Source organism: Corvus cornix, chromosome 6 (genome assembly GCF_000738735.6).
Source record: "Corvus cornix cornix isolate S_Up_H32 chromosome 6, ASM73873v5, whole genome shotgun sequence".
Taxonomy (NCBI): Eukaryota; Metazoa; Chordata; class Aves; order Passeriformes; family Corvidae; genus Corvus; species Corvus cornix.
The window spans coordinates 31,816,120-31,928,668 of NC_046336.1; the positions used below are offsets into that span (position 1 = coordinate 31,816,120).

A 112,549-nucleotide genomic window follows, 5' to 3' on the forward strand; every position below is an offset into this window, starting at 1 on the left:
TTTTTCCTCTTGAACAGAACGGCTGCACCTTTTTCTGCACCTAGATGAACAAGTTCTGCATTTTGTTCTTTCTCGTGTCTTTGATAATATTATTTGAACAGAAGATGAACCCCAAACCATGATATGTTCTCTTACTCCTCCATTTTGCACACTGCCCTTTACCCATAGTGAGGATGTCTTTCAAGAGTATTTAAAACAATGATGAGGCAAATGGTGGGCATGAGGAAACATTTGCTATCACAGCCTTTTGTTATTCCTAAATACTCAGCAACTTGCATGAAATTTGTCTGGAAGCAGGGCAGAGCATGTCCAGGTCCAGCTGTAATTTGTACAATCTCAAAAAACGAGATCATTTAGTGTTCTCATAATTTGGATAACTACCCTATGAAAGCATCTTAGCCCTTAGTATTTATATTAAAATAGCTGCACTGAAAAAAAAGCAAAGTAAAACCATTTGTCTGCCATTCCCTAGCTACCTTCTGGCCTATTTTGCTACATTAGACACAATAATGACCTTGCAAAAGTATTTGAAGTGATGGAAAAGAAGCACATGTTTAAACATCTTGTCATAATTTCTTCTAAATGGCCATGTATTTTCTACAGATCTGGCTTGATCCAGTACATTTTTAATTAGTGATTTGATTATGGAAAATCTATTTTAAATGCATGACAACAAAGGGACAGACAACATCCTATTAGGAGGGGCTGTAAGAGCACAAAATTCTAATGAAACCAGCGTTCAGAAGCAAACTGAAAAAAGTGAGAAAAGGAAGACCCAGTGAGTACCTCACGCTCAGTTAAGATATGCTTAAATACTGAACCAGAACAGTCAAACTGAAAAGCAGATGCATTTATTTGCATGATACACTTACCTACAAAGTGACTGGAGAATAAAACCCAGTGCAAAATGCTGGATTTCAGGCTAAACAACTGGTCATGTCTAGGTAACAGTGGGTTCTAAGCTAACTGTAAATCCTCAAGAAGTCATGGAGTTGTACCATGAGTTACTCTTGGCTAGGCAGTTTCAAGAAGATGCTCAGACTGTTAGGACTCAGTAGGAAAACAGTAGTAATAATAATCCTAATAGCAGAGCACCAAGGGAAAAGAGTTGCTAGTTACTCCTCCAGCATGAGGCCCAAGGCTCAGAAAAGCAGAGGCACTGAAATAAAGCACCACCCACCAACAGTGCAGATCCCTGCTGGGGGACCTTGGAAAGGAGCTGGGCAAATTCAGGTGGAACAGGACTCCCAGAGCTCCTGGAGGCCTACTTCCCTCTCCTTATACCCTCCTGGAAGCACCTGGGCTAGCTACAGGTGGAGAGGGTTGGTTGGTGCCTCAGATGAACCCAGCACAGCAGTTCTCAGGCTCAGCACAGTCAGAGCAGTTCCAAGAGCTGAGCTGTAACTGTTCCTAGCAACCCTGGAAACAACAGCCCAAGCAAACCCCAGCAAGGCACACCCAAAGCCTCCATCTGTCCTGCCTTGGGGATGGTGGAAGCAGGTACACGACCACAGGTCTTTAAAGGACTAAATTTCTTAAGGGACACAATCCCAGTGCTGTCTGACCACTGGACTATTACTTTTACTCTCACAGAGCAAGAGAAACTGTTTCCCTGCAAACCCCACGCCCATGTGCCCTGGAGTGACAGCCCAGGCTCCCTCTGAGCAGCTCCGGCACCAGTATCACCTGTGACAGAGCCCCCGACAAAGCAAACACTTGCAAACTACCAATTAAGTTAATTTGAAAGCCACAAAGAAACGCAATTCAAGAGTCCTTAGAAACAAAACACAAACACATTTCAGTGGGATTTAGCTGTTTGGCTATGGGGTTTTTAACTCTGTACAATTATTACTCACTATCCCTTTCAATGGCAGAGCCCTGTTCAGAAGAAGAACCCTCAGCTGAGGGGGACCCTGCTTCCCACTGCAGGTGGGTACCTTACAGGGAGCCCTGGATCCTACAGAAGCTCCCCACACTGGGCTCCACAGCGGCCACCCCAGTAACGCTGAATGCTATGGAGAATTGGCCTTAGACCCCATGGAGCGTCACTACCCTCCTGCTCCAGACTTTAAAACTCTGAGCATTCCCTACTGGGCACTGACAGAAATCCCCAATTCCCTGCAGGGCCTGACCAGGGCAATAACACATCAGCCCATGAGCCAGAGAACTCCTCCCTGCTGTTGTAGGGCCACTCCCTCACCTAAAGATACCGCAGATCTTCCTTATCTCAATTACCCTCCCCCTTTGCTTATTCCTAATGTAATCTTTGCATCTCATTAGGATACCTTGCCAGTGGACAGCCTCAGACTGCTTGAGATGCTGCACCCCAGAGTACTCAAGCACTGCTGCTGCAAGGTGCACCCACAGAACCTCTGTGCAGGATTAGGTCACAAATAATTAAACTGGTTTTACCTTTGAAAATTTTCAAAGACAGCAGATACAATTTTCAGTGGAAGCTGGTTTTTAGCTACAGTCTGCCAGCTCTGTTCTTTATCCCAGACAAGCTGCTCTATTTGCTTGAAAAAGGGAAGGAAACTTGACTTTTGCCCTCTACTCAAACTTAAGTCTTCGTGTAACATTAATCTTTTGTTTCCTCACGTAATCAGGCACATGGAGGAAAGCAGTGAACACCTACAGACATTCACTGCACAGTGTAGGATTCATGACCTGCTGGGAAGACCAGCCTGGAGCATTGGCGAGATAGAGATCCCTACCAGCACTGTACACACCAACTACACTGAAATTACTAACTTGGTAGCTCCTATGTGGAACAAGATTCCCAAACCTCATTTTCCTGATCTGAAACTGATGTGCCTTTGGTTGGAGAAAAATAATAATGCTGAGTACTGTCCTAGCTAATGTAAGGGGGCTCTGAGGACACTCACGGCACCTGCAACACCTTATTTTGTTGTTTTGTAAAGTCAGTAGCTGTGTTCAAACCCAGGGAATATGCAGGAACTCAGACTGTTTAGTCCAGCAGGGCTGCTGATACGGTACTTTAGCACAGTTCTAGTGTGCCCATGTTATTGTCAGTTTGGTTTAGGTGCCTTCCCCACCCCCAGCTGTCTTGTGGTTAGAAGATAACACATCTTTCTCCTTCACCGACAGAAATGGGCAGGCAAAGGTAGGATGTTACAAAGTTTTAGCATACTCACAGAAAGCAAGTCAGTGTAAGAGGTAGTAGCACAGAGAAAAATTATGTGTATAGGCAGGAACAGGCTCCTTTCCCCAAGAAAATAAAAACACTGAGTCACACGGTCAGGGAACTCAAGTGTACAGAAATGATAGCTGTTGGAGTTATTTTGTTGATTAATTCTGCACACAGAGCAGGTAAACAGTCAAGGGGATTTCCTGGAGCTGTATTAATCTGGTGATGGCAGGTGACAGAAGATGCTCTACACCTTTCAAGGTCTAGGTAAGGTTTTTGAAGTCATTGTTCCAGACTTGACCAACACAAAAACGAACAGCAGATTGAAGGACCAAAACAGTAAGTTAATGATTAGTGCGCCCAAACCCCACTCTGACCTGGCAATTTAGAAATACCCACTTGGTAAGCAAGAGGACCTTGTTACTTGTCAGGAGAAACAAACATTTTGTTTTTCCTATTCTTTTTTCTCCTCTTCGAAAACTGAGTAAGGCCACTTCCCACAGTATATACAAGTACATAGTTCTGGTTGCACACAGAAGGTCAACACAGCCAGTCTTAAGGTGCTCAACTCCATACCTGTGCTGAAAACTTTATTATTAAATGAAAGCTTATATCTGCATTTATCTTAACTGCAGAACCTCATGTGCCTTTAAGGAGCTCTCTTTGATAGTGATTTACATTTGATTACATTAAGCTTCATTTATTACTGATAAATCAAGTTTATTGCAGCAGAGAGCAGGGCAATGAATTAAAATCCTCTTCAGAGTAGTTTATAAACATTCTTAAAGGGAATACCATGGCTTGGAGATCTAAGTATGATTAGTAACAACCTCAATAATAGTAACTCCCATAAAGTGCCAAAGGAGACAAATCTATGCTTAAGCAGGGCTCACTGCTTTACCAGTTCTACACTGTGCTCTTACTTTTGCCGTGGAAAACAAGGGACAAACATCTGCTGTACCTGTAGTTCAAGTAGCCGGGGTAGCTCTGCCATGCAAATTCAATCTTCATCCCCGTACTAAAGTGGCAGGTGCAATAAATCCATGACTGCACTGCTCTGACAATAGCAAGTCTCCTTCAGTAGTCTTGATGGAGATGGATACAAGTCTGACATGCAACTGGTCTCCTCCGGTGATAATTTTGAATCTTTATCAAATGCTAATCTAATTATCAAATAAAAATACTGTAAAAAAAATTAATTATTGTAAAATGCTCCCACTGAAGCCCAAACTACTGTCATTTCCCAGTTGTTTGCATTACCCTTTTAAACACTGGTACCCAAGTTTTCCTGAATAACTGAAGGTTTGAGGAAAAGGAAGGCTCTAGGCTTTCTTCATTAACATCATGGCTATTTCAGCTACACATAAAATGGTTTTTCCCCCCGCTTTCTTACATGCTGCACAGTAGCAAATATTGTATGCAAAATTATACTTGATCCAAAGCAAGAGAAAGCAGTTCCTGCTGCCCACCTTTTTCCAGGCTGAGGCAACTTAAGGGCACAACTTCAGTAGAGCTGTTTCCCATAGCTGTTGTGACTGTCAAAGGAATTAAGGGCAACACAAGCATTGCAGAAAGCACTGAACTGCTTGCCACAAGTAATGCCATGACTATTAATTGTTCTAATACTACATAAAAGTCCTTTACCTTGTTATGCACACAATCGTTACGACTGGGCACTGCCTCCCCGCACAGAATGAACTGACATCGGTAAGATAATCAGGAGCACTTAGTATTGTAGGACCCAACTCCATTTCTTGCAGAAGTGTGTAAAACCGAGCCCAGAACTGCAGAGAGAATTCTCAGGTGAACACTGTCCAGAGGAAAGTGACTTTAGCCCTGCTCTGCCAGTGGGCTCTTAAGGTGATGTTAAACCAACCATTCCAGACTCCCCACCCTCTTCCCAACACTTACTCATGTCCACTTGTGTTTCAAGAGAGTAAGAAATGTGTCTGGCTCATGCTGGAGAAACTTTGCAGCAACACGAAGCACTTGCCACAGCAGTTTAGTCAGCAAGAACTGCACTTCAAAAATGAAGGACATCTATGATGTCTAGTGCATCCTAAATTGGACACCAAAAACAGGCAAGTGAATTACAGCTTGGATTCTGCCTCTGAGCCCTCACCTACAGAATAAGGCTCTTCAGGTTAATACTGACATTGACTAAACATCTGAGACACCAAAACCCAGAGAATGTCTCACAGGGAAATGAAGTACATACATGTACCACTAGATTTGGATGATATGCACTAAATTAAATTGGACCTGCATAACTGCAGATAAACCTCCTCTTATTCAGTGAACACCAACTGTGTGCATCAAAAGAAACAAGACTCCCATAAGAAAAAGCCCAGCACTTGGACATGCAATAATACACAAGGGAGAAAGAGTTTTACATTAGCCACTTCCTAATTTTTTAATATCTACCTTTGCAATCTTGGTGTTTCACAATTAAAAATGGTGTTTTACTATTACCTGGTAAAATGACTGCATAATACCTTTTTTTCCCCTTCTTTTTTTTCTCCTTTTCCTTCTTCCATGTATAATAAAATTAAGCTGCTTTAGTATTTGTTGGTTTCTTGTTTTTCACAAGTGGGAGAATTTCCCAGCCAAGTAACAAATGTTGGAAAACATGGAATATGGGCTGCATACAAAGAAATTACTAAGAGGTTACACTGCGTCAGAAAGGTGTAAAAACAGTGTTAAGGGAAAAGACTAATTTTAACTGTACTGACCTTTTTTTGTATTTTAACAATATGTACTGCCAGCACAGAAATTGGATGTTATATAATTTATTACAATGACTGCATTTCCCTGCTTTTTCTAGCTGTACTCTCCAATTGAATGCACTGGAAGTTGCTCTCCATTTGAAGAACTCTGCATGCTGCAAGCATCCGTACACATCAACCAACAAAGGTTTTCATTCAAGTCTTTTATTATAGCTTGAATTTTTTCACTGCATTTAAAAATCTAAAAAAAATAAATATTTGTTTCACAGCTGCAAGTCACATATGCATTAACACCACAAAATCTGGAATTTAACCAGAGAAGGAAAAGTCAAATCCAAAAGTGTCCAGCTAAGCACAATCGTCTCAGGGCAATTATACTAAAAATAAAATCTTAAGAAAAGGGGAGAGGGGTGTTAAAGGTTATTTCAAATGCATTTATCTGGAAAAAAGTGAAAATTCTATTAGAAACCATAAACTACGCTTTCAGCATTTAAAAATAAACGTTTAACCTCTTGACAGCAACAATTGGCTGGTGCATCTTTTTCTTTTAAGCTGTATTCTTGACACATGACTGCAGAGGTTTCAAATGATAAGTTAACCTCTTTTATAATTGTGTCCACTTACTTACAGAATCGGTTCTTAAAAATAAAACAGTGTCTAAAGTCAGCTTGTCCATCCACATATTAAAAATGCCATTGGATGCGGTTTTGTATCGGCACTAAGTGACTGCTTCATGGATTGTACATTGTGAAGATGAATGTCTCTTAAACAATCACCTTCATTATTAAGGTTCTTAAAACAAACCAGAAAAATAGATATCTTCAGAAATCAGAGTAGTCACTTTTTTTGTTAAAAGCCATAAAATAAGCTCATATTCAATTACAAGCAATAGAAACCATACTGCTATTGGAACAGAATTATTTTATCACAAAAAATTTATTATTTACAAAATGAAAAGTTACCAAGTGAATTTATCAGGGAAAAAGTTAAATGTTCTTACTAAGTGATTTGAAAAACTGAAGCAAGTCTCTCATGCACTCACACGCCAAATTGTTTGCATAAGGTGAATGTTAATTCTTGTTAGTGAAACTTGACTCCCATTCACAATACTCTCGTTTTTATTGTAAGATGGCAAAATCCACATGGCTCTGTACAAGAAGGTACTTATTAAGACAGTTCCTCAGTTTTGGAAATGTTTTTTTGGCTCCCATGAATATCCAGACTACTGAACATTTTTTGCAAATAATCAGTTATATTATCAACTGCATCACTTAATCCACTGAAGTTACCACCACAAAAAAGACACAAAAACTTAATGATCCCACGTTACACAGAACTTTCATTTCTCAAGTTATACTAAACTGAAACCTTCATAGTGGTCTATAGCCTGGATCAACTTAGATTTTAGGGTTTCTTTATCTGTGTATTTTGGAAGATCAAGAAGATTAAAGCAAGTGTGAGCTACCGGCAGATAATCTTCTCCTCCTCCTGTTGGCTGGATGACCAGTTTGAGACACTTCATTCCAAGAATTGGAATCCGATCACTGCCTGTCAGAAACACTGTCGAGAAAAAACCAAAAGCTTGTAACTAGTTGAAGACTAACACTGTCTATGTCACATATGCAGTTCTGATCACTGCTGGCATTTTTTAGTCATTCCAGCAATGGTCAGCTTTTCACACTGAAGTTCTCTGGAGTTTGGAAAACAGGAAATAATGACTTATTACAAGTGATACGTAAAGTATTCCATTTTTGCATATGAAACCAAACTGTCCTTAAAAATACTATAAAGCTTTTCATGCAACAGAACTTCTAATTTAAAATCCATTGGCAGTATCTTGTCAAGATTTCCAAGTATCTTGTAAACAAAGAATTGGTTTCTTCAAAAACTAATTTATCTGAATTGGAAACTAATCTGTGATCTGTTCTAAGAAAAACCTCACTCACAGCCAGCTTTGATCACTTTGTTATCTGTACATTTCCACTTATCAGTACCTTGACATATTTACAATCAGTTACAACTCCGAATTTCCATCTCTGTGCAGTGAAAAAACCTGGAAGATGTGAATTCTATGTCAAAGCACAGGAAAAAATATCCTAGTTACCAGATAAATGACACCAGCAGTTTAGGTTGTTGGTGTTTTGGGGGTTTGGGTTTTCTTTTTTTTTAATACTGCTCTGAGCTACAGTTATCTGTAACTAGCCATCACCCACAATGACTCAAAACAACCCCCAAAAAAATCAGAGACAAGTTCATAATCAATTTCTTCTACTATGATTTTTTTTCCAAGTAGTTAATCACATCATTACAAACACTTACATCTGCCCTCTTATACCAAGAGCCTGGAATCCCAGTGATCCTGTTCAGTTAGTGACTTCTGTGAAATAATTTCAAATACTTACACAAAAACTGTTTTTTCTTCTCCAAAGACAACTCATGAAAAACCTCCCAGAATATTTTAATTGTAGGATGGTCTGCCCAGTATTCTCCTTTGTATTCTGTATTCTAAAATGAGCAGGAAATGAGGTTATTGCTCGCTCACAGAACAGTAGGATAAGCTGACACTGAGGCAGAATGAATGCAGTCTCTGTAAAGAGACACAGCAAGTGACATACTACTACTACTACTACTTTCCTCACTCTCTTTTCTTCAGCTGTTCAGTCTGAATTCAATACAGGGACAGATGCCTGTACTGCAAAGCATTTTCAATCCCAACACAGGCCAAGACTCACTGAGCTCTGGCAATCAAGAATATTTACTTTTAATAACTGTGTGCAATGACTTCACTTTCCCATGTCTAGTATGAGAGATTGTATACAGCTGCCTCTGGGTTCTGTGAATTTTTCTGCTTCTCTCTTCTAAGTCTGATTTCCTTCAGAAATAGATGGAAAAAGTTAAAGCAGGAAGGTAAATAATATTTTAGGATCTTCGTTCACTGATGTTTTAAGACATCAATAAATAACAGGAATCATGTTAAATAAAACAGAACTCAAGAGGACACCTAGCTGCTTTGGCACCCTGAAATGAAAACTATATGAAAGCAATAGCTAACTATGTTTCTTACCTTCTCCAGCTCTTTCCAGTCATAATTTGTGTTCCCAATCACCATTGCCTGCAACTCACTGGGCTGGAAGAGCTGAAGAACTTTACCTCCACACACTTTGTGGAAGCCTTCATGGAATGCACTGTATAAGGAAGCCACAGATCTATTGAAGATGTAATCCACATATGCATCTACAAAATCTTGCCTGTACAAAGAGAAAGAAACAATCGTGTTGAAGAAATAAAGAGGAAACAGCACATGTCATCCTTCTACCAATAAACCAGTGGCCATTTCTGTATAGAACAGCATAGAAAATGAAGCAAAGAGGAGGCCAATATATTGTATTCTCTGCTTTATGTTACAACCACAGTGAAGATAAAATGGCACATGAATCTATTTCCCCACCACACCCCTGAAGGCAAAGTCTCCAGTGTGCAACAGAAAAGCAGGATCGTTTAATCTTATTTATTTCAGGCACTACAAACATCTCCCTTATTTGTGTGCATTGCAGTGGACTGGACTGAACGGCAACAAGCTGAAAGGCCTGGATTCCAGGGAGTGTCCTGAAAACCACTAATCAAACTCACTGTTCTATTTTTTTAAATTAAAAAGATTACCATATTTGCACTAAAAATGCAAATCAACTTCAAATGGACATCTGAGTCTTACACAGTAAAAAGACCAGTGCCAAGGAGCTGGGATTCACAGAAACAGATGGCCTGCTATCTGTGTGCTTTGGTACAAGGAGTTCTTGGATCTTGCTGGAAACATCTTTGGCAGCATTTAGGGGAGATCTAAAACTTCTTGATGTGATACAACATTTATGGTAATTTTTTTGAAATCCATCCCAGTGAAAACTGTTTAGTTTCTGCACTGGCAGTGACTTCAGTTCCACATTACAGCTATCCTACCAACACACATTCTCTGTGGAAAGAGAGAATGAATTTCAACACCACCCCCAGTCTTTGAGTAACATCACCAGTAATTTAAAGAATCATATAAACACATTTGGATGATACGTTTATTAAAGCTGTTGCATTGAAAATGCTGGAGATGACCAAAGTGGTGAACCACACTCCTCCCCTTCAGCACTCAATGAGATCTCCATCTTATCCATGCTGTGTAATTATAGAGGGGAAAGTAACACTAACAGTGCAAGGCTGCTCCAGAGAGAAGTCATAGCTGTAACTAAGTTATATTACACTCTATGTTAATAATTATTAAAATTAATTGAAGCATCATGGCATATTTAGATCTTGAGAAAGAGGAATTCTTCATTGCTGCAAGACAATTGTGGTAACAATGCAGCAGGCACTCCACAGGCACCTTGAAACTTTTCCCATAATTCAACTCCAATTTTACAGTCACTTAGTGACAGAACATCAAACCTATACCAGAAAACTGCAAAGCTATGGTGTTTTACATGTGCATTCAGCTCTCTTTCCATTCAATTCTCCCTTTACCCTGGGAGAAGTAGAAGCACAGAGAATTCATAAAGATTAAAGAATAGACTAGAAAATGGTAGTACTCTGCAAAAAGGGGACAAAAGCACCACCAGGTATATTCTGCCTATCCTCCAGGAGCAGAAAGGGAACAAAGGGTGGGAAAAGCTGCTTTTCTAAGTGCAAGTTACAGAATCCTTGACCAAGGAAAAAACCCCACCCATCACCCACTCTTCTGACAATAACACTGGATTAACCCATCTAACATTATCTGCCCTACAAAGGGAAGACTTCACTGAAATAATATTCATGTATGAATGAATAGTTGTAATAATGGCGCTTAGGTCATCAAAGTTCTCAACATTACTCACTGAATTTCAATGGTATGTAGCTTCCTGCAGAGCCACCAATCATTTTTAATCTTATAAAATGCTCTCAATTGGGGTTGGAGGGGACCTCTGAAGATCTAGTCCAACTGCCCTGCCATGGGCAGAGACATCTTCAACCAGACCAGGTTGCCCCAAGCCCTGTCCAACCTGGCCTTGAGCACTCCCAGGGATGGGGCAGCCACAGCTTGTCTGTGTCAATACAAGACAACAGCTATTTTAACAATACACATGAGAAGAGCTTGGGAAAAGAGCCCAAGTAGTTTTGCCTCCAACAGCAGTGTCAGAACTTGGCAAAGGGTATTTCCAACAGCCCAGTAACACTCCCAAGGCAGACAGCAACGCTGAACTACCCTGTAATCCACAGAACTCACCTATTCTGTTTGACTACAGGAATGTCAGCACCTTTAGGAACAAGCTCCTTAATTTCTGTTGTACCAAAATTTTCCACAGTGATCTATTTGAAACAAACAAAAATAGTACAAATCTTATTTACTGCATAAAGTACTTCTTCCCACTTAGTTAACAGCACCATGAAAGGCAGACACAGGAGCTAAAACTCATGGGAATCAGCTGCTGATGCTTTCTTTCAAACACTCCATCAGAGACAATTAAAATAGATGGCGTGAGCTTGGCAAGACATACTTCAAACACTATATACAACTTACAGTAAAATTAAGACAAAATGCTTCTTCTATGTCATCCTCTGGATAGTCCAGTAGCTGTTGCATTCCCCTGCAAAATAAGTTACAAAATACTTGCACCAGGGGAAAGAAAGATGAATTTATTTTCCTGAAGTGCTCTTTAGGCTTTGATAATTCAAGTTTTAGAAGCATCTTTCTACTGGTATTTCATTTATTATCTTATCCGACTTGCACCTTGTGTAGTGCTGGGAAACCCCAAGCAATCACTTCCTTTTGATTACCCCATGTGGTGAAGAGAGAACATTCCTATCTTAAGACTTCAGGTAAGGGATTCCCAAAGCAGAGGCAGTTAGTACTTAAAAACCATTGACTGGCTCTTCCATTAACATCTTTGATTTCTCCTTAAATCTATGAGAACTTTGGCATCTACATCATTGAGGCAGTCAAGCATCCTTTTCTGCTCATTTGAACCTCCTACCTGTTAGTCCTATTCAAATCCCTAGTCAAAAGTAAATACTTAGCATGTATTTGTTCCTGAAATAAGCAAAAATATTTTCTTGATGGACTTAAATAACTCAGAACTGAAACTATGCTTGTACTTAGGCTTATAAAATTAATGGCTAAAACTCAAGGGGTTTGAATTCCAAATACTTTTTCCCCCTAAAATGTTTGTAGGATCATAAAACATTAACACCAAGCAGTGAGAAGCAGGTGTTTAACAACAATGTCAAATGTGTCAGATGACATAATGACTGCAATTTACTTATCCAGTTAGTGTGGAAAAGAAACGTTATGTTCTTAGAGGAAAATGCTGACCTCAAAATTAATTTCTAACAACACACGTTTTTCCTTCTTGCTTACCTGCCAACATCTGGCATCAATTCTTTTAAGTCATCCAGGGATGGTTTCTTATTCAATAGCTTTTTGTACAAAGCCAGAGGAAAATGAAGGTCTACAATAGTAAAATTATATATTGCTAGCCCACAGACAACACCAATCAAATGAAACAAGTCACTGTCTTCAAAGGTCTAAGAACAGAAAACAGACAAGATGGTTTAAAATAAAGAAGTTATTTTAATCTTGCAGAGTCCAGGAAGAAGTGTACAGTGCAGTATAATCTGAGTGGATTTAATTTACATTTTCTTTAAATATGTATGTATCTGTAAGTACCAAGAAAAACAGGATAAAGTCTAACCAGCTGAGACCGAAATCCAAGAGAATAGAATCCTTTCCACTTAAAAAGGCTGAGCTGCAACGTACTCTGTTACAGGGGACACATACTGCATTAAGATTCTGGTTTTGTCAGTGATTTCCTATTGCACTATTCAGTGATTAAATATGTCAATTTTTTAAAAAATTACTTCGGGGAGAAGAGGGAAGAGCTCACTATTGACCCCCTCAGAATTAATTACCAAGGCTTAAAATACACCTGTGGAAATGTAAATATTCAGGTGTTTGGAATCCAGCCTCCCCAGTCAGTGTTCTCTGAAGGAGGACTGAAAGATCAGGGATCAAACCTTCCAAGAAAGTACAACTCCATGACCACCCATCACCCACAAATGCAACTGAACACAGGAAGACCTGCCTAACAGGCCAGTCAAGAATTTGCCTCTGGCACCTTGATTTACTGATTCTACCCTTGGAATCAATTTGTTCTGGCTAGTACTTGTTCCTAAAAAACCTGGCTGGGCTGGGGACAACCAGTAAGGAGTAAACAAGGAATGGGGAAAGCAAAAGGGAAACAGCAAGGAATGAGGAAAGTTTTGCTCTAATAATGACAAAAATAAACTTTTTTGAGAATACTTGCTTCAGCTTCTACTCTTGAAATAAAACGACCACAAACTACTGTGTTCATATATTATTAATACAAATACTGTAAGTTAAAATGAAATGACTGAATATAGATCACACCCTACCTTATCAGAGAACCAGATCAGCCTGGACTCCTCATAATACCTGAACATTCCATACTTGGGATCTAGCAACTCCCTCATGATGAGCAAAAAAAATTCTTTGCGAACACCACCAGCATCAACAGCTTCCTCCCCTACAAATATAACCTGAAACACACAACTCAGTGAGCACTGAACTGCAAACAGGTTGTAAAGCAAGGTTTGTCCAGAAACATTCTCAATTACTGTGGCACTTGTAGGCACTTGTAATACCTTGAGTGGCTTCTTGTAGTCTACATTCTTTGTTTTCCTTAGGACCTCCACAGCGTCCCCTACAATGTTGTCCCTCCGGACCATTAGTATCAGGCATGGATTGACAGATTCAAATACTGGCAGGAAAAGAGAAGACAAGTTCTGCCTGTGGGCCTGATCGACAGCCATCTGGAGAAAAACGAAGTGAGAGTGTCAGTAGGTAGGAAAAATTCCTGTCAATATTAATTGTCCATCAGTCTTGTCTGCAAAAGTGCAGATGGGAATAGCTACTACAAGAACTACTGAATTTGCCCAAGTTTCCTTTGTATTCCTTTTATCTAAGGAATTATTTGATTTCAGAAATATTTTTCCTTTACCCATTGCTCTCACCAATGCTAATGTTTGGAAAGAATTAGAACCCAGGTTTTGATATTCCAGTCAAAATACCTTGGATAACAAAAGGAAGCAAAAAAATCCTGCATTTCATCTAATGAAGAGTAGGGTGTTTAATATAAATCTGGCATGAAAACAAACATACATTAAAAACTAATTCACAGCGGGTAAAGCAATTTATTTAACTTGTATGATAATTTCTGTATTAAAATTGTTTGTAAAACAAAATGCTTTTGCAAATGTTCTGAGTATGGCAGAGAACTCTTGAGAGTTTGTGTGTTTTAGTACTATTTAATATTGTTAATAGAAACATTTAATGTGAACATTTCTCTGAATCCATCAAATGTTGGTATTGACTGTACATATACATTTTTAAAGGCATATGAAACTACATTTATTATTAATTAGAAGAGCAAGGTTGTATTTTCCTACAGAAGCCCATTACTTGAGTATGACTTACATCATCTGTTTCTTTTCAGACTCAGATCAATGAGCCAGGTAATATTCTAAGTCTGCTCATATGGGAGGTGGGGTTGTGTTTTTTGGGTTTTTTGTCTGTTTGTTTGTTGGGGTTTGGGGTTTTTCTACCAGTACTATGGGCTGTGAACACATAAAAAAGCCATCTCACTACTGAAATGAAAAGAAGTTCATTGGAAATGTATGCAACTACAAAACAGTCGAATTTCAGTGTGGTCCCAAACCCACTACCCTCTATCATGTACATACCCCGAGATTAAAACTAGAGCCTCCATTTTTATGGGGGAGAGATTAAACAGAATTTGAAGAAAAAGAAAAAGCAAAATAACCAACCAGCCAAACCAAAAAACCAACAGGAACTCCCAAGATCCCCAGATCAGGGAAAAACCAATAAATTCCTAACATTAAAAACTGAGACTCCTACCTGCATCTGTATGATTGCATCTGTTTGCAAGAGAGTTGTCTTTGCCTGGGCATCAAATACAAATGGGTATGTGCAAATTATAACAGGAATATCTGTTAACTGGAATGAAAAGAACCATGTCACAGCTCAGCTTATTCAAAAGTCACAATTATGGTTAAAAGAACCTTTGCAATAGCACTCATTTAATACATCTATTTTAATGGAAAGAGACCTCAGTCTTGACTTATTATCAATGCAGAACCCAAAGCATCTTAGGAACATTAAGTAGATTTTTAATTGTTTAGTACTTCAGCCAAAAACAAACAAAAAAAATCTAACAGAACTCAATCAAGCCAAACCAAACCAAGCCAAGCCAGACACAAACGACACTCTCACTTAACACATTTTAATTTCTGAACTGTTATTGCAGCTAATGGGTATAAAAGTAGCCCTTTTTTTCCAACTGCTGCTCCAAATTTGCAATATAGACAATTACATATTTTTGCATCACAAAGATTTTTTTCAGATTACAGCCATGGCTAATTTAAAGCTTTACACCCAATAGAACACAGCAAACAGTCCTTGACATTCACATTTCTGATTTCCTTACATTCTTCAAAAGAAATCAGACTGCAACCAATCTTACCTCAGTTAATCCATGGTTGACATCCTATGACAGCATTTGCACAAAGGTAGCAACAATTAAGATGAAAAAGCAGCATTAGTGTCTGCATTAATTACTCATCTCTGATGAAGAATTTAAAAAATATTTATTTACTGCTTCCCCCCAGAGAAGGTTTACTGAGAAATAACCATAAACATTCTAATTCATCTCTTAACTACAAGCTTGCCTTTCAACACCCTGTTTATCAGTCTTTAAAAACGGGGCTGTTAAAGTATCATGTTTGCTTGGATGCAAAAAAACTACACACTTTAAATGTTTACTTCCACAAATTCATTAATGACATCTGCTGGTACTGTTGCAAAAAAAAAAAAAAAAAAAAAAAAAAAAAAAAGGGTGGCTAGAGAGCTAGAGAAAACTTACTAACTTGCTCAATATTCTTTCAAAGCTCAAGTCAAGGAACTGTGGCAAAAACCTATCCAACTCACTAATTCTCTGCACAGTCATTAATTTACTCCCACTTATCACTCTTCTGTTTACAGATCAGGAATTAATTATCTCAGCTGTGGTTGCTAAACTCAAAGTAGAAAATTCCATCAGTTATCTGCCCCTGTAACTCCCTACTACGCTTCCTGACTCATTAGTCAAGACAGCTGCAGCTTTTGCATTCCCTGGACCTGTCTTATACTGCAATTCAGATTACTCTGGATGTTTTCCTTTTGTGGATTATTACATTCCTAACTTTTTTGACACGGCAAGTCTCCAGTGACAGCATTCTAAACCACTTTTCAACTGACAGGTTCAAATATTGAGCAATGTCAGTCCTAAGAATGACACCCTAGAAGAAACACACCTTCTTAACAATTCTTCCTTAGCCACAGTACCTGACATGAGTCTGTTCAGCATTGGTCATCTGTGAAAGGTATTTTTATGAAAAAAAGTGCCCATATTTAGAGAATCTATGGATTTCTTCAAAGGGCTAAAACAAACACAAAACATGGGAGGAAAACACCCACAAAAACCCAAATAAAATCAACACAACTTACCATTCCCAGTACCTGCTGCTGGAACCAGTTGGCATAGTCATTTCTGATATCTATCAAATCTTGTATCTCATGAATGTAAAATCTGTCATACTGTATAACTTGTCCTCTTTCATTTACCTAAGGAAATGCAATTTATTTTTTTATTAGCTTTCAAAGGGATATTTTCCATGTTTTTCAAGCATTTGATACATCAGCCACAGATACCCGCTACTAAAAAAATTCTAGAAAAACAACAGTGCCTACAAGAAAGCAAAAAACAATGTTAAAGACATGGATACATGGATTATTCAAAATCCCATCAAAGATTCAAGGAAAATACAATTAACTGCACACACAGTATCACATAACAGGGCTGCCACTTTGGAACAGCATATGATCTCACAGGAACAGTGATGATACACATGTTCATGTATACAATGGAATAAATACTTGTTCCTGTATTTGCACAGGTTTAAGAGCTATGATTCAATAACTCTAGTCTTAACTATAGTATGAAAACTATTACACATGTGAGCAGAGGAACAGTTTCCATTTAAAAACACTAAGCTTAAAAAAAGAGAGACATGGAAAAATAACTTTATACACACGCTTGTCTCTACAGTATCACTTTAATCCAGAAGCATCCACATTTTCCTAATACACACTTCTTTTCCCAAGGGCTGCTAAGCACTGCTGGCTGTCAAAGCAGCAAGATAGTTACAGAGATCCTGCCTTTATAACCTTTATAATCCAAGCCTACTTTTCACAAATATCTCTCACATCCCCCTCCAAACCACCAGATATTCAATCTCCAAAATATCCCAGATCTGTCACTCTGCTTTTCCCTGTCACCTTAATCCATACCCTCACAGATGCAAATGACAGGTCACTCTGTGTTCCCAAAAAATAGTTAATTCCATCACCATGTCAGATTGGAATCCAGAATCCCGATGATTCATAGGTCCAGATGGAACAACTACAAATATTTCTGTAGATGCAATTCTGATCTTTAAAACCCATCAGTAACTTAGCTTCTACCAAGTACCCAGCACAGAGATGCTGACAAAGCCAAGCAGCCAAGGAACTTTAGAAAAGACACAAACGTACTCTGTGCAGTATTTCCAGAACTCTGAAGGCTGTGTGTAGGAAATTGGTAAGTATTCTTCTGTCAGCAGGTGGAAGGCCCATCTTGCACAACTTCAAAAGGTGCACTACGACATCCTTGTAGAGTTCCACTATCTTGAGGAACAAGGGAGGTTCAAGTAGAGACCACCAATTTTCTGTCAACACATGGTGAACACAAATTTAGTACTTGCCACTGCAGCACTACGTTATGTTATCCTCTTAACTAAGAAACATGTTTGGCTAGAAAGCACAATCACCAGTTACTAAAGACTCTGAAAAAAAAGTTGTAACACAACAAATGCTCTATTATTACACATCAAATCTTTAAGTCTCTTGAAGTCTGTTCATCCGGACTAAATGACAGTACCACAAAATAACATTTGACAAAAATACATGTCTCAAAACCTGAAATCTTAAGCAAACAGTCGTGAGAGCAATAGAAAACAATGGAAAAAGATCTGGAGTTCAAAAAACTATCAGTGTGCTTTTCTTTATAGCAGACAAGCTCTTTACTCTCACCAAAACTACTGAAAAAACACAAGAGACAGGTTACAAGGCAAAACATAACTCAGGAAGATGCAAGTACCTTCTCAAAAAGAATCCAATTAAAGGTGAAATATTCTGAAAACAATTCTTTAAGCGGAATTTCAGGTGACAGGAATCACAATAAGAAGATGTAAGGAAGTAGAGTTAAAAAACCAGAGCTATTCTCAGCCACATTTTTGAAGACCACATCTTGGCACCAGTGAGAAAAGATCAACTGCCTCAGAAGCTTAGAACAGGTGCTGTAGTCACAACCAAGACAATTTAACATCTGCTTTGCAACACTTCTGTAAATTGCTTAGAGCTTGTTAGCTGTCTGACCACATAATTTTCACTTTAAAGCGCAAAGACACATATCAATTACACTGAACTACACAGTTTAATTCCTCCCAAATGGAATCAGTCCAAAAACTACAATACCAGATGAATTCACAGGGATGGCCTGTTAACTCACCCTGAAGCAACACAGTAAGTGTTTTCTTACACCAAGCAATGTTAAGCCTTAACTTTCTCACTGGGGAATTGTACAAAACTGTAAACACACAGCAGGTGCTGCCGAGACCAAGTCTTCACTGATGGAATTTCTCTACGTTTTCATCTGGAGATCCTTAGTTTTAACAGTAAATATTCAGTTTCTTACCAAGAACTTTCAGAGGAGCTTTTTCTAGGTTCAGAATAGCTGCTCCAAAAGGAATAGCTAACGTTGTGAAATTGTTTTCATCACTCATCAGTGGGCACTCTGGTAGAGTGAGATACAGCCTCAAAGCTTCGACATCTGGTAAGGAGCTGGTCAATTTGGGAATAAGGTTCTTTTCCAAACTAGCTGCCACCTACAGCACATCAGAAAATTCTGTTTATTTTAATGCAATTGAGATTTTAAATAAATGCCTATGTACATGAAAACTAATCTAGAAAACAATAATTAAGAGCTTCAGTGAAGACTACTATACATTTAAAAAATTACAGTAAATATTAAAATAGAATATACTGATGTGTTACCTAATTGTCACAACAAAATACAGTTTCACACATTTGCAGTCCATATATTACTGAGTAAAGAAATCTATTTATAGGGTTGGACCAAGCATAACAGTAGTAGTATTTCTGCAGAGCTGTAACACAAAGATAATCCCAAACTTAAGGAAAATACGCAGCACAAACCTGTTGTGATATGTGAGTATGCTCAGGTTGTATGAGTTTGTGAAAGAGTAGTCTAGCAGCATTCATATCAACCCCTGAGAATCTAGTGCTGGTTTTGTAATGATCATCATTGCTGCAGGAAAAAAAAAAACAAACAGAAAGACTGAATCCTGTATTCTCAGCAACTCAAGATTTCCCCTCGCCCCATGAATTTTAGACCTACTGACCAAGGACTTAAAATACATCAGACTTCTGTGTTTTATATGGCCTTAGAAACAACTGGAAAAAATCTTCTCTAACTGCAAGAAAATAATGCAAAAAGACTAGGATGTAAAACAGCCCATGCAATGAATTCCCCTTGAATTATAAACAACCTGTGGCTGACAAATGTAATGAGCTTTGCTGGCTGACGTGGCAGCAGCAAAGACAGGCAGGAGCCATTCTGCACTGGGGCAGCTGACAAAACACAGGGCAGGAAAGGAGCAGGAGTTTAAACTGTGGGCAGTAGAGCACCAGTGAGACAAGAAAACCCTGGGAAGGTGTCCCAGCTGACACAAGGGACACCAGGAAGGCGGCTACCATTAATGCTGTCCACAGGAACACTTGTTAAAAACCTGCCCACTTACCTCAATGCCAAAAAGCTCCCATTCAGGCACCCAGCTGAGGAGAACGTTCCATCAATTTCACTGAAATTGTTCACATTAAATGTTATATTTGGTTTTCCTTTTACAAATTAGCATTTGTGATAAAAAAGCCTGTATTTAATCCGTAACAAATTACATTGTACAAAGGAAGGGACTCTGACTCAAATGTGACTAAACAATACTAGATAAAACCTTCATTCAAAACTCAATGCTGAAGACAGCTCGAATCACAGCCAGTCTTGCAACTTAATTGCTTTGCATCCTCTTTTATTAAAATAGAAGCAATAATCTTTGAGTTGTTCTCATATTCCTTTACATGTATTGCTAATTTTCAATGCGCAATTAGATACTTAATTTAATCTTGTATAGTCATCTCAACTGAAGCAGAGATGACACAGTCTCAAGGATCTAAACTACTCAACAAGGGCAACAATGAAAGCACAGCAAGAGCTCTGCACGTCACAAAATCAGTAATTAAAAATAGCTCTGCTACGTATGCCCAAAGCCCCATTAACACTCAATTCAGAAGCAGAATTACCAGAGACAACTTCTTTCCCTTACATCACTTACTTAGCTATCTCTACAGGAAGTCTTCCAGATGGGAAACTCAGCAATCTTTGAATAAACATTTCATTCACAGTCCAGATCTGCTTCAAAAGGTCAGGATACCTAAAATCATCTGGTGGCACCATGTTCTAAAAAATTTTAAAGAAAGCGTAAAGAATCAGGCACACAAAATTGATTTCCAGAACAATCAGCCCTCTAGTTGAGCTGTCTTAGCTGACAATTTGCCTACCCCGACTACTGCTGTGAAATACTCTGTGTTCTAACAGTTCTGCATTCACCATGAAAGCAGAGCATACACTAAAACCATCTCCATTAAGTGTTAATTCACACACCTCGCCTATGGCCAACACCTTAAACATTACTTGTCTCTATGATGAACACTAACCAAGCTTTAGATGTGAGCAGCAAGCACCTCCTCTCCAGCCACTAGGAGCCACTTAGCTCACTGCCAAGCTCTGAGCACACAGAAAAGGAGCCATTCAATTTTTTAGACAGATGTTCTTCCACCCCACTTCCATCAAGCTCCTCTGAGAATGAATTATGCTTCTGTGAACATGCCCTGCATCATCAGAGGAGCTGCATTTGGAAGTGCTGCTCATATAAAATGAATTCCACTAAGAGCTGTAATAGTAAAGAAGAGGAGAACCAAGATCATTGTTTTGAGTAGGAGCATTGGTTCAAAAAGAGATGGCAAATAGCACCAAAAATAAGATTAAATCGGTGAAAGAAAACATTCCTCCTGAGGGTGCCATCTGACAACACTGAGCTGACTCAGTATGACAGTGACTGTCTGCTGCCAAAAATCAGCACTTCTGATCCCATCCTACAGCATCAGGACAAGGAACACTTTTGCCATTTCTCTTGTGTCCAGCCAAAGAAAACAACTCAGGGAACTGAGCTGCCCAAAAACTGATTTGAGAAAACAGATTTTGGCCGGGCCCCCTTAACTGGCAGGGACACACAACCCCCAGGGGTACAGTACACACAGAACTTTGGAATAATTCAATACAAATTACCAAACTAAAGAGTACTAAAAGGGATATTTTTGCAGCATCAATGTTCATCTATTGCTAGTACTTTTTGTACAGAACAAGCCACAGTAACTGCATTCAGTCTCCAGTTCACCTCAATTAGTAAGTCAGAAACTACTCCGGTAATTAGGAAAATTGCACATAAGAAAGTTCTTAAGGATGTTTTAATAGACAAGTTTTGAGCCTATATTATAAGCCATTTTCCAGTTTACATCTGCTAAGCAAGTTTCTCTCAAATACAGCAATGGTTAAAACTCTGTCAGAATTTAGAAAAAAGAACCCAACAAAACAATCGTAGAAAAACTGCTGAGTCTGTACCACCAGAACAGGCTCTGAGCACAGAGCACTGCTGCAAGTGTGACCTGTACTCACTTTTTCCTGACAAACGTGTCCCCACTAAAATCCATTTTCCCTTGTGTCCAAATTAGTTTTCACCCTATACACTCAACTCTTGATGCTTCATTAATCCCCATGGTTTAATATCTGCTGAGCTGTACTGGAAACAGTCCCATGAATCTTCATCTTGTTTTTATCTCCCAACTCACCCTTCAATAGCATTTTCTTTCCATCACACTTCCACACTGCCATTTTTACTGTAAAGTCCTTCTAGACTTCTTTACGTAGCATTTAAACAGATGAATTCTTGTTATTCTAACACTTAAGCTTTAAGACTAGTATAAAACTGTGACATAACAAACTACGTAATTTTTAGCAAAAAGCTCCATTTGTTTCCTTACCACTGTGGCATGTTAAAATGACTACAGAGCAGAAGACATCAAGGCTGCTGCTGTCATGAGCTATGAGGAGGACTGGGCAAGGAGTGAAGTTCTCAAATATTCAATCAATTCTTCCCTTATGACATGAAAAGAAGTGCATTCATCCATCAAGAAAAAAGCTGATGCCAAAAAGTCTCAAGAGCTTCCTGACAGCTAACACTCACCAACTGGATCCAAGTCCTCCAACTGCTACCATGACTTAGTGCCTTTTGCTTCCACACTGCACCAACAAACTTTACAATACAGTCACATGCACCTTCAACATCAAAATCCTTTAAAATGCACCAAAACCCCTAAAATCTAACTTTGACAAGCTTTGGAACCAAATTATACTTAATTTGTTACCTGTGGATAAAAGTAGTGTGCAAAACTTTGGTCCCCACCAGAGAAAATTCTCTTTACACAGTAGCACTCCTCATTGTCTGCAACAGGAATAAAAAACAGGCCACCATGAAAATGTGAAATTGAAAAATTATTAAGATGCTGCGATCAACACTCAGTTACAAAAAGGTTCCCTTGTTGCAGAATCTCGATACAATAGTTAAGACCATCTTTCCCTGAGGTAAGTTCTAGGTCTAGTGCTACCAGAGGCCCTAACCCAGCAGCACAGGCATGTAACTCCTACACCACGAAAACAGAGCACAGTGGAATTAAAGTGTTTGGAAAAAGTGATTTTGGCCCATATTTAGTTTAAATCTCAAGAATTCTAAGCTACTATAAAGGAACAGGTAACCACAAAGTAAATACACCAGATGCTGCTTACCTGTGCTCATTGGGCATTGAGTACTATAGGGAATCCAGTTTCCTTTCACTGTGAAGGGACTTTTCCTGTTACTGGTGGTCCCAGTACCTAATTGCCCATTACCTCCGAGTCCAAAAGAATAAATTCTTCCAGAAGAAGGGACGAATGCAGTGGTGTGCTGCCTAGGGCAAACAGAATTCAGTAACGCAAACCTAATCACTGGAACATGCTTTGTGCAGGCCTGTCCAGGAATTGTGCCAAACAATGCATTAAAGGTCCTGTCGGACCCAACGCTCCACTGCTCTACTGGCAATGCACTGCCACTGGCAATATTCCACTTATACTCCAGTAGGCAATCCTCCATTTTTATGGAAAAATTCCCAGAATGGAGCTGCCAGTGCTTAGCCCCTGTCTGACCTTCAGAGCATATCAGAAATGAATGTCTAGAGACTGCCTGCATCTCCTTTCCCTTATCCCGCTCAACTCTGGATGTCCCCTCTCCTTTTGCAGGCCTGTGAAGAACCAGTTGGGAATTTGTGTAAACTATTTTGTACCTTCCCAAACACACTTGTTCTTCAATATGAAATGAAATGACAGCAACAAACACTTTCACACTTCATACTATTGCTCACACTGCCAGTTTAGAAAATCAGAACCTCTCAAATATATAACTTCCTTTGGTTCTTCTATGAATGCTTTTGAAATCCCAAAAATATCTCTAGCTATCTTTTGTTAGGGGTCATCTTGTCTTCCCTGACCACAAAGGGTAAGAAACCCCCTGCTTCATACTGCAATAGATATGAAGTTTTATACAAAACAAATTATCTGTAAGATTCACAGTGTTAGCACAGAATAGACCTTACCTGCCACAGGTGATTTGCGTGACAACACTTCCCATAAGCTCAAAAACTTTCCTTGGATTTATCTCATGGCTGGTAGAGTTATGACCCAACTGACCATAGCCTCCAGCTCCAAATGTAAAAACCCCACCTTCCTAAACAAATAAATTTTTTAAATTAAGATGACTGTATACCTCAGAACAAGAAACTTCACAGAAATAAGGTTTTAATAAATCTTTTTCTGATGATCTTGGCATTGCAGGGAAAGGACAGAAAATATACATGGCACAACAGGGTCCTGAGACACAGAAGAGTGACAAGTTAATTGGAGTTATGAAAATGTGGCACAGCTATGAAGTATTACCTTACCTGTGTTAAATCACACTCATCTAATTTCCTTATTATCATTCAACAGTCCTGCCATTAACTTGTGTCATTTATAGATACTAATCCTCACTTTTCCTCTTTTCCAGTTTTCTTGATGAACTTCACCAGTATACATACTCACACTACTAAAAAGTATACTTTGGCTTTGAAACTCTGAATACAAATTATAAAGTGATTAGCAAACAAGAAGCTGCCCTGCTCAGCAGATGATACACAGTATGACTGAAACAGCCTTTGAAAGCATAAGAAACCAGAAAATTTCAACATTGTTGTAAGGCAAGTAATTTTTTTAAGTGTTCTTGATTAATCAAGAAATTAACCAAAACCTTCAATGTTTAAATCAGAAACATTTGCAGAAGTTATACACCTTACCTTACAACAACTCCGAAACTTGCCATTTTCAGATGCTTTGAAAATGTAAATCTGTTTCTTTCAACTCTGCTCTGCATCAGCTTGGTCCTCAGCTGGAAATTCATCACTAAAATTGCAGCATCCGCTGAGAAAACCCAACAGCCTCAGTCACTGAGTCAGGATAGCAAACAGTGCCAGGTTTTCCTGAACTTCAGAAGGACTTGGGGAATGCTCACACATAAACAAAGTACTGCCTACAAAAGGTGTACCAGCCCCTGGCTCTGCAAGGGACAATGCAGCCATACATATGGGTGACAATCTGTACAAACACTCACAGTACATTCAGCATCTCAACCGAGCCCATCAGCTTTAAAGCAAGTTTGAAGTTAACTTCTATGCATGAAAAAGGAAAATAAGCATTTAGAATGCAAGATTCTTGTATTTGGTAATTTTTTTCAAATATTTAACCACTCTTCCAATCTTTCCTCAACTTAATCCCATAAATTTAGAAGAAATTTTATTTAGAATTCAGTTTATTATTTTCTGTTCAGGTAGCATCATCTCCTGAAAACATAAAAAAAATTGGAGCATAAACATATGCATATCTAAACATAAACATATCTTTTAAGTCCTGTACCTTCGTAAGGGCAGCAGTATGATCTTCTCCACAACATATATGAACAACCTTCTGACTTCTCAGGGACTTCAGCAGCGTAGGAACATACCTGTCTGAAAGGTTTAATAAAGAATAAAAAAAGGTCACTTATTTTGACAATAAAAATCAAAACCCAAATAGTTTTGCTCATTTATTCTAATTTGGTTCTAATCAAGCAAGCACTTTAAATTTCTTACCATAACGCAATCCCTTTGACTGAGTTTATGGATCTTGGAGATGGAAGTGTTACTACAGGAAAAACAGGGACTACTACCCTGAAAAAACTTTGTAGTCCATGGTCTCACTTTCACTAGCACAGGATCATATGTCAATACAGAGATCACTAAATACGAACAGTACATTAGACCTGGCACTGGCCATGAGAAAAGAAAAAAAAAAACCAAAACAAAACATTGTTTTTGTTTATGTGCTTCAGGTTTTTGTGTCAGTTGGTCTTCTTTGGAAAGTCTATTGATGCACAGAGTAATTTATATATTACTAACTGCATAACAGAATGGAGCACTGAACAAACAGGAAGCAAAACTAACTTCCCTCCATCGCTACAACGCGTCAACTTTGAACAAAGGCAATTTTTTTAAATGTTAGTGCTAATGTCTTAAAACCCGTCAGGCATGCTAACATGTCTGCAAGAAACCCTATGAAGACATTAAAAAGGGATTTTACTGAGAAGTGATGCTACATAAAAGCCTGGGGTTACACACATTCCAAAGAATATGCAGAAGCAACTGAAGTCTCCTGTGATTTCTGAAGAATACTTGTAATTTTCTTATTACATGAATGCGACAATTTTTAAGGCATTCGGATGTGCATTTTATTTACAACACATTTTTCCTATTTTAAATGGTTGACAACAATGAATCAGTAAGAAAATCTGAACTCATGAAACCATCTACAAATTATCCATTACTAAACTGTGTATTACAGGAGCCTGACAGCAAAAACTGCCATCTTGGAGCCCTGTGAGCAGATACTATGCATGTAACACAATACAAACAACAAAGAAACAACTTTCTGTCTAACCTAACCACGTGCTAAAAATCATTGAGGGCCATCCCCCTAGCAGAGGAAGTTTCGGAAATGTTAGCCAAAAATTTTGAATGATTATCAAAAGTGGCCTGAGAAAGAAATGTAAAAGTAATTGGCAGTAAAAAATGAAGATGGCTTAAATGTGACTACTACGGACAACCAATTAGTTTTGATAAATTACTGCTTTTGCCAAGCAATTTCATCCACACAAAATTCAGTTCAATCCGTAACTACTGCACAGTATTTTAATTCAATCCCATTAAGTCACAGGAAGATGTAGAACAGGGAAAGAAAACAAGTCAAGCAGACAAGGATCTCAACATAACACTGTCAGAATTCTCACTACAAAACAGCTGAGGAAAACACCTCTGTGTCTTCTTCATGCAATCTCACGTGGCACTGGCACACTCCAACAGTACCAAACAAGGTTTGTTCTGTCTGCTCCTTTCCTAGGAATACTGCTCTCTTTGGATTCACAACCCAATGCCTTCAGCATGAAACTGTCCTGAAGCAATGCTTACTTACCATTATCATCATTAAGACCCAGCTGCCCAAATTTGTTGCGTCCCCATCCAAAGATGGCTCCAGAAAGAGTTAGTACAAAACTATGAGCTCCTCCTGCAGCAATCTGTGCAAAAGGGATTCCCAGCAGAGATTTAATCATTTGTGGTGAGGTTTGTTTCTTATACTCATAACCTAAGCCCAGCTGGCCATATTTGTTTTGTCCCCAGGAAAACACTTCACTTCCTGTTTGAAGGAAAAAATACACAACCAAGAAATAAAATTAATATAGTTTAATAAAACAATGTTTATCCACTGTAAGAAAAACTTAAGGTTAGACCACTACTCTTCATATATTTTTGAGTTTGAAAATGCATACAAATTGCTGACTTCTCAAGCTAAGCATTCTTCTGTAATTTGCAGGCATTCAACTCAAACATTTAATCAGACTGGAAGTATTTAAATTGCATTCACCATCCCCCCCCCCCACCCTCCCAAAACTGCTCTTAACATTCCTGTCAACTGCGTTTGCTTATTACAAAACAAGACACTGCTCCATGGGAAGTTCCACTACTGCACAGATGTTTATGCAGGGCTCTGCCAAAGTTGCACCCTGAACATGCAAAATTTTCCGATTACCAATCAAAAGCCTCATCTAAGATTTTCTAAGGTAAGATACTTAATTTTTACACACAGTTTAAGAGACATATTTTAAAATACTGTCTTCATTATACGATAATGAAGCACAAGGTTTATAATGTCTTTCAACGCCTTATAAAGAAAAAAACAAAAAAAGAATGACAATCAAAGACCTATTTATGTTAAGACTGCTTCCAAAATAAAATACTCTCTTGAACAACCAGTGTTTTGCCAAGGTATTTACTATCCTAAAGATTAACACCCAAACACAAAATAATTTACTTTTGCTGACATGGTATGTTTTCAAGAGCTATGTTACCTTCAAAATGCTTCCTATGTCTCTCCCATCTCCACCTTACCAATGACAGTTTTATCAAGATGGGAAAACAATGAAACCCATCCTCTGGAGTACTGGTATCTCAGATTTTATTTATTTATATGAACAACTAAACCCAGAAAACCCGACAGTGCATGTCAAGAACAGAAACTGAGCTGCAAATCCATGAACTGGCAAGAAAATAGTGATGCTGTACTTGAAGCCTGTAACTATTTAAAAGACTGAGTGAATTTTAAATCACAAATTTCTATGACATTCTTGCACCTTTGACCAACAGAACACTTAACAACACAACTCTGCTACTCCCCACATTCTACTGCTGATTTTAACTCAGGCAAAGGGTTACTTGTGAAGCTCTGCCTGCCTGCCCTGAAAACAAAGGCATTTCTTTGGGTTTGGTAATTACACCTGGGCATGGCAATTACATAATGGCATGGAAAACACCCAATATGAGGCCATTAAGAGTCACATACACAATCCACGCACACATAATCAGCATAAACTACTGTATTTAAAGAAAAAAAAAAAATCAATCTGCATACAATGAACACCTACCTCCCCACAGTTACTTGCTTCATATTTTAATCATACATTATTAAGAAACACTGACAAACTACAATCTTTCTGGAATTTTTGTTTAGAGTAAGTTTCCATTAACCCTTTTCAGCAGCCACTTTGTCCAAGTGGAAGTTTTGGCCACAACTCTCCTATATCATGATAAGACAAGCAAACAGCAAATTTAAACTCATGTTCATTTCCGGAGAGCTGCACTAACCAGACATGCAGCACAAGTGAGGCCAACTAAGTGTGGGGTCACAGCCCCAGCAGAAATTTGAAGAGATATTTAAACTTCCAAAAGGTGGCTAATACGTGACACGGCATTTTAACTATGGAAGCACCAAAGAACAGAGGCTTTGCCATAGTAAAGCAGACAAGGAAGTCATTCCTGCAAGCCTCAGTAACTTGAGGTCACAGGTTAAAACAGACAAGGGACAGAGCAGCGTGCCAGCAGGATGAGAAAGATACAGGACCAAGAAAAAGAAACAAAATAAAAAGGAAGTTACATGAAAGCCAGATGATAGAATTTGAAAAAAACCCCACACATCCCTCCTCAAAGAAATAAAAGCACAACTCAACATCCATTTGTACGTTTGTTTTTCAAACTCAAGCTTCCATCATTAAGTTACAGTGCTCCTACCAACCTGAAATCCCACCTGTGTTAAGTGGCAGCATGTTTTATAAACACATTGCTTTTTAAAAAAAGATAAAAAAAATGTCAAAAACTTTTTAATTCCCTGGTAAGAAATTACACAAAACTTAAGAAGAATTTGGCTTACCTTTTGATAGTGCTAGCGAGTGATAATAACCACAAGCAACTTGAACAATTTGGATCTCTGATAAGCTTTTAATATTTCTATTGGGGTAAGAAAACAGAGAAAGAATTAAGCTATCAGATCATGGTATGAAATAAAGGGTAATATACAAAATGTGAATCCTTTTCATTGAAGTATATTAAACATCCTAACTTTAATTAGCCACTATTTAATAAAACCTGAAGTCAAAACTGCTTCTTTTCCATAACTTTTAAGGTCAGGTTCTGCCTTATTTTCAAATAGATAAAGTCTGTAAAAGACCATAATGAAGAATTAGGGAGGTTCATGTGCTGGGAAGGCGATCTCACACAGCTGAATGGAGGAACGAACACAGAATGCAAGAATAAACTGATTCTTTCTAGTTTCCAAAATTTCAGTTTACAGAGCTAATACACAGTGCACAATACTATAAAGAAGTTGCAAATACACCCACATGTACATTAAAACTAATAACGCTTTAAACTTTGGATGAGGAAAAAAGTTTCTAAAGGACCTGTGGGCTTTTAGATTTGATGCAGAAATAACATCTTGAATATTGTAGCCATGAATTACTAAGGTTCCAAAGAATTGTTACGTTTGTGTGTGGACTTCAGGTAGCTGGAATGCTTAAGGCATTCTGAAAACAAGCACGTGACCCTGCCCAACATTAATTTTTTTAACTAGAAGGTGTATTATTTGATGACAGTTGAAAAGCTTTAGGGTAAAAACTGAAGTACAAAGATCAGACAGCAAATGTACCTTCTTCAAACTGAAAGTTTAACACTACTTCTCCTTAACTTCTCTTAAATGGCATTCATACTCTTAAAATACCGATCCTACTTTTCCAAAGTAAGTCTCATTCTTAGTGGAAGACTATTAAAAAAAACCAAACAAAAACACCCCAAAAAGCAACAAATCAAACCAAACACACCTGTAACACATTTCTCACATAAGATGACTTTTTGAGAAACTGTCTACACACAGCATTCAAGTGTCATAGCTAATATACATTTTCTATATTTATATGGTTTTACCTATAACAGTAGAATAGCTTAACCAATGTGATTTAAGCACATTATTAAACAAAAAGGCAACTTATTATGTACTATTTTTAACCTGGGCACTCTGATGCATTCCTCTGTTCCAGGCAAGCCAAGCTGTCCATCAGTAGCCAGACCCCAAGCATATACCTGACCTTTGTCATTTAATGCAAGAGTGTGGGCTTCTCCACATGATACAGCTACAATATTTTGGGCATCCAGTGCACCAACGTGCTCTAAAAAAATAAATAGATAAAATAAGTTGTTAAAAAAAAAAAAAAGCTACTAACAAGCTAGGGTTGTTCCAAACAGTTTTACACAGTACTAAGACATCAACTGAAGTGATGTTCAACTGAGCCCATTAAGTTCTGCTGAAACACATTTTATTTAAAATTATGAACATTCAATTTTAGGAGAAATATGTTAAATTTGACACCCCAAAGTAACCAAATAATGACTGTGTCTGGAGCAATATACAGAAGTGCACAAAACCTGCAGCTTGATCATAATGGATCCTTCTAATCTTGCTATCTGAAAATGTGCAGGAACTCAATTAACAGTAAGGTCAAATAGATTACTGTCAAATGACTACACGTGTAGACATTATGTAAGAGGAAAACATTCCACCACAGCAAATTAAATTCACCTATTCATTATTAAGAAAAAGCCTGCAAAACAAGGCAGGGCAAATTACAGACTGAAACTACTGATTTTGCAATCAGCTACACAACATCTTCTTTATAATGTAAAATACTGTAGAAACAGATCCTAAAGAGTAACTTTTCTAGACATACAGTGCATGCCTCTGAAAAGCACACACTAACATATCTGTGATTTTTTTTTTTCCAGTAGCCTGCACCAATACCTTTGGAAACACTCAAACTCTGGTTCTGGGCTTATGATTTGTGATCAGAAGTGTAACGTTTCCATTTCAGCAATAAGTAAAGCTGAGAAATACCATCAGCACCTGTCATTAAGGTTCGAATTTTTAGTAGTTCCCTTAAATAAGGGACTGCTTGAACATTTTACTCCCAGTTTTTAAACACAAATTCTATTCCAGCCTAAGAATGGCACAGTACTGAAAAAGCCTGTGTATCGTCAATGTTACGGGCTCTCTAAACACAGCCTAGCACAGCCCAAGTCAACTTCAAAACAGTAGCTAACATTATCTGCAGCATGACAGGCACTCAGCTTCCAAAATAAACCAACACAGGCAGCAGATATAAGTTCTTTTTATTACATACAGCTGGTCTGACTAAAGAGGTTACCACCCCAATTCACTCATCAGAGCCTCCCACAGCTCTGCCAGTAAGAGAGGTCATGGAAGCACTCTCCAGCTGGGGCACCAGCACACAGATTAGCTCAGGCAATCTTCCCCAGCTGCTGAACCAGCCAGTCTGACTCTGCCTAATATGGATTAAGGAACATTCATGTAGTCCCTATGGCAAGCAGAGCTCTAGGAGGCAGAAAGAGGAAAGGCAGTGGGGACACAGAGGTAGAAAAGACACACAGTCAGCAACAAAATTATCTTCAGTAAACAGAAATACATTCAAAAGAGAGCATCCACCCATCTGTAAAGATACCAAGCCTCTTTAGACTGTGCAAGTGAGTTATCCCAATGCTCTGACTTCATATGACAACACTCAGCAGTATTATCAGTAACCTCTAGGTGAAATGGAAATTACAGAGGAAATTACAATGCTCGTGTGTCTGAGCATGTTAAAGAAAAAATTATAGCAGGTCGACTATATATGAAAGGTCATACAAATTAAAAGTCAGATATTTTCATTGTAACCTTTAGATTTAAAAGACAATTCAGCATAATTTTCAAAGTCAGCAACAAGTAGTCAGAGTAAGTTTAACATGCCGAATTTCTCTTCACATTCAGGAAGCAGATGTTTGCACAGGATTAAAGTTTCAGTTTATCAGTTTAATATCCACATACTGATTTCCAATAGAAGTCTAAATTAGTTTTAAAAAGCTACATCTCAAAAAAAAAAAAAAAAAAATAATCTTTAACTGGCACCAAAACCAAAACTGAGTAAAGGAGAACTACTAAAATACCAAATGACACCTCATTTCCATTTGAAAAATTTGTGGCAAATATTGAGCCAAGCAAGTTGTAAAACTGCTCTAGGAGTGATTAGAATGAAGTCTTAGTAAGCCTTTCCAGTTTGTTACATTCTGCTGTAAGCAGTGTGAGCAGCACTCTTCCCTGGCTCTCAGCAGCACCAGCTATGACTCACATGCAAGCTCTGAAGGGAGCCCATGTGCACACTCCTCTGCAGTCCCTGCAAGATGTTTACCCACTTCTGCTCCAGAACCGCACTAGGAAGGAGCAGAAACACACACAGAACATAGGTGGGAAGAAGAAAAAGCCCAGAGAAGCGTTACACAGCGTCCCTTAGGCTTCTCCAAATCCTCTCCCCGTAGCACTGCATATGCTCATAAGTCTTTTATCAAAAGTTTTATTTTTAGCTCTTACAAAAAGAGAACATTGCTTTAATCAGACCTGCTGTACATCACATATTAGACAACTAAAAACACACTGCATGTTTCTCAACTGTGATATGCCAAATACTCATTTCCACCATTTTCCAACAGCCAAACCCATACATAAAAGGACAGTGCTAATCCATGCATTGCAGCAGGTCAACTCCCCTTGAGATTAAAAGCAGGCACCGAGTCTCCCACGGCCTTAGGCAAAGTGATTCCATGCTTGAAATAAAAAATAGTGGCACTGTCCAGCTGCACAGCAGGCAAAAATATGGAGGGACTGCCATGTTTCACAGCTGGTTGCTTCCAACTGTCACAAGAACCCATCCAAGCAAAGCAATGCTTTTCCAGTCAAAAATATGTCCATTCTTGGAAGAGCTACTGTGCATGAATTTGGCACATGCACGGACACTGGCAATCTTGACTTTGATGAAGCACAATAAAACGAAAGCCACACACACCACCGCACAGAATCTCCACAATTCACCACTTCTAAACTTACCAGGTCTTTTCCTGGCTTTTTCGTGCCCTAGTTGTCCTAGATCGTTGCATCCACACGTATAAACAGTCCCATCATCCAGGACAAAAACAGTATGTCTCAGTCCACATCCTACATCTCTGACCCTTTTATTTAGGAAAAAGTCACTTTTTCTGGGTTCTAAAACAATCTCTTCATCAATTCCACCCAATCCAAGCTGTCCAAAAGATGCATTGCCCCAGCACAACATGTTTACACTTCTTTTTATCAGAGATCTTCCAACTTCACTTTCTAGAATATTCCTTCTGCGTAGCTGTTAAGAAAAAAGGAAAATGCACATCTTTAGTATTGTCCTCAACATTTACATTATTTTCTATACAGCATGTAATCCATGAGCTCACTTTCTCTATACCAATGTATTAAAACCCTGAACAATTTTTTAAGAGCATGATTTGCTTTCTTGGACACGATTTGCGTTAACACTGCAGGAAAATGCGTTCTTTCCCATTTCATATACAACTTTTAAGATGTGCAGCTCCCTGGTTTGATAAAACTTTGTTTCAAAAACTTAAAATATCATTCTTTGTACAACTTCTTTAATCGCTAATCCAAATTTATACAAACTTGCAGTTGCAACCAATTCCAGCCAGTGGAAATGACCTCAACTATCTTCCAAGGAAATAGCACAGGCTACTTTCTTTATTTGAGGAGCTGCATGACTCCAGCAAGCACTGTGTAGTGCCTCAAGATCATCAAGAAAAACACTTGACTCATAGCTTGGAAAAAATTGGTCAGCTCTGATCAATCCAGTTATGCAATAGCAAGTACAATATGCTGTGTCAGTCCTTACATTTAGACAACTATGAGCCAACTGAACTTACAATTTAAAAGAAAATAAATAGCTGAAACTCAAGTCCACAATCTTGCACTGCATTCAACACCAGCTACAGCTTCAGTTACTCTGCAGTAACAGGAGGACACACACACCAACTCCCCCAGCAAGCCCACACCCCTAATCCCTAAATTACAATTACCGGTATATGTGCTGACAGACTCTGTACCTTTTTGGAAAGGATTCAAAGCTAAAGCTACCATTCTCTTTCATTTGCAGTAGTGCATACAACTAAGAATTCTCGACAATGTTTTCACTACTACTTATACTACATTTCCATGATAGTAAGTTTCCCTGTATTTTCACAGCAGTTTAAAAGTCAGTGTAAACCAAAGTGAAATTACTATAAATTTTCATCTGTGACCATTATTTAGAAGACATTCTGCAGGGTCATAACATGTATAAACTACCTAAATCCCAAACTGCTCAAAGAAGCAAGCCAACACTTAACATCTAAGTGTTACATACATCAAAGGGCAGAATTCTTGCCAGCACAACGGGATAAGCTACTTTCTCTGCATAAGTCAAAACGCAGTAAACAAGACACTTATTTTTGTGACTGCATAAAAAACCCCAAACGCAACACCAAACCAAAACAGCCAAAAAACTTAAAATACATTGCATTCTGTTTACCTATCTCAGGAGGTGAGGCATGATCAAATATTTCCCTAGCTATATCCTACCACATTCAGAAGGGGACATCAAAACAAAGACGTCTTCAGTTAAGACATAGCTATGCAACAGCACATGTCACACATCTGTAGCAGTGACTTGCTTCAACCTGCAACACAAGAAGTTAGAAAAGATGTATGATTATAGTTCTTTGCGATTTCTGTAGTCAAGATTTATCTCCATCTCCAGCAGGAAAAAAAAAAAAGAAAAGTTCTCCTTTCTATTGAACTGTATAAGTGTTTCCACGGAAGGCGGGGTTGTTTTGTTCTGTATCATTTAAGAGTCAGTAGCCAAAGTGCTGAACTTTGATCTCAAATCACGGCACTCTTTCAGCCCTGTGTGTGGGTGGTCATGAGAGCCAACTCGCGCCGTCAGCGGCTGGATACTCCCGCGCGTGACGTCGGGAGCGGCCCGGTGCCGACAGCCACCACGGACGGGGGGAAAGCACCGCACTCGCCCTGTGCCGCCGGGGAGCGCGGGGCGGCGGTAGGGAAGCGCCTGGACACTTCGCGCAGGCTGTGGCCGCCGTCGGAGCGCTGACGCGCGCTCAGGCCGTGCCCCGTGAAGGGACTCCGCCCGCCCCAGCGCTCGCCGCGGCTCGGCTCCCCGGGCCCGCCGCGCTGAGATGCGGAGGGAGCGGCGGGCGCGGCCCGGCGGCGGAGACGGGCGGCGGCCGGACCCCTCCGTGCCCCGCAGCTGCTCAGCGGCGCCGCCCAGCCCAGTCCCAACTGCCCCGGCCCGCCCGCACCTGCCCCACGGCACCGCCGCCCGGCCCGCCCCGCTCCTCCGGCCGAGTCCTGCCGCGGGGCGCCACAACCCGAGTGCGGCCCCGGCCGCTTTTTCGTCCGCCCCGCGGGGCCCGAGGGCGGCACCGTCCGGCTCCGCTAAGGCCCGCGGGACTCACCGGTGGTAGCGAAGCGCTCCGCTCCGCTCCCCTCCGCAGCCTGCCCACCGCAGGCGCTCGCCGGCCACCGCCGGGGCGTGAGGAGCGTGAGCAGCCCCGGGCGCGGTGACAGGGCCCGGCCGCCGCTGCCGCGCAGGCGCCGGCTCGGCGGGCGGGACCGCAGCGCCCGCTCCACCGCCCGCCTCCCGCCGGCCCGGTCTCGTGGTCAGGGGCGGGGATGCGGTGCGGTGCCGTCACCCGGGCTCGGCGGAGCTCCGAAAGGGACGTCGGTATGGGAGTCACCGCGTGGTTCGGTTCCCGCCGTTGGGAGGAGCGAGGAGTTGATAGCAAAAATGAGTCGTAGGACAGGCCCAAGAAGTGAGGAGCGCCGGAGTGATGTTTTCGTACTCGTGGTGTGCTCGGGGAAGCGGCAGGGTTGGGCACGGAGCTCGGGTGTTCCCTCCGGTGGTGACTGCAGCTGTACGCGTTCTTGGCATGGGAACACATGTGAGCGCAAAATACAGAGCCGTCGTTGTGTTACGTCACGGTTTTTAAACTGAGAATAAAAAAACGTGTGTCCTGGGGCAAATAGCTCCCTGAGAAGAGGTCTTCTTATGGCGTGTTTCGCCTGCCTTGCAGAGTTCTTCAGACACTTGGGCGCGTGTTGCTGTTCCTTACCCAGATCTACGGAGATCTGCAGAAGCCTCTGCTTGATCTCTGAGGGCACGAAAAGAATGAGATCAGTGAGTGGGAAGGAACTGGATCCGCCAGGGAGAAGCAGGAACAAACTGTTCTTCATACTCCAATTACGCGTCATTAACTTGTGAGAGCACGGAGTCGTTCCCCGCGGGTGATCGCTGGTGCTGCTGCAGCGGGAGGCAGCAGTGTGAACTCCAGCCCTCCATGGCCTTCCTGCTCCAGGGAACGGCGTGGCTCTGGGGCTTTGCTCTGTCCCTCCCGCACAAAGGAATGCAGTTTTCTGAATCCTCTAGTCTGGCTACAAGCTTTTCTCCGTGTCAGAGCATACCCAAGGTGGGCACGGCAAAACGCTTTTTTTTCACTGAACACGTGTCTCTAGTGGAACCACTAAAAGAAAAGTTTACATGCCAGACGCATTTTTTAACTTTTTTTTTTTTTCCCCTGGTATTTCGCTTGGTACTGGGAGGAAAATCCACTGGAATTTATGTAATTGGACCCGGTTGGGAATCCAAATGAGATTTCCTTATTTAGCAGGCTCTTTATAGTAGGATCCACCTTTATGTAGGTCAGGAAGTGAAAAAAGGCCAGGACCAGGCATACTTCACAGCAAGTGATTTTGCAAACTGTGGGTAAGGAAAGTTCTGTGTTTGGTGTCCTTTTGCCCTTTGTTAAATGGAAATCATTTAACAACATCCCAACGGATGGGATGTCTTGGTCCAGCCATTAAACACTCCTTTGTATATGTAAATAGGTACAATTCTACAGGGCTTCTCAGGATTTGTGGTTGTAGATTTATCAGTAAAGATTCAAACCAGAAATACTAAATTCATACCTAGAGAAAATGAGATTGCTGCGTAGCTGACACAAGCTAAATGATGCAGCACTTTTCAGGGTAGCAAATACCCAGTTTTGCTATTTAAAGGAGAAATGTGAGTGATTTGCCTTTTGCCATTCTGCATCTAAGACTGGAAGGTTAGCAGGAGCTGTGGCACAGAGCAAATGGAGGAAAACATTTCAGTTATCTTCTTAACTTTCTTTTCCTTTTATTTGTGAGCTCAAAGGAGTAGTAACTGAATAACTACACTGTGAAGTGGATTTTAAATATTGGCATTCATTGTGCAATGTGTCCTCTGACCAGCATGTGGGGATATGCCCATGTACTTGAAGAGAATATTATATGCCCACTGCAATTTTATACAAGGAAAAGTCACTTGGTATAACTGCCTTAACACATGAAATAAAAAATATATAAAGATGAAACAACATCCAGTGCTGCCCAAATCTCAACTTCCCTCCGTAACAGACGCAGCTATTTTATTTAAAAGAATTATTCTAATCCTAAATTGTAATACTGTAAAATGAATAATTCAAATGTGTCTTCAAAGAAAGTGTAAGCCGTATTTTTATTCTACTTATCACCTATCTTAGCAAATTTTCTTTTCTCTGCCAGAGAAACCATATTGTACCTGTCTTAGTACCTAAGGGGATCCCCCCTTCCTGGGGCTAAAGACCCACAGGCAGTGGGGGAAAGGGAGTACATGCTCTGGTGCCACAGCACTGCTTGGGCTCCGTGCCACTCAGCACAACCCATGCTGCACCCACTGCCACTAAACCTGCCACAATGGGGTTCTGGAGCTGCAGTGCTCAAGAGAACTGGGGGTTGCTTGCGCCCCAAAGTTCCCAATGTCCATTCTAGCACTTGCAAAAAACCCTCAGAGATACAAAATCCAGTGAAAACAAGAAATGTAAATCTGCTTAACTTCGGGGGTGGAATTTATTTCCTTGTAAGTGCCTTAGCACTGAGGGTTTCCTATTACCATTGCACAGTCTTCTTACTGATGGTCACAACAAGAAGGAAACTATTTTCAGTTCCCCTGCCATTATTAAAATAGCAATGCTTGGCTACTGCCTGGTGATAGCTGTCAGCATAATTGTGGTTTTTAAATTGTACCCCAGTTAATCCCCCACTGAGATAATACAAAAATGGGGAAATAATCATATATAGGGTTAACTAATATGTACTTTATGCTTAATTACTAGAAAACATCTTTCAGTTAATATACATGTTTTTGAAGGCTACAGTGTTATGGCACAAAACTTTCTCTATAGTTAATAACAGAGATGGACTCTGCTCTCTGCCTCCATTTTCTTCTGGCAACAGCCAGGACATACTTTATAAACTTTAATTCTACATTTCAAACCCCTTTGCTTTATACTTTGATGTGTCACAGACTATAGAAAATAGAAATGGGTGTCCAGAACAGCTGATAACATGAAATTAGAGATGTCAGCATTTTGCTGTGAGAAATTGCCAACCTTTGTGTGAAGCCTTTGTGTAGAATATTCTTGATTAAGACAAAGAAAAGGCTTTAGAATGCAAATAGCCTTACAAACAAGGGATGGTCAGACCCTTTTATGCCGTTTCTGTTTTACAATTCATCTTTAGATTCTTCACAGTATCCATGTAGACAACTCACACATACACAGAGTATGTGTTTTATATGCTCTGCCACTTTATAGCTGAGCATGTTGTAGTTCTCTGCCTGCCCACCCTGCTCACAAACAATTCTGGTTAGCTCAAATGCAAGTGTGCTTACCAATTATTACAACCAATTATTTATTAACTGATGGCAACATGCTGAAACAACTTGAACAGTTTTTGACCTGATTGTGAACATAAATCACTATAGAAATACTAAACTGATAACATTGCAAGTTCTGTGGTTAACTCGAGGCATCTGATAAAGGGGGCTGGGTAAGGGAAAACTGGGGAGACATACCTTCAAATTAAGATAAGCAAAACCAAAAACCTGCAACCTCCCACTCCCCTCATCCTCTCAGGCAACAAACTATAGCTGAAATAGCCAAAGGAATGCTATTCATAGGATGATGAATGCAAAAAAAATGAAAAAGCAGTGAAGGACAAGGATGAACCCTGGACACGGAGTCTATAATGAAGCAAACAAGCTGACCTTTGTGTTAGGGATGAAGCTCTTGCACTCACAAACCCTTGCGTGGATCCAGTGTCCCCAAGCCCACACAAGCTGGCACTGAGTGACTCCCCTGTGCCCTGGCATTATGGCAGAAGCCACACAAGTGCCCAAGCAACTTGCAGGTTGGGGCTGAAGATGCTGAACATTTTTGAGCATCCTACACAGAGGGTTGGGAGTGCAGCCGCTTCCCACATGTGGCACATTTTCTTCCTATTGAAGGGATGTTTCACACTATTACATGAATTTTTCTGTTATAAATAGATCAGCAGGCCAGGTGCTAACTGAGCACCAGGAAATTCCCATGTAATCTTTTGGGTTTTTTGGTTTAAGAGCTGGATGCTGAGACACCAGTTCTCATGTCATTAAACTGGGCTTTTGGTCAGGCCAAAACTGACCTTTGATTTTTAAGATGTGATCCTACAGGAATACAATATCAATAATTGAGCAGGTTGTGCCCTGCAGAGACCAATTTGGTAACACACTGAACCTCAGCTTATAAAATAGCTCCAAGGGGTGCCACATGCTGCTGATTCTGACATGACACTGTGTCTTTGCATGGCAGCATGATGAAGCACCCTAAAATTAGCCTTCTTACTATTTCGTAAAGAGCAGGCAGAAAGGTAGCAGCCTGCACTCAGGAGAACAAAGAGGCACAGGAGAGGACCAGAACTGAGGCTCACACACAGCCTGGTCACAACACTTCATGGTGAGCACTCTTGGCTTCTTTGCAAATTTCCATGTTGGATTGTTTAGTGTAATTTCTTATCCCAAGCACAGGGTGACCTGATTGTGAAGAAAGAAAGGTGCTCGTGTAAACAGAGGTGGACAGGAGGGACCTGTTCTCTCAGGGGGCTTGGGATTCAGCAGAAGGGAAAACTAACTGTGAAAATTACATGGATGGTCTCTTTTCTTAGGGGTGTGGTGGGAGCTGGCATTTAATTCACAGAACTAGGTTTGTTGTTACTGGAATAGAACTGGGAATGGAAGAAAAAAATGGGCTGATATGAAAATCAGAAACAACATGATAAAGTCCCTTTCTATTAAGCCAGACTGATTTTTTCCTGATACTCAGTTCTATCTCTACCCCACTTATTGGGTGATAAAGTCCTTGGCTTTACAAGGAGTAAGATTTGAGAGCAAAAAACCAAATCCAACTTCCAGGCAGTAGGAAGACAGGCATGGATGTGTTTACGTATCAGAACAGAAATAGTGAAGGAAAAGATCCTAGACCAGAGTAACGCTTGCAGATGAGGAGAAAAGAGAAACTGTGAGGAAACATTTGAATATCAGAGGGCACAAGAGGCATGCCATGAAAGGGATGTGAGCACTCATTGCTAGGAGGGAAGGAGGCACAGCACACCTCTCTAGGAAGCAGAGGACCCCGCCATCAGCTGGGTGTGACAGCCTGTGGCCCTGTGCCTAAACAATTGTCAGTACATGCTGTTTTCTCTGTTCCTGGGGTAGCACTCTGAGAAGAATAGCTGGGAAGAAAGTAACACTGAGGCATAAACCGTGACTGGTACATTCAAACTACATAGAGCTGTTTCTGCTATTAGTTATCACTCAGAAATATGGGACTATTTTGCAACACAGATATTTTTGTTCAGTAAAGATGATTGGACAGTATTCTGCAGCTCTTCTGATTTAATTTGGGACAACATTCATGATTTCACATGTATTACTGAAGCCCAGAGAGGCATGATTCTATAAGATCTCTTCTGTGCTGTTAGCAACCAACAGATATTTGGTAGAGCATGGACTGAAGTGTGGTGTGAAAGTGGCAGTGAATCTATGACATTTGTATCAACTACAGTACAGGACATCTGTGTTCATAAAGGGGATTAAATATTTACAGTGGTCAAAGAGTCTTGGACAGATGGAAAATTAAATTTCTCTTGCACAGAATTTGTATGTGAGCAGTCAGAGCTTGGAGTCCTTAAAGGGCTGTAACTCTTAATTTCCTGTAAGTCTCAACCTTGGCACTAGAAAAATTAAAAAAAAATAAATTTGGAGACAGAAGGTAAGTGACCTGTATGAGCTGAGCAATCAAATCTTCATAACTGTATGAAAAATAGAATCACTGCTGCTATCAACACAATTCCTATATAGAGAAACCCAGTGACTCCTTATGTTCCCAGAGGTCTCCTAAGTCAGTATTTATTTAGGAAAGAAAAATTGCCACAGATTTGTAATGTTTTGTTTCTGTTTACTGACACTGGAGTGGTGCAAAGTGCTGCCAATTTTGTTGTTGACTTTTTAGTATGAGTGATTTGGACGCTCCTATTTCACTGCAGAAGACTTTGGGTCAGTGTTTTTGGGATAATGTTTCTTTGTTTATTTGGTCTACCAGTGTAGAACAAACTGCTTCCATTTAAAAGTTCAAGCTTGAAAGGGGAAGCCAAAGCAACTGTATATCTTTTGGAAGCAGAAACAGTAGAGCAGCCACTTGTGCCAAACCTCCATTGCATTTAGCTGTGTTTTTTTCTTGGATAGGAAGGAGGTAGCAGTGATTCATCACCTATGTCTGCCTGATGAAGGCTTTCTTGTCGTTAATGTCAGCAAGTCACTAGGACACCACTAAATACGATCACTGGTCCCAGTTAGAAATGATAATTTCAGGAGTACTGGATACTCCCCACTTTACACATACATATTTGCTTTCCTAGAAGAATAATACAGAGTTATTTTCAGCTTCTGGGCAAGGTTCTAGAGTAGCAAAATTATTCCTAAACATACACAGACCTTCAGAGAATTTCACATAGAATTTCAGAGTAGTCCTAGAGCTTGGGACCCCGAAGATTTAAGTGAGATTGTTCCTGAGACTGTCTCAGGAAAAGACATTTCAAGAGTATCCAACTGACACAGCAGCTTCTGTTCACTGCATGACCCAGTGGAGACATCCAAAGCCAGACAGATTACAGGAGAGTCAGCTTGGAACACCAATTTCAGCAGAAAACAGTTACACACAATATTTTAGCCAGTAGACTTGTCAAAAAATATTGTGCCCAAATGTGATATAACTTCTGCAAATACAAACAATTCAATACAAACACTATTAGGTGCTTATAGCTTGTAGCAAACTCAGCCAGGCAAACTGGCTCTTTAATGGACGGTACCAATATTACCAATTAAATTCCTTTGAGTATAATTTTTTTTTTTTAATGAAGGAAAGGAATGCTTATTTGTCTCATGAACAAGTTGCTTTGTAGTAAGCAGCATTAGGATTAAAAATCACTTTTCTGAGAGGCAAATTATGTGATCTTTATAATTTTCCCTGACCTCTTCTTCAAGTTTGAGCCTCTAAATAGCTCATCACCATAATAAACCTGTTTGTGTTGTCTTCTGTGTTTATAATAACCATAAGTATCAAAATAGTCTGTTCATAACTATAATAATCCCTACTCACTTTCCTGCAGAATTCTAATAGGCAAGAACTCAGAAATGTTCCATTTATAGCCATTACAAACAGTTGTAATTTCCAGTGCATTGTATCAGCAATGACCCCTTAAGAATTCAGTATTTGGGATTAAAGTGTCTGCACATTTTCAAGTCAAATTTAGGAACAATGTTATCTTTTGGCAAAGTTTTAGTTTAGGATAGTTAATAGCAACACATACAGTTTTAAAATCTTCATTTTGAAACTTCCCACACCATTAGTTTTACAGCTAATTTTGACTGGATATAGAACTATTTGCCCAAGTAACAACAAAACAGATACTGTTATTATAATGATTTTCTGATGTTTTCTAAAAAGCCCACAGCAAGTTAAAAGAAATACCATTTGATAAGTAGAATTAAATGGATTTAAAAATATAATTTAAGTATATATATTTTGAAGTGAAATTTAAAAGCTCAAGAATTATCAAATAAATTTATGTTTATAGCCATATTTCAAGAAACTTATAATTTTTGTACATTAATTTTTGAGACATTAAAAATTCAAATAGCATGCTTGACTCCACCATACTTCCTTTGGACATATACTGATCAACATAAAGAGAATAAAACTACAAGCTAGTAATATATTCCTCATCAACTATTTTCTGATGTAAAACTGTGGCTCCATCAAATCCTGCATCTCGGGATCTAGGCCAGAGAGATCTTCACATCTCTGCAAAAGATCCAAAGGTTTTCTCTTGTGCCACAGAAATAGACACTAAGTATTTCAGGATTAGGAAGCATGCAGTATATAAAGAGTTTCTTTCCTGAGTCTTCCAAACCCAGGAAACAATCCTGTTATTCCTCCTTAATACTTCCAGTAGCACAATTGAAAGGAGCCTGTGGGAGCACACAGAAAGTCATTGTATCTGCAAGAGACTGTTCTTAGAGTGCTCATTCTTGGGAGTCAAATTATCCATTGGTTCTTGGATTTTCAACTTTATTATTATATTGACTACAGCTGGGAAAACTCGGGAAGTTCTTCCCACTGAGTTCTTCCTCTTCATGCTCCCCAGCCACTCAAAGCCATCATTTTCCCTGCTTCCCTTTCCTCTGAGTCAAACCCTGAGATAGGTCAATTATTGCTCAGTGGAAGCCAATGGCCAATTTAAACTAGCTGAGTCTTGATGGGTTTATATCACAGCTCAAAACCCCACAACTGAGTATGTCAAGTATGAAACCCCACGTTTCTATTCCTTGCATTTCACGTGAACTCTATCCAGCACTGCACGAGAGCAGCACTTCTGGCTCCCCTTCCAGCTCCAGCCCCCACTTACACTTCTCTGTAACACCTTTCAATCCTGTTCAGCAGCAAAATGCACGATAAATCCACTCCACACAGCAGGAATAGTTTTCATACCCACAGGTTATAAACATTGAGGTTGAGACTTTCTGAACTATGTGCTTTCAAAATGTGTATTGTCATTTTCAAAAAATGGTGAGTTAAGATTTAGGTGACTGCCTCTAGCCATTCTAACATCAAACTCTTGGCCAATGTGAAGGTATGTAAACACCTCAAATGGGAATACACAAGTGGATCTCCACAGGCAAGTCCTTAATTTTTCAACAAAAAATTAATAAAATTTAAACCATATATTTTTAACTATTTAATGAAAACATAGTCTTGTTCTTCATATCCTGTCTTTGACTTTCCAAACTAGTAAATATTTCTTCACAAAATAGATGTTTTGATTTACCATGTTGTCCTCACTTAACATTAAGAGCATTACATCTAAAATTTAGTTCAAATGTTGAATTTCCACAGCCCCACATCAACAATAAAGCGTGCCAAAAAGGTTTTGTTGTGCTTTAAAAGGCCTCTGCTAATCAGATTACATGAAAAACACTTACCATATTTGCATTTTCTTTCTAAGTATCACAGTTTGAAGTCTTCCAATATTCTTCCTTTTCTAAAGCAAAAAAAAGTGAGACATTTAAAAAAGGATTTTCAAAGGCACCCTAGCCAGAAAGAGAATTCCTTTTTATAACTGGTGGCATAGCACAAGGCATTAATATATGTCACTGATGTACCAGTTGATCTAAACTTGGCATGTAATATGCATGGTTTATCAGATCACAATGTATTTTAAATTCTGTGAGAGATCTTTTGACTCCTTCCACTGAGTAAATAATGTTTTGACTGGTACAAAATTAGATAGTTCTGGAGACTAACAACTGAAAAAGCAGAACCGCTGGCCCGGGAAAGTATTCATTGATATTTCTGATTACAAGGTGATTTATTTGAAATAAATTAGAGGTCCTATTTAAGTTCCTAAAAGAAAAGTCATATCCTCCTTTCTCTGTTTTACCCTCACTCTTTGTCTGTCTTACATACGTGTGAAAAAGTCACCTTTGGCATAGCTAACCATCTGCTTGTCTAGTCAGAATGGCCAGTGCTTCCCACTGTTGTTGCTCTGAGGGAATTTTCTGGGTCATGATCATGTAAGTGAGCTTACATTACCTGAATGCTATTTGTTCTTCAGCTAAACAGAATGGTTCTGGTACTGATGGTGTTTCATAAGCTGGTACTAACAATTTCCTTTAATTCTCATCTCTGTTGCTTCTGAAAGTTTGCTTGTGTTTTGACATGAAAGACCTTTTTTAAAGATTAAATCTATTAAATCTGTCAGTAGTGCTGTATCCTTAAAACCCCCTAGTGTTCTGAAGCTTCATCAGTACCTATAGATAAAATTTCGCAGTGCATCGTGTCATATACCTTTTTACAATTTATGTTATAATGCAAGTCAGTTTAGTGTTACAATGCAACATTTAAAGTGGAAAGGTGACTCAGTGGCCTGAGGGAAGGCGTTCCAGAGAGATGAGGCAGCGTAAGGGAAAGAGTACCAGAATCACCGGGAGGGGCCGGTAAACCGATCTCAAGTGTGCCCAGTGAGGTGACACACTAAAGTGCTGGGAAAACAGGAACTCCAGCCACCTAATGGGAGTCAGAGTTTGGGGATGATATCCTAGCTATGTTTTCATATCAAAATGACCCTATTTTAATTCAAAGGAGGAAAATTTTCAAAGCCCTAGGACTCCTGCCAAGGGCTTTTCCCCTTGTCAGTGCAGTCAGAGCCAGGCAGGCCGCTGTGCACAGAGCACTCAGCGGCACTCTTCTGGGTACAACCTGGCAACGCCATTCCCGCACACGAGGAGCCATTCCTGCCTTTTATTTGTTGGCACAAAGACTGGCACGCTTTTCTGCTGCCCCCATGTGTCGAGATGAGAGGTTCCCTGGAGGTGTGGATATAACCTGTCTTGCCCAGCTCTGTCCCCTTCCGTCAGCTCATACTGTTGCACCACTGCAATCCACTATACACAGGCTCTCCATTCCATGGAGTTTGTTTGCTTTTGTCATATTTTAGCAAACTGTTCTCAGACCATGCTCTCCTGCTACCTAAGCCATGCATTTCTATGGAATCTACCTAACCAAGCTCTTACCTCTAGCCAGTTCTTCTAGTCACCTCTCTGAACAATCATGTTGCTGTTCTCCAGACTATTTATCTGAGGTCTACCTAGCTGAGGTGATCCCATGACCGCCAGGTTCAGAGATGGGCTGACTGTCATGCCACTACTGATAAACACTAACACTCTTATCTGAATGTGCCTGGAAAGCAAGAGGTCTCAAGAAATTATTTTTTAAATGCAGACTATAAATGAATGCCCTCTCCTTATTTTCATCTACCAACAATTTAAGACATTCTAATTAGGGGTGTATCTTGTGAAGTACAATTTTGGCAACTGCATTATTGAATGTTTTATCCTATTAAACATCTGACTCGAGCAGGTATTTTGTACAGTTTTGGTTGTCTAGAACAGGTTCAAAAGCCTCTGATGCTCAAAACACCAGTCATTCATTCTGGGTTTGGGTTCTCTAAAATCTGAAGGGTCCTGATCTACACTGCCACCACCCTGAGCTGCCTCAGCCTCCTGCCACCTGCCCAGCCCTTTAGGGTTAATTTGCTGTAGGCCTCAGGGCCTCTAATACAGACCAAACAACACTGGAAAGATACTACCCCTAAGCAGAAAAAAGATACTGAAGAGACCTATATTTTATATATAGGGTACATATGTTTTTAGCTCCCAAAGAAGTCAGGAATCTTTGAGTTTATTTTCCTCATTACCATGCAACTCACATTAATCAGGTTTCCACAAATAATAGCCTCACTTTGTTTTGTTCTTTTATGTTAAAACCACTTGCAAATAGATTCTCAGTGAAATCTCCCTGATTTTTCAGGGTTTGGGAATTTCTTTGCAAGTAGCCTGGGTTAAATTCTGCTCTCTGTTCTAGATGTATGAAGCCATTTAAGTGATAAGAATAAGGAGTGAACTGTAAATCTCTGTTTGACGAATGTGTAATTGGAAATAGAGACTGTGGTTACAAAATACGCCTCCCTGGACTGACTCTTAATCCACTTTTAAAAATACAATTCACAACATGTTGTTGTGTTAATCTCAACCCCAAGTCAAAAGCATTCATGTTCCTGTCTCTGGACAACAGCAAGCCGTTAACAAAGGCAGGCACTGTAGATGTCAGATCTACTTAATATCAACTTAATATCAACCATAGAAATAGCTACCAGGAGAAAAAAATTAAACTTTTCTACAAGTAACACAAGAAGTTCAAATAATCAAAGTATAAAGTACATAATATGGCTTTCACTGTAGCAATATTCCTGTATTTCTTTTTCCTTTAGTTTTAGGTAGGCAGATTCCTCCACTCTTTGTACCAGCCACTCTGACAACATGTTCAGTTGGTATTAATTATGGCTATGAATATCCTTTATTATACGTTTTGAAGATGAATGTTCTGAAGAAAGGGAAAACAAATTGAAAGTGATGGTTCTGTAGCTTCTAGGATCTAATCCTGCTTTATCTGAAGAACAATTTAGATAAGCCATGAGAGAGAGGAGAGCAAAACCCATAAAGGAAAAGCAAAAGTACAAACAGTGTTTGGCTTAGTGCCCTCTCTTACATGAAATCCCAGGAAAACAAGTTCATTGGTGTGTCAGCTCCAGCGAGATGTTGCACACCTGTACCAGCATCAGGCTGAGGCAGCGGGCCCCAGGCTGGGGCTGTCTCAGTTGGAGACCTGAAACAACACAGCAAAATTAGCCTTGTCTGCTATGCCAGGTTCTTATCAAAAACGAGAGAAGGAAAGACATGAAAGAAAGAAAGAAAGTGAGGAAGTAAAAGCAGACAGGGAAGGAGAGGGGTCATAGTAGAAGGCAAACCTCACATATCACAAAGTGTCCCAAATTAGGTGAAGACACTAGAACTGGCATTATCAGATCCCCTTTTATGGTCTGTTTTGGTCTGATCATGCTTTGCAATTGGGACAGTGAAATCCTGTAGTGTAAAAATGGATCCCATAGTCCCTGGTGATGCTGGGAGCAATAGCCCTGACTGTAGATCTCACACTTTTCAATCAATCTGCTTCTTTGGCATCAGTGTCAAATCAAGCTTCCTCCTGCTTCACTTGCCCAAAGAAAGTCATGAATGGAAGAGCACATACCCAGCAATCAAACCCAGCTTCTGGGTTATTAATTTTCATTCATTGATTTCTGATCCTATGTTTCTGTCAATTACCAGACATAGTCTCCAAGACACTGGGTAGTATAGATAGGAGTCCCCATTAGTTTTATCACAATTTCTAACTGATTTTTAAAGCCGATCTGATATAAGAGGTTGCATCAGCTTTTGCTTCTTTGGGCAACTGCCAGTCTCTGTGTGTTGGTATTTGCCGTGTGCTCTACAAATCATTGAGGTCTGAGGGTGCTGACCACAGGAGGAAGACTGGTGTGAGCCAAACTCTGCATGGTAACTTCCAGGAGATCCTACTCAGCCACACGAGCCTTTCCAGGGAGAGCTCATGCATGTTCTATTTGAACCATAAGGGGAAACTATCCACTTTAAAATCTCAATGCTAGCAGCTTGTAAAATGTTGGTTAGATATCCCAACATTAAAAAAAAAAAGTAATTTCCCTTAGAAAAGGAAGAATGTAGGAGGAAGCTAATGAAATATTAACTGTACAGGGAACAGTGAAATGCCTGTGAACACTTCTTGCTAACTCTTTAGTCACTTAGGCATTTTTGAAAGGCTGATATTATATAAGATAATATTGTACAATGGCTAATAATGGACAAAAAAATGTTGTAATTTAAAATAAAGACACAGTGTCCTCCATGTTTTTTAGACAGGGAACCTGCCTTAAAGAATGTGATGCTTTTATAACTGAGTAAAAGTTTTTTACAAAAAAGGGATTTTACAAATCCACTTTTACAATTGCCACCCATAACATCAATTACTTCATGTTCTGGGGATTATCTATAACATTTTTCAGCAGTACCTTGTCTACTGCAACAAAGCAAACTACTGGTACATTTTAACGTATTGAATAATTTTGAAAAGCAAAAAGATGGAACATTGGGGTACAAGAGATTGTGGCTCGTGTGGATGACTGGAAGACTGTTTTCATTACTGTGGTTATAACTTTCTGGAAAAGTCTGACTCCTCTCCTATTGATGATAGTGACAGAACAAACTCTGATTTCATTGGAAACAGCATCAGGCCCCCTAAATCACAGGTACATTTCATCTAAATAATGCATGAGACTGAAAAATTCTCTAGTAACACTTGGGCAATCCTCAGATGAGTTGAGGATTGAAGCTACCCTGTGCAATGATAAAGCCTGTTTTGGGCTGGGTGCAAAAGAAATAGGCACTCAAGGAATGTTTTAACATTATTATTTGTACTTTTTATAGAAAAGAGGTACAATTTCTATCATCCTTCTAATATGTCTCCACTTCTAAAATTAGAATCCAAATTAGAATTACACAATACCTGGCAGACTCATGATAAGAGATGTGCTGCATAGTGATATGAATAGAAAATACCCAACTCATCTTACACAAGGTTTGTAAATCATTATTGAAATAGCTTTTCCAGGAACATCCAGAAATTTGCCGTTAACACTTTTCTTACCAAAGGAATAATGGCCTTAAGATATTATTATCATTCATTAAAGTCTATAAAAGAGAAAGAGTGCTTGCCACTGCTGTTCAAATTACCAGGCCTTTAATTGTAGTTATTAAAGCAGCAACAGTCACTGATGCTTCAAAAAAAGACATCACTGATCTTGCCCAAAGCTGCACAGGTACGGAGCAATCCACTGCCCTTTGAACAACCTAGTCTAACAAAAGGCAAAGTGGGTACTTTATGAGTCAGCATTCATATTTTACCAGCAGAATGGTCACAGTCTAAGCCTCTCTTCTGCTGGTACTCCTTCAGCCCATTAGAACAAACTTGGCTAATGCACTATTACATACTACCCATTAAAAAGAAATCAGATCAGCCTTGGGAAGAGCAAGATCAGTGGTTGGTAGGATGCAAACCAAGAGTGGGTAGTAAACATTTGCTCCACAGGGCTCCGGAGAGACCTGCAAAATCACTGCAACTTGACTGCAAAGAGCCTTAAGGAAGCTTTCAAAGAAATGGCATGTCTCATTTCTCATTTAATGGTTCAGCACATGCCATTAATAAAATAGTATTAATTTCATCCTAGTATCTAGAAAATCAAGAATTTTCCATTAATGATAAATCTGTAGGTTTACAAATACAACCGGATAATCCTACTGAGGAATAACAGCCAACCAGCCATGTACAAAGTTCCATTTTAAACTCCCTTCTTGTGAGCCTTGTTTGAGCTTGTGAAGGTAGTTTGGGCTTTGACAGCCAAGCTCGGGAGAGAAATAGTGCTTATGTAATTTATTCCAGGACACTATGCCTCATTCTTCTGCCAACCAGCAAAGACAAAAGGACATAAAGCTGGAGGTCATGATACTTTGAAGTGCTTTTTTTAGTGCTCAGCAGGCAAAAGCCTGATTTCAATGTTTTCTGTAACTAGACAGAAGAACCAGTATTTTTATGGGCTTTATACTGTTACTTACAAACTAGTGAATATGAAATTTTCTGGTGTTGCTCTATCAAAATGCCAGCTCTGCAAGACCTGGCACATTCATTGTGTATGCTCCAACTTTTTGTGGTTCCTGGAAGTTTTGGCCTTGTATCATCTGCTATTACAATGGTCACTCTGTCTGCCACAATAAAGGTTCATAACTGTTTGTGGTTTCTCAATGCTGTCCTTTCTACATAACCCTTAGCTTATTTGTCACTCAGATTATTCAATGATTTTGCAATTCCAACATCCTAAACTCTGTCTTAAAGTGGAAATTATTTGAATTTTTTTTATCAGCTTGAATAATTTTGCATATCATGCACAAACAGCACACAAACAGCAAACTCCATGGTAATAATTGCATCTCAGCAGAACTCCCTATAGATTTACAATTATTACCAGACAGATCAGACTTTATTTTCAGGCTACAGATTTTGTAGCCTACACATCTACAGACACTGTCCCAACCACAGCAGCACCGCGTACAGTATCAACAGGCAGTTCCTGCCAGCACTCTATGGCTCACATCTACTGTTACAGATACTATAAAGAATATCTTAGATCTCTAGTCCAGGTATAAAGTTACATTAGACATCAGCCATAAAATGCCTCACCTGTGCCCAAAAGAAGGGCTGACTTCACTACACAACCTTTCAATATCATCACCACAAACTCATGCTCACAAGCTGTTCTGACAATGGTATTTGTGCTGGTTTTTGCTGGGGTAGAGTTAAGTTTTTTTCCACAGTAGCTGGTATGGGGCTGTGTTTTGGATTTGTGCTGGAAGCAGTGTTGGTAACACAGAGATGTTTTCATTACTGCTGAGCAGAGCTTACACAGAGCCAAGGCTTACACAAGCCATTTTCTATCTTTCAGCCCACCCCACCAGCAAGGGGCTGGGGGCAGGGGGGCATAAGGATTTGGGAGGGGACACAGCCAGGACAGCTGACCCCAAGTGACCCAAGGGATATCCCAGACATGTGAGGCCATGCTCAGCACACAGAGCTGGGAGAAGAAGAAGGACATTCCAGGGAAATTCAGAGTAATGGAGTTTTGTCTTCCCGTGTCACCATTACATGTGATGGGCCCTGCTCTCCTAGGGATGGCACCTGCCTGCCCAGGGGAAGTGGGGAATGAAATAGGAATAGGCAGATCCATCAGGCCAATGCATGGCTCCAAGGTTGGTGTCAGTGGAAAATTTTGGGGGTTGTTGACCATGGGAAGATCTACTCAACAGCTGGTCTACTCTGACACCTGACTGGATGCACCAGTCTCAGAGTGGAAAAGGAGCCCTTGCACAGGAGCTACTGGGCTCATTGGCAGAGCTTTAAACCAGCTTGGAAGAGGGAAAGGGACATAACCAGGCTCGTCAGTGCTGAGGGATGGGATGCTGTGCCGAAACTTGAGGAAATGAGCAATAATGGATCCCTCAATCTGCTTCACAAGGTGTTGGCTACAAAGTACCACACCTGAAATGTTTCTACACTAATGCACACAGTACCAGGAACAAACAAGAGGAGTTCCAGGCTTTGGCCCAGTCCCAGAGTTTGACATCATTGTATGAGTGAAACCTGGTGGGATGAGTCTTGCGCCTGGAATGCCCTGTTGGATGGTTACAGGCTCTTCAGGAGGGAGAAACAGGTCAGAAGAGGCAGAGGGGTGGCACTGTATGGAATAGAAGGGTTAGAATGTATGAAGCTCACAGCTGGCAATGGCACAGTTGAGAGCCTCTGCATAAAATCAAGGGGCAAACAAGTAACATGGATGTCATCCTGGGAATCTCCTATAGACCTCCTATGCAGGACAATGACACTGACAAATTTTTCTTTGAGCATCTAAGGGACACTTCCAAGTCAACTGCCTGTGTCCTTATGTGGGACTTCTACTTGCCAGAAATTAACTGGAACAACCCAGGCCAGAAAATTCCTAAAAATCCTGAATGACAACTTTATGGAACAGGTCCTAAGGGAGCCGACTCAGAAAGATGCCCTTATTGATGTGCTGCTTGTCAACAAAGTGGATCTTGTCAGCAAAGCGGGGATTGGGGCTGTCTTGGCCACAGCAACCATGAAGTGATTGAGTTTAAAATCTCTGTTGACAGGAGGAAAAGTGCCAGCAGAACTTCAACCCTGGGCATGAGGAGAGCAGACTTCAGGCTGTTCAGGGAATTAGTAAGCAAGGTTCCCTGGGAATATATTTTTGCAGGTGCTGGGGTCCATCAGTGCTGGTCACTGTTTAAACATTCCCTCCTAAGCGCACAGGAGCAGCAATTCCCAAATGTTGGAAGTCAAGTGAGGCAGAAGGCCAGCTTTGCCGAACAGGAATCTTCTCTTGGAAATAAGGCAAAAAAGGAAGATGTGTGCCCAGTGGAAGCAAGGTCAGGAGACACAGGAAAAATACAGATATGTTGCTTTCATCCCACTGTAGGGATAAAATTTGTGTGGCCAAAACTCAACTAGAGTTGAAGCTGACAGAACTGCAGGGGACAGTAAAAAAGAGTTTTTTTAATATAATAATGGCAAGAGGCGGTGTAGAAATAACATCAGCCCGTTCCAGGATGAGGATGGTCACCTCACAAACAGAGACATGGACAAGGCAGAGCTGTTTAATGCATTCTTTGCCTCTGTCTTCAACATGGATGATGGACCAAAGGAGTCTCAAGTGCCCTGACATGGAGGACCATGACTGAGAGAACGATCAATTCCCAGCTGACACTGAAATTCTGCAGGATCTGCTGCTCCAGCTGGATTCCTACAAATCCATGGGCCTGATGGGATTCATCCAAGAATCCACAAAGAGCTGCTGACGTCATCGTAAAGCCTCTCTCCCTGATTTTTGAGCTGTCTTGGGAATCCAGAGAGGTCCCAGCCAACTGGAAGCTGGCAAATGTTGTCCCAGTTTTCAAGAAGGGCAAGAAGGAGGACCCTGGAAACTAAATCTGTCAGTGTCACTTCAGTGCCTGGCAAAGTTACGGAGATTATTCTGGGAGATATTGAAAAGCACCTGAGAGAATGCAGTCATTGGTCACAGCCAGCATGGCTTCATGAGAGAGAAGTCCTGCTTATCAAACCTGATTTCCTTTTATGACAAGGTAACCCACCAGGTTGATCAAGAGAAGCCCTTTGATGTAATCTTTCTGGATTTCAGTAAATCTGAATCTGAAATTTTGATAGTCTCTCCCAAGTTCCTTCTGGACAAAATGTCTGTCCCACAAACACATTATGGGATGGGTGAACAACCGGCTCATGGGTCAGGTGCAAAGGGTGACAGTGCACAGGGGGATATCAGACCGGTGGGGTTCCACAGGGCTCCATCCTCGGCCCTATGCTCTTCAACATCTTCATAAATGACATAGATGTAGGACTGGGAGGGATACTAAGCAAGTTTGCAGATGATATAAAGCTGGGAGGAGCTGCTGAAGGCAGGAAGGCCCTGCAGAGAGACCTTGACAGATTAGAGGACTGTGCAATCATCAACCATATGAAGTTCAACAAGGGAAAGTGCTGGGTTCTGAACCTGGGATGGGGCAACTATCTCTTCTCTGTGGTGACCAGTGAGAGGACCTGGGCAAATGGCCTGCAGTTGTGTCAGGGGAGGTTTAGGTTGGATTTTAGAAAAAGGTTCTTGACCCAGAGGGTGGCTGGGCACTGGAACAGACTCCCCAGGAAAGTGGTCAGAGCCCCAGGCCTGACAGAGCCCAAGAAGTGTTTGGACAACGCTCTCAGGCACATGACTCTTAGGAATGGTCCTGTGCAGGAGTTGGACTTGATGATCTTTATGGGTCCCTTCCAACTCAGCTTACTCTGTGATTCTGTGTGAAATGGTTGCTTTTGTTTGCTTGTGTGCATGGCTCTTGTTTCATTTATTAAACTACCTTTATCTGAATCCATAAGTTTCCTCACTTTACTCTTCCGATTCTCTCCCCCATCCCACCAGTGGCTGGGAGTGAGCAGCTGTGTGGGGTTTTGTTACCAGCTGGGGTTAAACCACAACAATATTTTACAAAAAGAGAGGGAAATAATAGAAAAGTATCTCCAATGCATCAGGAAATTTTACATAAAAGAATTGCCTTTCCCTCTGACTTTTCATACTGTTACAACTCATAAAATAACTTTCTGAAGAACTACAGATGAATCTCTTTTCTAGCACAGGTGCTCACTTGATAATGTTTTGAGAGATCTGGGAGAAGGTCAAGAAGCCAGCTATTACATCATTAGCTATGAAAAGGCTTATAATATCAATTCCCCATCATAAATGCATAACATTTTAGTAATCTTTTAAAATCAGAATCGTGACAAGCATTTTTAATAAAATAATATATCAACAATCGAGAAGCATTTTTTGTAAGATGAACTGTTTAAAATTGCAGGCAACTTTTTGTTGCTGGTGTGTAGGAAGAGTAGAAATGAAAATCTCATCTCTGTGTTTACCAAGTGATGTGGTAGGTTTCAGCCAGTCAAGGTTTTAGGCAATGAAATTCTAGATAATAACAGTGTTTCTCTGTGTATTGATTCAAGTGTGATTTCAACGTGTTGAAATTATTCCACCTTTGTTTATTTCTAGTTTTATTTACAGCTTAATTTCAATTGCCTCTTTTAATTACTTTTCCTCCAACAGTTCATTTCTGTGCATTCAATAACAAATTTAGAAGTTCTAGTTTTTTGAGGATCTGTAGTTGCAGGTCATCCTGAAGGATTTTCTGCACTGTTTGACTTTTCAATGTTTCACTGAACACTCCAAAGAAGTCAGGAATATTTTAGTATTTAAATCACACATGTTTGCTGAGTTTGCCTTTGGAGCTGCAAAACTTTTATGTTGTTACCAGCTGATGGGTTTCCCTGTGACTGTAATCTTCAAGTTCTGATTGAAACTTAACGAAAGAGCGATAACTAGTAATTTGAAAAGGCTGAAGTGTAAAGCAGCTGACAAGAGTGATACAATGCCACTACAGAGCCTCTTGGATGAATCAGCAAAACCCACATATGCATCTATAGGGGCCGTTCCATGAGCGAGGAGAAGGCATTCGGTGCCCATAGGTGCTGTGGGAGCAGTGGATTCCCTGTCCAATGAGGTGGAATGCTCCGCGGGCACATGGTTTACGCTGCTCAAAATAACTTGGGACCTGCAAACTGACAAATGCTATTGCTCCGGTGGTGACAGGTTGTCCAGCTCCTTACAGCCATCCTCATAATAGCGAAGGTTAACTTCCTTCACTCTATGGACTCCTAGCTGTTTCTGCTCCTGAGGACTCGAAGAATACCCTCGCTTCCTTAACTTTAATCTCGCACTTCTGGATAACTGTCATTGCTACTAACTGCCAGGGCTGGGCAGCAACATCTGGAGGAATTAAAAAAGGTAATCCCTCGATTTTAGATTCGTCTACATTTTGATTTTGCGGAGTGTAGCAGAAGGGTTTGATAAGCATGTATATCTGAATGCTAATTATAGTTGGTAAGGCATATACAGGGAACAAATAATTTTTAAACTGACTTAGATTATGCTGAGGTACGTGCATTGCAGTGAAAGAGAAACAGGGTTCTGCGGCATTATAAAGGACCTGAATAGCATTGGTGGGGTTCTCAAAATCCCTTGGAGCCCGTCTGACTCCACTAAAGAGTCAACAAGATTCTAATGACCTGAAAAGTTCCTTGCTGGGACTCTTTCCTCTTCCTGCTCATCTTCCCTTCATGAAATAATGGAGGAGTGAAATATTCACATTCTGGTATTCAGCCTTAAACCAAGATTCCACAATTTGGAATTCCTTCTTAAGCAAAATCAAACCTAATTTAATGCGACCCCCATAGTTAAATGCTTTCTATTTATTTAATTATTTATTCCGTCATGTAAAATGACCCCCATGGCTATATTTAGTGCAGGGAGATCTGCTCTCTGGATTAATGTACACAACAGCTGCAGAAACAGTCCTGCTAGAAGGGCATAGCTCTCACCCTTGAGCTCTCACTATCTCCTTTGCTCTCTTTCTCTCTCTCAGAAAAGTATTTGACTGTCAGTAGCAAATGTTTGGCCCAATATATTGCAACATTAAGCAGTAATCAGAAGCCCATCTTAAGTTTTACCAAATAATACATCAACAGTTGACGAGAGAACAGAGTAGCTCCTGACTATATGTTAATAGAACATTATACAAGCCATGCTAAAGACACTGATTACTTTATCAGCAGTTTTGTTTCAACCATGAGGTTTACATTTGTGAAGATGCTCTAGAGTTTCAGAGTGAAAACAAAATCGGCAAGTGTTCATGGAACAATTTCATAAATTTCAACTCTGCTCTTCTCCTCTCCTACATCTCCTGAAGGTTCCTAAGGTCAGGATATTTCTTTGGTTTTGTCTGTCTTTTAATTTTTTTTTTACTTTCAGAAGCAACTAACAAAATTAAACAGCAAGTGTGGTAGTTCTTGTAGCTAAGCAGAATGGTATTTACATATCAAAAATATTTATAGTCAATTCAGGAGTTAGTTAGGTCTTGTACATGACAGAGTACCAAGCACAAAGGGGAACTGTGTGCTCTGTGCTGGTTTTTATTCCTGTGCATTCTTTAGAGATTTTACAGCAGGTCTTGCTATGGTACTGAAGGAATCTTTTTTTATCAACAGCTGATAAAAATTAGTAGTCTAGGAATATTTGCACATAAATACGACATTAAGATAGTTTGTTTAAAATGTACACAATACCATAATGGCAATTGGGCAATGCAACCTCAATTGTAAACTAAACCATGGGGTGTGGGGGAAAAGGAAAAAAAAATCAGTTTCATCCTCTGTTTAACTGGTTTAGTGCTTGCTTTCATAAAAAGGAATATTGTACAGGAATGGGCAAATTATTCCTCTAGAATATAAATCTCATGTAAACATTGCAGTTTGAAATTATGACTAAAAATATGAAGACTTTTTATGAAAAAACATAAAAAACACAGAACAGTGGACAAGAGGTGGCAAATGCAATCCAGATTTCTTTTGTGTCTAATTTAAGTTCCCTTTTCCATTGGGAACCTGTATTTGTAGGAAAACTGAATCTCATTTTAAAACAAAACAGCCCATAGATTTGAAATTTCCAGACAAAGAGATGTGCAAATGCACGGCCCCACTTTTCAGGCAGTTTGCACTTGTTCAGTCTGGCTACACAAGCTGTCAGTTGTGCAGTCATTGATACTCGTGTGTGAGTCCCTCACACTGGTGCCACTTATACACACAGGGGTAGAATAGAGACTTTTGCTCAGCATTTTAAGTTGTGCAAATTCTCATTACAGTTCCAGTGCAGTGCTGTAATTTGTCAGTCTAGACTGAGCCCGTCCAATCCCTTTGAACACTGAGAGCTAAGCTGTAGGTTCAGTCCCAAGCTAAAACACCACAGTAGTCCTCAAGCACACGCATTTGTGGATTTCTGCACTGCTCACACGTACTGCCAGCAGGACTCACAGAAATGACTGAGTTTAAATCATTTGGTCCACAATCCATGAAAACATATTTGCAGTTTTAGCCATGAAAAAAGGTATGCAGACTGGTGTGTCTGTGTTTGCACCAGGACAAATGAATATTATTGCCTGTTAGTTATATTTTCATTGAGGACTTCCATATGTGCAATTCAGCATCAGATTGTGGATCTCTGCTGCATCTTTTTTTGGCCTTCATATAAACTTCTTCTCATATGGGCAATCCTTGAAGGAAAGAGGACCATATACATTACTTGAATCAATAAAAACTTGTTCTACATTGTGAGTGCTTGAAGTACACTCGGAACTTGTCCTGATATCTGGCTGCAGAGATCATTGGGAGAGGAGGATGGAGAAGCACCCCAGGCAGGCCTCAAAGACAGCCATCACCTGTCTTCCTTTCTGACCGCCTAATTTAAAAATCAGCTGAAATTTATTTGTTTCCAATTGATGTTGTTTCTTCAAGATATTGTTGGCTTGCAGTTCAAGGAGATGCACTGAGGAGGAAAAGAGAACTTGAGACATGGGATAAAGGGTCTTGGTTCTCATTTTGAGAACTACTAAGGGACAATATTAATTATGAAAAAATGAAGACTTTTTGTGATCAGAGTGAAGAATAAAAGGTCTTTTCATTATATGAGAGTATGAAGGAAATGTTGAAAAAGTTGGAGAGCTCTTAATGTGCTTTTCCCTTGAAGCAGAGTATTTCCTCCTGCTTAGGGTGTCTAATACTGTAACAGTGAGGTCATGGGCCAGGGCATGACTCCAAGTACACACAGGGCTCTTGCAGTGTCTGCTGCAGAATAACTTGGAGAGAGGATTTATCCCATCCCATTTCTGAGGGATTTTGTTTCCATGAGAATTTGTTATACCCCTGAGCCTCTATTTTCTATATTTAATTACATTACTTGGAAATGGGAGTTTAGTTATCTGACTCGTTACAAGGAATGGAATTCAAAGTCACTAATGTGTCTAAAACAGGAAAGTAAACCACCTTCTTGTACACAGTTTTCTAAACACTATTTTAAAAATATTGCATACACACACCCCCAAACACACAGAACTGCTAACCTCAGTCCTCTACTCCAGCCTAACCTTTCCTGTATCTGGAGTCTCAACGTCTGTCTTGCAGCAGCCACAGCTTGTCAACAGGCAGTACCAGAAACGGTGACAATGGCAACTGCTAAGTGAGAATTCCTGCAAGCACACGAGAATGTGACTGTGATCCTCCAACGTCTGCAAGACAGATCGCTTGTGTCAACTCTTACCTTGTTTTTCATAGCTGCAATCATACAGTTGGAACACCCCCATAAATGTTAGTGTTCAACAGTCCATGGGTAAATGCCATTTATGTGCAATTAAATTCATCATGAAGTGGATATAGCCTCTAACAATGTCTAAATTTTCCAGTTTCCACACTGAGGTGCTGGGTATGCAGAGTCTTGCTGTGTAAAGGCCACAAAGGTGCCTCTCTGCAGAGCAGAAGCAGCAGTTTACTTGCTGCTCTGATGCTGGGGTTTCACGAAAAAGCACTCGCAACAGAAGTAATAGGAGCTTGAAAAGCTAAGACAGAAATAACATTTACTGACTAAAATTTCTCTTTTTAAGTTTTGAAAGCCAAAGAATATGTTCAAATGCTTTTTGCATTGAATCTGCTAATTGTTTATTCTGACAGAGAAGGAGAGTTTGAAAAATTATCTCTAGGGCATCAAGTATTAGAAGCTGTTCTCAACAAATAAAACAGAGCTATATCAGATATATCTGGGATTCCCTTCAACTTTGCTGAGATTTCACTACTGCTGTTTCTGTAGGAAAAGATCAGATTCTTTCAGTGGTGACTCAGGAATGAATCTAACAAACCTTCAACAAGAGGAAATGAAAGTGTTTGCTGTCACACTATGCAAGACCTCTGTGGTGCAATCTTCCTCCCTTCCATGTAAAGATTTTCAAGCCACTGCCAAAACTGTGGAAACTAATTCTACCTTTGTGAATATTTAATCCTAAAGATCACTTGGCTAATAAGAGAACATTGCCATAGCCATAGGCTCTTGGAAACTCAAAGCTTGTTCAATTAGTTGGTTAATGGAAACTGAATTAGCAGAGTGAAGGAATTAATGGAGTCAGTTTTGTTCATGGCATCCTCTGGTGCCTTTCAAGCTAGCAGGTGCCCAAGGTCACTGCTGTTGGTGTCCCAGGAAAGCCAAAGATGTTGCCCTTGGCACTCTGGTTTGGTGCTGTAGGTAATGAACCAGTCAAGAGTAGAGAACTGCAGGCTGCTGGCATCAGTCACCCCATTTCCCCCCTAAATAACACCAGTTTAGAGACATTATTTGTAACCAGCAATGCAATTCCTGCCCTTGATACAGGTTCATTACAACACTTTTTCAGTCAGCAAAATTATTGGTGCCTTCATTGCCACCACAGATTGCTGCCTACTGTGCTTTCAGTTTGTCCTTCTTACTGCCGGCTCAACAGAGTTATCTGCAGAGTTATCTGCACTTATCTGCTCAACAGAGACATCTGCAACTACAATACAATTAGCACAGTTCTTCACAGAAAAAAAAAAACCAAAAAACCAAACACAACAAACTGGACATCTCTCAAAGCATAAGCAAGGCAAAATTAATAACTGTAATGGGATTGCCCAGGAGCCTCACAGCAACATTTGCTGAAACTTAACATTTTCTGTTAAATTAAAAATATCACATAATTCAAAATACTTTAAAACTTCAGTAGACAAGCACTGCCTCAAAGTGCTACATTTGACTAGAACCCAACTACTGCATTACTAAAAATAGATTAAAAAGTCATCTTCTACACAAGCTGAAAATAGAGAATAGTTAGATAAAATTAGATAAAGTTAGGTAAAATTCTGACCCTGGATGAGCTCTAAAGAAAGGTGATGGCTCTCTAAGTATTAAGAATTTGGCATCAGATTCGTTCTCATTAATATCTTGCTTCCCAACTCCAGAAAGAGAACTCTGCTCCCTTCTACCTCTTCTGCTCCAATAGGCAGAAGGAAGGAAGTTGTTCCAGGTCCTTTGCTGGGGAACTGTTTGTTTTCCTCCTTTCACTATCAGACAGTGCCTTCCTCACTAGGGTTTTTCAAGCTAGAATTATAAAACTATGTGCCAATCTAAACACATCTTTGAGAGTAGCTCCTTATATTGCAGTAATACTCCTTAAGCAAATCAGCAGAAATTATTTCTTTCATGTTTCAATGCTTTCAATTCATCAAAAGATGAATAGAAGACATGCAAGAACAAAGTCTCAAATATACCCAGAACAGTCTCAAATAACCATACTGAACACACAGTTGCTTTACTATGGTTTCCTGCAGAAAAGCTGCACTGTGATTAACAACTTCTGTTGAAACAAACAGCACTTACATGAGAAAATCAAGCAATGTCTGTGCAACAGAGGAAAATGAAACCCTGAATAGTCTCAGTCAGATAATTTCATATACTCTTTAGACAAAATCATTACAGGAGTTCTTCAAGTTCATTTGACTCCGGCAGGTTTTGATTACACTATATTCCTTCTCTACTTGCCTTTCTTCCTTAGAGTGTCCAGTGCTCTCTAAAGAGCTGCATCATCTTTTTTCAGCTCTGATGACCTTTAGAGTCACTGAGATGAAGATGTGCCATTCTGAAATGCTGCAGAAAGAGTGGCCAAGAAATGCAGCAAGCTAAATTTTGCCACCTTGTAAAATACACACTTCTCCAGCCTTCCACTGTGTCCTGTAAAGCTACAAAGAGCTGGATGTTCTAATTCAGCCAGAGCCACCCGTGGAGAGGTCAGTGTGGAGCTGCATCCCTCCAGAGCTGTGACATCCTGCTGAGGCACATACGGCTCTGGTTTTGCAGACTCAGTCACCCTCCCGAGGCAGAGGAAGGAGCTGGTGATGGCGCTGCCTCACCCCTTCAGCTTTTAAGCAGATAGAAAGTGGCCCGTGGGGAGCAGGCCCAAGGGCTGCAGTTCATTCACGGGACAGCTCTGTCTGTCAGTCTGTAAAGTCCTTATGTTAGAATGTATTTAAACTCTTGGAAGTTGAAACTGTAGCTTTAGCTGTGACCTTTACTGCACATAGTATGCGATCAGCACATAAACAAGCGGAGAGAGCCCCTTAAACACGTTCAGCTTCACAAAGGTGGCACAGCTGCCCAAGACGTGAAAGCTGAGCAAGCAAAAGCAGTTTCCACTGAGCAGGAACTTAAAGCCTCATGGAGATCTCTTTGTACTCTTAAGAGGTTAAATTACAAACTCTGCCCAGTCATGAAACAGCTCACAATATTATCTCACATGGGCTTCCCAAATCAGCGTTCTCTATGTGCCACAGCTTCACTGAAACACTGCGCCAGATAATTTAATGCCAGATGTTCAATTAGTATTACAGACCCTGGCTCAGCTGCAGGGACTTGACTGGGTGCTTAGAAGCCTACAATTTATATGGCATTTTATTTCTCATTCTTTGTACAGGCACAAACTTAGCAATATTTTGATTGGGTGCCTCTGTAGCGTTAAGTGATTTTCTTTGTTTCAAATTATGAAAATAAAGCAAAATCAATAAACCTAAAATTACAAATATTTATGTAAGAAAAAGGATTTCAGTATAACAAATTTTGCCTCAAGCAGAGGGATCTCAAAATGCACATCAGATTATGACAGCTGTATGTTCATTCATTGAAGAAGAATATAAACAGTTTAAATAGAAACCTTCCTTTTTGTAAATAAGGAATAAGGGCTGCCACTCACATTCCAGGAGGAAATACTTCAGTAGTACAAGACATTACCACTTCATTTGTTCTTCACAAGCCCTTTTCCAGGAACAATTGAACTAGAAAAGCCCAAAGTCTTTCACAGCAGAGATGCCTTTCTAACTTTTCTTTCCCTGGCAGCTTCAGCTGTTACACAAGGCTGTGAATGGAGATGGCCAACTCTAGGGCATGGATGTTCTCTTCTCTTGATGCCATGACAGGAACCGAACTTTCTGCAGTGTGACAAACCAGACACCTTGGGGTAGGAATACCTGAAACCACTGCAGCAAGATTTGCCACACCATAAATGAAGTAGGAGGGAGACAGTGAGCACTGCATAGTCTGAGAGACAGATCCAGTAAACAGTCACGCACTTGTCTCAGTATCTGTGAGGATCAGCTCTCTGAATGGGGTAAAGACCAGTTATTTGTCTTCATATTTAGGCCACCAGAAGATGAGTGTGTTAACAGGATGTCTGAATCCCTCTGCACTCATCATGGCTCTTGTGTAAATAAAAGGGAGAACGTCACACAGTTATACTTGCTTAAGGATCTAAAGGGATGCTTTAGCTTTGCTTTTCAGGCATGCAGGTTAAGTATGGGCTTTCTGATAACTCTCATCTCATATGGTACATTTTTTCAGAATCAGGATGACCTAAGATCATGATTCTGAAAGCCCTGTAGTACCAATTATGTTTGCATCAAATAATGACATAGTTCTCTACTTACTTTAAATAGCTTATTAGAAATAATGCTGAATTTATGAAGCTATGGAACATTTAGCACCATTATAACTTCCTATAATGCATGAAACATTGTCATTATAGAATATTTTTGTTCTTTCTCCTTCCTCCTCACATCCCTCATATGATTTTGAGGGTTCATTTACTTACTACTTCAGTGCTTTTCAAGCTAAATTTACTTCATTTAAAAGTAGTTATTCCAAACAACTTTCAGTCCCTGTAATATCCAACACTTAATCCATCTGATGAGATTGTTTCTTAGCTAAGAAACGCACATCAACAATGATGAAGATTTGACATTGAAACTCAATTGATAGCTCTGTAGTTGAAGTTTTGCCTAGAACAGAGTAGAAAATACCACACTTGCAGTTACTTTATGTGAGGCTATCGACAGTAGAAGGTGATAAAAGATGAACTTTACTGGGTAAAGACAACAGTATCTGGTAGGATGTGCAGAAGCAGGCCTTTAACACTAGGCCATCCTTATGCTTCAAGTATCACAAGTACTTACAAGTATTCAGCACACAGATGCAGTTTGAGAATGTTCAGAAGCCTGTTTACTGTGTTCAGTCAAAAAAATTGCTGTTGATAAGGCGTGGTCCTATTTGTCCTTTTTGTTGGCAGCATGCAAGACGACAGTTTAGAAACCTCAACTTCAATATCTCAGCTTCTGAGGGAGAGTTATTTAGCAGAAACTAAGCATCAAGGGAAGAGTGAAAGAAGCATATCAGAGCCAGTTTCTCATAATTTCCACTATGGCAATGCTTCTGGTGATTCAGATGAGGTAGCTGCCCAAGATGACCTTCCAGATCTCTCTGCCTTTTTGAGCCAAGAAGAGCTTGATGAAAGTGTAAACCTGGCAAGACAAGCTATTGGTCAGAATCCGCTGGAAACTAAACAGGATGAGCTTCAGGCACATTCACAGCACCCCCCAGATCAGCTGAACAACACAGGAAAACACAAACAAATGGCCCAGTCTACAGCTTTGAAAACATCAGACAATGGCCTGCACTCCAACTTTTGCCAGGAACATGTCAGAAACACAAAGGGGTCCAAAGGGAGCTCTCAAGATCTAAAGAAACACCACCTGCCTTCTGAATCAGAATCCAAAAAGGAATTCCTAAACAAGGCGGCAGATTTCATTGAGGAGCTCTCCTCACTTTTCAAAGCTCACAACTCTGAAAGAATAAGACCCCGAACATGCAAAAACTACAAGAGCAAAATTGATTCTAAGAATAAGTCTGCTCAAAAAGGTAGCTCTGGCCTGTCTCTCACATCAGAAAACAGAGAAAGGCTTTCCATTCCAACATGTCAAGACTTGGAAAACAAAGCAGAGAAAACATTTGAACAAACAGATGATCAACAGGCTGCAAACCTGGAATCTATCAGTCAATTAACAAGTGCAGAGCTGAAAACAGAGTCAGAATCTGCATCTGTATATTCTGATGAGCCCATTGGACAACCACCGCGCTTTACTCAAAAATTGAAGAGCAGGGAAGTTCCTGAAGGATCCAAAGTGCAATTGGACTGCATTGTGGTAGGAATCCCAGCACCTGAAGTCAGGTAAACATATTCTGCACTTGTCATTTTGTATTTCTGTCATGGTAGGTGTGTGCAGGCAGGAAATACGTTGTTTGGGAAGAATATTATTTCTACTATGCTTCATGTCTAAACCCACTGCTTTAATTAACAGTTTTGAGGCATTCCCTTGGTGAAGCTTATGCCATTACAAATGTTGTATTGTGTTCAGCCCTTAAACTTGTAGAGGAGTCTGAGTAAAATAGAAAACAGTGCCAGAAATTCAGGGGTTTTTTTACAGAAAACAAACAGGAAATATCATCATCCCCTAGATATTTGCAACACTCTCTGAACACTTCTCTTGCTTATAAAGGCTTTGAGACTTATTTCTCCAGGCATTTGCCTTGATAAATCCTTTGGATAATAAAAATGTCAGTAGGATCCCTGGACACGAGAAATATTTTTTCCCCTTTCATCATTCATAGCTTATAATGCAAAGACAACAAGTGAAATCATCTTCTCTTATGTATCTGGACCTGTACACAAACTCAATCTGGTTTTCTTCGTATTCAGAACAGGTGAACACTGAAATGATTGTTTATAGACCGTACTCCAACACACAATGTTCAGTTTAGGTATTTCTCCAGAAGGCCACAGCACTGTCCTTATACCAGCAGTCATGTTCGTGCTGTTGACATGCTTAAAAGTGACAAGGTGTTCATGCCATCCAAGTTTAGGTGTTTAACAATCATCTAAAGTTCTAAGTCAGAATTAGAAGCTGATACTATAAAGTCACAGAACCCTCGCAAGGGCAGATTGGAGAACCCAGGAATGATGGCTCATCCTACAGAGTATCCAGGGATGAGCAGAATGCCTGTACACCCAATTCAGGAATCACTTGATTCCACAGAAATGGATGACAGATATCTTTATAACTTGGGTTAATTTTTGTCCCAACAAAACTGAAGCTTTTTAACTGACATTTCTATTGCAACATTTGATTTAGTTCATTTTGATTAATTAAATAAGCTACTTATGTGAATGCCATTCAATACAGGAGCTGCTACACTTCTATAGAATAAGCATCCATCAGATATAGGGAATTAGGGATAGGGAGAAAGAAGTCCCCTAGGGAAAATTAGTCCCAAGCTCAAGAAAAAGATCAGGCTCAGCTTCCAGTTTCCCATTTAAACTAAAAAATAGAAGGTAAGTCACAAGGGAGGAACTCTGAACTCTCTCTCCCTTGTGTTTGTGTGTGTATGTACGTGCTATATTAAGGAGAAAGCTGGGAATGTTAGCTCCTTGAACAGTTTTCTGATCATAATTATTTATTAACAAAGCTTTGTCATGTTCATCCAAGATTCTTTCAACTCCACCAATGTGTAGAAGTAACACTAAGAGGGTGTAAAAATTATCACTTAACTGAGTGATAAATATTCACATGCTTCCAGTGATCATGGCCTTGTTAGTCACTGCTACAGCACAAGGAAACCAGAAAACAGAATGTACTTTGGGGTTTGTGTTCCATTAATCATGAGGACCAGAAGAACACAGCATTTTTTCCCTAAAAATAATCCCTACCTTTGATCTGCTGTGCAAAGCTTCCAAAAGAGTGAAGGAGGCATCCTGTTGACCATAGTTGTGGAACTGTGAGCAGAACTGTACTCAGAACTGGCAAACATCTTGCTTGGAGGGTACGAGTTTTCCAAAGTTTATGGTGAGTTAGTTCAATGTCTGTGGAGCTGGGCAAGGAGAGAAGGATTCTAATAGATAGGTTAGAGAAATAAAAAAATCAGCACTCCCAGGAAAGGACTGACTGGCAAGGTAGCAACTGATGAATGAAAGCTTAATGACCTTTGACTTAAAATGGACTTCCTAACCACAGAAAGGGATCCCAAGTGACTTATAAATGCATATATTAAATAAAATTACGAAGTGGAAGTTGTACTGTGGGAACCAAGAGCATTGTGAAACAAGAACAAGATTCAGCAAGCTCTGTAGCGTAGTTAATCAGTCAACACTAGGAGCAATCCGATGGTTAAACTGATGTAATGGGGATTATAAGAGAGAAATTAGAGACAGGATATTTAGAAAGAAGCTGATCACAGGGATAGAAAGGACTGGAAAATATGAAGGGCAGATACCACGTTTGAAAGCAAGATAGTACTAAACCAAATTGATGTTAAAGGTGGTGTAAATGACATTCATGATGGATCAGGGTCAAAATACCATTTTGATAACTTATCAAATTACCAAATCATGGCAGTGATAAAGCATTACAGGTGTGGTAGGTAACTGTCAAGCATGAGGGCTCACTGAGGGACAGAAAACTGGATGGTGGAGCCAGAGAAGAATGAGGAACAGATTTGAAATACCAGTATATGGAAAGCTAAGTCCTCTTGGCTGAATACAGAAAGACCTGTCCAATTGCTTTGTAAGGTAACTTAAGCCTTAACGTAAGAAGCCCACAACTCAGAGGAAGCTCGTGAAGCCAACCTATCTAGAATTTTGGGTGAAAAGTTACCCATTTTTCAGTATCATCAGCTGAATGCAGTGTCACAGAAGAGACAAGGACTGAAACCACAGGATGTGTGCTTCCAGTTAGCTCAAACCTTAGCTCGCTATTAAAGAGCACTAGTACAGTTACTGCTGATTGCTTTACTCTGTACTGCGGGTTAGAAATAAGCCTTTGAGAGAAATGTGTAGCTTATTTCCAAAGTGTTTGATGACCTCCTTCTCAAGCTCCCTTCTACAGCTCCGTTTCTGTATGAGTAATGGTAGGTGTGACATTCACTCCTCTCTGTGAGGAGAGCACTCCTTTTTCCCTCAAGTTCAGAGGTGCCTACATTTTTCCAAACTGCTTGGCACATCACTCCTAGGTTAATTTTACTGATGAATCACATTGCATGGTTTGGCATACACAGCTATCCTGGAAGTGTCATGAGGATTTAATGTTCTAAAAACAGGCTGTATGTCATAAGGTTTCCATGAAAACATTCTTTAACATAGGCATACAAAGCTCAAAAGGTGCATTTTATGCTGCTTTACTTGAGGAGACCAGACCTGCGACTAATCACAGATTTTTAGAAACTCCGAAGCCAGGTTATTCAGGATTTTTCTTCCTGGCTGCCAATGAAAGCACTTCTCTGTTTTAGTGCTCAAAGTCTAGAGCCAAACTTCTCTTACATGCAACTCCAGTCAAGTCAATGGATTAAGATCTAGGATGAATTTGGCACAGGGGATGACACTGCCTTAATGTGAACCTCTCTTGCATGAGGAAGCTATCGTTGCAATCCATGGCAGGAATGAAATGTCAGTGACAGAGAGTATTGCTACTTCAGTCATTCCACATATCTCAATGTCAGAACTCCCCCTGGAACTGACATTTCATTGCTACCATGTACAACGTTTTCACAGTAAGTATAAAATCAAATGTTAATAAGCAAGGAGTAGATATGGCCATACCAAAGTTTTCCATGAAGCTTAACTTCACAGGAGACAACTGGTTTTGATTTATAAGCATTGCAGAGAGACAACATTCACACAACATGCTCCTTTTTTCAACTTAATCTCAAAATACTTGAACATTATGCTGAAAATACTGACTACAGAACACACTGCATAGAGAACTAAACACAGGTTTGAAACAGGAGTTTATTCCTGAAGTTTTAAATCTGCAAATTTGCTGCAAATCTGCTGCAAATTTGGGACTAACCAAAGAAAAAAATAACTGCAAAGAAAACAATTAACTCAATCCTGCTTCACTCTTTGAGTCTACTAAAGGAATAAATTGCTTATATACTAATAAAAGAAACATAAAAATTAGCTTACATGGTGTTTTTAAATTTGCTTGTAGGAAAATTAAACTGTGCCTCACAAAAGCATGTGATACAGACGTATCTCTGCACAAACAAAACAGGTTAATTCAAAAAGCTGATCAGTAACACAATGAGTTCTACCTTAATGGCAGTTGTATCAGAGCATTTTGTGTAATGTGTTTTGCTCGATGTGCCACTTCAGTAAGGAAACACATATAAGTGGACACGAAAATATAATATCACTGTACTATGCAAGTTATTTTAATGTTCTGAAAAGATGCTGCTGAAAATGAGATCAAATTCTAGAACATGGGTATTCTCTTTAATCCTTATTCATATCTGCTAAGGCTAACATGCTAAAACAAGGCTACAATATAAGGAAGAGGCATGGGGTAGGTATATAAAAAGACATGAGTAAGTGCCATGACTCATGTCCTAAAGTACACAGTTGTCTACATGAATTACACACCTAAAAGGCAACTTGTACATTCATATACCAAATTTGTGCCTGTACTCACACAACTGCATGAACTGTCTCTCCTGATAATGTGACCATTTTCAGTTATCACCAACTGCAGATCTTGAGAACAACAGTAGAATAAACCATATTGTAGATAGAATTTTTTATATGTCTCCTTTCAGTCTTGCAGGAATCCTATATAATTCCCTTGTCTAGAATTTGAAAAGGCACTAATAATTGTCAAAGGACATTTTCAATCAACCCGGTAATGCACATTACCATACCTCTCCCTTGGGACTGCTAAGCATTTCCTCTACTTGCTCCTGGTAGAGTTGTTATCTATCCCAGACATTGGATGTTTGTGTTCCGGATGCCAGCTACGAGCTATGGTGTCTGTCCCTACATGTGTGCAAGGACAGCACTGAACAGAAAAGAGAATGTGATACTTCCGGGAAACCAGTCAAAAAAACCCCCTTTGTATCCAAGTATTAGTGGGGAAAACTCCAGATTTGGGCAAGCCATTATGGGCAAAGTTTAAAATAGATGTAGCTGTTCATTCTGTTTGAAGAGGTTTTGTTTTAGAGGTTCTGACAGGACTATGACAGAATATGAAAACTAAAAGTCAATCAGAAGAAGTTAGAAAGATAATTATTTTTAAAGGAAATGTATTTTGAATGGAAGCACAAACCAACAGTTTAAAAATAAAGATAACATAAATAAAAAGTAATATTTTCAAAATAAATGTTAGCAAGGAACCATACATTCTAATCTATGGAAAACAATGGTAATGGTACTGTGATCATGAAATCCTTTAAGAGAAAAGTAGTTTATAAGTAATGATTTAAGACCAGTGATTTCACATTTTTAAAACTATTTTTAAGTGCTGCTTCATGCCTTGGGAGAGAAGTTAAAGAGGAGGGTTACACACTCCAGAGCAATAAGTAAATATACACACATGCATACATTCACTCTGTTCTTACACCCTCCCCTCAGTGTCTGCTTTTGGCCACTGTCAGAAGAGCACGCTGGGTTAGGCAGATCTGTAATCTGAGCCAGAACACCCAGGGAGTTCTTCCTTATCCTTCCACATGTGCCAGCTCACCTGGCATCCTTGGATATGTGCTGCTGTTACTGCTCCCTTTTGTATGAGCACAGCTGGCTCTCCAATTTCTAAAGGTGCTGCATGCTCTATGGGCTTGGTTAGTGGCCAGAATGCTGTTTGCATCTTAAACAAGTTCCACTGAGCTTTGAGAAGGAGCATGAATGGCTGCTGAAAGCTAGCTGGAGTAAAGTGTAGTCCTAGGCAGAGTGTCTACTGACAGAACATAGCTCAGGGCATCTCTGGTGTGAATGAAACACAGGGAATACCCTGTTGGTTTTGAGAAAGCCACGTTGGATGGCTTGGACTGAGGGGCACAAACAGGGCCTGGTCTTCTGCTTAGCTACAGAATCAGCATTTAAGTGCTAGATCTGTACTCCTTCATACCTCAGAGACCTCTTGAGGCTCCTTTCTCAATTCTGTATTATACTTCTGTTATATTCTGGGTTTCTGTTGGTATGGACTGTTTAGAGAGTTTTTCTTTTTCAATATATTTGGGGTTTTCTTCATGCTTAATTTGTAGCACAAACTGTTGTTACAAAGTTGTGCAATTGAGCGGTCAAACAAATTTATTTATTCATGTTTTTCCAAAATATCTGAGATGGAAATGTATTGAAGTAAGACAGGAAATACTAATTATTACAATTTATTACTTAAAAACATATCCTTATACTTTCCATAACAATCATATTTTCTGCAGTACCACTCAAATGTTGGCAGGTTCTTTTACCAAGTTACCATATAAGATGGATGAAACAATTAATAATTTTTTTTTAAATCAATTGAATAAAAAATAAGTATGACAGCGACCACCCTCACATGCAGAAGATGCATTAGCTAATCACATGTAATTAAGAAAGTCACAGTAAGAAAATACAAATATTTTTGTGACATTTTATATCTATCTATCCATCTATCTATCTTTATGAGAAAAGTTACAGTGAAAATGAATGCGCTTAAGTTTGGCTTTTCAAATTTCGCTAGTTATCTATAATTACAGGTATTTCTGAGTATTATCTCAAACATTTAACTCTGGATCTTGATACATAGTGCTGCTTCTTCTTCATAAAGCCTAGATTTAATTTGACTCTGTTTCTGCAGACCCACCTGCTTTTTATGCTTCTGTTCTGCCTTGTAACAAGCAAGAGCCATGGGCCTGCTCTCCCCTCCTACCAGCTCTGAGTGAGCCGGTGGTTACTGCCAGTAACACATCCTATAGAGCTGTCTGTGAAGGTGCTGCTTTTCCTTTTGTGTGCATTCCTGCATTTTCCACTGAAACAACCCTTCTGAATACTGAGGGACTTAGGAATGCCTGAGATAGGAGTGTGAAAGCTCTCAAGAGCCTAGTAGATTCTTGGCTATGCAACAGTGTTTAAAGAGGAACACAGCAATATCGTGCAGAAAAGAATTGCTGGTGCAGCTGTCTCACTGGCTGTTTCTGTATGGAAATACCTCTGTATTGTAATAGATCAACTTTCTTACCTCAGGATAGACTTATGCCATTTTCTATAAAAAACAGATTTTGTTAAGTATATGACAAAATAAGGACAAATTTCAGTCACATTTTGAATTAACATGAACTTAGGAAACACAAGTTTGGGGGAAATTTGTTAACTTAGGGCTGGGTTTTTTTGCTGCACTTTAAGCCACTACACAGATCTGATTGTACCTAAAGAGAAAATCAGAGCTGGATTGACAGTGTTCCAAATTTAGAGCTCTTTTACTCTTTATTGAATATTATGAAAATCATCAATATTTTATTCCTATGACTGTTGATTCAATACTTGCCTGCAGTACTCTGTCAGAATCTTCAGGCTAAACATACCAATTTTATCATCAGAAAGACTTCAAACATTATCATCCTAGTTATCAAGTAGTTTGCATTGAAAAACAATTTCTTTTTGCCTTGTAGGTGGTACTGTGAAGGGAAGGAGCTTGAAAACTCACCAGACATTCAAATTATCCAGACAGGTGATCGACACTCTTTGATTATTGTTGAAGCTTTTGAGGAGGACACAGGGCGCTACTCGTGCTTTGCTTCCAACATCTATGGAACAGACTCCACTTCTGCAGAGATTTACATAGAAGGTACTCTTAGAAGTGCTGCAGAAACTGATTGTTGAAATTGGTCATATGGGATTAAGATACAATTATGTATCTTGCTTGCTAACTGTCATCGTTTTGTCACAAAAAATATATAGCAGGAGTCAAATCTCTTCATCATTACTAATACCTTTATTATTTTCCTGTAAAACACTCTTCAGACAAGGGACCAGCACTTACATGTAATTTTATTGTGTTACTTCCCAGAGATTTTATATATCTCACTGCAAGATCCAAGTCTAAAAATATTCCAATTCTGAAGCCACCTTGTATTTTTTGTATGTGGAACTCTACAGAAGTATAAGAAACTAAAATTTATGTCTAATTCTTATTCTTCCTTTTCCCTACAGTCCCTACAAATTGAATGTAGGACAGCTTCATCTTAACCCTTTATTGGGACCTTGTAACCAAAATAAATATGCCATCAATTTGACGTTCTACTTGCCCAGTAGATGCTGTAAATCAAACAGAAGATACACCTGCAGATTTAGGTGTCTTTTCTTTCTCCTTATGCCTTTTACTATATCTAAGAGTGATCTATTTATTATATTTGTCTTTAACACTTTCTTGGAGAAGATTTTAGATTGAATCCATTATTGTGCTAGCAGGACTGTAAACTTAAAATAAACACATAGGATTTTTTTTCTATTTCTCTCAGAGAAATATGCTATGAGCACCGTCACTGACCACAGTGGGACCATTCATAAATTAAAGCACTGCCCTAAAGGTGAATTTCGTTCTGCTGTTATTCTTCTTTCCTGTCTCTAATCTGACAGTGAAAGGACGAATCCTTTTTTAGTATCTGCACTGCCCCTGACATTAATGGGAGATGTCTGTGCTTGGCAGGGATTTACAAGTTCTTGAAACAGGGGCCAAGGTCTGCTTTTACCCAACTCAGTGGATGCTGGATGGGAGCCATGGCTGATGGAGATGCTCACTGGCAGGAACTGCAGAGAAAATGCAAATTCCAAGCACAGTGAAGGCTGAGTCAGAAGTGTAAAATGTCTCAGTGACTGACAGCTGTTAGTAAACCGAGCTAGTATCTTCTCCATACTGTGCTACAAGGCACTAGCTGGAGAATAATAGCTGTCATTCCAGGTCTCTATCTTTTTTCTTTTAATCTGATAGTATCAGGCATCTGAGAGAAGAAAACTCTCACTTGATTCACAACACCAAATATGGATTAAATCATAGAGGCATTTTAAAGAGAACCAAGGAACACCCAGATGTTCATTCACTCTTGGATGTTGTTTTCCTTACTTCAGTTGCACCTCCTCCCAAATCTGCCTTATCTCAACAGCAGTTCTGTATCTTGCACAGTATGGAATGCTGGTTCATTTCCCCTGCAATGTGATCTTTTGTCTTGGCATAGCTTTATAATACATATCCATAGAGTGGTCTAGAAGAAATCCGAATAAAGGTTTGTATCATTCATAGAGAAACTCCAAAAACCCCTCTGCTAAATTATTTTTTTTTCATAGGCATCTCTTCTTCTGACTCTGAAGGTGAAATCATCAAAGACGAAATGGATCAGTAAGTTTAAAATCAATTACATCATCTGTATTTCTTACAGTCAAAAAACCCACAAGTGCAGACATTTCAGTTTGCAGCTTCCAACACTTTATTATTCTGTTTAGGATTTGTTGGGATTGGTTGGGTTGAATTTTGTGTGCTCATTTGTTTGCTTTACAGATGGAACAAACACACATTTGTTTGCTTGTGAGTCCTCAACTTTTGATTAAGAATTGAAATTTTAGTATTAAATATTAATATAAGAAGATGTTACCATAAAGACTGAAATTCTAAAATGAATTTACTAAAACAAAAACCATTTGCCTAGATCCAACTTAAATGCTGATTTAAGTGTCTGACTTGGACAAAAAATATAGTACAATTTCTCACATGAAAATACATAAGGTTTTTGGCAGAATATAGGTAGAGACTGATTATTTAGATTTAAGATAAAGAAATTAATAGACATGTACTAGAGTGAACTGAAATGATGGTATAAAAGACTACTTAATTATAAAAAGAAAAAATGTCAGATGTGATCTGGTATCTGGGAAATATTTATTTATTTTTCCCCGATAATTTAGACCCTGATCCAATGCTGTTAAAATTCTTTCAGAATTAAAGTCCTTCTATTAATTAGAAAGGAAGTCAGAATGGTTAAAAGCTAAAATACTCAGTCTTTTATTTTGAAATCCTTTGTATGTACAGATTCAACATCAAAAGCAACCAGTGCTTCATAGAAGAGGCCTTAATTAGACAGACTTATGCACCGTGTTGGCTTTTTCCCATCACTAAGGAGAATTATACTCATTACAAATGTCAGTTTTTAAAATGCAAAGAGAAGATATTTGCAGTGTATTTGACTGAAGACCTCAGGCTGACAGCAAAACCTGTTGTATGTAATTTAAACTTCAAAGTCATAAAGTACTCCAGATTGAATTGGTTTATGGACTTTGATAAATGTTAGGATTTTTATAAAACTGAAGATCAAGAAGGTCTCAAACTGGGGATGTACTGCTAATTGTTTTAGGATGAATTGTGAAGTTTTCCATTCTAGCTCAGACTTGTCCAAGTGTCACAAGCATTTTTTTTTCACATTCATGTCATTAGGTGTCAATGTAGGGTTGACCAGGATCCTGATCACATGATGGCATCTTTAAATCACTTACCTCATTAAGCTGTGAGGTAATTTTTTTCTCAGAATGCTGCTTTGACATCACAGTAGGATGTCTTCAAATAATCACATTACGAAAGACCAGGTTTGGGTATGATAAGCGTGTCTTCATTTTTGCTTGGCTTCCAGTTGTCATCACATGAATCTGAACACTGGTAACTGAAGGGAGTTAATACGAGAACAGCTGCTAAAAGAAGTTCGAAAGAGAAATCAGTGATCACAATAGTTGTATCTTCACTCTGAGTAATGCTTCTTCTGTTTTGAAGGCTAGCTTTCCTGGGGGGACCTCAAACTGAATAAAAAGACCAGCTCTTCACTGTCTGCATTATTCCACCTAGCAATAAAATTTAAAAGGGTCAACTCTTACATTTCCATATATAAACAACCACAAAGTGAAGAGGTGTCAATCTCTAGCAAAGTTGATGATAGCAACTTTGATGATATGTTGGTCAGAAAGCATGTCTCTTTTATTTTTCAGCAATTAATTTTTGAATCTGTATCCAAGCAAACCATAGTATTTTCATTACCTTATAGGCCCACTCTTCACAGAATAGAAACTAGCAGTGTCCTCTGTGAAACTAGCACTGCTTTCTCATGCTACTCTCAGCTGGTAACAGCCACAATTGCATTGATCCAGGCCATTTATTGCATTTGGTGTGGCTGAACTAAGTATGAGATATTAGAGTGGCCAGATAGCTGGGTGACTTACAAAGTGCAGTTTTACCTAGGAGGAGTACATATCAGCTTAGGTCAAGAGGAATTCAATCCCAGAAGTGAGGCTGGGGTTGACATGTAACTGAGACAGACATAACTTAGGGGCACACACAGAGCTCTAGCTTCAAGTTAGAGAATTTGTTCTCGGTTAATATTTCACAGCAAACCAAAGCCAGCCAACACCTCCGTGAATGCAGCATCTCCTGCTGTCAGAACTGCAACCAAGCATCAAGAAACTTCCAAGACACCATCAGCTGTGGTTCAGTCTGTGTCTGTACCTGTCCAGGCTGTGTCAACACCAGTTAGCCAGGTAGGTGGGACAATGTGGTGAATTTCAAGGAGTAAAAGCAAGCTCTTAAAAAAAGTATTTCTTCTACAGTTTGTGACTGAGAACCCCAAATTTTCTGGCGTTTGCTTTGCTGTTGAACTTCAGCTTTGAGCCTCACAGCCATACAGTCCACAGGGGAATGGCCCTGCCTCCAAGGCAACCTGGAGCACCTGCCCAAGGGCAGGGTGCCTTCCTTCCCCGGCTGCACGAGGAGCAGGAGGAGCAGGTGGCTCAGCCAGCACTGGGAATTCATGTGCCTTCCAGCAGCTCAGAGACGGAAAGGGCACCTGGATGTGTGAGTCACCTTCCCGGCCTCTCCTCATCGAAGACTGGCTCATCCACTTTCCAGCCCAGCACATTTTCCTCTCCCTCACTACAGAACTCACTTGAAATCTTTTCCTTTCAATGAAACTCATTTTAAGCTGAATCGTTTCACTACTATGTTTACTTTATATGTAGATAAGTTGTTTGCCACATACCATTTTACTATCAACATCAAAGAGTTTCTAATTAACATTACCATGCATTTGGAATCGTTTTTGTTGCAAACTGTCAGCATGTTCACAGCTGTGAATTCTTTCCTGATAGGAAAGAGGAGCCATACTTAGTTAAAACGGAAAAGTTCACGAGTTTCTGAATTTCTCGCTTTACAGTGCCTTTTCAAAGTTTACAGCCCAGAATTAGGTGGTAACCAATAAACAGATACTGAACAGGTGAAGTAATGCACGTTTACTTTTGACTACAATGAGAATAGAACTAAGCCCCTGCAACACTTTGCCATTTTGAGAGAAGATGCTTAAGGGTAATAGTTACCTCAAAAATCACTACTTTAAAATTTTGTTGGCTTATAAGGCACCATCTATGTAATTTGAATGTTTCCTGAGATACTGAATCATTAATTCTGCTGTTCTGGGGCAACTCCTATTACACTAAAATAAAAAACTATATTAAATACTCAAGCTATATAACAAAGTTTTCCAGAAGGAGAACAATTCCATTCTGTTTTCACTGAGTAGGATCAATAGGTTGATATCCCACCTCTCTATATGGTCTGGTTTTGGCAAAGGAGAAGAATTATAGTAGCAGTCACAGATGTGACTTGACTTAACATTTCCTTTTTAACATCAATAACCATTTTCTAAGTAAGAATTTTTAAAAGAGGACTATGACCAAGCAGACAACATATATTTGCCTTACTGAAGTATTAAGAAAAGATGTTCCAATACACTTCAGTAAAGCTTTTCTTGCCATGATTAACTGAGTAAGGCAATAAAGTACTAACAGCATTTTTGTTGTTATCCCATCCAGGAAGATCACCAGCAGTTGTCCACAATAGAATTTCTGTTCATTGCCTTAAGTATTTTGCTTTGGACTTCATCCTCCAAAATCTCTTTTATGTCATTCCAAAAGCACATTTCTCCTGTATATGAAAAAATAATGTCTGTACACCTAAACATCATCTTGTGATGTTTTGCAATCTACAGGCTCAAAGCCCCACTAATTATTTGCAAGGACTGGATGGAAGACCTATAATTGCTGCTCCTGTATTTACAAAGGTAATCTGTTCTATGACATATTTGAAAAGTAGAGGTCAGATAACTAAAGAGAGATAATTAAAAATTAGCTCTCAAAAAAAAGGCAAAAAAATCCTTTTCCTAAGCCATTCATAGGTTTAAGTGGCTTTATTAATAAATCTTATTGAAATCAGTATTATTTCCAGACCATTAAGACATTTACTGACTGTCTATTCATTTTCTCTATTAGATGTTACAGGATATTTCAGCTTCTGAGGGGCAGCTTGTTGTTTTTGAATGTCGGGTGAAAGGAGCTCCTTCCCCAAAGGTTGAATGGTATAGAGAAGGAACACTGATAGAAGACTCTCCAGATTTTAGGATATTACAGAAAAGTATGTTTCTTGTGTTAAAACATTGTGTCTAATAAAATATAGGCAAGCAACAAAATTGCTAACATAGCAACAGTGTGAATTTCTTATTACAACTGTAATTTTAATTTTCAAACAGTCAGAACATCTGCAACTTTCTCAAAGTCACTGAAATGCTAAAATTGTGGAAATTCAACAGAAATTCCTTAAATACCACACTAAACTAAACCTAAATGAAACAATAGTTCATCATAACTTGATTTCATGTGGGTCAGAGTTTCATAAATTGTCTTCAAGACACAATAAAGTTGTGCCAATACTGAAAAAAAACCCCAGCTACTTGGAGAATTTATTTCCTATTTCTAAGTTCCCAACAGTGTTCATAAGTGTTCATATTGTTCAGTGGCTTTGACATACCATTGAGTATAAGGCCTGGCTGTCTTCACCACCCCTTAAACAGAAAATTGGATCAAAAAGAGTACTCCATCACATTAAGAAGGTCAATTTTTTTATTTTGTGCTTAAGAAAAAAGAAATCTTGGTAAAAGTAACTATATTCAATCTAATAATTCTGCTCTTCTTCCCTGTAGAACCACGATCTATGGCTGAACCAGGTGGGGATCATCAAAAGGCTCATAATTTTTTCATTGCATAAATGTGGTGATTTAACCTCACAAAATATTAATTATTAAAACTTCATTATTTAATTAACATAATTTCTTCTTTTCCCCATGTTCCATAGCTACTAATGACATACATTTCACTGTAGACTGTTCCACAAACATGTAATTTGATTTAATTCAGTCTCTTTTGAAGAAGATGTTTCCATTCTGCTTTGCCCCAGTTTTAACTCAGGATCTAAATGAGCTAAAGATTAATGAAATCAATGTATGAGGGTCCCCTGTACATCTGAGGTCCTGAAGTATACGAGATGAGGTAGATCTGAGCTATTTTTATCTAGTTTACCAGTTAGGGAACATTGCATCAGATGTTTAGCCATGTCAGCCATTCCCTGTGCTCCCTACCAATGTAATGTGAGAGTACCACATCAGGTGTTCACCCCTGATATCAGCAAATCCTATAAATGTGGCTGGATCTGCTGATTTCAAGGATCAGGGCAGAATGTAGGCTATGTCACATGGTTGAAGCAGAGGAGTCTTATAGCTTTCATTATTTCTCCATGAGAGATTCACTCTCCTCATTATGCTTTTTGCTATTAAAAATAGGAAGCTTCCCCTCTTAGGATGGAAAATTACCAAAGGAGTATTAATTCTTATGGAACATAAACTTCTGTAACTATTCTCCTTGCCCTATTCAAAACCTTTTTACCCCAAAAAGTGTCTTGAAAGAAACTGCCACTGTCTGAGATTTAGGAATGAAAAAATGGAGCTTCAACCAGAAGCCACTGACACGGTTCTGTTACTGTCCAGTGGCATCACTGCTGAGTAATGTGAAGCAGTTTTTAGGGGATAATCAGTTGGGTGCAGTTGTCGCAGCCTCATCACCTGCTGCTCATTCAGAAGGAATCTGGACTTCCATGCATGCAGTGGTTGGCAGATCCCAGCATGATAAACTAGATGCTATAATGCCTTAAACTAGTTCTGTTATCATACTGCTATAATAAACTATTATTCTCCTATAGTTGATAGCAAACAATCTCTTTGTTGCCATTAGATTGTCCTTGGTGATGACATGAAACAATCAAATTTAAGTGTGTTATGGCCTTTGACAAAAGTACTCATAAAATATTTATCCTGTAGGGTTTTAGGAAAGTTTATCGAAAAATGGTAGAAAAATAGTCACTGAGTAGGTGAAGAAATTTTATCAGCCCACATTTCAATCCACTTTAGATGTTACTGTTCCTCCCCCTCCCAGCTGCACAGCCAAAACAAAAGATTTAAAATTCCATCACAATAGGTATTTATTAGGTGGTACTGCTGCCAGACGTGTCAGATACTGGTCAGACAGGAATATCATAAACCCAGATTGACTTTTCTAGATGGAACATAATTTTTGCTAGTACAATTTTGCTAGCATATTTTGGGTGCCCATTAGTCATCTTCACAAGGAAGTGAAAAGGCAACTTTCCGTAAGCACAGTTAGCACAATGCCCTCTATCTGCAAATCTGCACTGATATTTTTGAAAACAACAGCCTATATGTATGTGTTTTATATTTCTCCCCCTTACAGAGTGACTCCACTTGAAATGTTCCCAGTCAATTATAATTAATCTTTCAATCTGCAGAGATAAAAATACCTATGTTTTAGTGAGCTGAGAGTGTGGAGTAAACTGTATTTTTCCAAATTAAATTTTAAGTTCTTTTAAGTCTGTACTTCATGTGTTAGGAAAACATTTTCTAATGTTTTCCACACACTGCTGACACCTGTTCTTTGCTTTCATTGGGCATGCTGGAACACAGAGGGTACCAGTTGCTGCAGACAATGCTGATAACAGCTGCTGCACACAAAGGCTGCTAAAACTGATAATACTGATGGAACTAGAAACAAACTGAGCAAGGTGGAAGACCTTAAGGAAATCTCCCCAAAGGTAGTCAGGGTTCTGTGTGTTTTTTCATTGCATGTTCACTTCAAGTACTAATCCTGCTCTCATGCTTTGCAGAGGAGATTTGTACTCTCGTTATTGCTGAAGTATTTTCAGAAGATTCCGGCAGTTTCACCTGTACTGCAAGCAATAAATATGGCACAGTATCCAGTATAGCTCGTCTGACTGTCAAAGGTAAGAGTTTGAGTCCTTTGCTCCCTAGTAAATCCGAGCAGAGCAGGCTGTGATTTATGCTATGTACTGTTGACTCCAATGCAGCTCCAAGTTCTGGCAATGTTCTTCATAACTAAAAAGTGTGAGAACTCTCAGAGGAAAAAAAAAATAAAAATGTTTGCATTTCAAAGATGTAGTGGAAATCACTGGGGACGTGGCTGAAGACCACTGACTGATTTTCCAAACTGCAACAGTGCCTCTTTACCCTCTACCTTTACAATATTCCTTTTTTAAGGGAATTTGTTCTTAAACAAACGAGGTCAAACAACTCAGTCCAACAGCTGGAAGGACAGAGTGAGTTTTTTGAACTATAACTTTTGGGATTTCTTTTCACGATGATTTATGGCATTTACATATCCCAAGGTTTGACTTCTCCTCTTTCAGCACCTGAAGACAGCAGTAATGCTGCTGCCCTTCACACGACGGGCTCCATTGACTTTGTCGCTACTGAACACCAACCTCCCCCACAAACTCCTTCCAGCCGTGCAGCAATTCAAACACCCAAACCTAAACTCGAAGGTGTTCTTGTGAACCACAATGAACCCAGGTCGAGTTCCAAGGTAGGGCTCCGTGTACACTTCAAGCTGCCTGAAGATGAAAAAGGAAGTGAACCATCCTCAGAGGATGGACCTGGTGCTGCAAACCAAACCAGACCCAACCATTTCCCAGAGAAGATAAATGGACAGCCAGTGAAAATACCAGAGCCAACATCACCATCCAAGGAACCTCCCCCAGTACTGGCTAAACCAAAGCTGTAAGTAAACAGAAGTCTAATTCTCAGGAGCATCACTGATATTATTTAGTATATATTGACAACACTATTGCACTAGAGCAAAAACTCAAATGCACAATAAAAAGATTGTAGGTATCACATGGCATTGGCCTAATGAACCATACATAATCTTAGAAATCATATTCTACAGAGCTAGATTATTTTTTCTGTATATCTCTCTCAGGAAAAGTCATCTCCAGTTTTAAAAGGAAAATGTTTTCACTTTGAAATGTTATTAATTCCACAATGTTTCCTGCTGCAATCAAAAGGTGAAGAAAATTGACCTTATACAGGCAAAATAAAAGCAGGTTCTTCAAACATATCTCACTCAATTCTGGGTATGCAGTGTTGCTCAAGTCAGGCATATTCAGTCTTACACATAGTACAGACTGGCAACCAGCAAGTAACTGTCATCCCAAACGCCATACCTCATGACTTTTATGTCCCACAAACATCATCTCCTCCTAAAACAGATAAAATACTTGGAAATGCTTGATAATGTGAAGGCACTTGAACTAAAAAGCACCTTCATGATTGGTGCACTGGGAGCTCAGGAGAAATTTGAAAAAGTGGTGTCGTTTTCCTAGAGGATAATTTATGGAATTCACACTGCAGTTTATTAAGAAAGGTATTTTCAGCATTTTTTAAACCTCCCACATATAGTTTTAACAAAAAGCACACAGACACCTTCATTTCATTTCTTAAATAGGCAGAAGCTTTACCTAAGGGCTCAGGAAGGACTTTATAAAGTAATTCACTGGTACTCTTCAGCAGGGATGTAATTTCATAGCATAAACATTACAAGGAGAAGACAGAACTCACGTATCTTGTAGCAGAGGAAGAACTTGGAGCACAGGATTTTTTAATTTGTGAAGCCCACATTCACAGCCCTACATACTTTCTGAGCTGTATGAGTTTCAGGGGGGAGCAGAAGCAGTATTTAAGTGCCCAATGCTTGCATAAAGCAGAATTTCTGTCAACTCCCCCCTCCAAAAAAAGTCCTGTTACAAAGGATTGCTTTATTATTATGCAGATGTGTATATGAAGGGCACAAAATCAGGCCCACACAACTACTAACTCTCTAACATCCTACTTTATGAAAGCTTGAAATTGCTATCTTTATCTGCCTTTAATGTGATTTTTGTTTAGTACATTACAGAAACTAATTCTTTTAACTGAAAACAAATTATTTTGAGTACGTATTTGGTTGTGGTTGCAGGAGCAGTTGTGGTTGGTCTTTACATCTTCATTTTCCACTTTTTATCAGTAGTTATTTAATGCTCCATAGTTTATTACACAATCATTTTCCATATCCTCTACGTCTTTTCTGGTTTTGGAAGGGAAAAAGCTCTCCTGTTTTTCATGTGCTGTATTTCCATATACACAATAACTAAATAAACCACTTGACAAGGCAAAATAATTTTCCTTAATTGCAAAGTAAAAAAGCCCTGGAGAACTATGTGGTAGACAGCATCTAGAAAAAGAACAACTGCATGGAATGCAAGTTCTATCTGAATTATCCACGCCTGCCTGTCACTGAATGTCAGCACCAGCTAAACTACGTTGGTAATATCTCCTATCGTGGATTATTACAAAGCTTTATCAGTTAAAGTGCTGGTTTCAGAACCCACTTCAGCAGCAGGTAAATAATGCAATCTGGCTTACAAACACTCATTTAAGTTATGGTACACCAAATCTTACTCTTAGTTACACAAGCAGAGTGGTACTAAGGTGATTTTGAAGGACAGTGCTGTCCCTTAAATATCTTCAAGTAAGAGTTATATTTATATTTCACATGCTAAAATGTAAGAATTATCTTCAGTCAAATAATTTGCAGACAAAAAGCTCTTGTGCCTCTGGCAAAGAAGGGGAGATGAAGGAAAAAAATATTTTAGTAGCAAACTAATATTATGCTCTTCTCATAATGTTAGAGAATGTGTCACATAGCAGTTTCCCGTCTCTTACTGTATCACAGAACACAGAATTTTTCTGTCTGAATTCATACATGGAAATGCAGCCAGCTGGCTCATTCGGGGCTCATAACCAATTTTGTTCATCTTTATTTTCTGTGCAGTGATCAGAGCCAGTTAAAACAGCTCCATAACCAGGTCCTGCTTGAACAACAGCAGGTGCATCAGGCATCTCAAAGAGAGCTGTCATTCAACACCACTTTAGTGAATTCTGCTACTTCACTCTACCAACAGTCCACCTCAACCCTGTACAAGCAAAGCTCAGCCTCTGCTTCGCAAGCCTTTGGCTACACCCGCCCCAAGCAGTTCCTGCCACCACAAACTCCCCCACCAGCCAGCTCCTCTGCCAGCTCCTCAGTTACATTCAGCAGCATCCCTCAGGCAACTCAGAAAACAAATAACATGGAAAATTTCATGGGAAATCCTCCACCTGCCCAATCAAGGTCTTCAGGAGGGTTTACAAGCAAAAGTGAACAGTCTCTACCAAGCCCTAAAGAATCCGTGGTGCCTCCACTAACACTTTCTACATGCAGCGTAAAACAGTTTCAGCCACAGACTGTGACTCCTGCTCCCATCTCCCCAACCGGACGGATTCAGAATCCAGTAGCTTTCCTTAGTGCTGTTCTTCCTTCACTTCCTACCGTGCCATCAACCAATGCCATGGGACTGCCCAGAAGTACACCAGCCACGTAAGTAGCATAAACCACATGCACAGACACAGGGACAAGAAATACTCAAAGGAAACTAGGATGTATTTCGGTTCAAGGGTTCAGTGGGGGATTCACTGAAATGCATGTCTTTCATAAAATAGAAGAGTGAGTTACTCATATATTCTGGTCATTTAATCTAACCTTTACATCCAGAGAGAAAAGAAAGGATAATAACTTCTGTAATTAGATAGAATTCAAGAGAGAGAAATGTGAGCATATAAACAGATATATAAGAATGTGGGGGCTCAGAGTTTCATAAGACTGTACTAGAGTGAAGAAAGAGATTTCATGAGCTTGTAGGATAAGTCACTCCGAGACTCTTTGCTTACATGAGGTATAAAAACATTCATACCTATTGTAAGCAACAAGTAAAGTTTTAAAGGTACCTTATAGTGCAAGCTATTTTTTTAGTCTAGGTCAATCCAAGAAATAACTTACGTAAAGGTATTTTTCTGGTTGCAGTACTTTCTATATTTGAAGTCCCCCAGAAAATCTCAGGAGAGTTAATGGTTTGCACATAAATAATTAACAGCCAGCATGATTTCTATGGCAAAATAGCTACCATGATACAAGCAAATAAGGATGATGATGTACTGGCAAGGTGGTGGCCTTAACAGTCTCTTCTTTACTGGTAGAGTTGAAGTGAATTTCCCTTTTGTGGACTATGTCAACTCTGTGTTAGCCTGGCTAGCACCTGTAGATTGGTACAACTATTTACTCATATAGCTTCAAATCCTGCAGGAATAGTTTCCTCTTTTCTCAACAGTTCAAGGTAGCGACAGCTATCAGCAAGTCACAATCTCCTGACTACCCTGCTGATACTACGTCAACCAATGTTATTACAACAGAAAAATGTGTCCCTGTGTCTATAGCAGTCACCACGCTGTGTGCCAAGAAATCCTACCTTCAAACCAGTACTGCACTGCTACTCACAGACCTCTCAGTTGCCCAGCACAGCCACATAATTGCCATCACCCCGTAGCATGTGCCTGGAGGCCTTCCCAGCCCTGGCACCCTAATCAGGCACGCAGCATGAAGCTATAAGGGCCACAGTGAAGGTTTTCACTTTAGCCAGCTCAAGCCTTTGGTCTGCTTCCACAATGCTGCAAGAGCAAGCAAAAATCAACTGCAGCTGTCACCAGTCCCCTTCCACCCCTTCAGATCTGGGGCACAAGTGCTCAAGTGCTGTTCTCTTTGCATTAATGACACTTAACCCCCGCAAAGTGCTTTCCTGTTTCTCCCTGCTGCACAGGCATGGCCACAGAAGTCATCACAATATGCCTACCAGGCAGACTAGTTAAATATGTTTTCTTCATTTCAGCTTTCCTGGGTCCCAGCCCAGAGCTGAATTCTCACACAACTAGTGCTCCTTTTGCTGACATTCAAATCTTGACCTCTGCAAGGGAGAGAGTCTTAGCAGGGCACAAAAGGTCAGGAAGGAATCTGAACAGTATCTGTGATAATCTGTAAATACCTGTTGAAGCTTCAGCTTCCCTTTTTGGCATTATCAATTACAGTAATTCTGGTTACAAAAGGAGTGAGAGCTCACTGTGTCTGCAGGACAACAGAAGGAAGACACCTTGCAAAGCAATCACCAGTTCTGCCTTTACCTAGAGCCCCTGTTATCAAGATCCCAACATCTGTTCTGGTAAACTACCAGACTATTGCACACTCCCTCGTAGTGTCCTGCTGCTGTGCTCCAGCAGTGCCCTTTCACAGTCTCCCGACAATCTGCGCTAAGAATTTAACTATTTTCAAACCTTACTAAAATTAAACAGACCACATCTATAAAATAAAAATAAAAAATAACTGTTGATGTTAGGTATCATAAAAGGGTGAGAGAAATGAAAGAAGTAAAAGCTCATAGAAAGAGTAAATGCTCAATGAAGATGTGAGATAATGATCAATGAGAAATTGTATTAACTTTTAAATTATTGCCTGATAACAGTCAAATGCACACCTTGTACACCTAAGGTAACATCTACACTCATTTCTTTAGCATTCACTGTGACATCATTATTGCAGGATAAATATAAATAGAACTTAGATGCCTATTGTAGCATTATAACCCTTACTCTGTTTAAGATGTGTGTTTTTAATTTCTACAGCATGGGAATGGGATGTCCCATTAAGATTGTACCAAAAAAAATCAAATCCTGTATTGCGCTTTGGCTTCTATGTAAATAAATAATAGGTTCCACCATAATATATCATATCATACTGGTGACAAAATATGTATATACTGGTTGCTGTATGTTAGTATCAGAATTTTCTTTTACTAGCCCAACCCAGGGATTAACAAAGAAAAATCTGAAGCCTCTGCCATTAGCAACAGAAGATTCTATTCGGGAAAACAAAGCTGCACTTGTAAAGGACCTGGAAAGAAAACTGCATTTCAGAGAGGATGCTAATCAACAAAGTGGTCAACAGGTAAGAAAATCGAGTATTATTAAAATAAATTTCACTCATGAACAAGACATATATTATGACGTTGGAGAAAAGGTGTTTTTGTGGATGAGCTGCTACACTACTTTGCAGGGGGAGCCTTCATGTGAGTACTGGTTTGGAATAGCAAACTGGAGCTTTGAACAGAAAGCATGAGGGATGCAGCTGTAAAATATTTATTTTGTGACTGAGCAGCATTTTTCATTTCTGATCATCTCAGAGGCTGGTAGGAATGTAAAATTTCTTTATTGTCATGGAAGCTTCTGGACATTGTCTTTTATTTTTTTGCTTTACATGTGCTCGATTCATTGCACACATACACACACTATATTTTAAAACAAAGAGTAAAGTAATTAAACAGTTTAGGATAAGGTTTTTGGTTTTGTTTTGGTTGAACTAAAATGAGCTTTCAAGTTTTTAGCATGAAACCTATTTTTTCTAATTTCCAAACTTACATGAATGGACAGGGACTTCTTGGGAACTTTATTATTAGAATTTAGCAAAATAACAAACCTTTTACGAAGTTCAAGGAACTAAATATTAGTTCACTCCTAACTGGAATCAATAAATTCACTGAATCTGGGCACTGTCTATGAAACTAAAGAAGAAATTAAAAAATGAAGTAGTATAGAAGTTGAAATGACTGTAAATCAGGTTCAAGCACCCTTGAATAACAGACACACTAAGGACTGCTAGACAGCTGCTCTGCCTGCAGGTGATTATTCTTCTCTCACCTTGGCCATGGAGGCCTCCATACCTGTCCCACCAGCTCAGGCTTAACGCGGGTTAAATAAGGGTTTACCCCCATCTGTCGCCAACCAAAGAGCTTTTCACAACATCCATTACCCTTCTGACAGAAAACATGTAGAGAGAAGCAAAACACCACCAACTCTCTGGAGCAAAGTCCCCTCTGTGGACAACTGCAGTGTAATCCCGAGGGTTTTTTAATTTTGTTGTTGACCTTTCTTTCTGGCACATCACACTGCCAAAGCACTTAGAGTAAAACAACTGGCAAGCAGTACGTTTTGCAGATGAATCACAAGTGTTACAATCTGTAATTGCTATGGTAGTAAGAGAAATTATTTGGAGAGCTACTGTGAAATACCAGTCAGTCTTTGGAGTTAACTGCATGATAACCCCTTTAGAAACAATGATCACTACTAGTGTCAGAGTTATCTGCTGACAGCAGAAGTTATTTATACACTTATTTGCTATTCTGTATGAGACCAAACCTATATCGTGACTCTCAAATTCCTCAAAAGTTCAAAGCTGGCACTTCTCTAATTGTTACAGTAATTAGAATGCCAATGGCTATGAACTAAAATCAATAAAAGTTCCCTCATTTTCCTCTCAATTCCCAACTTTAATCCCTTCTGATTTTCCTTTTCTCATGTGAGAAAAGCTTACTCCAGCAAATTCAAGTCTGAGTTTTCTCCTCCATGAAGGCAGTGATTATTTAAACAGATGACAGGATGAACAGTATTTTCCAGAATTCCTATTGCTATATAGAACAATCAACATAATGAGAATAATATGCTGGAGTGCTGGATTCACACCCATATATTTTGTTCCATTTTTTCCTCTTGTAGTTAACGCAGAATTAGAAAGGAGACATTTTCATTCCACACATAGCAAATCTGTATTAAATCAATTAAAGTAATGGTAGGGAAGGGCTTACTCCCTTTCTCATAAATACAAATGCAATCCTCCTCTGTGTGAGAGATCACTGCATAATGGAGTACAGCATCCAGTAAGAATCTCAAATGTTGGTTTCCTTGCATTGTCTACATGCTACTTTAAAAATTCCTTCTCATAAAATGTGTCCTCTGGTGTATTTTTAGTTAGAGCATTGTACTGAGACCCCCATTTCTCTCATTTACAATACCTGCAGAGCATGCGGGGATCATCCAGAATGAATGCTGCAGATGAAAAGCCTGTGCCTTAAAGTCCTGGTATTGTCTTGTATTACTACAAAAAGGGCAGCAATGAACAGGAGGGATTTGCATTCTGGTTCTCTGCTTATTATCTAAAATTGACTTCCATATGAAAAATGTTTAGCTCACAAGATGAGATTTTCCTAAGTGTCAGCATTATGCACTCAGCATGATATCTGATAATCCAGATGTCCTCCTTCTGTTTCATCCAGTACATCATTCATCACCAACAATAAAGAAATCCAGGATCAGAACATAGTTGGTAATTTTGCTGATGCTGCATGAGACAGAACAGATTAGTCTCTGGGCGTCTACAGCTATGATGACCATGAGGTGCTGACAGAAATACAAATATGACTTTGCTAAGATTCTAGCTGCAACTTTAATCAAGTACATGCAATAACAAGCTGTCATTTTTACCAAAAAAAACCTACCATACCCATCATTTCTGCAGATGGTGGCATGCTCTAGTGCCAGGTGAAATTTCATCACAATTAGGAGTGCTGAAAAAAAATGTGATTCTGTTACACCCAAACATCTTCAGTCAGATTTTCTCAGTTCTTTCAAACAAAAGGGGCAGTGAACGAGGATTGGCTTTATGCAATCACAGGAAGACAATAGGACAAATCCCAGGATAGAGGAGACTTGACTCAGTGTCTTCCTTGGCTCGAAGACAATCAAATTCAAAACTCTGAACTCCCACAAGGACAAGCTTCACTCCTTGCCAGTGGGTAAGTGTCATGTTGGTGCTGTCCCAGGTTGCTCAAATAATTAAGCATTCTTTATCACCAGGAGAAAAATCTGGAAATTCCGCCTTTCAGAACAGCTTCTGTAACAGGCGACCTGAGTTTTTCTACCACCTTCTCCAGCTCAAGGAATAAAATTTAAGACTTTCAGGCACCAAGAACAGGCCCTCAATTAGCAGGACATTTCAAAGAGCATTTCAATTTAATGATTAGGGTCCTCTGAGGAAGCTGTTAGAATTCTTTCTTCCAGTAGTGATGGAGAAAATGAACAGACTGAGACAGAGAAACAAAAAGAGAATCACTCTCCTGCCCAGAAACAAGGACAAGCAACACCTGGATTCTTGTCCTTACTGTAGTGGATGTTTCAGTATTTCTGCAAAGTGAAAGAGGACAAGAAGGACAAAAAACCCTCATCTCCACCCTCAGAATGTTTTATTGGCATAAAGCTTGGAGTTTCCTCTTGGAGGCTGAGATTGAAATGCTGTGAGACCAAGCATCCAAGTCTCATAACCTCAGTGCGTGTCCAGGTAACTGCACCACTTGATGAAAGGAGAGCACAGTCAGCGTTACCTGCAGTTCCCAAAATCTGTCCATCTAGTCCACTGGGCCTTTTATCTTCCCTACAAATAAAATATCTCAGTAATGTTCAGTTAGAATATGTCACGTAGAAACAAAAAGACGTGGGGAGAAAAGGAAAGAAGGAGACTTTGGGAAGGCTTGGGCAAATGGAAAAATATGATTGGGTAATGGAAACTAATTCTTTTACCCTGGTATTTGAAAGCATTCATAGGCTTCACCAATACAAATAAATCGATACATATTTCCTCTGTAAATAGAGGAAATTCAGCTTTACAGGCAAAACTTAGAAATTAATGATATTATTTCCTCAACATTTTGTTATACTAATAATATAAAATAGAAAAATGAGGTAATTAAACTTCAAAATCCTGTACAGTAATAAAACTAAATTATTTACCTGTGCAATAATAAAGGAAAGCAGAGTTAAATACCAGGGCCTGGTTTATACATTTTGGTTGTAAGAACTCCAAACTGTGCTCACATATCTGTGTCATTTACTATGAAGAATATCATGTGGCAATGCTGATTGGTTGTGTCTTATGTAAGACTCAGATAGCAGCCTTAATTTTAGGACAAAAAAACCCCTACAGCTGTTTAGAAAATTATGCACAGCCCTCACATGAATATTCTTTACTTTTGCTAGAAAATGCTTGGTAAGAAACTTCAGAGCAGAAGAGATGCAGGGTTTGTCCAAAAGCTTTCAGATCACTAAAAACCAGAGCCTGTAAAGCCATACGCAGATCCCAGTTCATCACACAGGCCCCGACACCGGTGACACCTCAACACTGACCACACAGAACCATCTCCTTGCAGTTCCCATACTGAGCATTCAGTCTCAGAAAGGCCGAGGAATCACCCAGAACTCTGTTCCCAGGGCACAAAAATTATACTTAATTCAATCACTCCAAAAATCTGGCTCAAAATCAAGCTTCACATCATCTCTCAAAGGTCAGCAAATGTCAGCAATTTTAGGCTAAGGATGGGAATTAAACCACAGTCTCCCCATGGAAGCTTGTCTGCTCTGCACTAGGAATGAGAAGAGATTTAAGAATCTGACCAGGACAAATTGATATTAATATGTATAAACTCCCTGTAATTGTGGGAATGAACAGTTGAACAACCGCTGGTGGCTGTCTTCTCAAGACCTAGATCTTATCAATAGGAAAGTATAGACAGGTTTTCATGGTAGGGATCCTGGCTTGCAGAGCTCATCACATCAGAGAGGCAAGCTGAACCCTTCATGCTTGCACATACACTCCCTCCAGCTGCTAAGTCTGTGGGAATTGGAGATGGCAACTCCATTTGCTTTCTCTCCTCTTTCGTTCTTGCTTAATCACTCTGAACTGTATTTTGAATATTGTCTAGCTAGACAATAACTTGCTAGGCTCTTCATGGGTTTGTGTTTGGATAAGCATGAGATTCATGCCTAGTGGTGTGTAAGATGTCCCATACAATTCATCTGCAAGAAAAAAATCGCCCCAGCGGTACCTCTTCATAGGACATGACAAGTGGAGAAAAGCTTATACATTGGATCTGATGCTTTTTGATTCCCACTGCTGAGAGGGGAACAGGGGGAAGAGAGAGAATCCAAACTATTCAGGAGATTTCAGTCAGAGTAGCCTAGATTAGACTGGGAAGTTAAGGAGTGTTACAGCTTGGAAACAGATGCTGAGATGCAATATATGCCACTTTCTTAGATAAACTGTTAAATGGATTTAGAATAACTCTGTCAAAAAGCCAATCTAGTAAAAGTTACAAAACTGGGATTAAATTGGGAAATTTGTCTAGAGTTGGCATTAAGTTGGCAACAGAATTGTTTTTATATAGTATATGAGAATCAACATTCGAGTAGAATTCCCTTAGCCTTTCTGTTTGTGGTAATTTCCATGAGTTACTATGCTAACATCAGATTATTTTGATTCTACAAGCTTCTACTAACTGTTAGTATGTATATTCACTAAGATCTGAATCCTGCTAAAGATAAATTTTGACTTCAACAGATGCAGGATTTTAGAACTTGTGTTCATACACAAAGGTGCTTAGAATCTTACAGGAATTACTACATTCTATGCAATTCCCTTTTTGCCAAAAATGTTTACAGGCAGCAGAAAGGCCCAGGAGTTAAATTACTTGGCAAGATCTAGGAGATCATGATGCAGCTCTCTGCTCAGTCACAGATTTTTTGTGTTACCTTAACAGGTCCCTCAGCTTCTTTAGGCCTCAATTTCCCATAGGTAAAATGCAGGTAATAGTCCTGCCCTGAAGGATGCCGTGCTCTTTGGTGGTCAAAAATTATGGTGATGGGGCCAAATAGATCCATCACAGAGACAAAGTTATGTGAACCTGTACCTTCAGCAAGACTGAAGATTTCAGAGAAGATTTTGTTTGTTGTGCAGGACAAAGCCACCCACCAGCAGCCTATGACAATATTGCCAAGGCAGAGCAAAGGCAAGCAGAAGGAAAGCTGCATTTCACTTCTCTATCTGCCACTGAGTTCCACTAGAATGGTAAAAAACCCCTCCAGATACATATTCAGCACATTTACTGGCTTTGCTTTGGCCACTTGTAAGTCTTTTACCCTTCAAACTATACTGGGACAATATTAATACAACCATCACTGCCTACTCCCTTTTGCACACTAAACAATGCGCATTCGGTGTAGGAGAAATAGCCAGGTTTCCAAAGTTGCAGTCTACTCAGCATATATAGATAAATATATACAATTATAAATGCATTATATACATTGCACAGAGCATTACACCACTGAACAGGAGCTTGAATTTTTAGCTGGTAGATATAATAATTTTAAGTATCTTGCTACTTTATATTGAACAATTGTGTGAATTACTGCCTGTGAAAGTTTCATGTTCTAGGAAAGCCGCCAAAAAAGCAGCTGCAGTGCTATATTTTTGACTCCAAACCAGGGCTTGAACCTTTGTACTCTTTCCCTCAGTCTTCTCACTATGCTGAACTGCAGCCTAGTTTTAACATTGTACCCCATGCCCACATGGGCTTGTTCGTGTGACACTTTACGAAATACTTGTCTGAACCACAACAACACTTTGCCCTACACCACTTTTGTAATCACATTCAGAAATAGGCTTATGGTTTCTATGATAAAAACAGTTCTTCAGAAAGCCATATTAACAACTAACTTCTGTTCTTGCTAATCCTAAAAGAAAACCTACCAAACAAGCAAAAACCTACAAGATTATTCTGTACTCTGCGTACAGAAGTGTATTTTCACTTATTCAGAGATTTCTGTTCTTTATAAGAAGTTTGGTGTAACATCTTCAGCCTCTGAATGTTGGTGTTCAAATTTTCACAGCAAAGTTAACTTGGTCTTGTTGGTTTGTTTGTAAATTTATACAAGCACATACATGCACACTGAACACATTTAGAAAAGCAAAGACTGATGTATGAGGACGACACACAGGAAACAGGGGCTGTGGGAACCCTAATTTCAATGTTTTCTAATTTAAAATGTATTTTTGAACATAACTCCTTTAAATGAGCAGCCAAACTCCTGCAGTCAGCCTGCACAGTTCCCAGCCAGAGACTTGCATTTGTACAAGGACACTTAGGGCTTCCATGAGCAGGGAAGCAGCTGCCAGCAATGACAACCCCGTGCTGATAGTGCAGCCATATGCTTTCATTTTCACAAAGTGCTACTTTTACACCTCTTTTTGTGTATGCACATACATCCAGAGCCACACGCAAAGAAACGTGGGAGAAAACCTGTCCACTATTAACTTGAAAGGGTCCCATGAAACGTGTTCCTTCTTCCATTGTATTTTCTTCTGCAAGCAGACATTTGAAAAGGAAGAAGTGCCTATATTTCTTAATGAAGTAGTTTGTAGGAAGTTAACATCCTCAGCACATCAGCCAGAAAAAAAAATTACACACTGCGTTCACAGAAAACTTTTTAGGATCTAAAGCAGATGGCAAAGTTAATTTGGTTAAGTACAACTTGAAAATGATTGCTCTAAGTTTTATTTATGTTAGTTGGTTAGATCACTTAAGACAGATCTGTACTTTCAGACTAGAGGAAAAAAATATGTTAATTGTCTCTATCAGCATTATGTGGTTTCATCTGTAGGCCATCATGGCTACAGCAACCATACCCTATTAATTTCTTACAACATACAGTGACTTGTTTTAGACAGCAATGATTCTAGAAAAAAAATCCATACAAAAAACTGCTGACTTAACTCAGCTGTCTATAAACAATACTGGACTGTGCCATCAGCTTGCAATATTTCAAAATTTAACTCTGTTCTGCAGCATTTTGTCCTTCCACATTAACGTGATACCTTGACAGTGTAATGGTAATGCCTTTCTAGCCCCATTACTTCCCTCTGCTACAGCAGCCACTCCCTGATTTTTACATTATCCTGCCTTCCTAAAAAGACACAGGCCTTTTCTCAGTATCAAGGGTAAAACACTGATTGCTTAACTTTCCCTTGGAACACTATAACCAGTTCTTGCCACCTATGTGAGAAAATGATCAGTTTGGTTAGTGCGAAATCAGAGAAACTCCAGTTTTACACTGGCTTTAATGAGATGGGAATTTGATCTATAAAGCAATTTGCTGAGATCTGCTGCATGAGAGAAGAAAAGCTCAAGGAGATGAAACTTTATCAGGCTGTTTAGTGCTCCCCACCTGCCGGCCAGTCCCCTGAGGAGGTGGCTGGTACCACGCAGGGCCTGACACCCAGCCTTTGGCACGTCTCACACTGGGACAGAGCGGCCAGCTGAAAGGACAGTGTGGCCTGGACTTGCAGGACAGTGTCAGAGAGCAGAGCAGCCCTGTCAGAGTGGGGGAAGGTGTTAAAGGTAAGGAAGGGATCTCGGAGGGGGGACTCAGCCACCTAAGCTGCCTGCAAACGCTGCCTGCACCTTGTAGCTCTCTGCACTGCTCCGAAGCTGTGTGGAACAAACAGCCCTGCAGCATCGGGAACGAGGGTTGAGTGCAAGGAGGAGCAACTTCACTCATCAAATTCCTTTCCTACCTATTCCAAGCTGGCTGCCTTTTCCTACCATAGCTAACTTTTTCTAGAGCTGACCTTAAAGCAACCTCCCCAAAACAGACATTTTAGACAAAAACACACAATGCCTACCACTACAGTTCCAAAATCAGCTATTACCAGACTGTTTACTCCACCATAGCAATTTCCAACTTTTTTTACTTTGTGGCTGCCACCTTTTCCTCCACTCACCCCCAAGTCTTAAAAACCCCTGTCTCCTCAAAACTCTACTGTAATGTCTAAACCTTTGGCTTCACTTCTGTCTCCTTGATCTCCTAAAGAAAGTAGAAGAGTTTGTCAGCTAAAATTTTTTGCTGCTTCTCAATCTTTTCTCCCTACTATCTGGAATTTATTGGTCAAGAGCATAATCAGCAGTAAGATGGAATGGCTAAATGATCAGGGATGTAATTGCCAGTGATTTGGGATAGATGGTGGTTCTTTAATTAACATTCTGTAAGATTTCAGACAAGATGCATTTCTGAACCTTGTTTTTCAGCAAATTGAATATATCTAAGGATTGGTTACACCCTTATTTATTATTCATTGGTTTCTAAAATTCTGTTTTCAATAGAAGCAGGAATGCAAGCTCTAGGCTTAAAACCTGCACAGATCCAGGTCTGAGCAAACTGATTTGTCTTCTACATGTAATACAAGATTGCCCCCAAAAAAGGTAGTTTGTAATGGCTTAAACAAGGAGCTCTTGCAGCTGTGTGTGTCAGGGCAGCGGGAAACGTGTGCTACCTGAGAACTCCATCCAGATGTAGCTGTAGTGCTCCACCATGCCCAGGACAAACACGGGTTTGGAGGCACAAACTGAAGCTGGCTCTTGGTCTGAGGCTTCACAAGTCACAGCAAGAGACAGTTGGTCAAATGCCTCCTGGTCTAGACAAGAGATTTCCTCATGCGAAACAGCTAAGTGATGAGACATTTCTAATTGGCTTCAGGGGATCAGGAGAAAGTTCACAATCACATCAAACTATCTGGAAATGTTCATTTATGTAGGAATATGCTGGGTTTATTGCATGATCTGTTTAATCTTCTAAGAATTTCCATGTAATATATTCTGCTTTCTCAGTCACACCAGCTAGAAATCTGTCCAAGTTTAACCTGAAGTTAATTACTCTGAAAATACTTCACTTTCTTCCTAATTTTCTCTTTTAGTAGGTATAGTTTTCTATAATTTCTATAATTAGCAGGTGACTAATATTTGAACACAAAATCCTCATAAATTTGGTATGTTTTAATGATCTCTTTTGATCAACAGTGTGCAAGAGTACAATTTTTCTTGACAGGGACTTAGAGGAATTACATATTTGATTCTTTTACTTTGACAAAACTCAGTCTCATGAATTATCTTGTACAGACTCACAATGCAGTATCTGTGCCTGCAAACCAAATTCACACTGTTTCAGGATGTCCCTAGGTTTACTTAGGCTTTTGTATTTTCACTTGTTGTAGAATTAGTCTACAAGTGCCAATGGCTGCAAATACCCCAGAACATGGCTGGTTTTGTTCAGATCTGTGCCTCTCTCACCCTGCAGGAATACAGGATTTCAAGCTTTGAGCAGAGGCTGATGAACGAAATAGAATTTCGCCTTGAACGGACACCAGTGGATGAATCAGACGATGAAGTCCAACACGAGGAAATCCCTACAGGCAAATACATAGCTCCCATCTTTGATAAGAGACTCAAGCATTTTCGGGTAATGGAAGGATCCCCTATTACATTCACCTGCAAAATAGTTGGAATACCTGTTCCCAAGGTATGTCATTCTCACTGTAACTGGTAAAGGAACAAAACCCAACTACTCACTATTTTCTGTACATCTCTCCTAAACACATGGCTCTGTGGAGAGAGCTCCCAAACTAATAATTTCCCCCACCTTTCTAAAATAACAGTATCTGCCCCTGAGCATGCATCAGGCCTTGAGGTACACCCACCTGACTCCAGGAGACACAGAAATGCACAACCCCAGAACTTCTCAGAAATACGAGAACTGATCTAACCAGTAGCGTGCCTAGAGCCAAGAAAAGAGAACCTGACAGGCCCAGCTATGATATGCAGCTTCTTGAGTGCAACCTGCAATCATTCTGTTTCACATTATAACTGACCTGCAAAGTTTATAATTTTCTAAAATTTTATTAGCTATCACTCAACTTACATTATTTTTCTAGTCACTGTTAAGTCATGGGGGCGTGTCTGATCACTACAGGTCTACTGGTTCAAGGATGGCAAGCAGATTTCAAAGAAAAACACACATTTCAAAATGAACAGAGAAGGAGATGGAACATGTTCTTTACATATTGAAACTGCTACTAACGATGATGATGGCAACTATACGATTATGGCTGCAAACCCACAAGTAAGCTGTTGTTTTTTCTTTTACAAAAATGCTTGTTTCATCTTTTTCTAATTTACGTTAACAGGAACACAAATTAGGCCACATACTTTGACATCAAGTGGTGACTATATCACAAATCAGATTCTTCAGAGCATAGGAGAGGAGACTCACTATGTAAACACAACTGATGAAACTACTCCCCTATTAGGCATACAGTTGAAATCATTACGGACATTTTTTCACATTAATAACTTCTGCCCTATCTCCTTCCCACTCTCAGATGCTGACAGGTACGAGATGATGTGGTGACAAGACAGACATGATGTTTCAGGCAGAAAGAATAGAGCAGGGAGAAACAAATAGCTACATCAAATTTGGAACTGTTAGCAAACACAATTTGTGTGTGGATCTGAAAATAGTCTCACTCCCTTACACCGTTCTCCTTGACCTCGTGTGCTAGCTTAGCTGTTTATTTAGAAGTACGTCCATCAGGCAACTTCTTCCAGTTTAAATGTTTCTCTTTTTTTAAATTATATTTCTTTTCAGTTTCTTTATGACTGCATTTTAAAGTATGCCAGTACAAAGGTACTAGCAGACAGTACCTGTGGCAGGAATAAACAAGCAGGGACAGGCAGCACTGCTAAATGCATTGCCACAGCTGCAGGCTAACAGCATTTGCTTTAGGAAAATAGTATTTTCACTATAGTTCAGCTACTTTATAAAAATAAATCCTAATGCTTGAACACTTACAAATGCATTGTAAGTGTTCAATATTTATACTTTGAAATGAGCTATTAACCAACTATTAATTCTGTTTCCACTGTGATTTGCAGGGCAGGATCAGTTGTTCAGGACACCTGATGGTTCAGAGTGTCCCTTTTCGAGGACGAATATCAACAACTCAGCCTCACAGGTGAAAGAAAAAAGTCCTGCAGACCTGCTTTATGCTTTTTACTGAAGGCAACCAAAATAACCACTGCACTCACTGAACTTCAGTTCTCAATCATGAAATGGAAATAACAGCAGCAGTTCCCTCCCAACAGGTCGCTTCTATGTTTTTGAAGGTCATCCTCAAATACAGGGAAGTTTTAACTATGATTTCATGTACTTGTTGTAGAGGAGCTAAAGGCAAGGGATGGAGTAGCAAAATGAAAAAGAAAGCAAAGGCCAGCTTGGGAATCTAAGGATATTACATGATATAGTTAACTCAATAATCTTTCTAAATGGAAAATATGCAATAATTAAATTACAATCAGTCCATTTCTTTCTTCCCTTTTACATAACTCAAGCTATCTCTCCATCCTTTTCCCCAATTTCTTCCCCTTTTTTAAGCATTAGGAAAAAAAAATTTGACTTCCAAACACCCACAGGTGATTTTTGTGTTGCAGAACACGGCCGCGGGTGCCAGAAGGAGACAAAGAGGCAGTTCAAGAACGCTTTTTCAGGCCATACTTTCTACAGGCTCCGGGTGACATGGTGGCGCATGAAGGGCGACTTTGTAGGTTGGATTGTAAGGTATTCACTGGTTCCTCTGTTCACTCTCACTTTCCCTACCTCTGTACATGTAGTGTTATGTGTTTTCATGTTCTTTATTGCATGTATGAACATTTTCCATTCAAGTTTTAATGCTTCATTTATAAAACTATTTCTTAATGCCATTGTCTCTGAGCTGATTCCAGGGATTTCTTTTGAACAAATGCTCTATGGGATGAAGAACACAGCAAACAAAACCCAGAAACAGAAGGCTCACTTACAAGGTTGTTCAAATTACTAGATATGTACACTGTGTCCTTTACCAGTATGAACTCCAGAAGTTCTGCTCCATTATCTTGAACATAATCCAGAATAGCACAAAACCACCATGAGAAAGAGAGGATTCAGCACGTTGCTTTGTGTTCAAACAAATGTTCCCATTGTATCGGACTGAATTACTGAAGATTAATACTCCCTGAAAAGAGGGAACTGAGCCCAATTCATTTTATGCCTCCCCAGCATACACACAGGCAGAAACATCCCCATTTACTGATTGAAATCCTGACATGAAAGAGTAGTCAGAGGTTAGAGTACACATAGCAAACATCCTGTTATTGAACACCTTTAAGAGAATCAGCTGCTCCAACATATTCTGGTAGCCCCTCTGTGCCCCTGCAGTGCAGCAAAGGTGGCAGTGCTGACACTGACCTCTACCCTGAAGAGGGTAGAAGTTCTGAGGCACAAGTTAATGCCCTGAAGATGAGCAAGACTCATTACTACTTAATTTACGATGTAAAGTTTACTACGAGCATGCCAAAGAATTTGGTTATTCCTAGCTCTGCTATCCTGGCAGAGCATGTCTGGCATTGCACAAACCTGGGAGAGAGCAGTCCTCACTCAGGCAAGTACCACTTCCCTCTTTCTCTGCTTTGTAAAATATTGTTTGGAAAGCAGTATTTTAGACATGAGTAAGTACTGCTACCTATTAAAAAGATTTTTAATACTATAATACAGTCTAATAACCTTTCAAAAAATACTTAATTTCTAGTTTTCTAAAGCACACAAGGTTGACAGCTATGAAGTATTATATCATTCTTCATCAAATTTTTAAAAATATGAAGTAATTTGTACAGAACATTTTTTCATCTTTGCTAAACTCTGTAGTATTTTAGATCCAGGAATTTGATTTATATTCAGCACCCTAAAAAAAAAAAAAAAAAAGGAAAACTAGCAGAACTAGCAGATTATTAGGAGTCTTTTGCGAATCTCATATTCTAATTTCATATCTCATAAAGTAAGTTCCTTCCTTTCTAAGAAAAATGTAGATATTTCATGTATTTTAAAATCTTTTTCTTTGTTTGTTTTCTGTTTTTCTCCCTTTTGGAAGTAGTCAGCAGAGAAACAAAAACTGAGAAATAATTTTTTAAAAAAATCATTCTGGTCTAGATTTTGACATGATTCAGCTGGCATTTGTAAAAAGGCCTGGCTCTGAATTTACTAGCCTCTCCTGTCAGTTGGACATTTGTCTCAAGCTGTTTTCCTGTCTCTTAGGTGAGTGGGTTACCAACTCCAGACCTGACGTGGCTCCTGAATGGCAAACCTGTGCTCCCAGATGGCAGACACAAGATGCTGGTCAGAGAGACTGGAGTTCACTCTCTGCTCATCGATCCTCTCTCCCAAAGTGATGCCGGAACTTACACTTGCCTTGCCACTAACAAAACAGGACAAAATTCATTTAGTCTGGAGCTCACTGTTGTCGGTAAGAAGCACTGAAAAACTAGTCTCAGTGATGAAGTTATCTGTATGCAAACTTACCTTACATAGTTTCCCTACAGACAAGTATAAATAAATAGTTAATGCACTGAGAGCAAGAGAATCCAACAGCTATAGATACAGATATGAAAATTTTATATGTATTTTCCCCTCCTCAGCTGATAGAGGGAAATACACCTGGGCTCAGTTGACTAGTGCACTCCTGTTACTAAGAGAGGGCCATAAGACTTCTGCCTCATTACCACGCTACCTCTCGTCTGGGCAAAATGACATTCTTAATTTTCTCCCCAGAAAATGCTTAGAGTTTGAATTAATAATATATTAATTGAGATATCCTAGATTTCAGCCCAAATTTTATTGGTTTAAAAATGTTTTTAAATAGAAAAATTTAAATCTGAATACTACTCTTTAATAAAGCCTTAAAAGATGTGAGATATTGAAATTTATAGATCTGGCATTAACTTCCTGCAGTGGTAGTATGTTTAGAACCATTAGACATGCATGTATTCATTTATGAACTTCACTTCTGCCTATTATTTACTTTATGTTCCCTTACAGAAGCTATGTCATGGCATTTCACTTCCCTTCCAATATCTCACTAAAAATTCACTACCTATTTTGGTATCACAAGAATAATTTTTATTGTGTTCTTCCACACTGTTCAGAGAGAAAGAAAGAATAAAATATCTGTTGTTCAATAATTCTTCTTCCAGCAAAGGAAGTAAAAAGAGCCCCCATGTTTCTGGAAAAGCTTCAGAACTGTGGTGTTCCAGAAGGGTACCCCGTCAGATTAGAGTGCAGAGTTGTGGGAATGCCACCTCCTGTATTTTACTGGAAGAAAGATAATGAGACCATCCCATCAAACAGAGAGAGGATGAGGTACTGTACCATAACACCCACGCCTGAAGTTTCTTGTGGCTGGACCAACTGCTTCCATGAAAACCTGTGCGATAAGTACAGATGGTGGTGCTTTAAAAACAACTTCTTTCACCCACATAAAGCAGTAAAAAGCCTGCTTCCTTGTGGGGTGAACAGTGGCTGTTTCCTTGGTTCAGAACAAAGGCATGATGCACCACTGCTTCAGAGTGGGGCCAGAGCTTGCGGGTCATGGGCATATGAATCTCCTTATCAAACATACTCTGATATGGTATTTTAATGCGTTTGAGCACCTTATTCTCTCTACGCTATTTTTTCCCCAGTTTAGTTCCAACTAGGTATGAGTTCAAACTCAGAACAGTTTCAGTGGCCCAGAGCACGGGATAATAGAGAGTTCATCATATTGGATAGAGAAGCTGATAACAAAGTTGGTCACAAACAAGGCAAAGACTTTGATCCACGCTTACAAAATACAACAATGTTCAGGTTCAGCTCTCACTGTCAAATCCCTCACTATTTTTTAAGTTTATCAAAACAAAAGCTGATAAAATAATATGCTTGTCTGTAATTAATGATAAATTAATTGGGTTTTTTTTTTAAGATTTCTACTTCAGCATAAATCTGATTTTTAATATTTTATTTCACTTGGCTCCAACTAATGATTTGATGCAGTCACTGGATCTCTGAGATCAGCTTCAAGAAGTACCCACAGCTTCACACACACTCCTGCAGGCTATCAGTAAAGAACTGGCTCTGCAGCAGCACCTGTTAGGGATGCACACCTATCACAAGGGAAAGCATTCTTGGGAAACTCTTGCAGTGATTGCCCTGTCCCGACCCAGAGAAGCTCTGTACTCCTGTCCCTCTCCAAAAACCCCACCTGATTCTGACCTTCTACAGCCTGTAGTCTATATGGTTTGGGCCCAGTCCTATTTAATATCTTTATAGATGATCTGGAGGAAGGGATTGAGTCTACCATTAGCAAATTAATGGATTACACCAAATAGGTGTTCCCCTTTCGTAGGGATTGTTGTTATATACATGCAAACACTGTAGTTACTGGAAAATGAACAACTGTGCCACATTTCCACTTGTTTCACAAAAGGTTAGAAAACAAGTTTTTGCTTCAGCTCATCAAAGGAATGATTAAGGAAAACCTCCCACACCCCACAACGCCAGGAGCAAGCATCAGGGTTGTAACAGCTCTGCTATTTCAGACAGCTGAGACCAGACTTCCCCAAAGGCTTCCAGTGGCTCTGCACAGAGCCATGGGCAGCCTCATCCCCATTTGTCCCTATCCTGCCTCACTGTTGCCTTCCTGCCTGAAGCCAAGAGACATTTTTGTATCACAATAAGGACACACACCAGCTCCTATACTACTGCACCCCCAGCAAAAGGCAAACTGTGCAGTGCGGGGAGCAAAGAGTGAATGCGCTCCCTTTTTAATTTGTGCTGTTGGAAGCACAAAATGTCCTCTTGTCCTGAAAGTCTGTGGTTTCATTCCAGTTCATAAGGAAATAAAACCTCAAATTTCAGAATATCCTGAAACTTCAAGTGTTCTGAAGTGCTCATCTCGCACCTCTTCCTTTATAATGAGAGAAACACTTGGGTTGATAAAAAGGACCAGCCTCAGCCTAGAGAGCAGAGGAGTCTCAGTTCTGTTATACATTACTGAAAGGTTTTTCCTGGAAAGTGCAGCCACAAAGTCTTAGATCACTGGAGAGCAAAGGAAGTGGAGGGAACAGTGAAGCAGGTTTCTTTTAGAGTGTTGGCTAAGCAAATCTTTTTGATTTTCTCACTTGGTCATTTTCTCATGGAAAAGGGTGCCCCAAGAAAGTTCCTGACTGGCTCTAGTTGCTGTTGTGAAAAATATCCCAACTTTGTACTTGGCTCTTGGTATTTTGTTATGTTCTTGTTCCAGCTTCTGAACTAGGAAAAAATACAGTACGATTGTGCAGCAGCTTTGCATGGGTTTAGTTCATTAGTATTCAATAAATAATGCTAATATTAACATATCCAGAGCAACAATTCAGCTCCCACTGTAACACCATGGCTGTGCAAAACTGAGAGGAGCCAGAACAGATCTGATATTTTCTGGTCATTGTTTGAGGTCACACTGAAAGCAAATCTATTGACTATAGGTGTCTTAGACTGCTACCTCTTTGAGAATAGAAATGACAACGTATCTGTTTCAAATTTAATACACATATTTTAAAATATGAAAACTGATATGGTCTCGAGAAATATTAATTCCCAAACACTTGTTTTCCCAGCATGCATCAAGATACAACAGGGTATGTCTGCCTCCTGATCCAGCCTGCCAAGAAAGCAGATGCTGGCTGGTACACCTTGTCTGCAAAGAACGAAGCTGGCATTGTCTCCTGTACTGCTCGACTTGACATATACGGTAGGGATTGGCTGGGAAATAAAACAAACCCCCAACTAGTTCTTAGTCTGGGTTTGACATGGATTAGAAATCAGTGTCACAGCATGGCCACAGCTTAATAAGGCCCCAGAAGAGATATAATGATACAGCAAAATGGCTAAACCAGCTCTGCTGCATCAGTGTAAAGGAGGGTAAGGAAAAAAAGCCGAACGAGGAGCCTTGCACAATATTCTCTACTTCCATTTTCCACCTTCCAGAATCCCTAGACACATAAGCATATATTTTTGAGTTGAACCTTAACTCCACTGCCTCTGACCTGATGGAGCAATAAATTGCACACAAAAAAGTGGAACCCTTCTTCCACAGAGCACAGGGGGTGCAAACCAAGCCCAGCTGATGGGGGTTACTTTACATCCAATACATTTGTCTAGGACTCAGAAGGCCCCAGCGCACTTCAAGAACTACAGCACATCATTTAACTGTTATCTCTACAAGACAGAATAGACAAAGCAGAGTATTTTGATCACTTAAGCAGCATAATTAAACACAAAACATGTTCCACAAACTGGTTGGATTAGAACCAGACCCTCAAAAGAAATAACAAAAACCCCATGTTTTCAAACTCATATTTCTCATTTGTTTTTAAACCCCACCTAATTATCAGAAGTAAGTCACCAGTGCATCTCTGTCAGCCTCCTGCCACCTTGTGGTGATATGGGCAATAGTAATGGAAGAATCGAGGGCTGGGGAGAGGCTGATTCAAGAAAGGTGATACAAAATTTTAAAATTCCTTAGATATCTAAATGTTGAAAGACATAAATTTTCAAATGAAATACTCAAGGCACAAACAGGAAAAATATAGAAATCAAGAAATGCTTCCCAATTCCAGCCACATTTTCTAAAATACACAGCTCACACCCCAAAGTGAGTGACAGAAGTCATTTTTCTTTGTGCTATTTTGAATGGGTTGGGTCGAGAGATTGAAGGTGTGGTCTGATATTTGCAATTCAGCGTGCAAAGAAAAATAATAATGAGTAAATAATGAGTTCAAGTAGAAACACATTGGGTGCTGCAAGAAAAAAAGGAGGCTCTTTTAAAAATCTTTCCAGAGAAGGTCAAAATTCAGCATGGAAAGACATTTCTTATCAATGCTTAACATGTAGATTGTAGTCTCCCACACTAAGTTACCTCAAAGCATTGGAGCCTGAAGTTGACTTCCATTTTCATACCCTTTCATTTGAACTGCTGACAGATGTGTCTATCTAATTCGGGTGCAGACCCATACCGATAAACACTGGCAAAGAAAATACAATTTTCCCTTTTCTGAAGTGTTTTAGGGATAACAACTGCTAGGTATTACCTAATATAATATTTTTACAAAATTTTAGTGGCATTTAGTGGTTCATATGGGAACATGCTGAATGTTACTTCTAAATTACTGAATATGGATCTTTGGATTACATTTCTTTCAGTATTTAAAAAAAAATCTAGAAGTTACAACTACTAGTTAGTAGTTGTAAGTACTAGAGGGCAATAAAAACTGCAATCACTTCCTTGAAGAAAAGCAATCCAGAGGATGAAGTAGTACAGAATCAGAGCCCTGGTCAGTTTGTTCATCTCTGTTCATGCTATGGTATGTTTTCAGTTTTGATTGCAAGGGTTTTGGGGAAGGCTCCAAAGATTCAATCATTAAATTTTGGACTTTGTGAAATCCATGCAAACGTTCCCATTGAACAGGGATGAAATTTTATCTGTAGACTTCAATAAAATTACTGAACACACAGACTATGCCAATGATAATATTTGAAAGAACAGACCCTAACCCTGAAAGAACAATACCGTGCTCTCCTCAAGGATGTTGGAAGCAACTTTCCAGATGTGTGTATTTTTGTTTCATTGTGACCAGAACTAGAGGTTTATACATCCCATTACGTTTCTGTTGCTTCAGCTCAGTGGCACCGTCAAATTCCACAAGCAGTCAAGCTCCGCCCCGGTGGCAGCCGCTACACGAACCTCAGCAGCCAAGGACTCGACATCTTCTCTGCCTTTCCAGCTCCTGAGAGCCCTATGCTGTTTTCATCCCCAACCCAAAAGCTGGTGGAGAGTGAAGAACTTTGAAAAACAAACGCTCGTTCCAGTTGCACCTACGGAGATACTAGAACTGTGAAAAACTAAATAAAAACAAAAAGAGGTACAACTCAAGATGCTCAAGGTTTACAAGCAACTTGTTTGTAATTAAGTGTTCTGCTGCTGCAAATGCTGCAAGTAATATATCGTACAAGACTTTTGCATATGATTTTAATGCAGGATAATTGTGGTATGGAGTGTTGTGCAATAAATTCAGAACTGTGTAGTTTGCTAAGAATTACATAGTAAACATAGTTTTCAGCACCTAAAAGCCAATGCCACTTTTACTTCTTGAATTAGAGCTACTGCGCTGTAGCTGCCATGGTAAGGATTGATGATGATTAGCTGGAAGACTGCCAGTGAAAACATTGACATTACAGTAACAACAATCCTGAATGAGGGTAAACAACAAGACTTTGAATGTAATTCTAAAAAACATGCCAAATAATCACAAAGCACAAGTTAAAGGGAAAAGATGTAACTCATTTTTATATATGATTATGCCAGACTATTTTAGAATTTTTGAATTCCAGATTAGATAAATATAGCATTTCATGTAGGTACAGCTGTATACCCTAAATATTTATATTTGTGTGTGTGTGTGTACTCCATGAACTGTGTACTCTTGGTGTAAAGGTTCATAAAATAAGGTACAGGACATGTGCGTAAGGCGCTAACATAGGAAATGAAAATTCCTCGTGTCTGAAGCATGTTCTCTTGAGCCTGTAGCTGAAACTATTTTCCAGATGTGCTTCATACTTTTTTCTTTACCATGTTAGTGATCCTCTGACTTTAACACAGATGATACCAAACTTGTAACTTCATGGCTTTTAAATGTCAGTCTCTTCTTCCTAATTTTTAATGTGCATCTACCATCTAGCTCATTTTATAGCTAAATGGAAAGGAATTGCGACCTGGTAAATTTTCACCACCATTTAGGAAATGGTCACAGGTGTGGTGTCTAACATGAAGACAGAAAATTCTGTTAGTATACGAAGTTTAAGAAGTTAAGCAACAGTTATATGTGAAAAGCTAGAAAAAACCCTACTGTAACTAACAGTGGTAATAAATAAGGCAAATTAATGAAAGCTCTACAGAAGGTGTTAAGTCACAACACTTAATGATTGATTTAAATATTTTGGCACCTATACAGTTACATTAATAGCCCCCAGCTGTGAATCTGCAAATGTTCACAGTGTTTTCTTGCATCTTTCAATTACTGCTAACCCTTTTCTCTGGACAATGTTTTCAAGCACTTCTTACTTACTGCTTTCAGTATGGCTGCAGAATGCAACAAAGTCATGATCAAAGTCACAGAGATGAAAAAAAAAATTAACAGGTACTTTCATTTTGGCTATATTTGGGGTTTTTTCAAATTTAAAATTTTAACTTTAAAAAAATTACATATGCAAAGAAAACAATGGGGAGTTATCTTAAGAGCAAAAGAATATTGGATATAGCCAGAGACTGAAAAAGAGTTCCTTTCACTGGGCTTCCCACAAATACAGCTTCTATTGTCCCTAACTGTTGATTCCCTAAGGGTTTAGAGGAAGTGAATTTCTTGTGTTGTTTTATTTCCCACCTGAGTGAACACCATAAAACAAAACCATCATTATAACTCTCATGCTTTTGTTAGAAATCTCAGGCAACTCACCCCAGACTGGACCGACCACACAGCTAAAACACAGTCTTATCCTAAGATTTAAAACAAGGTGCAGGTATTTCCATGGGAAAGCAGATGTTGCCCATGTTGTACCTCTTTCCTGGAAAACAAAATAAAACTCATGGCTATCAGAAGTGATGCATTGAGTTAAGGGACTTCAGTAATGAGATGCACAACTTAAGACATACTGTGGGTCTGGTTGTCTAGGACAGAGAATCTACCACTCCTCTTATCTTCACGTGGTTTTTAGGGTGGCCTAGGATTCCAAAACTAAACCCAAAATTTAAAGTTTCCCATATTAGTTATTACTCTTGGAAAAATAATCCAAGAAAAGTTACTAGATTTTGCCTGCTTAATTCAGTGCTGTTGGGAAATGGGAAGGTAGGAAATTAAGACACAAAAGATCAAACTCTACTCACATCTACAGCCCTGGTCTTCCCATTATTTTGTGAACTGGAGAGAAGGTTTTGTTCTGAAGTATTCCAGGTTGTATACTGGCCATCAGGCTTTATCCCTAAGCACAAGCTTATTCAAGAGATTGCCTGCTTGGAAGTCCCCTGTGGCCCCTTTGCCTGGCTGAGAGTGAGAGGTTGGACAAGATGGCCCCCTGAGCTTTCTTCAGACCTAAATCACTCTGTGCTTCTAAATTGTTTTATTTTCCACTGCCTGTCTAAATATCCTACCTGGATTAAGTTACCTGTCAGCTGAGTAGAAACTAAGAATTCAAGCAAGCACAAACTTTTCCTTTTTGCTGGAATCTAACCTATTAGGCAAGTCAAGCTCCAAGGGTTCTTCACACAGTGTAGAAGAAAGGAATACTAGTACTTAGTTCTGGCAACTATCTGGTTACCAGTGCTGGAATCATACTGATCAATATTACTGACAGCAGTAATGGTTTTCACATCTTACAACATCAGACATCACACCCAAAAGCTCAATGCAAGTAAAAAAAGTGCACAGTGCAAACCGTATCTCTTCACCTTTTCTCTGCAATGTCAGTGGAGTGTCTTCAAATTCACATCATTATAACCTGAGTTGATGGGCTGAGGATTAAATGGTACAATGTTTCTTAAAATGTACATTCAGTTCTTTGGAAGTGGGAGGACAAGAAGCTGAAAGACTTTTCCCAAAGATCTGTCATAAGAAGGATTAAACCTTAGTCATTCAGGAAGGAGCCCCAGAAATCTCAGTGACAGTTAGGCTACAGAAAGTACATCACCAAAATCTGTTAGCTGAACTATAATATTCTCTCCTGGACAGTACTTACCAGCAAAAAGATCAAAACCTGTCACATTTCCCTAAAAACCGCGGAAGTTAGCAATTTCAATTACTTGTAATTGATAAATACTGATAAAAACAAACTCAGAATCTGATCCCAAATGGTCTGTAGTTGTTACATTTTGTTCCTTAAAGGACATTTCTGCTCTGCGCGTACTGAACTCATGAAGGGAGCCTGTAAAGGCAGCTTGTGTGAGTGGATGTCAATGCTGTTTAATAAGTAGTACTGATGTGCCCATCACAAGGAAGAACTTGCAAGAAAAAGACACCAAAATTACGTTTGTGTTGTTAAGTGGTGGAACAGACAAGGGAAAAAGGCCTGTGGAAGAGAAGGACAGTAGGACAGTACTGTGTTGCCACATGGTGTCAGGATGTGCTAGAGCCACCCTGCTCCCTCCTGAACAACCTGGCTGCCCATTGCTGGTGTTTACTGAATAACCAGTTCCACCTTACACTAACACAGCTTTTCATTCTCTTACTCAGGGCAGGCTACTGCAGCAACAAAACTTAATGTTAGACGGTCCACTGAAGTCACTGTTAGTTATTAACTCCAAAAGTCCATGAAACCACCAGAATGTGGAGTATAATGCTGTATAAGTGTGATACAGAAACGCTCGGGTTTGTAACCTCTCAGCTGTTTACTGATTCAGAATCCTGTAGGTTTAGTTTCCCATTTCCTCCTAGTCCTGGTTTCGTATAAAACCAATCAGAGGCATAGTATGTTGCAAACCAGAGCAGAAAAGACAACTTTTGTGTTGCAATTCTAGATTTCAAAAAGTATTATTTTTGCTTTAAACTTTTGGTCCAGATTGATGCAAACCCAGCCTCACAGGCAGCAGCAGCATCACATATAGGTCTGCATCGGTATCATTGGACCTCTTGCCTTAAAACCACTGGACTGAGTTCCTTGCTTCCACATGGAAGGTGGAGCAACCTTTCTGAACGCCTTACCTCTGCTAACACGAGGAGATGAGAGCACACACTTCAAATAGGAAAACCCAAGTCTGCAGTCTTCACCTCCATATATAAACAACTGCCAGTAATTGTACTTCAACCAACAAATCTGGAATAAGAATTCATTTAAGAACTGTGTTCTCAATGCTTCCAGGTTTAAAAGCATTAGTTTCTGAACAATGTCCTTACAAAACATAATGAAATATTTATACTGTTAATACAGGAGAAGCGATTCATTGATAATTGCCTTATTATTTACAACACAAAAATGTTCACTTTGAGCCTTAAAATTCTAGTTAATATTTTTTCTTGATTAAAGTTGATTTCTTTTTTCCAAAGTCATTCTCACTGGGAAGAAAAATGCTCACGTCGGTTTTATAGTATATTTTAAGCGCACATGAAAGGAAAAAAACAAACACCTGCCTGTTCAGTAATGTATTTCCCTTCATCTCACCTGAACGTAAATAAACGCTTCATAGGTGCATACAAGACTGTGTCCTTCACATGTTCAAATAATTGTGAAAATGTGCGACAATTCCAGAAGTTTTCTCAGAACTTTGCTGTGACAGCTGATTAATGAAATCAGAGTTTACATTATTTAGAAGAAAATATTAAATATTGTCAAGTTATATACTAGCCATGCTTCTAGCAGGTAGTTGTGAAATAAAACTCATTGCTTTTTTAAGCAATTCTTGCTATCAGTTCACACTGGTTTTAAAATATATGCCTACTTACAGACTGCCATAGCTGAACTCCATTGTGCCTCAAAAATTTTTGCAGTTCACTGGTCACCTGGCCCCCACACTGCCCTGAAACCCCCATTTGCTGCATCCAGACCAACACTGATGCAACTCTCCGTGCACTCAGGCACAGGGTGCCTGGGACAGAGCATTGATCTTTTCAACCCCTGGTTGTGTATCCAGCACTTGGGCAGCTAAAGTCTGAATGAGGGCCAATCAAACACACAAAACACACGAAGTTCACTCTTTCTTTCTTTCTTCAATGTGAATGAGTGAGCATCATCTTTGTATAAGGGCCCATTAGGACATTTTGGAATAGGTTTTAAATGATGCAAACCCAACACTTGAAGGAAGCTGGATCTCATAGCTCAGATACAGAAGAGAACAGAACCAAAGAAAGGATGAGTCCCATCACATTTGCTAGTACAGATTTTGCTTTCCCATGTAACCATGTTTCCCCATTCCTGCCTGATTTCCATGTACTTCTGTGCCTGTCAGATCAAAGGAAATGTTCTTAAAACCATTTTAGCTCAGCTACAGCTCAATGAACTAACATGGCTTCTTTATATTTTATAAATTGCTCCAAGCAACATAACTTACTTCTATTAATGCCTTTATACATCAAGTCCACTATAAGGAACCATTTACTGCATAATCAAAAGAAATCTTGGGCCATATGTGCTGTGAGTTTCAGTGGAGTTCTCAATTTATATCAGTGGGAATTCTGTTCAGAAAGTGACCATCCTTTATGATCACACAGTCTGTTAGTAACGGGCAACATGGTTTTGTAAAGAAATCTAAAAATACTGAAGACAATCTGAAATGTTAGAAAAAATATTACTATGCACCCCAGGTTACAGGAAGCCAGTCAAAAATGAACTTCGCATTCCTTGGAGTTACATAGGCAGACATTTGAAGCAAATTTTATATAAGATATATTTTTCATGCTAATTTCTGTACAAATGAAAACTGAATTACAAATTAGAAAAAAATTAGTAGACAATATTAAAATGTACTCTGATAGAAGATACATTTAAATATTATACATGGGGTTGGTTAGGGGTTTTGAAAGCCAGGTTTTCTTGAAATGTAATTAAAGTTTAAAATATAGAGCATTGTTTAAGAAGCCCACAAGTACCAAGTGAAATCAATGTTTGTTGTAAGATATCTGTGTAGAGGAAACACTGGACTGCTTCTTCTATGAATAAACATGTCTTTATCCTCAGTGCACTTGAGTTTTTGCCCCTGGATATTTTGTAGAAATAGAAGAGTTGAACATATTTAGACCAAGAAAACAGCACTTCTGTGAATTCTTATTTTAAAAATCTAGATAAGTTTGGCTCCTACACTACAAAGAAACGCATCTATATTGCTTAGCTCAAATAGCTGGAATCCCAAAAGTAAGGGTACTTATGTTAAAGAAAAAGCTTCCTTTGGCAAATCAATTCCTTTGGCCTGGAAGCAGTATTTTTAAAAAAATTTGTGCCTAGTGAATCCCATCACAGGAGGGACTTGCACAAAGATTTCACAAGGAAAGTTTTACTTAGCAAGTAGGAGTGAGCTAAATATTGAAATACCTAATGATACTCATGCTTCCCCACAGGAGGAAGCTGCAATGTCATTGACTTTGCAAATGTATAGCTGAGGTCAGTCACATTTTTATTTTAAATAATGGGTAGCACCATTTCAGAACTCCAGTCAAGAACTGAGTCTTGCCCTGTATGTATGTATAGTACAAGATGGA

General features: G+C 39.5%; 2 protein-coding genes across 5 annotated transcripts; one reads left to right on the forward strand and one right to left on the reverse strand.

Moving 5' to 3' along the window:
* Window positions 1-6,061: 6,061 nt before the first annotated feature.
* Window positions 6,062-35,747, reverse strand: HERC4 (HECT and RLD domain containing E3 ubiquitin protein ligase 4). Of its 3 annotated transcripts, none has more exons than XM_039554006.1 (26): window positions 35,612-35,747; window positions 34,719-34,816; window positions 33,168-33,456; window positions 30,246-30,405; window positions 29,115-29,191; window positions 26,826-27,047; window positions 25,236-25,327; window positions 23,885-24,015; window positions 23,043-23,203; window positions 22,625-22,701; window positions 20,476-20,600; window positions 19,888-19,947; window positions 19,283-19,394; window positions 18,762-18,951; window positions 17,561-17,733; window positions 16,475-16,591; window positions 15,453-15,476; window positions 14,828-14,926; window positions 13,555-13,722; window positions 13,306-13,449; window positions 12,251-12,417; window positions 11,414-11,480; window positions 11,120-11,202; window positions 8,939-9,122; window positions 8,277-8,379; window positions 6,062-7,434 (listed from the first exon to the last, which is right to left on the reverse strand). In XM_039554006.1, the coding sequence occupies exons 3-26, from the start codon at window positions 33,391-33,393 to the stop codon at window positions 7,226-7,228; spliced, it is 3,171 nt and encodes a 1,056-aa protein (XP_039409940.1). In that variant the 5' UTR covers window positions 33,394-33,456; window positions 34,719-34,816; window positions 35,612-35,747; the 3' UTR covers window positions 6,062-7,225. The 3 variants fall into 3 exon arrangements, with proteins under 3 accessions (XP_039409940.1, XP_039409939.1, XP_039409941.1); XM_039554005.1 differs by having other exon boundaries at window positions 34,669-34,816; XM_039554007.1 differs by lacking the exon at window positions 15,453-15,476 and having other exon boundaries at window positions 34,669-34,816.
* An 811-nt stretch (window positions 35,748-36,558) lies between these two features.
* On the forward strand, window positions 36,559-112,030 carry MYPN (myopalladin). 2 transcript variants are annotated; one of them, XM_010400753.4, is made up of 20 exons: window positions 36,559-39,988; window positions 64,252-65,190; window positions 72,435-72,610; window positions 74,107-74,158; window positions 76,188-76,335; window positions 77,838-77,909; window positions 78,118-78,259; window positions 78,825-78,848; window positions 80,855-80,971; window positions 81,395-81,764; window positions 83,857-84,441; window positions 86,745-86,892; window positions 96,735-96,956; window positions 97,407-97,556; window positions 98,369-98,448; window positions 98,924-99,050; window positions 100,560-100,767; window positions 101,495-101,660; window positions 103,931-104,064; window positions 105,992-112,030. In XM_010400753.4, the coding sequence occupies exons 2-20, from the start codon at window positions 64,253-64,255 to the stop codon at window positions 106,159-106,161; spliced, it is 4,029 nt and encodes a 1,342-aa protein (XP_010399055.2). In that variant the 5' UTR covers window positions 36,559-39,988; window position 64,252; the 3' UTR covers window positions 106,162-112,030. The 2 variants fall into 2 exon arrangements, with proteins under 2 accessions (XP_010399055.2, XP_019142052.2); XM_019286507.3 differs by lacking the exon at window positions 36,559-39,988 and adding an exon at window positions 55,827-56,033.
* The last annotated feature ends 519 nt before the right edge of the window (window positions 112,031-112,549 follow it).

Excerpts from the sequence above, each read along its gene's own strand:
- HERC4 (XM_039554006.1), bottom strand. The coding sequence starts at position 33,393 with ATGTTGTGCTGGGGCAATGCATCTTTTGGACAGCTTGGATTGGGTGGA. Across the intron at positions 14,927-15,452 it reads TCAACCATGGATTAACTGAG|TTAACAGATATTCCTGTTAT; the intron begins GTAAGATTGGTT and ends TTTTCATTCCAG. Across the intron at positions 11,481-12,250 it reads TTGATGCCAGATGTTGGCAG|GGGAATGCAACAGCTACTGG; the intron begins GTAAGCAAGAAG and ends CTTATTTTGCAG.
- MYPN (XM_010400753.4), top strand. The coding sequence starts at position 64,253 with ATGCAAGACGACAGTTTAGAAACCTCAACTTCAATATCTCAGCTTCTG. Across the intron at positions 98,449-98,923 it reads TCAACAACTCAGCCTCACAG|AACACGGCCGCGGGTGCCAG; the intron begins GTGAAAGAAAAA and ends TTTGTGTTGCAG. Across the intron at positions 101,661-103,930 it reads TCAAACAGAGAGAGGATGAG|CATGCATCAAGATACAACAG; the intron begins GTACTGTACCAT and ends TTGTTTTCCCAG.